The 121,896-nt window shown below is 48.0% G+C and overlaps 2 protein-coding genes and 2 long non-coding RNA genes across 5 annotated transcripts; 2 read left to right on the top strand and 2 right to left on the bottom strand.

Annotated features, from left to right (window-relative positions):
• Positions 1-726: 726 nt before the first annotated feature.
• CHAC1 (ChaC glutathione specific gamma-glutamylcyclotransferase 1) lies at positions 727-3,056 on the bottom strand. Its single transcript, XM_027459565.3, has 3 exons — positions 2,781-3,056; positions 2,650-2,685; positions 727-2,480 (listed from the first exon to the last, which is right to left on the bottom strand). Exons 1-3 carry the CDS (start codon positions 3,039-3,041, stop codon positions 2,049-2,051), a joined length of 729 nt encoding a protein of 242 aa, XP_027315366.3. The 5' UTR covers positions 3,042-3,056; the 3' UTR covers positions 727-2,048.
• A 5,318-nt stretch (positions 3,057-8,374) lies between these two features.
• On the top strand, positions 8,375-22,185 carry LOC110354369 (uncharacterized). The gene is made up of 2 exons (XR_011809671.1): positions 8,375-8,835; positions 21,426-22,185. It is a non-coding gene; the product is annotated as an uncharacterized lncRNA (long non-coding RNA).
• A 4,618-nt stretch (positions 22,186-26,803) lies between these two features.
• DLL4 (delta like canonical Notch ligand 4) lies at positions 26,804-38,788 on the bottom strand. 2 transcript variants are annotated; one of them, XM_027459564.3, is made up of 11 exons: positions 38,006-38,786; positions 37,602-37,865; positions 37,216-37,273; positions 36,210-36,479; positions 35,080-35,140; positions 34,830-34,960; positions 33,294-33,463; positions 32,039-32,258; positions 30,878-31,586; positions 30,009-30,117; positions 26,804-28,600 (listed from the first exon to the last, which is right to left on the bottom strand). In XM_027459564.3, the coding sequence occupies exons 1-11, from the start codon at positions 38,057-38,059 to the stop codon at positions 28,595-28,597; spliced, it is 2,052 nt and encodes a 683-aa protein (XP_027315365.2). In that variant the 5' UTR covers positions 38,060-38,786; the 3' UTR covers positions 26,804-28,594. The 2 variants fall into 2 exon arrangements, with proteins under 2 accessions (XP_027315365.2, XP_071894834.1); XM_072038733.1 differs by lacking the exon at positions 26,804-28,600 and having other exon boundaries at positions 28,651-30,117; positions 38,006-38,788.
• Positions 38,789-47,085: 8,297 nt separating this feature from the next.
• LOC106019958 (uncharacterized) lies at positions 47,086-66,981 on the top strand. Its single transcript, XR_001195223.5, has 2 exons — positions 47,086-47,269; positions 61,977-66,981. It is a non-coding gene; the product is annotated as an uncharacterized lncRNA (long non-coding RNA).
• Positions 66,982-121,896: the final 54,915 nt, after the last annotated feature.

Here is a 121,896-nt window from a genome sequence, read left to right as displayed (position 1 = left end):
CAGCTGCTCTGTTGAAGTGAGAGCCTCCGTGGAACAGGGAAAGCGTAGTTTTCTCTAGACTATTACCCCTCTGAAACATGCACCTGCCTTTAATTAGTGGTAAATTAAGTTGTTTCAGTTAGTTTTCACTCCCTCCCTCCTATCTTGAGATGGGCAGTACAGGTATATACTGTAATCTGTGTGCTGAAGCAGCTGGTCACAAGAGAAATCAGGCAAAAGGGCAGCTGCCCATTACCCCTGTATGCAGCAACTGTGCACAAAACAAGGAAAAAAATAAAAACACCTCTCCTCCACTGCAGTCAGCAGAGCCAGCTGGGGGTGGCAGATTCTTGTCATTGCACTATTACTTCTTGGAAACAGCAAGGGTAAGTTCAACTCAGGCAAAAGGCCCTTGTCCTGCCAAGGGAGCATTACATTTCTGTGCCTGCTCTGTACAGTCAGGAGGGCTGGCTTGTTTGTTGTCAGTACTAGTACTCCAGAGTCAACAAGAGCTGGAAGCTGAGAAAATGACTGAACCCACTTTTCTTAAAGGGAAAGATTCAAATGTACATCTTTTGGTAGGTCCAGCTGAGGGAAGCTGCTCAGAAATAAGACTTTAAAAAAAAAAAGGGGGGGGGCTACAGCAGTATTACCAGCAAAGTTTAAAAAACAGACAAAACAAAAAAGCCAAGCACATTAAAAATGAGGATCAATTTGAAATCACTAATTGAAAAAAAGTACAAAAAATTCATTTATTTTGTCAGTTTATTACTGGGCACAGCATCAGTTCATACATATAAGCCACAGTAATATAAACATTCCCTATTTTTATTAAAAAAAACATAGTATTTGGGAGGAGTCAAACATCCCAGAGGTCAGCTCTCAACAGCTCTCTTGCTAGTTGTAGTAGCAGCAGCAGTTTTCTTTCGAAATACGATGGATTTTAAAGCTGTTAGTATGTTTAAAGCTGAGAAGCCTGAGCTTGCAGCAGTACCTATGCTTCACGTGATAGAGCAGGCATTTCAGGAACTCCCAAACTTGCAAGTATGCTCGGTGACGGTCCTTTGCAGTCAAGTAAAAATGCACCAGACAGACTCAGCCCTAGGTGTGGAACTAGAACCCTCAAATGCTTCACCAGAAACCTGTGTTACCCTGAAGCAGAAGAGGCTTATCTAATACAGGGCTAGTTAAAGTGCTGCTGCATCCAGGCAGCTTTCCTCCAGACAGTACAGAGTTGCTACAACAGGACCATTTCTTATAAAGTTCGTAGCAGCACAAGGTCAGTGAAGCTTGGAGAACAGCTTCTGTCATTAAAGCAGGCATAGCTCCTCAGAAAACTGATCTAAAACTCAAAGGCACAATTGCAAGGTTGAATGTGGGCTACACACACAGTGGCACATAAGCAGGCAGTTCAGACATATCTCCTAAGGGGGGGATATGCAATATAAATAAACACAACACAACAGTTTAGAAAAATAAATGCATTAGTGTGATCCTTTACAACATAAGGAAGTAGGATTCACAAGAGCCTACAGAGGCCACTTAAGGCAAGGTTCACTTAATATTGCACTGGAGGTGGGGTTGGGGGGGGGGGGGGGAAGGGGGAAATTTGGCAGAACCTGCTTAAGTCACCACGACACAAACAGCTTTTTGCCTGAGGTAGAATTGCATATATACTGCTAAAACCCAGTCAAGTCCTGCTCAACTAGTCTTCAAAGTTAAAAAAAAAAAAGTGCAAAGTCAATGAGCCTCTTTCCCCTCTTAAGAAGATGAATGCTTCAGGTTTGACCCCCAAAAGCAAGTCGTACAGCAAAGTTCCAACCAAGACCCCTGCTTCCCACCTGGAAAGCCGTGATGACTGTCTTGGTGCTACAAGTAAGGAGTGTAACAGGTCCTAATCACAAGTCCTACAGCAAACACGTTTTACAGCCCCTCCACTTCCTCCCTCCCCACCCACTTGCTAGCTTTCCCTTCATTCACTCAGTCTAGTATATTTTTCAGAGTTAAGACTGTCCCTACTGTTTTTTCCTTATGTCCCTTTCACTGAAGCCCTGCAAGATGCTTTCGTTTCAGCTCTTGGTCTTCTGAGGGACACCTGAAGTTTCTTCTAGGGTGTCCTCTGTGTGGCACATGCAGGGGAGGATAGAAATGAGAGCCTCTTCGATGGAGAAGAGATGTTTATCCTCTGCTTGAGGACAGAAGTAGCGCATGAAGTCTGCCAGTCTCAGCAAGTACTCTATGTTGTGGCCAGCACAACCGCTTGAGGCCATGATTTGCGCTGCGATGTCTTCTTCAGACGCTGGGCCGAGGTAGGAGGGGTTCTGGGGGGTGGCAATGTAAACCAGAGCCTGGATGGGTTCCTCAGCATCCTTGTCCTGCGGGTGGAACTTGACCAGCTTGGTGTCGTAGCCCCCCAGGACGGCCTCTCGCATGTTCAGGTACTGCAGCGACGCAGCGATCTGCTCCCCGCACACCTCGTAGGCGACACCCCACGTGCACGCCTGCAACGAAGACAGAGCAGGGAGGTCAGTTTGGGGCGGTGATGGAAGGGGGGCACGTCCAGCAGCCCCCAGCCCGCCTCACCCGGGGATCCCCACGAACCGAGGGCACCAAGGGGAGTGATGCGGTGGCCGAGCCCACCCCGCAGCCCCCATCCAGCACCGTACTCACCCCGCCATCCTCCATCAGCGTCACCACCCGGCCGGGCTGCGGGACAGAGCAGAGGGAGAGCCGTCAGCAGCCGAGCCCGGCAGAGCCCCCCCGCCCCACAGCCGCCCCCCCGGGGCCGCCCCCTGGCTCACCGCCTTCTCGCTGCCGCGGTGGAAGGTGTCCCCCTGCCAGAAGCGCCGGCTGTAGCCGCGGATGAAGCCCACCTTGCGCGACGTGAACTCGAAGCCCGGCCTCCACACCAGCGAGCCGTACCCGAAGATCCACAGCGGCGGCTCCGGGGGGGAGGAGGAGGATGAAGGAGGAGGAGGAGGAGGAGGAGGAGAAGAGGGGGGCTCGGGCTGCCCCTGGGGCCGGCCGGGGCACTCCTGAGGGCGCTGCGGATCCCGCTTCATGGCGGCGCCGGGCGCTGCTGAGGCGGCACACGCCGCCGCCGGGCTTTAAAGGCCGGAGCCGGGCCCGCCTCGCCCCGCCCCGCCCCGCACGGCCCCGGTTGGCGGCCGGGGCCAGCCCGGCTCGGCTCGGCTCATCTCAGCCGGGCTGCCCCGCGGGTGATGCAAGGCGGGCGGGGTGTTTCGCCGCGCATGGGGCAAAGCGGGGCGCGGGTTGCGTCAGGCGGGGCGCGGCGGCGGCCGTTAGCTGCCTGTGAGGGGGGCACGGCTCCGCCATGGGGCCGGCGTTAAACGGGGGAAGCAGCAGCGCCTGGCATCAAGGGAGCTGAGGGTCAGGTGCACGGGTGGGCATCGGCGCCATAAAATCCACGTAAATTCAAGGAGATGGTGCAGGACCCGGCAAACCGAGTGCGTTTCCCCTGGTGCTGCAGCCAGGCTGGAGCGGGGGCTTGGGGTGGGTGCTGCGCGTTGTGGGGATGGGCCCAGGGCTACCTGCCCTGTTCGGGTCCCGGACACACGGCTGCAAACCGGCCTTGGGCAGGTCCTGGTGGCTCAGGAGGTGGGCACAGATCACAGAGTTGTTCGTTTTGGGGGTGGAGGCAATATACAAGTATTTCTCGCTGCTGTGTTTGTCCTTTGTAAATAGAGCGCATGGAACGATTAGATGCGGTCTGTTCTTTAGTTTCCTGTTGGATCCCCTCCAACCATTACCCACCTTCCCATTCCTTATCACAGGGTGGAACACACGGGCTGTGGTGGGTGCTCCCTGTGCCTTGCCACGTTCGCTGTGGGTGCCATCGACTGCGTGGCTGCCACGTCTGGCCCCCCATGCCGTATGTCGCACGCCCTTCTCCCCTGCCCTGCACGATGGGCTCTCTGACTTACCTTGGATGACCCCTCACAAGGTCAATGTTAACAGAGCCTAAAGCTCCTTAATTTTCCTTTCCCACTCTCTCCATTTGTGCTTTGCTCGGTCACCTTCCCTACCTTACTCAGGCTCACAGGTATGGGGGCGACTCTGAGTCCTCCCAGCCCTCCACGCCACACACCCACGCAGTTACACGCTTGTGTTTTTTCAATCAAATTAAACCAGTTTCATCTGTGCATTCAGTCAGTCCTCTGCATCCCATTGTACCAAGTGTATATTTTTCATATTTAGTTCTGGAAAATTTTTCTTGCTAACATCAAGGCAATTTGAGCAAAACACCAAGTACATAGTTAATAAAAGTATTGAAACAGTTGGCTGTAGCTGCATTACCTCTATCAGGCAAAAGCACAAACAGCGACAGACAAATCAGAGCCTAAAAGATAAGGTGAAGAAGCTCTTGCTAGGTTCTGTTCTTAGTGATACCAGTAAAAAAAAAAAATCTTGCCTCTTCAACTTTCCCAAGGATTTGAATTTTATCCATCTGAAAAATGAGCCAGAGTATACATCAGTCTTGCAAGTGAAGCAACAAATATCTGATCTGTTAGCACAGCTAAGGAAAATTGCATAAAGAAATAAAAAATACACTACTGGGAAGTGACTGCATGCTCGTTGACTAAGGGAGAAAAATAGCTCCTTTCCATTGCAGTGCATTCTTAATGGTATTTCTGAAAGACTCTGCTGCGTAGCCAGCCCAGATCTGCAGTCAAGAGCCAATGCCTAAAGCTAAAACCCTTAGGGACCTGATTCAGAACCCACGCCAGTTGAACGCTGCAGGTTTCTGCTCCCTTCAGTGCTGCTACACCCAGATCAATTAGGTGAGGTCAGAAACACCTTTTGAAGTCAAGTCCCTGATTTTCTTGTGTAAAGACTTTGGGATATTGCTCTATCATTAGGAGCACTGCCTGAGGAAAGACTATTTTTGAAATTGTGGCATATGCAGCAAGACTTTAAGAATTTTATTGGTTTCAAGCTTTCATCTTTGCTGGGGCTGAGAAGAAGAGGTATCTTGCAGATGGTGGAGATGTGGCTATGTGAGTAAAGCACATACATGTAGGAGCTAAGGAGAGCAGGTGGATGCTAAGGAGAAGATTTAGTTTCTGTTAGTGTTGGAGCTTGCATTTGTAAGGCACGGAGAACAGCCTGCCAAACTAAACCACAGGAATGCTCAAATAGGTATGAGGGAGGACGTGGCGCAGCAATGGAGTTAACTGTTAAGGAAGAAGATGTAGGTTCAGGAGAGAAACAAAAGGAGATGGGAAAAAAAGGAACAGACTTCAGTTTAAAAGTGACAAAGGGAAAAATGAATGGAAGATAATGGTTGTAGTCTGTTAATTATAAAAAAAAATATGTAAAATTCTCCCTGCCGTTAAGCAATTGTTATTATTTTGGCTTGGTAACCTTTAGGAAGGAGGAAAAGCCAGCCGTAGCTTTACTTGTTGTATCCTGAAACTGTTTTTCCTAGGTTGCAGGAAAAGGAAGGCCTAGTTTCTCTTCAGCAGTGTGTGCCGTGCTTCCCCAGAGCAATTCTCCATGTTAGTGCCAGGTGACTAACAGAGTGCCAGAGCTGCCTGTTTTTCAGGATAACAATGAATCACCACAGAGCCGGAGTAACCAACAACAGGGCTGGCATGACACATAGCAGTGGATTGAAACCATCATTAGCTTCATCTTGCATTTCGGGCTGTTATTTGATTCAATATGCTGAGAACATGCACTGGGTTTTCCCAAAAGTTGTTCTATTCAGAAAGTACTGACCGGGGACAGGAGGACTGCTGCTTTGTTTTCAAATACCACATCTTCCTCCATCAGCCTGGCACCGCTTTTCTCTCTCTCCAATGAGCAGACGAGATTCTAAAAAACAAGTATGTCTCTTTTCCCTGAGGCTTCAGTAAATATTACAGCTATTGCGGTTGGAGGTGAAGTTCAAACAATGCCACAAACATTTTCAAGTGATGTAAATCAATACCATTCCTCTGATACGCACATTGCCATATTGATGTGCATCACCATTATTTCTTTGTTGAATCCAATTCTTACAGCATTTACAGGCCTTCAGATATGAACATATCACATATCAATACCCAGATGTCCTTAGTTCAAACACATGCAAATACAGAAGTGGCATTGTCAGAGCTTCCAGACAGGAGCTTGGGGATCAGGAACGATGCATGGCAGAGTAGGCAGTGGTGTGTTTGGATGTTTGCTGCATCTGAAGGGAATGCACTTTCATTGCTAACCGCTTTTACTCTTGGGGGTAAATGCAGTCCTGAGCAAAAAGAACAAATGGCAAAGGATTTACCAGTACTTTAAAGAGAACAACCCTTAACTCTGAGAGATACAGTACTAAAGGGACACCAGGCTAAAAAATAGAAGTCTCTGTATACAGGACAATGAAGAATTTGTATACAAAGGACCTGTACAGGTGATAAACAAGGCAGTGAAGCAAATCTCCATGTTTAGATGGTTTGCATATCAACAGTAAGAAAAGTTTAGCAGTCTCGAGGATTCTTCTGATTGACAGAACTTCAGCTGCTGCTGCTGGTCCACTTCACCACTGCGGCTGATTCAGTTCTGACCATTATCAGTTGTAATGGTTGTTTTTGCAGTGTGCCCGATTCATATCCTAAAGATTACTGGTAGGAATGGGTTTTAAGTCATGACAGACTTGATTAGTATTTGAACTAGTTACATGTGGGGAAAAAAGAAAAAAGTAATCCATTGATCCAAAGAGCATTTTCATGTGCTATCAGTTCCCAGTGGCCTGGTGGTTTACTGAGAAGTCCTCTGAAGAAAACCCTGTATCGTCATTTTGGCTTTTTAGTCTTATAGACAGAAGTGATCTTCTGCAGTATGGTTTTTGCCAACTTGCCCTTTCATTCTCACTTTGAGTTTGTGCAAATGGGAATGGGACTGTTTTACATCATGGGGTTTATCCTGGTGACTGAGGGAGGAAGAGAAAGAAGGGAGCTGTTGTTCAAATTGAATCGGCACAGAAGTACGTGAGCATTAGATGGACATGAGTAGCATAGTCTGGATGTTGACAAGAACATCCTAACTTTTGGAGCAGCAAATTTTTTATATTGCACCCTTACTTCCACGTTTGAACCAGCAACAGCAAAGGAACCACTTTATCTGGGTTTAACTGCAACAGAGCTCATGCGATGTCTGTCAATTGTACCTATTACCTACTGTACCTTTCCATCCAATGCATTTGAAGAACATAAAGTTTCCATTTCAGGAGCATCGCATTAAATAGCCTGAGTATAGCTTCAGTCGGTTAGAACCCAGCTCTACTTTGAGCTTGTGGGTGGTTTTGACCCTGCTGGCAGGGGCTGGCCTCGGTGGCTCTGGTCATCCTGCCTCTGTCACATTCCTTATTGCTGACTGATTGCTGAGGTTCCCCAGTACTGGTCCATAAAGAATTTCTCCATAAGGAATCAGAACTTCAGTTTCAGACTGGATTTTATCTTGGTTAAAGGCAGACATAGTACACAGAGACTGAGGAGACAGTGTGGAGGATTGTTGCAGGAGCTTAGAGAATTTTTTAGATTAAAAACTCAGTAAGAAGCCTTCTAGTCAAATAAAAAAAATGGATCAAGAAAGAAGTGAGACTCCAAGCAGTGATATAAGCATCAAGATGGCTTAGATGCAAACCATTAACAAACAGGATGGTGATTGTTATGACTGTTAAAAAAATAAAAATCCATATCTGAAACAAAAGCACAGATTTAAGAGTTCCTGTGCTCGTGTCAAGAGAGGTGAAAGAACAGACGCAGCAAGAGTTCATAAGTAAGGAATGTAAATATATCAAAATGGGGCAGGCACCACATGACTGGAAAACAGAAAGTAGTGCCCATATTTGAGACATGAAAAATGAAATGCAACATAGAAAATGAAAGACAATGCATTTGAAGAACAGAAAGTTTCCGTCATCACAGGAAATAGCCCGAGTACAGCTTTGGTCAGTTGGAACCAAGTTCCAGAATTTCTGGAGATTTGTGGTGTCAGAAAAGCTTCATCAGTTTACAGTGATGAAGTTTTGACCTGACTTGCTTGCAGCTGTTCTTGCCCACGTCATCACAGGGTGTCCATAACAAACACTGTTTGCATTGTTTATTTGACGCCTAGATGTTATAGATTCCTTTCTGCTAAAGCCTAGACACTGCTAGCAAGAGGATAACCACGAATCCTCCAGCAGGCCCAAACTTAGCGTCAGGAAGTACTAACAGCAAAGCAAGAGCTGCAGAACATATGCAGACACTGAAGCACCATCTCACCTGCTTGAGAAACCCCAAACCAGATGGTGTTAGAGTATTGTCTGGAGTTTAGAAGGGAGGGGTGGGGAGCAGGCTGAAATTCATGTCCTACTTGTCAGCAAAGTGAGCTACAACAAGGTCTGCAACCAAACTTTAAGAAAGAACCAGAACCAGCTGGATTGCTTTCTGAAGATGGGGAGCAGCAGGTTCCCAAATGTAATAACAGCACAAGAAGCTTCATAGTGGCGAAGTTTGGAATAGGACCACGCAGCACAAACAGGAACCACGTCCTCCCTCTGCCAGCCAGCTGGGAGAGCCCAGTGTGCACTACTGCAGGGCGAGCAGCCAGCTCCCCAGCAGCACTGCTGCTCCTTGCTGTGGCCAAGGGCAGGGCTTTGCACCTGCAGCTGTTACTAATAGTCTTCATCTGAGAGAGAAAGGGGCCCCAGCTACTGCTCAACTCATCCAAATCCTTAACAAGGCAAAAAGGAGGCTAGTGGTGGTTATGTTTAGGTTCTTGGTTGCTCTAGGGCAGGAAGATATGTGTGTTGCCCTTCCACTCAAAGCAATTAATCAGCCACTCATCACGTGAGATCTGTGTGGAGAAAGAGAGGTAAGTAGCTATGTTGATAGGATGCTCCTCCTTCATTGGGTTCTTTCTCTATTACAGTTTTTGTTATGTGTAGGAATGTCTCACATTGCATTTCACTGTTTTGAACGTTTAAGTGTTGCTGTGAGCGAAGGAGCTACCAAATGTGATGCCTAATGCAGAGGAAAACAAAATGTTTCATGCTGTTATATAAGAAAATGTGATTTATATTTTCCTGAAATTGCTAAAAAGTCTGGTTGTTGTCATCTAAGGAATCACCCTGAGAGGTAGATCATATCAAGCAGATCCTTTTGCTAGTGACAAATATTGGCAGACTTTGCTTTAAACTTGGCTATGCTGGGAAAGGAAAAAAAAAAAAAAAAGTGTTTGTCAAGACTGTGTCTCTGCCTGAGGAGAACTTTGATTCCTGGAGAGAGTTCCTCTAGCAAGCAGCTGAAAATCTTTGTATTTATATTGTAGTACCTCTGGTACTAAGACTGTACCAGACTGTAGTATTGGTACTGAGGTACTGTAGTATCTCTGGTATTGAGAACTGCTTTGATACTTAAAAATAGCTGTAGATGTGGGCCAATGTGTTTGGTTTTCTTGTACTAATATGAGAGATTCTGGCTTAAGAGTAACTCTACTCCTTTTGTGATTTTTGAAATCATGTCCACTTAGGCTGGTTAGTTAGTTCTCGGCTGTCTCAAAATAAAAGCCTGCTTTCTTCTCCCTGTAGTTTGATAACCTAGGTATGCCATTTCCCTTGCTAAGCCTTGCCATGATTAGCTCAGCAGACCTGAAGATCTGTCCTTTACTAATTGCTCAAGATGAGGAACAGAACACACTAATGATCACCACCTTATAGCACGATGATATTTATTTAGAACAAAATGTTATGGAAAAAAACACTTAATAAGCCAAGAAATGACTTGCACACCTGCTAAGCGATGCCTGTCTGCCTTGTGGTGCCCTGGCAAATATGATAAGTAAGTTCTGCCAGCTCTTTAATTCAGAGAGAGCATCTGTGTGTCAGATCAGGCTGTCTCTGTGTGAGGCCCCAGAAGACAAAGCCGAGTGCCAGGACAGCAGGCAGGGAGGACTTGCATGTGCACAGGTTCTGCGGAAACACTCATTCAGCCGGGAACACAAAGGCATGAGTAACGTGTTGCCCAGCAGCCTGTCAGCACGCCCTTTCCATGCTATGGGCCAGAGGTCCCCTCTTGAGCATCTCTCCACAGTCACATATGCTCCTGCCTGGGTGCCGGTCAAGCTGCTCTGTGGAGCCTTATGCCTGCCACCTTCTTGTGTGTGGGGACAGCAAGAACTTGCAGGGCTGGGCAGCTGAGAGTACTCAACAGGACTCAGTGGCTGTTGGACTTTGTGTCTTGCTGGTAATGGGCACTGTGCTCCTATGCTTGACCATGTGCAAGATCAGAAGAGAAAAGCACCTGCCTGGCCAGAGCTGCTGTGTGTGGTGGCTGTGACCCCTCCACGGGTGGTCCTGGTGCCTTCCACACTTTGCAGCCTTTGAGTTTTTGTAGCAGCCTTTGAAAGCTTGGTGTTATCACTTCCATCATGGGGAACTGAATTTTTCTAGTGAAATGGAACAGCCTCTTTTTAAGAGAAGTAATGATTTTGGTGGTCTGTCACCAGACTGGCAGTGACTCTGGTTGTTTGGCTTGTAAAACAAAAACAGACGTACCTGTGTTTTACTGCTTTTTATTTATTTATTTATTTTCAAGTTTCCTTTCTATCCCATATGCAAAATCTGAGCCATGTGGCAGAACAGTTGTGCTGTCCTGCATGATGATGGAGACAAGGCTGGGTGGGGTGTGTTGTGTCAAGTCTCAGGCTGTGCTGGTAACAGGAGGCAGATAGGAAGGAAGAACCTCAGCGCCCAGGCTTTAGGCACCAGCTGCCTGGTCCAGGCTGCTGCTGTACTGGCCCTGAAGATCCCCGGGGTGAGTCAGAGCAGTAGCGTAAAGTGGGGTGAATTCCTTGTGGCTGCACTGTGCGAGGGGGTGTGATTTGGGGAACATGACTCCAGGCACGTACAAAGACCGGGAGCCGCTGGGCTGCTGCACCTTGCTGCCCGTGACTCATGCTGCTGTCTGTGGGAAGGGCAGCCTCCGACTGCGTGGATGCAGCAGCTGGGCTTACCGTGCTCATCAGCATTTCTGCCCTAGCTTTGTGTCATCAAGACCGCACCTGGAGGCACCAGGCAGAGGCAAGAAGTCACTGCCTAGAGGCTGCATCCTTTGCTTCTCTTCCCTGGGTGTGATGAGGCACAGGTGCATTTTGCACGAAATTCTGGCTGTGTTGCTGTGCTGTGGTTGAGTGCCTGAACAAGCTGGGCTCTTGGGGCACTGTGCAGCCAGTCCATGAATCACCTGCAGCTTCCCTGCTTCCAGTGCAAACATGAGGTGAAAAGGCTGCTGCCAGCCTTTAGATCAAATGCACAGTAAGAGGAGATTTTGCAAGATGCAGAGATGTTCCAGGTGTGCTTCCTCACCGCGTGTGGGCAGTGGTAACAGCACAGTGCTGTGGTCCTTGGTCTTAACTGAGAGGCAACAGGAAAGTGACTCACGTGGCATTGCATCCACTTCTGTGCAGGGGACACGGTGACTCGAGGGACGGGTGCAGGGCCACACAGTAGCTGTCAGATGGACTGCAAAACGATGCAGGCTGGCAGCGCCTGAGCTCTTGGCTGGTTAAGATCACTTGGGAAGGCATTTGAGCTACGCTTTAGAGTTCCTCAGCTGTCCATGACCTGTTGGCACCAGCAGAGAAAGCCCTGCTCCATCAAGAGCTGTCATCGAGAGCCTGTGTTATAATTTGCATGTCCTAAACTAGCACCCAGTGTTGGCAGAACAAGATGATTCCTGTTGCCCTGTTCTTGTGTCTGCTTGGGTAACTCCTCTGTGTGTGTAGCTGCAGCGGCACCTGAACTTGTTCCTGCACTCGCTGACCATGTCCTGATGTTTCTCTCTTGGCTGACTCTGACCTATCTGTATGCCCTATGAGATTGTTTTTCCCCTGTCTGCTCTGGTTCTGCTATTGATCCTGACCTGGCACCAACCTTCCCCAGCTCTGCTGTGACATCATTCCACTGTGGATTTTAACTCTTCTCCTGTTTCTAGCTTTGTTACATCTCAGCCCCTGCTACATGCTGAGGTTTTAGGAACTGACCTAAGAGCACAAGCTAAATAAGAACTGACCTAAGAGCAGAAGCTAAACTTAGCCATGCTGAATCCAATAACTCCATGTATCTATACCCAGGCCAAAGTTTTCCTTGTGACTCCAGCTCCCCCCGCCTCCCCCAGTATCACCTCTCAGCAGCTCTTTGATAGCTTGAGGTGCTGTGAAAACTTTCCAATGCCAAATATCCTGTCTAGTTGTTTATATTTGTGCATGGTGGCAGTGAAAAAGCCACCAGCTCAGAATGGAAGCGCAGTTGCTTTGGCTGGAGTAAAGGATAGTGTAAAGCTATAGTTATCTGGGACCGTTGTGGCCCTGAAAAATTATGAGACTTCTTGGGGAGAGGTGGAGAAGAGGGAGAAGTGAGGCTGATGTGGTTTACTTACTTTTTCACAAATAATCAACTTAAATTAATCCAACCTGCACTCCACCTGCATCCTTGTACCTCACCCATAGCACTCATCTGCCAGGGACACCCAGCTGGCTGTGACAGTGCAAAATAAAGTGTGGCATAGTTTGGGGGCAATCTGTATCGAGGTTTTACCAGGGCACCCTCCCTGCTACTGGCCAGCGTGAGCTCTGGCAGTGAGCTGTACAGTACGGGCTGTGGGGAGTCTTCCCCTAGAGCTGTGTATGCCCTGGTCGCACGAATGCTAGAGGCTGGTGACTGGTGTGTCAGTGGAATATCAAAGTCATAACCCAAGTGATTGGTACATGATGTAATGATTAAACTGGAATGCTGCACTCACGCAGAGGCCTCGTCACCAGCTGTTTACTAATGCTGGTGCTACACATAGCCCGAGGTTACATCAGGCTAGGGAGAGCACAGCCAGATTTTTGTGAGGTGGGAATAACTAGACTGGTGCCAGGACAACAGCTGACAGTCAGCTTTTTTTGATAGGTATTTTCTTCCTCTTATTTCATGGAAAAGCCCTGAAACGTTCCCACGATGGTGGCATCGGTATAAGATTTCACAACTCACTGCTAACATGTGTACTTTAGGCCTTCGAAGATGTGTGAAATCCACCCTGGTACAGGCTGCAGTATCGAGGAAAGACTCTCTGTCCTCTTGTGTGTGTGTATCGGGTAGAAACCAATCCTTTGACTCCACCTCACCTGTAAGAAAATAAATAAGCTCTAACCCCACAGTCCCCAGCCCATTATAACAAAATTGCTGTACAACCGTGCGCGTTCCAGCTTCTGATGAACGTGCACCTGCTCTCTGCAGGGCTGGGAGGTGCAGAGCCCCTTCTTTTGTGGGATACACACATATCATGCTGCACTATACTGGGAGCTTTCCCGTATATTTTAGTCTTGTCTCCAGTAGAACTCCCACTTCAGAAGATCTGTGCCAGCTAAAACAAGAGGGCTGTTGCCTTATCACCCTTTAAGAGGCTAATAACTCTTCAGGATAATATTTTTGTTTTTTTCCTTTTAACTCACCCTCTAATCTCACGGGATCCACTTCTATAGTGCTTGGCTGCAACCTGCTAAGTCCCCAGCAAGCTTGCAATGTGAGCTGGAGCCCATGGGCACTGTCTGGGGGAGAGGGGCTTAAAGCAGAAGTGGATGCGGGGGGAGAAGCCAGTTGTATCCTGCTCTCTGTGATGTTGGTTGGTCGAAGCTTATTCCTAAAGTCTGGTACTGGAGGCTAATGCCAACATCTGTAGCTTTATTCTAAATTCCACTGCTTCAAACAGCAAAGTACAGTCAGTCACAGTGCTGCCCAGTTGTCAGCTGACATCTCGGTGTGTAATGTTATGATCAGACCACGTTCTGTTTGCACAAGAAATAAGGATCTTTGCAAAGCAGGACTGGATCAAAATTAGCAGAGGATCCTGTGTGAAGACTGTTGAGTTAAAAATGTGTTTAAATACCTTGATGCTGGATTTAATCATGTGCTTAAGATTAAGCAGTTAGTAATTCCTTTAATTTGAGTGTGAGTTTGTGCATAACAGATGCCTTCAGAGTCAGAGGTATGAAGGATCCCTAGAAATCTGCCCGTGTCTTTTCTCTTCAATCCTGGAGAAGGCTGAGGGAATCAGGCTGTTGTCCAGGAACTGTTTAATAACTCATCTCTAGTTGAATTATTGGCCACCTGTTCCTCGCCTGTCCCCCACTTCATTACCTCCTGTGCTGAAATCGGAGCCTATGCTATGAGATCTCCTCGTACTGATGCTGTGGGATTCTCTGCTAGATCCAGCTGGTGGGGAAGCTTCCCACACATGGTCTGCTTCTTTCACTGCCCCTCCAGACCTGCTGGCAGAACTGTGTAGTACACATTTTAGCTTAAATGAGCAGGGCACACAAACTGCTATGCAACAGGTTAAGCTAACATCTGCTGGCACAGCAGCTTGAGTGCATATCCACTTCCCAGTATTCTTCTTTCCCTTTAGCTCTCATTAAACGGGCTTTCCAAGTTTGCATTGCCATATTATGCAAAGCAGCACAGCAGAGCCCTTGGATTTCTTAGCTGCTGGATTTCCATGGGTGAGCAGACAGCTTTTGCTTGTGAATGAGTAAATTGTGGATGGATAACTGCATAGGCAAGTTAAGTGCAAGGATTGAGATTTCACTGTGATGTGATGGATTGGCCTGCAATGGGGATGGATGTAGCTGAGGAGGGCTCTTTTCACCTAATGCAAAGCCTAATGGCTGCATTTCTTGCAGTTAAGCAAGTATATAAGTATAAATAAGAGAAAATCTAAGCCAAGAACTGTTTCTCTTCCTCCCTTCAAGTCAGGGTGACTTGCTGTATGCTGAATTTACATTTAATTCTGCCATGCATCTTCTTTCAAACATCAGCAGGTGTGAGCTCTTCTAATTCTTGCATGATGATGAATTCTGCACCAAAGGAGAGTCAAAAACAGGCTCTATAGCAACCTCCGTGAAACCTCCAGCCTGAGAAATAATCCCCATCAAGCTTCAGCCACTTTCCTGTATCAGAATTTGCCTGTTTTCTTTGAGCTATTTTTGGCAGTTCTTTAGAATGCGTGTGGCAGAGGGTGATTATGAGAACAATTAAAATGAGTTAAAAGGTGCTGTGCTGGCGATTATGGAAGAAAGGTGTCACGGTGTGGGTGTGTAATAGCTAGCATGCTTTGCATATTGCTCATGCTGGAATGCATGGTGAGGTGAGAGAACCCAGTCCCTGAGTAGAGAGGTCACTGTGGCATGTCATGGTATTGGTGAGATAAGTAGCAAAGGTTGCATCAGGTTGCTGAGCACTAGCAGTAAAGAACATGTAAAGAGCCCTAAAGCGGGAGAAATCCATGGGGGAAGGCCAGCTGGGGGCTACACGTGCCTTTTCCCAGAAGAAATTGGATGAAAATGGTTACAAGCTGAATCCTCCAGCTTTTCCGTGATGTCTGCTGGACACGTGGTGCGCTGGACTTAAAACCAAATCACTTCATACTGTGTGACCAGGTTAGTCAAGAAACAGCCGTAAATGGGGAAACCGAGAAACAATGGAAAGACAGAAAACAGCATTCAGCTCTCAGTATGACCCTTTAAATTAAAAAATAATAAAAAAAAAAAGTCTGGCATAGATTTCTTAAGTGAGGGAACTGGGGAACAACACCATTTGAGAGCATTATTAGTTGTTTGTGAATTTTTATGGATAAATCTCTCTCCTGGTATGTTACCTCTGTATGAGAGAAACGCTTAGATGCTGTTAATTGTCAAATGTTGTATCTATGGATTCTCTAACAGCTCTGGGCAGGCAGATTGTTCCTCCTCCCAAGCAGTTTATTTATTAGCAGTTCTTTTCCACTCTGCTCATTCTCATTCACTTCTGAGGGCCTTAAGCAGAACTATTGCCCTCTCAGCAAGCTCTAATCTGTGTGTGGAGAGATGATGTGAAAGAGGTATGCTGATAACCAGGACACTTGAAATGATCTTGAGATGATTTTATGCCTTCAACAGACCACAAATACCATGGAACCATAGCCTTGACCTTGCTGTATCCACTGCCTCTAACCTGTGCACGCTTCCTGCCTGAGCAGGCTCGGGCATTGCATCAGTATCCTCTGGTAATGTGCAGAGGATACTCTTTTTATACTGGCTAATTGAGCCTAACTCATTGAGGCAGATGAGTAAGGACTAACTATCCCTCTCAGAGGTGGGTGAGTAAGTATTAGCCCACTTTACACCTGGGAAGAGCAGCGGAGGGAAAGTGGCTTGCCCAAGGCTAAGTGGGAGCTGGTGTGAGCGATATCAGAGCACCCTGCTTGTCTGCACCCAGGCCATGTGCACGAGGGGCTGGAGCCTCCTGCAGTACCTGCCTTCCCCTGCCATGGTAGAAGGGACTGGGAGGCCACCAGCTGCTCAGGTGCATTCATGCTGCTGCTTGGACCTCTCCTTATAATGGTGCTGTTGGGAGAAGGAAGAAACATGAGAGTTACGTGTCAGGTCCCACTAAATCACCCTTTTCTCATGCTCTATGCGCTAAAGTAAAGGTTCAAATGAACCTTTCAAGAGATACCACTCTTCCTATTTTCAAGATGACAGTGTATTTTGTCTAGATCTGGCCCAGTAGACATACCACAGGTGTCTAATCATGGGGAGACTGAAGAAATTGTAAAGTTCTTTATGGAACAAGGGAGATAAATTAAGTATTGAGATATCCATCCTGGATTAGATTTCATATTGCTCGCTGGGTGTGAGGTACCATGGTGGGTGATGTATCGAGAGAGGCATGGGGGCGCAGGCTCAGACACCAGCCGTGCTGCCAAGCAGAGTAGCAGCACTAGTGACACGGTGGCAACAGGCACATGTTGGCCTGCTGAGCGCTGGCAGGAGGACAGCCCGGGTAGTCCGATGGCAAGAGGGATGCTGGCCTCGTTTCAATAGCTCGGTCTGGCTGCATCAGTGCCCTGGTTGGTATTTCCTTCCTTCTTCTCTAGAGAAAAGACAAGATAATTTGAAGCTCAAAGCCAAGACTTTGCCCTCTGGAGGGGTTCCAGGGCTGCAGATGGACTGGGCTCTTTGCAGTGCTGCTGGAAAGCAATTGCATTTGTAGTTCAGGGGAATGGGAAAGGAGGAGGGAGAGTCACTGATCTGACAGCAGGGATAAGAAGGTAGCTCATTAGCACATCATCCTTTCTGCACCCTTCTGTGTGGGAGCAGATCTCCATATGATGACATTCAGAGTCTGGCAGGAATATCATCCTGAGCTAGCAGGAATTTCTCCACAAGAAAGTGCGAGGGGGTAAGTCTGAAGAGATGGAAAGTGAGCTCCTCAGTGGTCCGAAGAGCAGGTTCATCCCTCATAGTTCTTCTCAGACTTCACCATCAGCTGCTGGCCTGGAATGTGGAGAGGAAGCATGGAGCTAATGAGGTATTTGTTGATAAAAAGTGAAATAAAATGCCCACAGGATGTATAGCACTGTGGTGAGGCTCCTTAAGGAAAAGGGATCAGCTCTGGCAGCCTGTTTTTAGAACAGCCAAAAGGAGGCTTTTCAGCGTTGCCTTCAGCTTGTGTCAGTTACAGAAACATGGGTGCATCCTGCAATGTGACAGTGACAGAAAGGTGGAGGGCAGAGCAGGGAGAAGTGTTTGTCTTCAATGGTAAGGTAGCCCCCACTGAGAGAGGGTCTCAAAGCACTGTAGAAGCACCTGCTGTAATCTGTAGTGGCAACAAAACCTAATGGAGGAGAGAGAAGGTAAATTCTGCACAGAGGGCAGCTGTAGAGCCTGAACAGAAGGAGCAGGGAGAAGAGAGGGAATAGACACTTCACCCGAGTTCCTGTGATCCTGATTCACACCCATGTAACTCTGCTGGAGTCAGTGCAAGTACACTAGTATGAAGCTGGCTTTGTATCTTGGTTAGCAAAATATAAAGGACGACATCCCCCATTCTTCTGGGAAATGGCTGACCTCTGCAGATCTGGGGTGGGGAGTACCTTATCCTGTGGTGTCCTGTGTGGTTGCACAGTGGTGCCTTGAATGCCTTTGCCTTTCTGGAGAATGACCTGGCACCTGTCCTTGCAGGCAGCACTCTGTAACGCCTCAGTGCATTCCCCATTGCGGTACAGACTTATTATTTACTGAGTCACTTGTGACCTTGCTGTTGTAGTTCCACAGCTAAGCAAAGCTCTTTTTTTTTTTTTTTTTTTAAGGCACTTTGGGCAGCTATCTTCAATCCATGACCTTGCAATGATGCACCTATATACTCAAACTATTAGTAAGCTATCCTTGTGGCCACAAAACTTGCTCACACTAACAGCGCGTGCCTGTGGCCATGCAGCACAGGGCATTTGACTTTGTTAGCCCCTTTGCTCCATTCCCCATTAGTCGGATTGCACCATGGCAGAGGACTACATTTTCAGTTCCAAGAGACCCCACAGCTCTGCTCAGTTAAGGTGCCTCTCATGAGAGGCAATCATCTCTGCCACCTACCCTAAGCCTTCACAGCCTCAGTGCTATAGCCACAGGCTGTGACCGCTCTGTAGGCTTCTACCAGCTCTACAGGGTAGGTCAGAGATGCTGTTTTTCTGGTGCTTGAGGGGCTGCATGACTCTGTGTGCATGTGTGAGGCTTATGGATCTGCTGCAAATACTTTCTGTTCTTTCCCACTGCTCTCCTTGCCCTCCAGCACAGATGAAGCTACTTGGCTATCCAGAGATAAAATCTGCATGTGGTAACTGGTGCATGATGAAGAGCTCCTTCAGCACTGGAGCTCTCACCCACTCCCACATGCTGCCAGTTTGGATTTGCATGGTATGATCTGTTCCTTTCCAGCCTGTTCTCAGCAACATGCCCCACAGTAGCATGCGGTGGGACAGTCCACAATAACGTTAATAATCAGAACATACCCTGCTACCATTGCCCGCTCAGATTTCCAACAACAATGCATAAATGGGGTAGCCATAAAGCTTTATATTGCTCTGGGATCACTGATAGCAACACAGACTTATTTCCAGATGTTTTAGTAAGAAAACAGCTAATTAAAAGCATGCATGTACCACGTTAATTTAGTGTCAGCTTGGGAAATCAGCTTTTTTTTTTTTTTTTTTTTTTTTTTTTTTCCATTATTGTTACTATTGTGGTAGAACAGTTACAGCCACTCTGTCTTCATTCTGGAGTTCAGGATGTCCAGGGTCTTTCCTGTGTGGTGTGTTGTGGCTCAGAAGCACCTGAGGATTGTGAAAGCCACAGCAAAGGACAGTTCCTTCCTCAAATATTTTACAGTCTATTTAGACAAGACAGGCAAAAGGTGAAGGCACAGAGTAGGTTGTTGTTGTTGTTGTGTTTTTTTTCTTTTTGCCTACTGTAGGTGAGATGTGAGGAAATAAAGTGCCAGCCAGATGCAGTGCACTGGCACTCTGCTAAGCTTCATCTCCTCAAGCTTGCAGCAGCACCTTGACCACTGAGCTGTTCTGAGCAATCCCATGTGCAGGCCGAGCTTTGGCAGCGACAGGCTCACTGGCTTTCTGTGGATGGATAACCAAGCAGCAGTCAGATACTTTTGTACCATGCAGAAGTGAAGTCGCAGGAGCAGAAGCAATATCCCTTGGTCTCCCACTTGCTTTGCCATCCTATAGCATTTCTTCCCCAACAGCATCTCTCTAATTTTCCCAGGCTAAATCCTCTACTGACACATCCCCTGTTCAGTAGGTAGCTCACCCTTCACCTTGGCCTTTCAAACCACCACCTTGGCTTAGCAGTATGTAGCCTGCCTTCTTTAATGCATTTTTTGTAAACAGCGCCTTAAAGCTAACAATTATTGGCAGCAAACACCACATGATCATATACTTATTAGGCACTTAGGTGAAAGGCCCTTATAAAGAAATCATTGCAAACCACAAGAACTGAAAATGCAGCGACACTGGTGGAACGTCCAGCTGGCCTGTGAAGTGAGTCATGGGGCTGGACACAAAACCTGTCCTACTCAGGGACCTTCAGATAGCACTTTCCTGCCAGGTGCTTCGGAGCCCTCTGCAAACACAGGATTCAGACTTTCTCATGCTCTTCTGCGGCATGTTGCTTGCTATGGAGCCACCTGAATAGGTCTCTTCATCCTTTCCCTACATTAGGGTTGTCTGACCTAAGGAAGGTGGCAAGATCTGCCCCACATGTAGTGGGGCTGGCTCCTGACCTACCTGGCTGGTCATTTCATAGTGGCGGATGAAATTGCATTTGTACTGGCTGGCCTGGGCATGTGCCTCTGGCGTATATATCTGCAATAGCTATTCAGTGTTCGTATTTTACAGGTGGTGAGACGGCACTGTAAGCTGGTAATGTGCACGGGCTGGTGCAGGCACTGTGCTGCATAAATGATTGTCTGATCGAGCCGCGGTGGGTTGCTGCTGCTGCTGCAGCGAGCTGTGGCTGCAGGAGAGCCCTCGGGGCCTCCCTCCCTCTCCGTCCCCGCTCCCTCCGTCCCCGGTCCCGTCCCGCCGCGCTGCCGGGGCGCCCCCTGCCGCCCCCTGCCCTGCCCGGCACCGCGGCCCAGCCACCGGCACCGGGGGCTCAGGGCTGCAAACGGGGGTCCCGGAGGGTGGTGGCCGCCATGCAGCCGCCCCCCAACCCCATCGCCCTCGAGCACAGGCTCCAGAGGGGCGAGCGTGTGAGCGCTGTGGTGGCTGCACGCGGGGCAGCCTCAATGGAGGCGTTGTGGCCACTGCCAGCCATGTCGTGGCCACTGCCAGCCATGTCGTGGCTATCACCAGCCATGTCGTGGCTGTCCCCATCACAGCCTGGCTTCCCCGGCCATGCTGCTATGAGTGGGAATTGTGCCTGCGGCAGTGGGGAGGTTAACGGGGATGGCGGGGCTCTGCCAAGGCCGGTGTTTATTGTGGTGTTTCTGCTTGGGAAGAAACCGGAGGGGCTCGGGGGGGGTGGGAAGCTGGTTGGGGCTTGGGAAAAACAGTTGGCACGGTTGTAATCGGTCAGGAAGCAGGACATGATGTCATGAGGTAACAAACAGGAAGCGATGATGGAAGCACAATGCGGGTGCTTTGGGCCCAAACTCAAGGAAAGCGCTCCTCCGCCGCGGGTGCCGGAGGAGGGAGCGATTCTGCCCCCGCGCACTCGAGCGCGGCTGTTTTGCTTTCCCAGATACTGTTTACACTGAGCTGCTATTTAAACAATAAGATGGGAACGGTAAATGATAATTTGCACTTCCGCAGCTGCTTTTCCCAAGGAATCTGAAAGATATGAATGAATCCTCACAACATCCTCCCGAGGCGCGTTGGCATTATTAACTCCATCTTGTATGTCAGGAGAGGGGGGCTGACTGGGGTTGAAAGGGAGATTTCTGAAGGACATGTCGGGGATGAGTGTGGATGAAAATTCAGGCGCAAGGACGCATCCCACACAACCCAGTCCATCGCAGTGTCAGTTAATGGTACCGGCCCTTCCAAGAGTCGCCCTCCAGAAAGCAATTTGTTCTCCCTTATTTTATCCTCTAGAGAGGAACGCTTGAAGCATCTGCCTTTCTGCATGAACCCTAGAGAAACCCTGAACTTAAACTAGAAGCTTCACGTTTGGGTGGCTGCCATGAGGTGAAGCAAATCCTGCTCCAAATGAATCCGCATCAGCTGAAGATGCCAGGCTGTGGAACAATTGCATATGAAAAGATGTATATCTGATGTAAGGACTCCTTACCCATGTTAACTGTCTCAGTGTAAAAGAAGCTTATTGTAATTAAAAGTACAAGGGAATTTCTACCTCTTTCTGGTATGTAAGTGAACTCCATCTCCAGAAACTGTGTCCTGCAGTGTAATTGCATATAACGTTTCGGAGAGTTTTAAAACCTCCTCTAAAGCAACTTGTGCCAAAAATTAAATACCGTTACATTACATACAGTGAAAATCACTGAGGGATTTTATCACTAGGGAGCAGGTCTGGAGGAAGAAAAGAGCTGCTGTGATATGAGGAGATGTGGGATTAGGAGAAGCTATTGATGGAGAGCTAGCACCAGGACCTGGCATCTGAATTGAAGGAGGTGTTTTAGAGCAGACCTATTTCTTTTGTAGTTATCAGGCTTTTATTCCTTTTTATTTTTTTTCCGCTCCAAATACATTTTGTTCAGATTCTCTTGTGTTTCTTCACTGACAGTTTTCCAGAGAACAAATGAGCACAAACAAAAATGCTTTGGCAATGCTTTGGTGTTTTTTTGCCAAGCTGAAAATGTAAGGCAAATATTAAACGGTGTCAATAGAAGATTAATTTCAAAAGCATGATGATTCATTTTCTGTACCAATAGTTTTGACCTTAGCAACCCTATTCACAAACCATTCTGGGAGCCACGTGTGCAGGTACAGGGATCGTCAGAGCTCCTGCATGACGCCAGGAATGGTCAGGTCCTGTTCTGGCTGGTGTGGGCCTCTCCAGCTATAAACCTAACTCTCAACAGATCTGTTTGGATGTTAAATACGAGTTGGTTTAATTTAATTTATGAAAACAAGAATGGTGCCTCTGTGACCTAGACAGTTAGTTAAAAATGTAATCAACAAAACCGTTGTAAAGCCAGCAATAGCTCAACAAATAAGTCATAAAACACAGTTAAAAGATGCCATCACCAACAGCCTCTCCTCAAACTGCGTATTTTCCTCATTTATCTGTGTATTTGCAAAACATGGCTGTGAACAAGGTGCTGTTTTGCAACTTGGGACTGTCCTGGGAATGATGCGGGCCTCGTGCAGAGCAGCCTGCAGAGTAGGCTGGCTGCAGGGATAGAGACAGTCTGAGCACTGTCCCCATTTCAGTCAGCAGGAGGAAAGACACGATGCTCATTGAGGAAATTTAGAAGAATTTTGCCCTTCTGTGGTGGTTCTGCACTACCCGGCTACATGTGTGAGAGGCAAGTCCATCACTAAATTTGTATTCTATAGCATATGGAAGAGAGAAAGTCAGCGTGGGATCACCTGTGCTACGCAGGTCACATAGCATTTAGGGGTATGTTATCTCCAGATGTGGACCACTCTACCTGCCTCAGCTCTCAGGTCTCCCCTCTTGTACGTATGTGTTAAGTCACAAGCCCTGAGTCACCCAGGTGGAGAGGAGGACGATGGTCTGGGAGCAGAACTCATTTTCCAGCCAACTCCCTGCCCTGCACTTTTAAACTTTACCGTGACTTCTTCCTGCCCAGGGGTGCACTCCAGCGGCTTGGAGAGCTGCACAAAGGGTGTCACGACACAGTCCCCTGGAGACCAGCATGGTAGAAAGCACAGAAGACCTAGAGGTGTCTCCCAAGAGCTGAACAGCAAATCAGAGGAGAAGGATGAGCTATCCATGGAGAAGCAAGTGCCTCCAGGTGCTGGTTATGCTTTGCCATCAGGATTTTAAAGGGAAGGAGAAAAAGTACATGCTGGTCCCTGGAACCAGATGTTGTGCATGGAACAATTGATCTAACACCTGAAATTATTGCTCTATGCACAGCCATTTGCATGTGAATCAGAAGGAGTTTTGTCCCAATCCTGCAGCATGATAGACCACAGTGCTACAGAAATACGCCACAACGCTGCACAAGACCAAGAGTACACCACCAGCAGAGGGAGGAGACAGAGGGAGGGTAGTTCCACGGAGCTGAGTCACAGTGTTGCCCAGACAAGGTCTGGGAGCAGAGTAGGCAGGATTATAGGAGGCAAGAGAGTGCGTGGGGACAAATCTCACTGCTGCGGGTGTCACTGGCTAGCAGAGTATCAGGTCACTGACTACAAGCTCTGGGAGCTGAGCTGGCAAAATTTAAAGCAGAGATGGTGTGGGGGTTGGAGAGAAGAAGGGGAATCTTGGTGTTGACTCTCCAGTGAGGCCATAAAATGCAAGTTATGAAAACAGTGAAGCGTGGCAGAGGGCCACTGGGTTATGTCAATTCTCCACAACTGGAATTTGGATTGTGAGCAAAATGTGCTGGGCGTGTCTTATCAATTGCATAAAATCAGTATGTATTCATGGATCAGGCATGTGAGATAAGGCAGACACATAACTTTCACTTCAGCTGCTACAGTACAAGCTTGTTGGTGGCTTGCTATGCCTCCCTCATTTTGCTGTGAGTGAATGAAAAATGCCAGAGGAGCAATGCAAGTATTTGAAATGTGTTTTTACAGATGTGGTTCCATCTGTTGGATTGAATGTTTGTAGTTGCACTGTAGCTAATGCGGGCTCTCTCAGCAGCTCTCCCAAGGCTGAGAGCTGTTGCTGGACAAGCACTGTGCATGATGAAATGCGTTTTGTATTTTATCCTATTTTAGCCAGGTCCCGTAGCAAGCACCGTTTCTACAAACATCCCTTTTCTATGCTCGCTAACTAAACTCCGTGCCCTGTGCTGCATTTGAATCAGCGTGGTGCGGTGCTGCTGCGTGTTGTCTCAGCACCAGTGGGTGCTATAGTTACGGGTATATCCCGGTGTCTGTTTCCCCTAATAAGTGAACTGTTTAAAGAGGTAAAGGATGAAGGGCTGGAGCTGAACAACTCAAGCAGAGTGCTGCATGGAGCAGCACCCCATCACTCAGTCCAGTGAGTAGCTGTGGAACAGTTTGTATTGAGTACTAACGTGAGCAAACACCAATTTCTTGTAGTCAGGAGTCCATTCTTGTAATTGGCGCTTTTTCACATTTTTTTTTTAACAAATTTGTGTGGTCTTTATAACTGAAAGCCAGGTTTTGGTGCAGCTTGCCATAGCTGGGACAAATGATGCTAAGAGAAGTGAGTCCACAGCTGGGTCTGAGAACTCCGGTAAGCTTGTTCAGTGGCATTATTTGTCAGTACATTTACAGTCCCGGCATCGTCAGTGGTCCTCGAGGGAAATTTCTGAAATTCAGGTGAGCCTGTGCAGCCTAGAAGGATCCCAGAGCTCCTCCTAGTGAGTTTATGCACTGTGAGATGCACTCAGTTCGGGGCAGGCTGGTGAGCAGGCAGCACACGGCAGTCCCAGGCAAGGAAACTTCTGGCTCAAGGTGTGGGTTAAACCCAGGTCATAATATGTATTCAGCTAATTTGCTTGTAATTTCTTTGGCAAGGACTTGGGGATGTGCACACGTGCGTAGATACACATATGCTTTCCATCTCCTCCTGTGTGGAAGCAGGCACAGCTCCTGTTTTTCCTGTGTAGGATCTGTGATCTATTCTGGTAGCTGCATAGTGCAGTGCTGCCTCCAGTAAATATTCACAGATTTCCTTGTAAGCTGATGCATTATTTTTTTTCCTCTCTCCTGTGTGGATACACAAAGGCATGTGTTGTACCTGCTTTACCCTGTGGGATATACATAATCAGGTCCACGGTTTTTAATGGATTTCAACTCCCTTCAGTCTATAGATGCGGTTTCCTGTCTTGTTTTGAGCAGGAAGAGCTGAGTCTTTTTTGGTCTTAGCATTCCTGCTTGCCTGGGCTTTGGGAAGAGTTCTCTGGCTATTTTCCTGTTTGATTTTTGTGTGTGTTTTGTTTTAAGCAGGACAGAGTGCATGTGTGTATGTAATCCATGTGCTCAATTAAGAGAGGCATCTGTTGGGTTTATTTCACATTGCCGAGGAAGGACTGCAAGCAGGGAGCATCTGCTCGGCTTTTTGTCAATGGCTTGTTTTTCATAATTTGCTCTACAGGGTGAATGTTTGGGGAGGGGGAGGTGGTGCTTTATTTCTGAGTTTCATCTGAAGTTTATTTTTATGGTAGCCAAGGAAATTGATTGGCATTTGAAAGTTAATTTCGCTAAGAAAAGAACTGAAGAGGGAGAAACAAAACCATCCAAAGTAAATAGCATTTATGTAACCTTAGCAATACACTCAGAAGGACTCTTATGAACCATTATTTGTTGTATTTTAATGAAAAAAATTAATTTATTATGGTTCTTCTGTTTGTGTTTTTGTTTCATTTTTATTTATTTATATATATATTTAAACTAGCAAGTTTTGGTTATATTTTGTTTTGGGAAAGATATGAAAGGCATCCAACACTAAGATGCTTTTTTGGCATTTTGTCAACACCAGAAAGAAAAAAAAAAAAGTGCCTGGTTTTAAAATAGAGCAGCAGTGGTTTCCTGTTCTTATAGTTCTTGCTTTTGTGCATTCAGATGTTGGCTGTATTGCACCTAGCTGATCTAGTGGGAGATCTAATTGTCTGTAAATGTGTGCATTTCAAAGGCTACTAAACCTGCAGGGAGTGTTTTATACAAGCATGTTTATTACACTTTTTCCGTGGAAACATCCTCCTAAAGGGCTGGGGAGGATAATGACTCTGGGATGCCCTGGGAGGACACTGCTCTTGGTGTAGCTTGGGGAAGGGAGAAGGCCTGAAACTCCTTCTAGTCCTCTGAGCAGAAGACAAATCCCACCCATCCCACTCAAACAGAGATACAGCTTTGCAAGTGTAGAAGTAGGGCTAGATTTGTGTCTTGCTGAAACACTTAAAGACATGGGATTAAAACCAACTAGAAATCGTATCTTGTTCTGTAAGTGAACCCCAGGTCTGTACAGCCACCTCAAAATGGTGTGAAATCTGAATCTTCCATGCCACAAGTTGCCACAGAAGAGAAAGAGGGAAGCATTCATAAAAATACATTTCTTGATGGTTCAATCCCATTCCATAGCAAGAGAATATATATATAATCTAAATATTATGTGTCACAACATAAATAAAATTTCTGTCAGATGAATGCTCTTCAGTTGAACAACTTTGTTGACATCAGGTAATAGTTATAGAAGCAGCCTACAGCAGTTAGTGTGCAAAATGAAATGTGGGGCTGACTGCAGGGAACAGGCAGACAAGCTTACTTCTGGGGCTTCAAGTAACCTTGGCTGACATGAAATCATGGAACCTGAAGTGTAAAAGGACAAACCACAATAAACTTCATAGTAGCAGGAAAGTATTTTCATTGCTTGAAAAAAAAAATAAAATTCAAACTTTGTCATCACATTAAAAACATTACATGAGAAGTAATAAACATATTTACACTTCTGTTTTGATTATAAATATACATTATATACAAAATAATGTTATAAAACGTAGAAAGTTCAGTGCTTCTGATTTTTTTAAATTACTGAAATACTAGTCTTCAAAATAAACTACAAACAGACAAACTAAAACCCATATTATTGATTTCTGAAGGTCATCTTCAAAATGGTCCTACACAGTCAGAGCAGAAGGTCAGTAGTGGACATTATGAAGAGTCTTGTCTGCACAGGTCAAGGCATTAGATGGGCTAGTCCAACAACAGGCTTTACAAGGGCAGGAACATTGCTGTCCGAGAGATAGCACAGTCCAGGTTTCTTTGAAGAGATTTTGTTTCCTCCCTCCTCATTCCGCCCCACTTCTTCAGGCCTCTGTTTTCCAGGGGCTGGCTTCCTCTTTTCCCTGTAGAAGTGGGGGGTAAGAAAGGAACAGGACTAGCCTAGGACCTTCTAACTCTAATCTCCACCCGTCTTGGCAGAGGGCCTCTCAGTGGGTGCTTTGCTATTGGGCATTTGGAACCAGGGTGAGGGACAGAAGCAGAGATCTGCAACCAGACAGAGAAATACAGGGATGACACTGCTGCTTCTCCTTCAGAAAGTAACAGCTGCAACTTTGAGACTATTTGCAGTAGGTGGCAGCTAATTCAGAAACACGCTATAAACCCCCAAATTTGTGTCAGAATAAGGGGGTGGGGGAGAGAATGAGGAAGGAGAAGAAAAAAAATAATGTCTATTCACAATCACTGGTAGTGCAAAGGGCATGAAAACAGCTGAGACAGCTCAGCATGTTTAGGTTCTAGGAGCTGATTGATTTAAAACGCATTTGTAAGGCTTTAAATAGAACTGGGATCATGTCTCTCCTCATTATCAATAGGGAACAGGCAGTAGACATTCCTTATCGCAACTTTCCCTTCTTGGATGCTTAAATCCATGAAAATCCCGTCCCATATTGTGGCTTGGGTCAATCAGTTCTCCAAAGCATCACCAAATGAGATGACGTAAATTCAGTATCCCTCTTTCCTTCCTCCTCTTGCCCCTTAAACTGTCTCCAGTACATGCAGCAGGAGAGAGGAGACGCAAACTGATGTGTAGCAAGAAGTGTCAATCACCCCTGCCCAATACTGTTCAGGTAACTGCAGAAGGAGCAGTCAAGTCTCTGTTTGGGCTTGTTAGATTCTCTTGACACATTTTAGGCACTTTTAAACCCGGAAAAAAAATGGAGACCTCATTTATACTGTATCCATTATCTGCATAGCAATGTGTCTTTCTTCACACCTTCCGTGGCAACGTCTGTGATAGTTAAGTGCCTCCTCCTCTACCAGCACCTCCCATAACCAGAGTTCTGGAAAGCCACAGGTCTGTCCGTGAGGAACTGGCCTCAATATCTTTTAAAAGCAAGTCAAAACATAAGCATTTTAACCCCTCTCTCTTCCCTCTGCCTCCCTTCTTCTATAGCCAGTGAGATTTCTGGTATCAAACTTCAAACAAGGGCAGTAAGAACAAAAAGGTGTATTGCATCTTTCAGTAAATTCACAGTCTGTCCAGTTCACCCAGTTCCATCCTCCGCCTGAGAGCAGCAAGTTGCATGTAATTAAAAACAGTCCAATCCAGTTCTGAATTGTAAACAATGCAGCAGGAACGTCCATCTACTGGCATTACCAAATCTGAGGTGCAAATGGGCTGATCTTCAGTCTTATACCTGTCAGGGCATAAACGTAACACAACAAATGAGAAGGAAGCACAGAGTACAGCAGAACTAACAAATTGTAATTCAAGCCAAAGTAATTTAAGCAAGATATTACTACAGCTTAACTACCAGCATTCAATGTTTTTGGCTGGATCCAGAGAGAGAATATTCAGCAAACAACTCATCTATATGAGGAGTAGCCTCCCTACCTGGAGTGAGGGAGAAAATGCCTAGGATAAACCTTACAAATCTGGGTGCTTAACATTAAGTCTCTGTGAAAGGCATCTGGTATAATGCAATAGCTTGTGTGCCAGGGAGAGAAGTTTTGGGGGCCTGTCGTTCTGAACATACAAGTACTTTGGGGCTTGCCTTATGCAAATCCAGCTTTGGTCAGCAAGATCTTCCAAGGAAGATATGATACTTAGGTCTGTTAGTGGCAATGAAGTGTCTAATTGACATTTGTATCTTTGAAAATCCTTTCAGCTGAACTTTTAATATTACTGGTTGACTTGTATTCAGGCTTGCCTTTGAGCCGAAATCTGATATCCACCCTGGCAAGGGAGACAGAAAACTGCAGGTCTGACTTCACAGATCGCTGCTGTATGGCGCAGCAAGCTCTCTTTCTTGGAGTCTGGAACTACCTGAAACTAGTCCTAAAAGTGACTGACTTCACTGAGAAAGACAGGTATTGATTGTTGATAATTCTTTGGGAACTGTTTGGATCTTCGGTAGATGCTTTTTTGGAGTCTTTAGATTATTCAGTGCTAGGCACCTCTTTTTTGTGTACTGTTCTCGAGCTTTTCAAAATAATGTCAAAATTTAGATATGTTTATCAGTAACTTAAGAAACATCATTAAATTGCTGCAGCCATGAACACATAATACAGCTTAAATGCCAAGAAGTTGAAATTTCCATCCATGTCTTACTACAGACTTTTTAAATGTCTTTTATGCCTATCCACTTAGCACATTCAGTTGCCTCCCATCTTCTGTTGGAAATCTATAGCTTTGCCTGTTTCCACAGAACATGGATTACCCATAGTAGTGATGGGAAGAAAAACATGGTTTTACATCAGTGGATTTATGAACTATTATTATTACTTTTTTTTTGCTGACTACTTATTTAAGAGGAAATAATCCTATGATGTACTGAATTTTGATGGGTTGATGTTTGGTGCTTTCATCTCCTTATCTAAACCCAGAATCTCTGGTTTTAGAGCTGCTAATTTCTGTGTTATATATAATTTTTTTTTTCCCCGTTGTATGTTCAGTTTGCTTGGGCACTCCTGTCAGCCACAGAACAGAAGGGGTGTATGCGGGGATCCCTGGAAATTGAGTAACCTTCTCAGATCCAATTCTAAAGGATAATTTGCCTGTTTTACTTTGTGAATTTATGCTTGTTCACCCGTGTACTTACTTACCTCTGTGGCTATGATGCACTCATTCCTTTCTTCTGTTATCACAAAGACGGACTGGTACATTGAATCCCTTGGAGAGCATATCGCTGATATTCTACATTCCGGCTTTTCACTAAGGCAGGGCAGAGAGAAAAGGGCGTTAGTTGACTACTAACACTCCTATCTCTAAAAATTCAATGAATATGGAGGGTTGGAATGAGATAGCCAAGGAGGTGTGGGAGGGAAGGGCAGAGGATGAAGTTTCATGTGTTCTATATGATGGCAGGACAGTAAGCGAGGGAGGTGGAAGTCAGGAATAGCTACTGTCTTGCTAGATTTCTGCCATGTCCAATTTAGCTACGTACTCCTCAGATCCTTCAGTGCACCTGTCACAAGCAGGACCCAGGCAAGGCTTTCAGTATGTGTACAAGAATACTGATGATCTAGTGAATAATTGCTATTTTCTTTTTTTTGAAAAGAGTAATTATTACTACTCCAACTTTCTTTTCAGTAAGCAGATCATTTTACCTTCTTAATAACCAATATCCTTATTTTAATCATTATATGCTGTACTGTTCTTTCTCCGAGATCTATTGAGGAAGAACAGATACTTCTTACTTTCATCAGTAGACTAGTCACTCCCATTCCCCTTCACAGCACCCATACTACCAGCACCCTGCACAAGCTCTCAATTTAATTCATTTAGCTATGGATACCACTTGGCCACTACACACATACATTACTTCAAGATTCATGGCTTTGCCATGAATCATTTTGTATGCTATCTCCCCAAGTTATTATTATTTTTTTTTCATGTTTTCTCATCTGCTTCTACATGGGTATGAAGGTGAGGGGGGACTGAAGAAACACTATAAGGAAGACTGCATTCTCACCTATGTAGTCGAAGTGGAGACTTGTCTCCTAAACACTTTTCACTTTTGTAATATTTATCTTCCTGTGTCCCTCTACTTGTTAGGTCTTTTACCAGATTGTAGTCCAATTTATGATTCTTGGGTTTGTAGTTTGACTTCTCCAGCCCACAGTCCACTTCGAGGTCTTTATTTTTGTTGGTGTTTTTGAGCTGGGAAGCTGGAATGAGATTGTCCTTCTGGAAGTCAGACAGGTTGTTCATCGTCTCCAAGTCCTGCTCTGGGTGCATCCTCATCTGCCTGATGACCATTGCTATCATGCAGAACAGTATGAGCAAAGCCACCAGCCCCACTCCCATGGATATGGCAATCCAGGGGACTGGTTTAGGAGGAAGTGTAATGGGCACTGAATAAACTGGTAATTCACAGCGGCTGCCCATGAAGCCAGAAGGACAGTAGCAGACAAAGTTGGCACTATAAAGTCCACTGTAGCAAGTGCCTCCATTCTCACATGGCCCAGAAGCACATTCATCTCTGGTTTTGATGTCACAGTTCCTGCCACTATAGCCTGGCAAACATGTGCAGGTGTAATCGTTGATCAGGTCGTGACAAGTTCCCCCATTGGAACATGGGTTCCTGGCACAGTCATTGATGTTTATCTCACATTTCTTACCAGAGAAACCAGGCCGACAACGACACACGTGAATCTGACCAAGGTAAAAGCAATTACCATCTGAGGAAAAAAAGTAAAATAAAAGAAAAAAAAAATCAGTCTCCAATGTACTTCACTTGGAAATACAAAGCTCTGTCCGTAAGCATTTTATACTACCTCAAGAAGATGGAGGTTATTTTATAAAACAACCACACATGAAAAGTTCCTTCTAGCTTACCCATCTCCCTTTAAAAATATGCCCCTTCTAAATAGGTAATAAAGTTAATTTAATGTGTATAGTTCTGCCATCTATCTCATCCCATGGTAAAACTTGTGCATTTTTTTCCTGCATAGAAAATGCCAGTGAAAGTCCTCCCCCCAAGAGGCCAAAATTAGGGTAGATGTGGAATACAGTGAGGGAGAGACTAATATATTAGGGGAAGAGTAGAGGTCAGATTGGATTTCTATCACTTCTGCACTGAAAAGCACAAACAAATCAAGGGGACGTGAGAGTTTTTGATAAAAAGACTCACCATTTGCACATGGGTTGCTTGTGCACCTGTCTACTTTTTTTTCGCAGTTCGACCCCGTGAAGCCGAAAGGGCAAATGCAAGTGTAGCTGGCCCCTTGTTCTTTTTCCAAGCATGTGCCACCATTAAAGCATGGAGAATCGATACACGTCAAAGCGCTGTGCTCACAGTGAGTTCCGTAGTAGCCAGGGGGGCAGAGGCAGTGATAACCATTCTCCAGATCCTGCAAAACACAACATTGGCCATTGTAATTTGATGCCACCAAAGGATAGCTGCTTGTGCATTTCTTTTTGGTCAGCGTGTGCTGTTCTGTCCCAAAAGACAGAACTGAACTTTTGACTGTGGCAAAAGTGACATTTGCAGAGTAAATAACTGCAGGCTGGTCTGATAGAGCTGAGAACTGGCTGTATTCGTCGTGCAGGAGTAATCGTGCAACTACACAAGCTGAGCAGACGCAATTGTAGGGAGCCTAAAGGCAATGAGGCAAAAACATGACTAACACCACTACACAGCTGTGATAAGGACATTTATCCTCTGCATGAGAGCCTTTTTTTTTTTTTTAAATAAAAAAGGGGGTTATTTTGCTTTGCTATTGAGAAGTCCCACCACTTAGATAACAAAAAAACTCATCTCTTTTTTGAAAGTAATGTATGTCCAAGGTCTTGGAAGAAGGGAGTCGGGTCTTGCAGCATTAGCTTTAATCAAAACATGCATTGGATTACATCTGATATTTGTAAGCCATCAGTCGTTATCAACAGGTAGGATCAATCATTGACTGGCTCTGAAAATACATTGAAACACGAGACTGCAGAAAACTAAAAGTGAAGAACTCTGTTTTGCAGAAAGTGTTTCATCTGTTTTTCCTTGTACCAACTGGCACTACACTCCGTAACAGAAAGCAGACATTTTATTAATTATTAAAATACAGACTTGGCACATTTTTGTATGAACCTTCATTTGGGAGCTTATTTTTTTAAAGATCTGCTCCCTCACAAACCTTGAATCTTGCCAAGATCTCGTAATGGCTGCCACAGAAACCTAAGGATCAGTTGACTAGTTCTAATCTAGATGATACATCTCCTCCTGTAACAGACTTCCTCCCCTGACACGTCCAGGGAAGGGTTCAGTACGATAGTTGTGAGCGTCAGTAATGAACCTGTGTACTATCGAATTCCCATTATGTTGTTACAAAACCATTTCTGAAAAAGTATACTGGGGCTTGCTTCACACAAAGACTTTACATTTAAAATGCCCTTACCGTGCAACTACCGCCGTTCCTACAGGGATTGCTGTCACACTCGCTGATCTCATGTTCGCAGTCAACGCCGGTAAAGCCAGGTTTGCACGAACACGTATAGCTGCCCTGGCCGGTGTTCATGCAAGTTGCTCCATTTTTGCACGGTTTGTGGTGAGTACAGTAGTTCAGATCTGCAAAGATACCAGGTGTTAGAGAAAAGAGTCTCTGACTGCTGGAAAAAGACATTCATACAAAAACACCGTAGTCAACAGTAAAGAATTTTCAATTTTAAAAAGTCTTCCATTTTGCTATTAATAGGAATATTGGAGGTTATTATTCAGATTATTATCAGTAATAGATGTTTCAGATTGTTACGAATTTTACATATTGCTCTCTGTCTATCACCTGAGCTCTGAATTTTGGGAATCTTGTCTTTCTTAATGCTTTGGTATACTCTCCCTTTTTTTTGTGTGTAAACCTGTTAGCTGTAATGGGATGTGAATGCCAAAATGTACTTTGTGTGTATTCTCAGAAAGACGCTTCAAGGCATAATGGACAGATAGTCTGTGCACAACATGTCACATACTAAAAGAATTAGCCCCATCTTTAAAAGGTGTGCTCCAAGGCACGTTCTGGGAAGGCAGGAAGGAAATAAAAATATTTAGGCTTGGAGATTTAAACAAACATTAGAAATCTTTTATTGTTTATTTACCGTGCTCTCTTGTTATGAATGTTAGTAGTTTAAACTGTCTAAATGCTCTGCCAGCCTTGATGGCCCTTTTTATTTTCACTTAGATCTGAGACAGAGGTTAAGCACACAAGTTCATAGGACGCAAGTAGAAAATCTTTATAAGCACTATAAATACCATAGGCTAATTGGAATACAACTGGTTAATAGGTAACTACAAACAGAAAAGAAAAAAAAATCTGCAACTTTACTTTTCCTGCTTAATTCAGACTTCCCCATCTTAATCCTATAAATGTCTTGAAAACACTTAACTTGCTGTGAGTACTTAATGATCTCAGTGCCAGCAGTGCATATATGGCCTTGAGGACATGACTGCTCAGCTGGCTACAGTTCAGTGATTCAATGGGTTGAATAGGTGGAAGTGGTCTGGTGTACCTTAAAATGGAACCTGTACTTTTCATTCTTGCTTACATGATTTTTCTCTCATGCTCCAGACTTATCACATGAGTTAACTTCCTTGTATGCAAAATAAGGAAGGCCCAAATTATGGTGTTTACTGCTGCTGGAAACTGTTTAGTAAATTGTTGTACAGGGAATACATTAAACTTAGCTTGAGAAGACAGAAAACTTGCCTGGTCAAAACTCATCCAGGTGGTGTTGTTTTTCAACACCTACCAAGAAGGCTTGCTTGTTTTCAGCCCAGACTACTACAAGTTAAGTATTAGTGTCTGAGACAGCCTTGGTACAAATCGATGCCTCTCAACGTGTACCTTACTGAAGTTTAATTCTAGATCTGATGGGTCAGATTCCCTAGTCCCGTACTGAGGAATACCCAATCTAGACCCAGAAGCACAACATTCGGAACTAACCTTGATCACAGAAGAGGCCACCCCATCCTTCGTCACAAATGCACTGCCACTGTGTTTTACAGGTCCCGTGGCGGCAGCCTATGTGGGGAATGCATTCATCGCAGTAGCGGCCTTGCCAGCCAGGACGACAGCTAAAAGAAAAGTCAAATTAAAACATTAATGACATGGAAAAGAGTTTAAGTTTCTGTTACAAGTTTCTATTACTATTCTGTTTTAACTGAAGTTCGGATTGCAATTGCCATCTACTCACATGCACTCTCCTGGCTTGTTGCAATATCCATTCTGTTCAGTACATCCAGACAGACAGATGGCTGTAAAGAGAACATAAAAAAAGCAGAAATGTTTAGGTAAATACATATGCCACTACAGAATACACTTTTAAAAGGGGGAAATGTCTGCTTTTAAAAATATGCTTCGAAAACTGGTTTTGCACTTTCAAAGCTTTGTTTTAAAAATTCTTAGTACGAGGAGTTCTGGAGCAGGAGGAAGTGAACAAGGAGAGCCGACATCTGACAAGTTGTCCTTTATTTTTTCTGCTTACACAACAAACATGAACTCTTGCAGCTCTCATAGGAAAGGAGCAAGTGGTGACTCTGCCTGTGCTAACAGGAGACTGCAAAAATCCAGCGGGACCCTGAGCCCACAGTAAAGATTCCTGCTACGACAGCACAACACCTGCCCCATCTCCTCTGGCAGCAGAAATGGTGTAAGCCTCTGTGGGCAAGCTGTGAGCCTGTTAACTCAGAATAGGTACGACTGACTCAATGATAACAGCCAAGATCCCTTCTCTGCTTTCTTCACTGCTCGCAGAGGTGCAGCGCAGCATTAGCAGCTGCAGCAGCGGGGGGAGCAAAGTCCTCAGCGTGCCGCTCTCCACAGAGGGGAAAGGTCAGCAGGAAAACACAGCCCCGAGCTCTGCCAGGTGCACGATGTTTTGCAGCAGCGCCGTTGCAGCCACAAGCAAACACCACTGCCGCATTTCAAGTTTTGGGATTGGGGTGCCTTCACCGAACAGTTCCCTGGTGCTTTAGGGGGTTGCCTTTCCTTCAAGGCCTCTTCAACTACATTCCTGTCCCAGTGTAACTCTTGGTTTAGCACAGAGCCTAAGAAAGCTGGCACAGGTGATATGTTTTAATACTCCAAGCCACCTGCTAGCTTTAGAGGCCTTCCCAGTGCACAGGCTGGGAGGTGCCACGGCCTTTCACTGGGAGTCCCTCACCCCAACCTAGGCGAGGAGGCTGCAGCTGGCTGCCAGCACCCTGTGGAGAGGGGCGATGCCACACGGCCGGCTGTGAGGCCTGGGCAGCTCACGGGGCTCGCGCAGCAGCCCTTGTGCCCGGCCCCTCACACACCCGATGTCTGTCACAGCCTGGCACTTACGCTCGGTGCAGTACTCTCCGGTCCAGCCGGGCAGGCAGGCCAGGCTGCCATCAGCCTCGCAGACGTAGTGGCCGAAGCGGTCATCACGGCGCTTGCAGAGGCGCGAGCAGCTGTCCCCGTAGTAGTTCTCGCTGCAGACCACCCGGTAGGAGTAGCGCAGCTGGGTCAGCGGGCCCTTCTGCACGTCCTGCGACCAGTCCTCGCCCACCGCCAGCGACCGCTGGATCGCCATCTGGCTGATGAGCCAGTCCTCGGATGGCAGCTGGGAGCCTGGGGGACAAGGGACGGTGTCAGCAGCCTGCTACCACCACCACCATCAAAACCATCACCACCACCACCATCAAAGCCATCACCACCATCATCACTACCTCCATCACCACCACCACCGCTGTCTGCCCCAGGAACCCCTGTCCCAAATATGTGTGTGCAGTGGCCCCACTGAGGAGGGTTGGAGCGTTAATTTGGTGCCCCCGGTTTCGGTGAGCGTTAACCCAGGCTGCAGAGGCTCTGCGGAGAGAGGCCTTTCAAAGCGAGGGCTGCTGTGCTGCTGGAATATCCTTTTTCCTCTCTTGTCAGAAAAACATCCCAAAGCCATTATTCCTTTCCAAAGGGCGGAATTCGAGAAAGGTGTAAAATACAGGAAAAGGCGGCCGGGGCTCTTTGGCAGCCTCGCAGCTTTCTCACCGCAGAGCTCCTTTCTTTCCCACGCCAAAAATAAACCGGAGGAAACGCAATTGTGTTGGAGATTGGGTCGGGACAGAATCAAAGCGGCCCCTGATGGATATCGTTGGGGGACCGGGCTGCTGATGGTCGGATAAAGCCGGCCGTGAAATTATCGGATAAACAGCTGAGCCGGGGGGGTCGGGGGAGCGGGGGGGGGGGGGCTGGGACCGGGACCGGGGCTGGGACCGCGACCGGGGTTGGAGGTGGGGTGTGGGGGGGGGGGGTGTCGGGAGCGCGCAGCGGGTGCGGCGCGCCCCCTGCCGGCGGCGCGCGGCGCGCTCACCTTGCGGCAGGTAGTTGGCGGGAGCGTGCCAGGCCTGGATGATGAGCGAGAAGGTTCCCTGCGGGCGGAGAGAGCAGCGTCAGCACGGCCCCGCGCCCCGTGCGGGTCGTGTTATCCCTCACCCCCCACCCCTCTTTTTTTTTTTTTCTTTTTTTCTCTTTTTTTTTTCTTTTTTTTTTTCTTTTTTTTTTTTTTCTTTTTTTTTTTTCCTCTCCTTTTTTTTTTCTTTTTTTTTTTTTTTTCTCTCTCTTTTTTTTTTTTTTCCCTTAAAGGAAGCTCTGGCAAGAAGTCTACCGGCGAGAGCGGTTCGCTCCGCGCCAGCTCAGCCTTTCCCTGCCGCCCTCCTTGCCCCGCGGCCGCGCTCGGCGCTCCGAGCGGAGTCTCACCGGCCACGTGAAGTTAAAGGGCAGCTTGATGGGGCTGTCAAATTTCTCCGTGTCCTTGACGCTGAAGGAGTTCGTCCCCAGAACCGGGGTGATGATGCTGCCGAAAGTGCAGGGCCCCGGGGAGACCACCGCCTGGAAGTGCTTGAGGCACACGCGAAAGAAGGTCCTGCAGTGCGGGGCGCAGGGCTTGCCGCTGGCCAGCGACCCGTGGCTGTTGACGAACTCGTGCAGCTCCAGCTGGAAGACGCCGGAGCCGGCCACCCCCTGCACAAAGGGGAGACACACACAAAAAACCCAAATCACACCTTACCCGGGCTCCGCCACGCGAGCTGGCGTCCGGCACCCGCTCTGCGCTCCGCGAACCCCTTCCACGTATTCGCTTAGTTAGCTCGCTGCGTGATTACCTGCTGCAAAACCATTAACAGAAACGTCAAGCCAAAGCTGCGCAAGGCTGTCATCCTCGTGGAAGCGGCGCTTCCAGCTCTCCCAGGGTTTAGCTTTCCTCCTGTATTCCTCAAAGGGTCCGGGTGGGCGCCCCTCGCAGCGCGACCCGCCCTCGCCAGTATTCCCCGAGCAGCGGCAGAAAGCGGGAGGTAAAAATCCAGGTGTGGGGTGAGACCGTCCCCTGCTGGGAATGAAATCCTGCAGCCAACCCCCGAGCTCCGACCGCTCCTGGCGCCTTTGTAAACTCCAAAGCCGGGTGGGTTTGGGGAGAGACGCGAAGGGGAGTGCTTAGTGTTGGACCGCTCCTCCTTGGACTGGTGCGAACAGCGCTCGGTAAATGGAAAACTCGCTTCCCTCCGAGCTGTTTATATAGTTGCCTCGCATCCTCGCAAGCTCATTATGTAAACCGTCAGTCAGCCTCACGGGCGATCCCTCCCCTTTTCCATCTTTCCTTTCTGGAAAAAGGAGCCAAATGTTGCGGGGAGCCCGCAGAACCGGCGCTAATTCCCTGCTGCCGCTCCGCTGCCGCTGCCGCCGCGCTGGCCGCCGAGGAGCCGAGCTGATTAGGAGCGAGCCGAGCATCTGTTGAGATATTTACAGCGCGGGGAGGGAGAGCTCCCTGCAAAAGCGGACGCCTCTCCGAGGAGCAGCCTCCCGGGGCGGCCGAACAATAGGGGCCGAAGCGTTGCAAAGCACCCGTCCTGCCCGCCTCGCCGCCCCGCTCGGCCCCCGACGGCCGCCGCTCCCGTCCCGTCCCGGCCCGTCCCGTCCCGTCCCCGCCGCTCCCCGCTCTCGCCCCGCTGGACCCAGAAAGCAAAAGCAAAAGGGGCGCTCGCACGGCACCGACCGGCTCGGCACGGCACGGCACGGCACGGGACGGCCCCGCCACCGCCTCCGGGACGCGCCGGGGCACCGCAGCCCGGCCGGGGCGGGGGGCGAGGAGCGGTGGGGACCCCCCCGGGGAGCCGGGCTTGGGGCTGGGGGGGGCGATGGGGGCTGCGGGGCGGCGTGTGCCAGCCGAGCGTCGGCCTGATTGCAGCGGGCGCTTATTGTCGGGTCGCGTGTCCCTCATTAAAGCCAAGCACAGAGAAGGCCTTTCATGTGGCTGTTTAGTTCAGCTTGTTAAATGGATGGGAGGCCGGAGGGAGGCGGGGGGGGGGAGGGGGGGGTTGGGGAGGGAGAGATAAACCTTCAGCTGTATGGTAATGAGGTCTTGCCACCTTTATGCCAGCGCCGCGCTCGCAAGGCTGCGAACCTTGGCGGCGTGGGGCACCTGGGAAGCCGCCCTGGGGCCTCGGGGCTGCCGCTGCCGTTCCCCAGCCCGGGCTCTTTTGGGACCGGGGGGGAGAAAAAGGGGGGGAGAAGCCGGGTCCCGGCCGCGGCAGCACGAAGCGGCGCCCCCCGGCCGCGCCTCCCCGCGGAGCCGGTCCCGGGGTGGGGAAGGGGATGGGGAAGGGGATGGGGATGGGGATGGGGATGGGGATGGGGATGGGGATGGGGATGGGGGGGCACCGCGGGCACGGTGCGGGGGCTGCGGGGGAGCCGAGGCGCGGGCAGAGGCACCCGAGGGGAGCTCTTTTGTCTCGGCCTCGTAAACAAGGCGGGAGGAGGAATGTGTCGCCGCTGATGGACTCGGAATTTTGCGGCGATCCGCCCGGCCAGATCCCGGCTTTACCAGCAGCAGCGTCAACTGTCAAAATCAAATCTGATGCTAATAGCTTCGGTACTAAATAAAATGAGAGGCCAGATAACATCAGTGCTTGATAAATGGTAATGAGTGTCTAACCTAGGGGAACAGAAGGGCTGTGGGGCTCTTTAATTCAGTATTGAAAGGCTAGCTGGGTACTGCAGGCTCTAGCAGATGTTAGTATGTGTGTGTTTTGATTTTTGACTTGTATTGGACGTTTATTAGGCTAACCAGAGCCACCCCACGCATGGCCACTTGGTCCAGGCACCATCTGGCACAAGCAGGGCGGCGTGCAAGAATAGGCCCCGCTTTGGTGCTGGAGATCCACAGGCAGCATCTACCATATGGACCCGGAGCTAATGTAGGTTAAAGCAAGACAAGCTGATCTCTGCTTTTCACAGCTCCGCCAAACCTCGCTGCGATCCCCTGGCCGCGCACCTAGGCGGGTGCCACCACCACCTTCCCAAGGCCCGGTGGCTGCCGCCCTGAGCTTTGCACCCAGTTTGCATGCTCTGCCCGGGCTCCACAAGTCGCTGCAACTCCCCACGTGTCCCCACAAAACAAATATTTCCAGAAGCCGGAGCGAGTGGTGCGAAAGAGATGTAAAATCCTCCTCGAAACTCCAGGGCATTATTGTGATTGCGGCTATAAAGAGAGCCCTAATAAAATAATAACCGGGGAATATAATAAACCACCTGCTGCATGTTGACACACGCACACAGGCTTCAGATGGAAAAAAAAAAGTTGCGTTAACAGCATCGGACAGCTGAGTCTGAAAGTGCAGCCGTTACTTAGGGGATCCACCGGAGTGTGGCGTGTAGGGCCAGCACCTCGCGTGGGGTGCCAGGCCGGGGGGACACCCCAGAGCCGGAGCTCCGGCCACAAAGTGCAGGCACACGGGTTTTTTTGGAAGGGGACACGCGTGAGCCTTTCCCTGCGTTTATTTTGGGAGCAGCACGCCCGCAGCTCGGTGCCCTGCAGGCGTCTCGGGGGATACCCGCCCCACCTGCGGCCGTGGGGCCGCGGCTCCTATAGGGACAGGAGCAAAAGGCTCGGCTGCAGCCCCCACGCGATTTCGGGGACACTCGGGGGGGTTCCTCATCTGCCCACTGCCGTGCTCGGCAGGGGTCCCGGTCTGCCCCAGCGCCTGCCCGAGAGATGCTCTACCGGGCACCCGAGGGATGCTTTGCCAAGACCTGAGGGGTGCTTTACTGGGATCTAAGGGGTGCTTTACCAGGAACCGAGGGGTGCTTTATCGGGACCTGAGGGGTGCTTTACCGGGCACCCGAGCCCGGAGCTTGCCCGTCTGTTCCCCGCCCGCCGCCCCTGCCCCACTCCGTGAGCCGGATTCCCCGATGGCTTTTAAACCCCTTAGCTAGAAAGTTGCGCATCGATTCAGCGCTGACACACACCCAGAGAGCCTAAGAAAGGGAGAAAAGAAAAGAAAAATCCCCCTTGCTTGTTTTGTTTCTGCCTAAATGTCCATAGCGCGGAGCATCTCTCCAGGGAGAGCCGCTCCGAGGGGTGTTAATGTGGTCGATTTGGGGTACAAATGTTTGGAAATGTTTCCCGATTCGCACAGAAGGAGGGGGGATTTGCAAACTGTTGCTGCCACATGGCTCCTCCAGCCTGCCCATTCTCATTGTAATGAGGCCGGCGCGTGCCTCATCTGCCGCGGGGCGCTGCCACGGGCCGGCCGGGCACGCCGTGTGCCAACTGGGACAGCGCGGCTCGGCTCGGCTCGGCTCGGCTCGGCAAGGCACAGCTCGGCAAGGCACGGCTCGGCACAGCATCCCCCCTCCGCCCCGCACCGCCCGGCCCCGCACCGCCCGGTCCGGCTCGGCTCGGAGCGGCCCCCCCGGCCCTGGCCGGGCGCCGGGGCAGCGCGGCGTTGTGTGTGTGCCCATTGTTGCTCGGAGCCGAGCCCATAAAAATAAGAACATTTCTATTAAAGGGTATAACGATCACTATTGAGCCTCTCAGCTCCAAATCGATGGCTTCTTTTCCATACAAATGCCTGCTTATGCCTTTATGTTCTCCATCTGTTTGTAGCTAACACCTGCCATTCAATAAATCGATTTGGCCATTTAATGTAACAGCTTCCCGGGACATTTTTTCATGCCAGATGCCACAGCAGCTCCCAAGCCCTACCCCAGCCCAGCGCCCCACCGGCACAGCCGCCCAGCCCCGGGCTTCGCCTCGGCTGAAACTCTCTGCCAGGGCACGGACTGGAGCTGGGAAGGACACAAAACATTAAAAAGTGCCTTTTGTTTATTCTTTCCTATTTGTGCCGAGCACTAAAGTCACCGATCCCACCTTCCTTAACCCTGTGTTATCTTCATGCTGGGGTGAGGCTGGCTTGGGACCCCTGCACGGGGACCTTGTGGGACAGGGGACCCCATCCTTGTGTGGGTGTCGGGGCTGAGGTGTGCTGTGCCGAGCTGAGCTGGGGGAGCAGGGTGGAACCTCTCCAGGTGTCTCCCTGCAGGTCTCAGGGGAGAGAAAACAGCGTCACTGGGGAGATGAGAAAGTGGAGTGAGTAATGTGGCGTGGGGAGGTTTCACTGGGCAGTTTCCTCATAGAGGGAGGGAGCAGCGCCAGGCTGACCAATTTCCTCCTCCAGAGGCGATTTTAGTATTCCTGGGATCTTGTGTGACCACGCTTATTGCTTAATTTATTGTGCTATTGTGCCTTTCAAAGGCAGCTGAATCTGAATAAGTAAAAAATTATAGATATGTATGTATTTCAGTTATGTGGGTCTGTTTCTTTCTTAATTAATTCAGTGCAGGCTGTGGGTGCCACTTTCAATGCACCTGGCTGTGGGAGCCCAATTGCCTTTGGAAGCCAGCAAGAAGTCCACGCAGTCATTTGGCACTTTTATCTGAGATGGTTGGACAGAATTGGGATTTCTCATAAAAAGCACCCCTGGAAACTATGACTAGACCTGAGAGGAGGTACCTGGGAGAGGAAGTACTTGGGAGATGCCCAAATCTGGGTCATTTTTTGAACCTTAGAGCCGTGGGTGGGATTGGCAGGGTCGAGCCGAGAGGCTGGATGTGCCTCACTGGGACCAGAGGTTCCCAAGTCTTTGTTCATACAAAAGGCACTGTATGGGTCAACAGTCATGGATGGGACACTGCCTGAAGCAACTTAACAAAGTAAGTGCAGGCTGGCTCTGGTTAAAGGGGCAAATTTCCTCTGCCTGCTCCTTAGTAAATGTCCCATGGGCCAGGCTTTGGGAACTCCTGCATCAGAAGGTCTGTGTCTTCCAACAGATGGTTGGGCTGCCCTTGGCTGCTTAGAATATGTTTGGGGCTACATTATATAGCGCCGAGTGAAGGGATCTGTCACAGAAAGCGGGTAAGAGGCAGTTTTAACCCTTTCCCCATGCAGGCTGTTCCACTGGGGTAGGAGCAAGAACAAGGCATCGGGGCATGGGGGAGCCCTTCTGGGGCAGACAGGGCTCGTGGCCTCTAGTCCTGCACCCAGCAGAGGTCCGTAACACACCGTCACCCTGGTGGCATCCACCTCCTGTGGGCTGGTCCCCTGCAGGGGTTCGTGGTGGCCACACCAGGTTCCTGCTGAGCTCTCCTGCTTTCCTCGCTGCCCTCAGAGCCCAGCATTAGGCAGGGGCTGCTGGATGCCCAGGACTGAATTTTGGGTCAGATTTGGAGGCCAGTGTTCTAATAGCAGGAGGAGGGGTCTACTTGGCACTCAGTGGAGCTGCACCTGTTTGAGCACCAGGATTAGTTGATTCAAGGCAGTTGTATTTTCTCAAAGCTGCAGACTGGTAAAAGCCAAGGGTGTTTGAAACACAGCTGGATACCTAGGTGAGAAAATACCTTTTAAAATCCCTGTGCTAGAGGTAAAACCTGCTAATGACCGAAGAAAGAGAAAGACCATCCTGACATTTTATTCATAGCATTTTTATTTATTTCTAGTAAAAAAGATTTTAACCAGGAGCAGCTGCTCCCACAGCCCATCAAAAGCAATCCTAGATTGTCCAGATGGAGTCACTCAAGACAGAGACATGAACAAGGGCTGCCACCGGCTCCAGGATTTCTGGGTTTGTCCTATTTTAAGAAGATCTCACATCCTGTGAACACTGCTTATGGGAAATGATTGGATGCAGAAATCCTAGTGGGGGCCCATGAGGCAGCCTCATGTGGAGCTGTGGCGATGTGGCATGCTGACATTTTGACATAACGTGGTGATGATTTTATGCTAGCATCAGCCCTCCAAGAGGAAAGTAAATATGTGACATATTGTTCAGGGAAACAAAACAAACCAAACAATGAGGTCCTGTGCCCAGTGACTGATGTAGCCTCTGCAGGCCCATGCAAAACCTCTTTTTCTTTGTGATCTGGGGATGCTGGGAAAATGAGTGCATCGGGGTATCCAACACCCATCCCTGGCCCATCCAGCCCTCCTCGCTTTTTGTCTTTGTGTGCGGCCATGCAGGGAGCAAACACAGAGCACCCGCTGCGTTTCTATTGTTTCTCCTGTCTAATGGCCCTACTTAGCCATGGAGGAGTGGGATGGATTTGCGCCTTGCGCACATTGTTCTTGGGGTTCAAAAGAATACTTAAACTAGAGCAGTAGTTAGTATGACAATGGAATAGAAATGAACATTCACTCCAGTGGCTGCGGATGGCACGGGGGCTTAGATAATGGGACAAGGGAGAAGAAAATTAATGAATCTGTCTGTCTGTCTGTTGACCCATCAGCATAAATATCTTGTCAGTCATATGTGACAGCAGATCTATTTGGATGGCAAAAGCTGTGCTTGCCCAGGCTCCCGGCTGTATTCTCTAAATCAGAAGTTTCATCAGGTAATTTAGCAAACCAGGGAAAGTTGGTGCTTGACCACGTAGCATGACCCGAATGGGTGTGCAATACATGCTTCATCTCCAGTGCTAAATGATGCACAACAATGGGATACTGAGGGCATGGGGCACCCAACTCCTTCCTCCTGCTCTGGTCCCATGGTGGCAGTGTCTCCTGCAGCCCTGGGATGGCATGGAGATGTTCCTCCCTCCACTGGGCCTGTCTTCCCACCTGTGGAAGGGCAGAGAGCAGAGATCCGCCCCACCCTGGAGGGGATGTAGCTGTTGTGATGAAACAGAAGGGTGAGGCTGAGGCACTATCTTGTTTAAAAGTTTAGGGTGAAACATGGGACCTCTGTGTATGGTTCTGTGTACACACACACACAAACCTAGAGTAGGAGACCCAGCTTAGGGTGGGAGTTGTCCCACCTTACTTTAGCTGTGTAACAGATATATGGGCCATGTTAAGCAGCCACATTTCCTCTGGAGACAGCACTGTGAGGTGGGACCATATCACCCACCCTGAGAGGGCAATCTGCATTAGACCAGGTGAACCATCTACAGAAACCCTTCTCTCTCCATTAACTCTAGAAGATCCTGAATGTCTAGATCAGGCCCCTCATTTTAAGGAAGCTAAAGCAAGGTGAGATTAATTCCTTCCTTGGTGTTTGAATGGACAAGTCAGTCAGAAGACAGGAGAGGGGAAAAAGAGCAGGGATGATGTGGTTTTCCAAGATGTGCAGAAGCCTGTGGCAGAGCTGGGAGCAAAGGGTGACCTCTGAGCATCCACTGCTTGGGATATCGAGCTTAGGATGGGGGTGTCCCAATCCTGGTGAGAGCACAATCCTTGTGACAGAATTTGCAGAACTAGCTACTAGATATAAAGAAATACAGCCTCATAGATGGCTTGCAATTTGATGCTCTTTTCATAGAAACCTTCCCCATGTCACAGCAAGACAAAGGAGCAAATGGCATCGATCCAACCCAGACAGGGTGCAAGCTGAGGTACCTGGATGAAGCTGGGGATTTGCACCACAGTTGTGATGCTGAATGGAATAACTTGTACAATCAGGTTTCACACAGAGAGCTGGATTTTGGGCATCCTCTTAACCTCAGAGAAGGAGAGTCTAAGGCAAGATTCTGTTTTCGGTTCGCTCTTAATAAAATCAGAGGTGTTGTAGCGAGTGTAGATGAAGGGAGATTTCAAATGACAGATACCACCACTAAGGAACTCTTTGTAGGCTACAAAGCATTTTCATCTTATCTCTTATACATTCACAATGCTCCAAAATAGATATTGTGATGAATTAATAGCTTTTAAAATATATCTATATTTTATTAATTCATTAGAGGATCTCATATTTAACCCTTGAATAATCAGCTTAAAAGCAGAAGGCAGATTTACTGGCATACGGTTTTCCACATGCATTTTGCTGGTCAAATGCCAAGACATATGACAATTTAGATACCCAGTGTGTTTATTACCTAGGATCTAGCACAGGCGTTAGCTTTCAGTCTTGAAATTTACAGTGGCAGCTGAAGCCTTTGAAGAATATCACCAAGCCGAGATGCTTTATCTTATGTACTGGGAAACATTTTATTCTGTTAATGATGAATTGCCCAGCGAAGGCACTTTACACAACATATTGTACAACTGCTTATTTTGGTGTCTGCTTGTTTTCTCATTTAAAAGTTTTGGCCACATTTTCATGTTCTGTTTCATTTCATGCCTGCTGCAGTCCCCTGTGGATGAGTGCTGCTTCTTGTCTCATTTTAGAAACAATTCACAACTGATTAATTCTTACTAACTCTTCAAACTGATGAAAACAGCGAACAATCATTTGCAAAGACCACTTCCAGCTTTAAAGTATTCCTAGATGGAGCTTTTATATTTAAGAGTTTTGGCAAGGCCTCTGTAAGCCTTGTTCTCCGTCAGACTTGGTAGCAGGAGCTGGAACTGGAGGGCAGTCTACATCCCATTGCCTTGATTTCTACCCACCAGATATCTGCTTTGTATCAGATCAAGTGCAGATGACAGGGCAGAAAAGTCACCAGGGATGGTTTCCCCTGCGTTAGCTCTCCAGCAGTGACTGCCACAGGCAGGGCTGCAGCAGGGAACAATGGCAGAAGATGTAGGGGGATAGGAGACGGGTAGGGATACGACTGCTCGTGCAAGTCCTGCTGGCTCCCTCTGCCTGCTCTTCTGGCCAGATCGCTTGGGGCTGGTGGCACAGCAGCTGTGTAATCCCACAGAATGTCCTCTGTGACAGACCTGTTTTGAACCATCTCTTCACACTACAAACAGTGGGCAAGTGGTTAAAGATAAAATATGTATCCACCTGGAAATGTGTTTTTGTGGTCCCCATGGTGCTCTCAATGAGGGTGGCATCGTTATGCTCACCTGAGGCAAAGCAGCCTTGCTGGGAAGCCCTGGGCAAACCCAGATGCAGGTGTTCCTCGTGATGTGCTCCTCCTGATAGCACTGTGCTGACCTGAGTTCTGTCATCAGTCAGCACTGTGGCAGGATAAAAGTGGTGGGTTGGGAAGAAAGGAGGTTTCTTTGCCAGTTGTACAGCTCTGCTTGGAGCTCCCAGCTGAGGTCAGTGAGATGTGCTGGGTGTTTAAGATCTCAGCATAAAGAGTGAAGGAAAGGTGAAAAATGGTATCTGAATAGAAGAAAAGGAGAAGACACAGAGAAGGTGATGCAGAAGGTAGGAGGCTGGCTCTTGGGACCCTGTTTTAGCATGCAGGTGTGTGATATCCCAAATGCAGGTACATCTGCTCTTCTGAAGGCAATGGTTTGAAGTGGTGGGGTGGGGGAGAAGAAGCTGCATGCAGATGTCTTTGTGCTTTGGTTGGCACTGGTTTTTAGAACAGGTCTTAGTGCTGGCTCTTGTTTCTTTTCTTATTTACCTCGTATACAAGTTGGGGAAATCAAGCTCAGTCTTAAAATTGCTACCCACACTACTTTCATTCACGTTTCTTCTAACTGAGCAGTCATTCAGAGGCAGCCAGCAAGGGTGATTAGAAGAATGATTCATACAAATACTCATACTCTGAGTGACTGCAGCCTGAATGAGGAAATACCAACAAAAGCTCCTGTACAAACAAAATACTTAGAGAACAGGGCCTGGCTTAGCAAAATATAGTAATGAACACAGTATAGTTGAGGCTTCTGGTGTAGAAACACCAAAGCGACTCCAGTTTGCTCCTAAAATAACAGGAATTGATGAGTTTTTGTCATTTAGAGATCTATTGTAGGGTCCAAGTCTCATACTGCTGCAGACTCCAAAGCACCTCCAACTACACATTCTGTAGACATGTGGTGCTTTATGGTGGTGCTTTTTTCAGTGGTGCTTTATGTAGAGTTTAGCTAGGCTGGAAATGTGCTGCCTATAACTTTATCAGATGCTGTTAAACCCATAGAAGGGACCACTGAATTCTCCATCAGTGGGTGACTATTCAGACCAGGTTCCTGTGGCCTCAAGCTTATTCTCCTTGAATTTGGTGCTGCTTGGAGGTGTTTTGGATGCGTAGCTTTAAAGATTGGTATCTCCTATTGCTAAAGGACCCACTACAGCCCAAGCGGCAGCAGTATTATATGCTGCTCTTCTAATGTTCCTTCATGTGGAGGAGTAGTTAGCAGTGTGTTTCTACTAAGCCCATCAAAAAAGATGCAGGCAGTCCTTGTGTATGGATCAATAGTCATTGGCAGCAAGGCAGAAACCAACAGAGCTGTCATAATCACGACAGGTGATATCATAGATGGCAGTGACTTTTGGTCAGCACATGTTGGGTGATGACCTGGAAAGATGCCACAAGTCATATCCAATTCTCTGAGCCAGCGTATGTGATAGCGTTCAGGTGAGGCTTCTTGATTAAACATGCTTCTGAAAGTTGCTTTAATGAGTTGTGAGTGGGGGGGGATAACACCTAATGCTCAGTACCTCTTGCTCTGAGTGCATACAGAGACCCTTGCCATGCTGATGCCAGATGCATTTTCACATGGAAAACTCACTATTTTTTTTTTTTTTCTGGGAGATAGAGGCCTCCAAAGAAGTTGCAGCTGCTTACCAAAGTAGTTTAACAGGGACAAACAGTGGGGCTTGGTGTCACAAGCCTGCTCTGAATAACAGTTGATATTTGATGTCCCTTCTATGCAGGAGGTGGTAGTTTCTGCCCACTGAGTCTGTCTACAGACCAAGCTCTCTTGTGTTTGCTATCACGTTCATGCCTCCCTTTGCAAATAAGCAGGTAAAATGTCATCAGCCTTCTAGGACAGGGACTAGGGATGAAACTGAACTGCCTGCAATCTGGTTCTGTAATATTGCTGTGTCTGAAACCCTGCTCCATCTGTAGGAAAGGGACAGGAAAGGGCCACAAAAGAGCTGGGGATGTGGGACAGTGGCTGTGTGAGGAGGCACTAAGCAGAGGAGGGAAGCAGCTGTCAGAGGGGCATGTGAGGGGTCCCCTGCCCTGCTTTCTTCATTTTAGGAATGACTTCTTAATATTTCTTGTAGTTTGCGAATGTGGAAGAACAAAATGAGATTACCAGCCGTTGATTCTAAAACAAGTAGTTTTTTTGTCTGTTTAAATAATAAGTGTGATTACAATTTGGAATCTACTGCAATATGCTGTTACAGGTGCCACACTCTTAAATGGATTAAAACAAACAAAAAACCAAACAGCTCCTCTTAGGTTCGTCCTATTTCCTACTTCACCTTCTCATGCCTGTTCTCTCCTTGCTGATCTTGCAGCCAGCTTTCCAGCTGATGCAGTGTGTGAGATCTCCCCAGGGGCTTGTCCTCACCTCAGCAGGGCAAGTGTGTCTCTGGGGATGGAGAGGTCTCTTTGGAGCATGAGCCAGTGCTCTCTGGAGGCTTTGAGTTGAGCCCTTGGGATCATCATGGCTGTGTCCTCTGGCATGTGGCAGCAGAGGAAGGAATGAGAGACGCCTCTGGAGAACAGAGCTGTGCCCAGAAGGGTTGCCATCCTGCCCTGTTGGGTTTTGGTAGTTGCTCAATCTGAATCTGTGGCTACTTTCTCTTTCCAGGCTGAGCAAGCGAAAAGGTCAAAGGCCAAATCAGGTTATTATATAAGCCGTAAAATTAAAGAAACATACTGAGGGGGTTTGTACTCTGAAGGCTTTAGTATTCTTGTGCAGCACTTTGCCCTTGGCTCCCCAGTCTTGCTTTTGGAGAGCTCAGCTACTGGGAACCTCAGACCTTGGCCTGATATTAATCTCCACATCAAAAACAGAAACAGCTCTGTGTAGCTGGATTGGTCTTCATGATGCAGAGATTTTGAAGTGCTGGGGTTTTTGGCCCCATGCTAGCTTCTGCTTCTCCCCATCCACAAGTAGTGCATTAGGCTGTTGCATTTTACTGAGCAGAGCTTGTCCCAGGAAGGGGGATGAATCTATAAAAGCAATAGCACCCCAGTGCAGTTGCTGCATTTAGGTTGCTGGTGTTCTTTTCAATTCACTTTTTGTTCTAGTCTAGTGAGTGCATGTACTTGACTAGCTCTTTCAGTTGCTTTTACACTGCCCTATCTTCTTTCCTCATGCCTTTTCCAGACTTTTCCTTCCTGCTGTGTTGCTGTTATTCACTTTTTCTTCCTCCTCCATGCCATCTACTGCAGTGACTGGGTGAGGCACTTGTGAGAACAGGCTCTTCCAAAGATGAGACTTGGGAAATTGCAGTTACTGGTAATGTATGACCTTGGACTGCTGCGATGAGAAGAGACTATTCGGTTAGCTCAGTGACATTTTCTAAGTAGGCAGTAAATAAATATTTAACCTGAATTACACCTTTATTGCTTCTCTCTGTCCAGACATATATGATAATGCAGGAAACCACTGGAATAAACAAGCGCCGCCCATTTCTTTGGTGCATCACCACCCACATTTCTCTAACCACATGCAGCCGTAGGCTGCTCATCTTCACAAGTTCTCCTCCCCTCACCACCTACAAAGCTTCTCAGTCCGCTAACATGACCACTGCATTGTGCCCATGGCATTACAGTAGCTGTGGGCAGCGGTATTACCTTGAGGTCACAGTCAAGCTCTTGGCATCTGATAATGCAGGGCTAGGCTGGAGCGTGACTTAGAGGAATTGAAAGTGTGCTGCAGACGTTCATTTATGGTAAGTGAGAAGCTTGCTGAAAAAGGTGGATGGTCTGTGAGTCAGCCCTTTTACCTGCTGCCCTGGTTCCTTGAGGGTGATGTGTCACAGGCTGGTGGCTGCCTGGCTGTGCGGGAAGGGCTGCAACCTTCTTCCCTGTAGGGGTAAGAGCAGGTGACTCCACACACGGACACCTGTGGGTCTTCTCCCACTGCTTTCCCTTCTACCCGGGGGCCCCAGGGAGCTGCCAGCAGGCAGGGCAGCACCCAAACACATCTGCTCCTCAGCTGGCTGTGGTGCTCACCTCCAGGACTGCACACAGCAGCATTGCAGGGCATGGTGCGTTCTGCTGACATTGCCTTCTGGTGCCCAGGAGCCCAGAAACAATGATGTATGTACAGAGGAGCAGCTGATGTACGGTCACCTATTCTGCTGTACCACCTTAGCTCTACCTGCAAGGAGGACACTCAAGCTTTTCCTTTTTTTTTTCTTGCAGACCTGCAGAAACACAGCTGGCTCAGCTGGGGCCCATCAGAGTGCACTTTTGTTGACTCGAGATTATTCTTTTAGCAGATTTCCGTTGGAGCTGCTCACAAAAGTGGGAATTGCTGGGTTAATCTTCATAAAAGATAGAAAAGTTGGCAGCAGAAGGAATTTTTGAAAAAGCAAATTAAAGGGGAGGAAAGAAGCGGGTGTGAAGTAAATTATTTGCACTGGAGTGTTTTCCTTTCTGACCAGCAGAGAATGTAGGGGTATTTCCTGGGGAGAAGAATGTCACATTTAGAGGTGTCCTTCCTTTGCTAAGAGAGGTGAAAATCCCTAGCAGTTAAACATTTCCAGCTCAGACATGCCCATTACTGGCAGAAGAGACCTGGTGATTAGCATTCACTAGCCCTTTGGGCTTCGGTTTTAGTTCCCACATACATTTAACTTGCCATGAAGAACGAAGTTGCACTACAAACGATGAAAGAAGCTTTTTCCAGATTGTGTTATTGTTTCACGTGTGCCTGAGTAATTCCTGTGAAGAAGGAAACATGAACTAATATAACATATTTATCACACAGCTCACAGAACGTTGTGGCCATTGCCAGAGGAGGTTTCTCCTCATAAGGCTGCCTACTGGATTTTCGCATGAGAAAAGGTTTTCTAGGTTGTGGCTTGGTTTACCACCTTCTTGCCCACTCCTGGGAGCAGCTGAGCTGCAGCGAGCCCTTGGGGAGAAGAGAGCACCACACTGCTCTTGAGACAGCCTGAGTGTCTTCATGCTCCTGCAGGAGCCTTGGTCCAAGGGGGTGAAGCTGATGCAACACTTCTGCAGAGAAAGGGTCAGAAACATCTGAAATGAAAGCAAAACACTGGGTCTCTGTGGTAATCTCCTGAGTCTGAGCAGCTACGTCAGGGCATGGCGCTTCTGGTAGGCTCTTCAAATCTCGTAGACCCCTAGCTATTTGCTGTCTCTCCATCCCTTATGGTGCAAGGAAAAGTTTGTTTTTTTTTTTTTTTTTTTGACCCTTCCCCTGTCATTATAACAACATTCAACTCAGGACTGCCTTAAGGACCTGGAGGAAGTGAAATAAGGAGGTTTTTGGTAGTCTCCCAGATGTGGCTGATATGCTTATTAGAAGAGGGCAGATGTGTATCTGAAGAAGGCTTTCAGGTCTTTTGGCCAGTTGCTCTTTCTGGTGGCTTTGGATAAACCTACACCCAGCTTAGTTTCAAGCCAAATTTGGAAAAAAAAAAAAAAGGTGCAAAATACTGTTTTTCTAGCAAGAAGGTTCCTTATGTTTCTAGATAACTCATGTCTGGCAGTGAGGCAATGGGTTTGTGAATATCAGGAGTCTTGAGGCTCCTGGTACAGGTGGCCCTGTGCAATCTGGAACAACAGTAAGGGAAGTCTCTTACAGGAGATCTCCAGTACTTCTGACTCTTCTTTGAGGGAAGAGTGTTGTGAGAGTAGCTTTTCCTCTCAGATCTAGAAAACATAGCCTCTGGCATGAGCACCTCTGCTGTGAGTGTGACTGTGTTTCTGTTGAGTGTATTGAGGTCTCTTATTTGAAAACTACCCTTGCAATGGGATGCGTTCAGCAGAGTGCTGCACAACCTGCAAAGCTTCTGTCCATGTCCGAGTGTCCCTCAGACCAAGGTGCTCTGAGAGCTGAGCTTCTGACTGTGCCCATTTTAATCAGCCTTTGCTCCATTACGTTTCTCTCATTAACGCTTTGGTGCAACTAACCTCTGCCATAGGCGAACTTTTTCCTTTTCCCCTTGTCGCACAGCTGGGTTCCACTTTGCACCCACTGTAATTATTGGTGAAATACAGCATCTTTATGATGCCCCGGTAGTCCAGAGACTCCAGCCTGGGGCAGGAAATTCCCATCATTAAGGGTTTGTGGAGCTCTCTCTCTCCAGAAAATGACATTTACTAATTACATCATTTTGATGTATATGATACCCAAACCAAACATGTTATAAATTAGCAAAAGCTCATTTGTTTCATGAAAAGTATTGTTCTTCTTTTATTCAATGACCTTTTTGTTCCTCTACATCCTGGACCAATCAAGTGCCGGTGCAGGAGCTGACTTCTGAGCACAGACAATAGCTTATTCCGTCTATTCTGTTCAGACGACTGTAGGAATAGGCAGTCACTTTGTCATGTGGAGACTGGAGGTTGTATAAAACCCTTTTTCCCACCATTTAGAGAGAGTCTGAATCCTGAGAGGAAAACCCTGTCATAATAATAATAATAATCCAGAAGCTAGAGCCCATTGAAGTTTTCTCAGCTTTCTGATTTGGGTGGGGTTGGAATGCAGCCCTCCCCGGCTGAGTACAGTTTAATTTTTAGAGCTGTAGCATACGTTGGTTTTTCTCTGTTTCTAGCAGCAGGTTGTTTTTTTTTTTCTCTCCTAATGAACTTTATATGCAGTTTCTAAGGCGAAACTCCAGCGCTTGCTGGTATAACAACTCCAGGGGTTGCTTGGCATGACCACACTGATTTAGCTTCCAAAGCTGCTGCCTCTCCTGTGCTCTCGTTGGGCAGCCCAGCGGGACAGTCCTGGACTGGACTGGCTGCCCTGGAAGGATGGAGGAAGCAGGGTGACAGGGGAACCATCGCTGTGGTGAGGTCCTAAGGTGTCCTCTGTGAGTGGCCTCAGCCAGCACACCACCAGGAGACTGGGGCAGGGGAGCAGGGCTGGCGGCTTGGGAGCAGGGACTGAGGGAGGAGGCAGCAGAGGAAGGAGGAGGATGACTAAGACCCTCCCTAAATCCCAGGAACCGCTGCAGCTTTCCAATGCCACCGGTATCCACATAGGAAGCCCTGAGAGGTGACCTGAGAGGCATTACATGTGTGCAGTGGGCTGAAAGCCCTCCCTAGCATCATTCATGTATTTCTGAGTGGTCATGCAATACCATTCTTCCTACCAGCCCTTTTGGAAGCCAGTGTGTACCATTCACAACAAGTGTTTATCTTCTAGCTTTAAAGACAGACGTCAGAATATTTCCCTCCTTATTCATGCTCCATCTTTTCTCACAGCCCAATTATTCATGACATCATCACCTTTTCCTCCTCAGCCCCAGACACAGTGTTTCTGTGGCTACAATTTCCTGGACAAGAATTTCCAGTTCACATTGTTGGGGGGGGAAACACATACACACACACATGAAAAAAAGGTTGTTTCGTGTGGAAACATTAAATGAGAAACACAGCCATGGAAAAGTCAGATGCGCGCACACACGCAGAGCAACAACAACAACAACCACCAAGGTTATTATAATTAATTTAAAATCTGTTTAGAAAAGGGTTCCTTTTATGTTGGACTGGCTCTTTAAGTGGCTCAAGAAGTATGAAAAACAGGAAATCAAACTGCCTCATTAGGAATTGACTCTGCTCAGTAATTAGAGGCTAGAAAACAAAACAAGGAAAAGCAGGTGGCGAGTGAGCCCCAAGCAGGCAGCTATTGTACCGCGGCAATGTTCTGCAGGCTAACAGCGTTATTTTCTCAGAAAAGTGTTACTTCCATGGAGAAATGATGATGAGAATCATCCAAAGTTAAATGGGAAAGCACTGCTTTCTCAAACTCGATGCCGCAGCAACTAGCTTGCCTCGGTCTGGAGCTTAATTTGTAATTAGGCAGGATTTTGCTGTGCTTAAAAAGACAACTCTGTTCTCCAGCATCGGCTGCTCGGCCACGAAAATCACGTTAAAAGTAATTAGCGAGTGATAGCATATTTTGCTGATACAATCAGATGTGATAGCCCCAGACATCAATATCAATTATATTTTCTAACAATAACCTTTGCTGAGCAAATGTTGCCAGCGATTTCCAGCAAATAGCTGTTTATGCTTTAGTCATGCTAGTGCTGCTGTGAGGGTTTGCTTTCTTTCCAGGTTTATACCTCCGGTTTTACAGGAATGTGCTTTTTGCAGAAAGTTTGCACGTGAAGGCCGTGCGTGATCACTTGCCAAAACCAAATGTGCGTGATCCATCCTTGTGCCCATGGTGGGTGCCTGCTCTGCCCGGTGGTGGTGGTGGGACTTTCTGACTCATCCCGCTGTGCCCTGGTAAGGCACACAGTATGAAAGGCAAATGCTTGCAGGCAGCGGAGACAGATTTTTATGGATCTGTAAAATAAACTTGTAAACAAATCTTTTCCCAAGAGTTAAGCAAATAGATGAAAAAAAAAAAAAAAAAGGGGGGGGGGGGGGCAAAAAAAGACATCATCAAACCATTTTTGTGTGCAGAATAATAATGAAGGAAATGGCTTTCTTCGCACAGCTCTGCTGTGGGCAGAAAATAGAAGCTACTTTTGTAGTATGCATTTTTTCAGTGGGAATTTTAGTGCAGGTCTCTAAAAACAACAAATACCAGCCGATGATAAAGCGTGAGTATTTGCCTACTGTTTACTGCTGATATCCTGTCAGGATATGGTGCGGCTTGGTGAGTGTGTGTTGACTCAGGATGGGCCTGGTGACTTTGTGCGAAGTCCTCATGGAATCATTTCGGCTGGAAAAGACCCTTAGGATCACCAAGTCCAACAATTAACCAGACACCACCAAATCCACCACTGAACCACATCCCTAAGCTCCATGTCTACACGTCTCTTTGATAACTCTGGGGATGGTGGGTATTTAAGAAGGACCCGCCTCAGTGTATGCCCAGGCTCCACGCTTAAGTTACCATTAAAGGCTTTCTTTCTCCTGCCCAGCAGCCTGGTGATGAGTCAGTCAGCTGGTGAAACATGGACAAGTGCTGCTTCTGGTGCAAGAGGAGAGGTGGGACAGCATCACCTTGCCAAAGGGGCACCTCATTTGGGCTGGTGGCTGCCTAGGAGCCTGCCCTCTGGGCTGCTGGGAGCCACCCTGCTGAACGCAGGGACCTTGGGCTGGCTGGGGGGATCAGATGTGCTGGGAGTGCTGCAGGCTGACGGCTTCTGTTGGTGGAGTGTCCCCAGAAAGCATGGATATGGATTTGAGTGGATTTCCTCTCCTGGCACCCTCTTCGGGGGGATTTCCTTTGGCTGGTAGATTTGTGTTGCTTTCCCATTGCAATATGTGCATGTTGCAAGGCTGGAGGTTTCCCTACTGGTACCTGAACTCTATTCTTAGATCTGTTGACATTTACTATAAGTGCTTGAGCTTGGCAAATAATCTATGAATATATGTTGACATTTCTAAATCAATTTGCTTTGGCTGGTACTACACCTGTCTAGGGATTACTCTTCACAAACATGCAATGGCCTGACTTCTGCAGCCATAAATATTCACAGAATGTGTGTTTCAGCATCCTGGAGGCCACTTTTGAAACTGGCTTGTAAGGGTGTTAGGGCTGGGCCTGCCCCTGTGTGTATTTATTAGGGAGCAGATATAATTTCATGACTTAACTGCCTGACTGCAACCAACGGGGTTACTGAAGGCTGGAGTAACTGTAACAGGAGGTCTTCGAACCCTACGTTGCAATGATTAATCTACAGGACCAAACACGAGAAAATGTATAAATCAAGATAACGAATGAACCTGTGGAAACCACAAATAGCCTTAAAAACCACCACCACCACCAAAAAAAAAAAACACAACACAACCTCTGAATACATCAAATGTGAATAATTATTTAGGATCCCGGAGCTTCTAGCAGGCACAGCTAATGATTTCCTGAGGCCTCTATGGTGCAGGGGCTGAGAGGCAGACGTGGGGGAGAAGGCCAGGCTTCATCCAGTATTGTTTTCGTCGGGCGCTCCTAGGTGGGATCTGTGAACTCCTGAGAATGAAAGCCTCGTGGGCCTGGCGGAGATCCAGGCGGCGTTGGGGCAGACATTGTGCAAACTTCCCCCCGCATCTCCAGGGGCTTATTTACTGCAGGATGAATGGGTTCCCGGGCCTCCCCATCAGCATCACCCACTGGAGCTGCCCATGATGCTCCTTCCATCCCCTCCTCGTACGACGGGAGGCGTCGTTCCCTCTTGTGAACCGGCGCGATGCTGATTTGCATTGGGCTTGCTATTTCAGTCCCAGGAGCCCCAAAGTTGCCAGATTAAGTTCTTTCGTTGTTTTTACACACGTCCCTTCGGGGCTGGGCTGAGCTGTTAAAAATAAGGCACTAGAAAGACAAATGGTTTCCGGGGGGTGTGGGGGGGAGAGGAGGGAGAAGGGAAGAGGAATAGGACAGCTGTAAAAGGCTGCAAGGTTAAATAAAACATTCGCCTACTTGTGTAGTTTTAACTTGTGTTCCTGAAACTAAGAACGACCTGAAGAAACTGGAGGAATCATTCTGCTTGCTGTGTATGTTGTGTGTGTGTGTTTTGTTTTTTTTTTTTTTTTAACTTGTTATACAAAACATTGTTTTTTCAATTTCAGGAAGTCTCTTGATGCCCTTTAGTTGATTTTGTTTTGCTTGTTATCTGGACAACTAATATTTTTTCCTGTTACGGAGAAAAAAAGATTTTCCCAAGCAGATTAAAGATGTTTTTTAAGTGTATGAATGGTGACATGGTTCACTTTCATTGCTTTGTTTATTTTTAATAATGAAAAACACCTTAATTTATCGTAGCAAGACGTCCATCCTGGAGTAAACCTTGAATCAAGTTTTCGCTTGTTATTTCTGATTTGTTTGGGGCTTATCTAAGAGCAGGCTGCAAGCCTGTTTTCATGCTTTTGTGAGGCTGTGGCACATGACGGAGTTTTCTTTGCAGCACATCAATGCTGCTGGACAAGGAGCGCAGCTTATGAGAGGGGTCTGCTTTGTCTGGTGGCTTTGAAGAAATCCAATTATTCCTCCGGTGGCATATTTTATGCCTGTATGGATGCAAGCAGGACAATGGGAGATCAGGTTTCTGGGCTTTAATCTTCCCACTAGCTAAAAAGGATGAGCAGCCTCTGTGCAAGGCTTTAGTGTGAAGTCTACAGGTGAAAGCTCCAGTTGCTGGGCAGGTGAGAAGGAGCTGCTGGGTCCTTTTTCTTAGCAGCTACGGCGCAGTAGGATGAAGGAGCTGGAACCATGCAATGGCTGGCTGGTCCCTGCTGATGCCAGGGGGCTGGTGGGTGAGGATGCCCCTCCAGTAAGCAATAACAGGTAGTGGTGGGTGTAGAGGAACCTGCTGGTCCCTGAGGGGTGGGGGGGGCTTGGTGTCTCCTCGTCACTGCTGCTGCTCAGCCCACTGCTGTAGATGTTGTGCTCTGATAGATGGATGAGTGTCTGGATCCAAGCACAACAAACATCCCCACTCGTCCCTTTACCCACCCGCCTGGAGGAAACACCCGGGGCTGTCCTGCCCGCTGACGGCACGCAGGAAGCGCAGCGCTGGTGTTTTTCTTGGCACCAGGACCAGCGATGCTAGAGGCTAGCACGTGCCACCTGACCCCAGTGAACTGCCTCCACCAGCGGCCGCGGGTCGTTTCCTCGCCCTTTGGAGGAAAGGCCAGGCTGCTCTGGTCTCTGGGATGGCTCTGGGTTAGCATCAAGCTTATGTTAGGATCTTGCAAAAAGGAGGCTTTCAAAATGAGGGAGCACCTTGCTCCCTGAAATACCTGAAGGCAGAACTCAGCTTCACCCTTCCTGGCTATCTAACAACAGAAGTGGCAGTGCAGAGAGCAGGTGCTTTCAAAGAAGGAAAACAAAATCTGTGAGCAGGAATATAGCACCATTACAGCTGTAACTAGAAGGATCTGGAGCTGGTGGTGAGAACAGCTGCACCCAGGGACCTCTTGGACAAACAGCTGGATCAGGCCCAATGCAGGGATGTTGTTGCCTCATTATGTTCGCCACTGAAACATGTGAGTTGCTGCATATGATCACTTTTCCAAATTATGGTGGTATGGCTACTACGACTTTTACATGCTCTTATTGCAGCAGTGATGGAGAAGTCCTGGTCAAGACCAGCAGCCTAGGGTATTAATTTCTGCTGAAAGGTGCAGGAAAATATTAGCAGAAAGGAATTATAGAGGGGAAAATGCCAAAATGGCATCATGTATATGTGTGCACACAGATCCATGCTGCCCTCACACATGGAGGACTGACTGAAGGAGACGTCCTGGGAGGAGAGGCTCTTAACCCTCCCCTCTTAATCTACATGTCAAAATCATTCGGAAACTCATTTCTGTTTTCTATGGCTGACTCATACAGCCTTTGGTTTATTTGGCCCTGTGGCAAGTGTGGGAAAAAGCTGAGAAGGGAGTGATGGAGCCTGGGTGGATAGGGGGAGAGGATGTGAAGAACACGTCTCAGGCAGCAAACCCTTCACTTGGCTCTCACCGCTAATGCAGGCAGCTAACTAATGGGTTTGCACGACAGTACTGCTCATCCTCAGAAAAATGGACCACTCATTTAATAACAGGAGAACAAAGGTTGGGGGAGGCATAGCCAGCACTCCAGGCACATAAAAATCAGAAAGGAAACCAAAAAGTTTTTGATGAGGTTTAAATGTGGGCCTTGTAACAGTGCTGGGAAATGATGAAACATCCTAGGCATCCATCATTACCCTGATTTCAAGACAATGGGTCTGAGGGCCAGCTTGGTGCAGGGTTAGGTCAGCCTTTCCTGCCAACCTTGCAGCCACGGTGAGCTGTGATCCTGAGGAGCCCCTCATCAGGGGCACGGGAGGAAGCCCTGGGGCCATGTCATGCAGATGATAGCTGAGATGGTAACAGGTAGCCAAGGGCTTTGAAGACCTGGTGCTCAAAACCAGGAAGCCAGACACCTCTTGGTCTAGCCTGCTGGACCGTGGAGTCAATCTCTTGTCCTCCATATACCTCCCTCTGGTTGTATGCCCTGTGTACAGTGCTGGGTGTGCTCCGGATAGACACCTGCATGAGGAGGTGAGCAGCTCAGGGAGCACAAGGGACACATCTGAGTCCAGTGGTGCATTTGTTCTGCATGAGGCAGGCAGAGCAAGAGAAGCATCAGCCAAAATTTTCTCTTCCATGAAAACCACCCACCGGCTTTCAGAGTGCTGTGTGCACAAGCATGTGTGTCTAGAGACGCGGGACGCGTGTTCCCACTTTAGCTATTCAAGAGCAGCAGTGTAAATGGGCTCCCCAGGGAGTCCTTGCTGCCTCTCTGCTGGAGGAGACACAGCTGTAAAGCATCATTCAGGAGGAGAAAGCATGGGAGAAATGGAGGTTGTCTCTGATGCCTTTAAAAATCTGGTATTATTGAACACAGAGCTACTGTTCCCAGGCTGCAGAGTCCTCTCTGATTTTGTGGCAAAATCAGGTGGCTGAGGTCACTGATCACAGCTGTACAGCAATGAATCTTTCAAGGATGCAGGATTATGACTTGTGGTCCTGTGAGATCAAGCAGAAAGAAAATCTTGACCTTGAAAAGGGAAAAAGCCTCTGAACTCTGAGACCAGCTAACTGCAAAAATAGCCACGAGAGCTAGGAAAAAAACCACCATCCTAATATATTCCAGTATGTATAAATAGGCTTTCTTTTCCCCAAATATTCTTCACTACAAAAGGAAATGTCATGTTGAGTCAACTTGTGACCCAGATGAAATGACATGTATTTGTTTATTTTACTTATGCTCCTGTTTACAATAAGTTGCACTTGGTGGACATACTTTTGTGCGTGCTGTCGCATTCCAGTATCAAAATACATTTTTGCTTTTGCTGCCCAAACTCTGGCTGGGGAACTGTGTTTCTGTATATCAGTCACATAAATGAAGAAGCTGTGTGTGTGTGTACGCACTTACTAAGGACTCATTGCTCCGTAAATTAAACCTAATTATGCATACAGAATAGTGATGAAAGCCTCTCTGTTTTTTATCAGCTATATGATTTTAAGAAGGAGGAGGAGATGCGTTTGCTACCCGGGCCAGTTCCAGGAAAGTGTCTTGATGGGCCCTGGACAGGCTTTTTAACCCTTTGCTTTAAGGTCTCTTATATAGAAGGAAAGTAAGATATCAGCCCAAGGAATATTTGGGATGTTCCTTTCCACCCTCTGAGTGTGCAGTGGTTGCTCTGGACATGTTTTGCAATCAGTGAATTGAATGTTCTGGCCAGTGGTGGATTTTGTGGTTCACGGAGAGTGCTTGTTGCATTGTGGCTGGCTGTTCCTGCAGGATGCTCGCTATGCGGCATTGTTTCGGGCTCCCGTTCGGGTGGCGTGCGCCTCACAGATGGGGATGCCTTCTAAATGTTTGTGAATCATCTGTGGCTGTTCGTAATGCATAACTGTATTTGATAAGAAGCTATTTTCTTACTAGCCACCTGGGTGCTTCCCATACAGACTGCACATGCAAGGGTCTATTCATGTTGGCCTATACAATGGATTTCCTTTCCAGGAGCATTCTTGGAAATAAAGCTTTGCTCCCCAAATGTCTGTGAACAACAAGGTTTATGGATTCCACCTAAACAAAGCAATGTTTTTAGTAGCGAGAACATTAATCAATATTGTTGTGCTGCATTTTCCTGGCTCTGGGTTATGCCAGCAGCCCACTGGAGGCTGCAGCTTTTGTTTAAGTGTCAGCACATAAGTACAGAAGGGTTGGCTCAGGAGAATGTTGCAGGACGGAGACCAGAGCTCTGGATTGTTTTATTGCAGGAATCGGATTAACACATATGAGCTCATTCTCAGCTCTTCATTGCATTGTGTTTGGCAGTTCCTGCAGCATGATTGCATCTAGGTTAAGTGGCATTGTTCTGGAGTCCGGCAGGGAACAATCCAGTATTGACTAAAAGAGGGGGAAGGACGAGATGATCTCATAAGTTTTCACCATTTTTTTTGGTACCTGTGTTTCATTCGTATGTTCATTCTTTTAACTTTCTTCTCTGCCTCATGACAATTATTCTCCATAAACAACAGGTGGGAAAGCTCCATGTGATGGTGCAGTTTGGAGTCTGTGTGCTCAACCAAGCTGGGAAGGAACAGTCATCCATTATGGGCCTGCTTTAAACATGTGAAGGACAGGACATCTCCCGTCACCAATGCCTCTACTTGCCCACATTAGCTCTTTTGCTTCCCACTACCTCTGTTGAGTGCTGTTCTCCCAAGGGGAGGTTATGGGAAAAGCCTCTGACCATCCCAAGCATCACGCAGAATGTGGAGGACTACGTTGTTCAGACTCAGCGAGGTCTGTATGAGCATCTGCTGAGCAGAACTTATGCTGTGCAAACTGCTCTAGGAGTGCACGTGGAGCACTATCAATATGGACTTGGACTTTCCTGGAGAAAACAGGACTGCTCCCAACCAGCAAGGGTGTTTGGGCAGCTAATATCAAAGGAAATCAATTTCTGACATTTTGAAAATCTGGATCTTGCTCTCTATGGACACCCGTGTCTTGTTTCTGTTGACACCCAAGCACTCGCTGGTTAACAGCAAAACGCAGATTTCACTGAACATGTTGACCATGCGTCATAGATCTGAGCACAGATCAGCCGAAAAGACTTGGTTAAAGGCCAGGAAAAATCTGCCTCGAACAGGAAAAGTAGGGAAGCTTATTTTTGCAATCGAGGTGAAAGGAATTGAAAGATCTCATTTTCTTCTCTCCTCCCTGGAAACGCTTCCTAATCCTAACAGTGAGACTCTTGTGGGAGCAAGGATGTGAGGATGGAAGAGAGACCTTTGTGTATTACTCTTCCAAAAGCAGTGTTGGGTTTCCTCCAGCAATCTGGAGGAGCTTCGCCACATCACTTGTAGCTGGTGCTGTCATTTCAGTTGCCCTTTTTGCATTGAGTGGGAGAATCTGTGGGTCTCATGGAGGAGCTGGCAGGCAACAGTCCTGGGACAAATGGAGTATGTGTGGGTCTGGCAGAGGGTGTGGAGTCACTGTGCGAGTGCCTGGCCTGTTTACATGTACCCAAAGAGCGTTCAAGTTGTGACTTGAACAGGGGATTGCTAATGCCAGGTTTGTCGGTGGTGGGAGAGACTCTGATCATCCACCTGGTGGGGTGTTTTGGGAGGCTGGTCTGCACCCACCACCTGCAGAACTTGGGCCTCTGCAGCTTTGAAGCATGTAAACTTAGCTCTGAGTCCTTTGGTCACAAAAGGTATGAAATACACAGGTGTGCTTCTGACTCAGTTGGAGGCAGCTGTTGAAGGTGGATAGGCTCCTCCAGTCCTTCTGAAGTTGTTTTACAGGAAGAACTTTGTCTGCCGCCAGGACCTCCTTCCTTCATCTCAATTTCGGTGTGTCACCATCTATTTCTGTGCAGATCGCAGTTCAGAACCAACCAGATTGGCTTCAGCCTCATCACACAGATTTTACTTAATGATAATTCTTTGTGCAGTAGTTCCTACACACTTGTGTTAAATTGGACACGGGGTGTGCCAGGCACAAGTATGCTGGGGGAGGTCCCCATCCTGCCAGCTGACAGACAGGAGTTTGCAGAGGTGTCCCTGCAGCTCTATTTAGTGAGTTGGCACTTCTCCGGACTGCTGGTTGACAAAACTCTGTCCCAGGACAATTTTAGAAAGTTTTCTTACTTTCTACTGTGGCAGTAGTAAGCTCCAGGTGTGCATCATCTTGCCTGTCATAGAAAACTGCAGGTGCCATTCCTCACTCGTTCACAAAGGCTTATCTAGCCTGGTTTTAGCCAAAGCCAGCAAAATACTCCTGAAAGGAGTCCAGTGTCATCTTCATCTCCTAGCAAGGGAAATTGAGGCACCAAGTGCTGGATTCAAGGCAGCCTGCAGGCTGGTTGTGAGTGGTGTTTTAGGTGCATGCACTCTTCCCAACGTGGGCCCCCTAGCCTGGCACAGCCAACCCTGGCAGGGAGCCGACCTCGCTGGAGGCATTCCTGCAGAAAGGGAGAGGCAGGTTTCCTCGGGGCTGAGTACAAATACACCCTGGCAATGAGCAGTAGGTGGTGTTGCACCGACATGTCAGAGAAAAGCCTGTTTGTGCCAAACGTATCGGAGAAACTGTTTTGGAATGGTTCATTGGTGTGAAGACAGGGCCCCAAAATAGTGTCGGGAGAAGAGGAACTGTAGCAACATGCTGGGGACGTGCCAGCTGTCTGCATTAGACAGAAGGGTGGTAGATTAGGAAGGAACATGGGTGCATTTATTCCTCCACATTTTTCCCCACATCTCTTTAAAAAATCCTGCAGGAGAGGACACTGCTTCCCAGCCATGGGTGCTGTCATGACCGCACCAAGACAAGGTGAGGTGGTGCTGCCACTGGGGGAGCATGACAGAAATGCTGTTCTCCACAGGGCTCCCTTGTCTCTGGTGGGTGTTGTAGGGTGGGTGAAAGATGCTGGGTGGGAGATGGGGCCTTTGGACTATAGGAAATCAGTGAACCCTGGGGATCTGGGGTATTTCTGACCACCTTCCTGATCACTCAGGAGGGATCAAGGCATGCTGTGGATGTTGGTGGGAGGAGGGTACGTACAGTTAGCCATCAGCCCTGCTTCGGGTACCAAGTGTGGAAGGAGCAGGGTGTAGGGGTTGCAGCCCCCCTAGCCTCCTTCCTCCAAACTTCCCCCAAACGCTCCCCCCTCTCCCAAGCACACAGTCCTTGTTGGCAGTGCGGCACTGCAGCTGCCACCAGACCCAAGCAAATCTGATAATGCAGGGTGAGGAGTGGGGGGTAAAATCAACCAAGGAGCAAAAGAGCCCTTTGTCACATGTGCGTTATTCTCCGGGGGTGGCATTGCTGTTTCCCAGGCAGCAGCAGGTTGCGAGGAGAGCTGGTAGGCAGGTGACCGGGGCGAAGCAGAGAGCCACCCGCTGCGGTGAGAAGGGGATGCTGTTGGCAATAAACAGCAAGCTACAAAAGGAGGCAGGGACTGCAGAGAGGGAGCTGAGGAGGTCTCCATAGAGACACTTCACCTGCTGCCATGGGTGCCTTTGGGGATTGGCACCGTCTGGGTCCTTAGGAAGAAAGGCGCCTGGCACGGGTACGGCAGGATGCTCGCTGTCGGTGCTGCCTGCAGCGAGGTGGAGCCTTCCAGGCCCACTATTCAGAGGAGGAAAAAATGGCATTGAAATGATGTTAAGGTTGGGGCCCAAGACATTCAAAGAGTGCATGCCAGCTGCTTGCTCTCAGAAAGGGGCCCAAAGCCCCAGAAGGAGGGGAGCGGGCAGAGGAAGGGCAGAGATGCTGCATTTCCCTGGGCTGACAGTGTGGTGGCTTTCCTTGCCTCAGGTGCAAGCTGACCATGGCAGAAATTATCCTTTTGCTTGATCCATACTGTTGTTATTTTGAGGCAATGCTCGCTGAGGGACGGGGAGATGGGAAAAGCTTCATGCCGACAGCGACCAGCCATGCTCCAATGCTGCAGACAGCATGGAGGTAACCTAACTGCTGTCCCCTGGCTTAGGTATCACTTCCAGCTGGGAGGTGGTGACAGGCTGTATGGGTGCTTCCAGCCTCCAGACTGGAGCTGTGGATGTTCCTCAATTCCCCAAAGTCAAGAGTGTGCATGCCCATCCATGGGACGTGTCAGGCTATGGCTGTGCTGCGCGTGGAGGAGAGGTGCATAGGCTATTACAGAGCAAGCACACAGAGACCTTCCTGACCTCCTTGTGGTCACATCTGGCAGAGGACAGAGGGCCGGCTACTCCTCCCTTCCAGGCTGCACTGTGCTTCTAGATGAGGTGAAGATTCATGGCTTGAGGAGGAGATGAGACATGGAGCAGCTGTGCTCAATAAGCCCTGGTGCTTGTTTGGCGGGGATGTATCTGAGCTGTGCTGCACTAGCGTTTTGGACTGTTCCACTTGAAGTGGGACTGTGGGACTCAAAGCTGGAGTTTCCAGAGATCCCTTTGAACTGGTTCAGGAGGGTGAAGGGAAATGACAGTATAGAGCCAGACCTTTTATCTCCTTGTGCTAGAGCTGGGGTGTCAGTGATGGATACGATGAATTGACGGTATGGGTTGTGCTCATGTGCCAAGTGCTGCGTCACACGGACATGGAAATCACCGAATCCACCTAGCGTAAACAAAGGAAATGGGGAAGTGATTTACAGTAAAATTAATAAAAATGTGGTCCATCTCAAAAGGGAAATGCACAGACCACTCTTTGGGCTTTGAGGAGGGTCAACAAGACCGAGTGGAGAATGGGCCAGAGAAAAAGGTTTTCTCTGCAGCCTTGGGAGTAAGCGATGGACTCACCCAGCGCCATCCTGCCCTGGGATCCCCCTTCCCAGGCAGTGGCCCAACAAGCCCAGGAGGACAGCCCAGAGGAAAGCTGGCTTTGCTTCATGCCTCTGTGCGCACAGCCATGGGGAACTGCTGGTTTGGGAGCACGCTCTCATCACTCAGGGACACATGAGACCCAGGAGCAGCTGGCTCTCTCGCGAAACTGTCTGACCAGAACAGGAGTCATTTCCCTTTTCCCCTATTCCCTGCAGAAAGTGCCGGGTTGTCAGCAGGTTGCGTGAGGTTAAACAGTCACATCTGAAGTGCTTCTCCGCCGTGACGTGTCTGAACCTCTGCAGCTCTGTGTCTGGCCCTGCTCCTTGTTGTTGCCTACAGGAATGCATGGAGAAAAAAAAAGAGGTAAAAATTATAAGGGAAGCGGTAGGGACAGACACCACCTGGCTCTCCTCTTTCATCCACCAACTTATTTCTCCTGAGTGAAGCAAAATTTCTCCATGTGTGTTCCAGCAGAAAACAAAAGGGGGACTAAGCTGTGAGAGACAATAACAACAGTTAATTACAATTATTATTGTTTTCTGTTAGCTTGGCTAAATGGTGTGTAAGTACAGACTGGGTTGTTTGCAAGATTGTAAAGAGGATGTGTTGAGATGGGTGATGGAGGTTAACAGTTCCCCCTAACATCTGACATGCAACTTTTCAGGAGAAAGATGCTGATGTCATTTGAAACTGCTCTGGTTGATATTAAAGTTTACTGTCCAAAGAAGTATTACAGTGTTGAGGCTAGGCTTGTTTGCCTCGAGATATTTTCTGTCTCTAATTTATCAGATTCTTGGTAGCAGGAGGTAAATGAGAGAGTGGGCATTTGTTTAAAGGCAGATAAGGCAGATAAGGATCCAGGAGGAATCACTGGTGGCACTTGGATCATGGGATTACTTAGCTTGGAAAAGACCCCCAAGATCAGCTCCAACTGTTAACCTAACACTGCCAAGTCTACCACTAAACCACGACCCTATGTCCCTAAGCACCACATCAGGTCTTTTGAATACCTCCAGGGGTGGTGACTCAGCTGCTTCCCTGGGCATCCTGTTCTAGTGCCTCCCAACCTTTTCAGTAAAGAATTTTTTCCTCATATCCAACTTAAACCTCCCCTGGTGCAACTTGAGGCCATTTCCCCTTGTTGCTTGGGAGAAAAGACTGATCCCCATGTCACTACAGCCTCCTTTGGGGCAGTTGTAGAGGGCATGAAGGTCTCCCCTGAGCCTCCTTTTCTAGGCTCCTAGGGTAAATAATCCCAGTTCCCTCAACTGCTCCCTGTAAGACTTGTTCTCTAGACCCTTTGCGAGCTTTGCTGCCCTTCTTTGGTCATGTTCCAGTACCTCAATGTCCTTCTTGTACTGAGGGGCCCAAAACTCAGTCATTTACATCTCTTTTGTGTTTTTAAGAGGAAACTGACCCTTCATCTGTCCCTTTGCTTTTCTTCCATTCCCACCATCTAAATTCTACCCCCTACAACAGCCTTCAGCAGCCCTCCTGCTACACAGAAACTTGCAGGTCAAAATAAAATGCAAACACATGTAAACACCAAAAGAAAATGCCAAAACCCAGATTCTTTTATTGCACTGGTAATGCCTGAGGCTAGAGGACAATAAGAGTTTATCCTTCAAGCCACTCTCTGGTCAGAAGAAAATTACTCCCCCAAACCACCCATTGCACAGCATCAGAGCCCATGAAGTACTTCATAAGGGAATTTTCTTCTGAGTCCCAGGTGTGTCAGCTGTGGGACACCAGCACTAGCAGAGAGATGGTCTGAGAAGTAGCAGTGGGAGCTGCCCTCAGGAGTAGAATGGCTTTTGGAGGGCATTAGACTTGACAGTCACATTATATAGCCCAGATGTCCCCTGATTTTCAAATGTTATCTTTGAAATCTCCAATGCATCTTCATTCTTACCACCATGACTGTCCTCTAGCATCTTCCCTTTCGGCTATGGTAAATAAAAGCTCCATAGGGGGGACAGAGAAGGAAAGAATGGCCAGATTTGAATGACCAGGCTAATTCACGAGCATAGCCAAAGTATGAGCAGTAGGCCATGCTGCTTCACTAGAAAGGCATGACACAGGAGATGTAATCAGCAGTAACCTGAACTACTGATTTGCATTTCCCCTGAAGAGTCACTTTTCTGAGCTCTGGGATTGCATAAAGCCTTCAAAAGTGAAAAACTTATGTAAACTAGATGATTAATAGACCAAAGAATTTTAAAATTATTTTCAACATGATGTTTCTTTTATGAAGCAATGCCAGCTACTAACACAGGCACAACTTCTTCTGAAAATGCTGGATGAATGCCTGCTCTTACTGGTTTTCCACACAGCTGGAAAGAATTCCTTGAGTGGAAAAGTCCCTGGGCAGGCAGCTTGTATCTAGAAAGATCCTCTCTGGACACCCTATGAATATGCACATTGTCGGAGTGTTTTCCAGAACCAAGATGGACTTGGGGAAGATGCATCTGTGGGGGACCTGTCTCTGCAGTTCTTGCCCAGAGGTCTCTAACAAAGGCTGGGGTAGAACTGGGTTGGCCTTTGCTGAAAACAAGGGCTGCCCACAAGTGGCTTTGCATGGTGTTGGCAGTGGATCCTCCACAGAGTACATTCCTTCTCTTGAAGGTCATCCCTTTCAGTGCTTTGGAGGCGACGTGCCCCCTATCCAAAAGGTCTCTTTGCAGCTCTGTGAGGTTATGCTGAGGTCCCCTGGGATCACTCACACCAGGACTTTGGTCTTCAGAAGTCTTGGCCCCATGCACCGTCCCCTAGCCATGTAGGGAAGGTGGCATCACAGATGTGAGGTTGCTGCCTGCATCACACAGAGGTGAGCAGGTCTTGGGGTTGCTTTTCCTCATCCAAGCTATGGGGCAGCTGGGCCTGTGGGACAGATGTGTGCCATGGGAATGATAGACAGCAGGATCTGCTGTGACTGCCTTGGGGAATGAGGGAGATCCAGTCGTAAACTGGGATCCAATGCATGTCCTGCTGGATGTGAGCTGCTCATGCTCAGACTGCAGGGAACTGCTCCTGAAACATAGGGTGAATCATGTGAGTTTTTTTATTTTATTATTATTTTTTTTATTCAGAGTCCCCACAGTACCAGAAATAGTTTTGTTGAAGCATTTTGGTAGCTCCCTGACCCAGAGAGCCTTGAAGCAAAATCTGCTTTGTTAGTTCAAAATAAAACCGTTGATTCTGAGGCGCAGGGGAATGCATAGGAGAGGCTATCTTTAGTAGTCCTAATGTATTGTAGTCTTGTAGTGGTTTTGTTCGTTTAAATGTAATTTGGCATTAAATATCATTTCTGCACATAGTGTGGAAAAATGGACACTCAAATTCTTTTTCAGTACAGAGAACCTTAGATTAATTGACCAAAAATTGCTGCTTGCACATAATCTTTTATTTCCAGACCATCATATTTTCTAAAAATATACACAGGGCCCTGTGACAAATTGTAATGGCTCCAGACTAGCTCTTGTAATGAAGCTGAGGCGGTCTGTTGAACAAATCAACTATTTCACCAGCCTGTATTTATATTATAAGAAACTACACTGCAGTATGATAAATTCGCCATCTGGTCACTTACCGCTCTACACATCTGTATTATATTATCAGTTTAGACCGTAATGGTAGGATTCATCCCTTCTTTATTTAGCAGATAGGTGTTTAGTCTAAGTCATGCTTCCTGGTAGTCCATGGAGGCATCTTCAAAGAGCAGTTTAACCTCTCCTCCTCCTGCTAACACCATTTATCTTGGGATGGAATGAATTATCCTTTGGAAATACCTCTCTTTCTCTCTCCATTGACTTTGGAGAGTGCAAGGATGACTGGCCTAGACCAGACAGCATGCGGGTAAATGGGCTTGGGCTGCATCAACATCTTCTCTGGTTCTGTGTGCAGTGAATGTGAATACCTCTGTTAATATCTGCTGAGAAAGATGCTTTTAAGTGCACCCAGCTAGGCTCACACTGTCAAAACTGAAAGCCTAGAGCTTGCAACCTAAAGTCTTTATTTAGACAATAAAATATGAGCTTGTCTCTCAAACTTGGTGGAAAGAGCCTCACTGATTTCTGGCCAGGGTTGTCCCAGTTTCCAGGGGTGCTGGGCACTTCCACTGCAGCTGCTGGAGGAGGGGGTTGCCTCAATGAGTATTAGGGACCAAAGAGTCTGAATTTGGCCCCATTGTAGAGTCATTTCCTGGTGGTTTTCCTTTCGTTGTGTCTCTCAATGAAGAATACCTCCTTAATTTTCTATATTTACTTTCCTTCCCTCCTTTTGTGGAGTGTATTGTACAAGGCCCTGGCTATGACAATGTCCTTTTGTGTCAGGAAATGCTCTGAGCATCACACCAAAGCAGTTGCTGTTCAGTGAGATGAGGTCATTTCAAGAGAAAGGTTTGGCAACATGTGCAGGGCTGTCCTTGCTTGGAGACAGAGAACCTGACTTGGGAACTGCAGCCAGGCAAGGCACATGAGGAAATGCCTGTACAACCGGTGCACCACTGAGGTGTCCTCAGCAGGAGGAGTGAGCAGAGTCCCTCAAAAAGCAGCTGAGGTCAATGCCTACCCCAGGAGCCACTTGGCTGCTGGATCCAGCAGTGGCAGGTAGCTTTCAGGGCAGCTCAAACCAGCCATTAGATTACACAGGTCATTGAAAATACAGAATTTGCTGTGGTGGTGGCTCTCACGCAGCCCATGGTTTCCATTAAAGGAAACTTCTGGTTTCATCAAATTGATGCTTGTCCTGCAAAGCACCATGAGAGAGCAAACATCCCTACAGAGTGAATGGAAATCCTGACAGAAAATAGATGGTTTTCCTAACAGTGGAAGACAGATACATAGGTAGAACAAACTGGAGTTACGTGAGTTATCTTGAGTCTTAATTTAGATTGAGTGGTCCATTTAATGAGACTCACTGCAGACTAGCACAATACCTTCTGCCACAAAGATAGGCAGTAGTCACTCTTCCTTGTTTAATCAGTCTAAAAAATTACACTAGTTGTGCACACTTTTCTAAATCTGGCCTGTCATTCTTTGTCTGAGCCCATCTGCCCAAATGTGCAGACCTGGATTCTCATCAGGGACATGCATCCCACCAGTGTGGTGGGATAGAGAACCTGTCATTTCTAAGCCATAGCAGAAATCAATCTGTCCTGATGAAGCTAAACAACAGCAAAGCCAGTATCTGATGCAACTGAAAACAGAAACAAGCCAACTCATTTTGTAAAAACACAGAGGCTGAGGTACAGCATTATTTGTCTTTGTGTTTTCCATCTAGATCAGAGAACTGACCTGAAATTTAGCTTCTCGATGAGAAACTGTGCCTTCCTCTGCACCCCCAACAACAGCAAAGTGAACAATGCTTTGCATTTGCTGCCAAATCCCATTGTAGCACAGTTTATTCTTGTCTCTGTGAATGCACTGGCCTTCTCTGTACTTCCGCAGAGCAAGTTCCCTCTGCTAACAATGGCATCAGCGCTGTCGCAGGCTGCCCACCGCTTCAGCAGAAATATTATCTCATTTCTTGCGAGCAAGGCTCAGTGTGATGATGCAATAGAAATACAGATGTCAGAGGGGAGCCTGGACTCCCTCCTGTGCAGCTTTCCCTGCACTCGTGCCCAGTGCTCCAGGAAAGCGGAGCGCTGGCACTCCATGGAGCATGTGTGGGTGGCTGGTTGATACTGCAAGCTGGAAAAATACCAGCTCATTTCTCCCCAATAGACTTCTTAGCAAACCCAGTTGAAACACAAAGTGTTCCCCTCAAGAACTATCTCAAAAAGTTTGTTGCTCTCCAGATAGGCCAAGAAAGTTTAGAGTTTGCTCTGATAGAAGAGTTGACGTGCACAGACAAATGTTCTGCATTTGTTGCAGATGGTTTACAAGCAACAAAATTGATTTTTAGGCATTTGTGGGGTGAAGTGAGATTCCCGCACAGCCTGATTGGTACCTTGGCCAAGCCCTGGAGTGTTCCTTTAAACAACCCTCTGAAATTCCCATAGCCACTGCCTGAAACCAGCACTTCAGCGTGTGACCTTTGTGAATTACAGTAGTATTAGGCACTGGGCCACTCTGATGCAAGCTCTGCAAAACCTCAGACCATTTCTAAACTTCCATATTGATATATTTCCTGGTTCCAGTGGTGCATAAAAGAAACAAAACCCAAAAAGCCCCGCTCTGGATTTTCCCTTGCTCTTTGGTGAGACTTAAATCCATCATGTTATTTGTTCGCATAGTGCCTGTGCTGCTGCACAGGTTCTTCTGGGCATCCAGAAGAGCTGGCTGAAGCACTCAAAGCCTAGGAGGAAGTAGCCAAAGACAAATTTCACCACAATAAATTTGCAGGGGTTCCACTGCAAGGACATATTTCCCATTTTTCTCATTGTCTGCACGTGGCAGCAGTTGACCCCATCACAGTCTGGTCCAGTTCAGTGTCACAGAAATGTCTTTTCATCAGTTTTATATTGAAGTAGACCAGCTCTCATCATCCTTGCCCTGTGTCCTCAAGGGTATTTTTCACCTTTATGCCTGCACAGAACAACTCTGATGCTGACAAGTTCACTTGAAGGAAGGCTCATCCTTGAGAGGGACCACCTGGGGATGTAGTCGCTATGCAGAACTTCCTCTTCTTCTCTGCTATGTAGACAACAGCCACATCTTTGTGTCCTGATGACTCTGAGTATCCACAATAACCTGTGAGGACATAGCACAAATAGTGACCAGTCTGGTACCTAAATTGGCCAGAATTTGAAAGAGCACAAATCCTGCAGTTCTGCTGTGTGCCTGTTCCTACATGGGCTCATCTAAGTCAGCCACTAATATCTTCTGGGCATCAGTGCCATGTCTTCATCTATATCTCCTCCTTCCTTCACACCGCTGGGCCCTTCTTCACACTTTCAGGTCTCAGCATTCCTGTGGCACTTCTTCTGTGGTGTCCCTAGCAGAAGGGGTCAGTGTAAGGCTCTCCATGGCAGGTGTGAAATTTTGGTGAATGGGTATCTCGCTCCTACGTCCTCAACCACTTGGCACTAATGACTTCTTAGGCTAAGTCAGTGGATGAAGAAGGTAGATCAGCCCAGCCTGAAGCTCAGGAAGGATCAGTACAGGTGCCACAGCCAGCATGTGCTGCTGTCCCCTTCTTCTGGGCACTGGCTCATCACAGCTTAGGTCAGGTGGGAGCAGATATCACAGGGAAGCCACACGGGGTGGACCCCGGGTTGGCAGAAGGAAGTGCTCGAGTAGCGCAAAAGACAGATGTTGTTTGCACGCGGTGGGGCCTCTGGAGGCCAAGCGTTCTGTGAGCACTGAGGACGTCGTGTCCTCTGCTGTCTGCCAAGCTCCCCATGGGACATTGGGACATAATGCCTCCCCCTTACCTCAGGGACTCACTTAGTCCTTCCTCATGTCACATCAGGCCAGCATCTCTTTTCTTCCCCTCATCCCTTCCCTCATTTCCCATTCTTGAAGAGTTTTTCATTTTGGCTATTTTTGGTGTAAATAGCAAAGGATTAAAGGTGTACAGAAGTTTCTACACTTTTTAACTCCTCTCCCTTCCCCCCATCCCCCCCCCCAAAAAAAATAATCTATGAAAAACCTCTCAGTGGATATATTTTGGTTAAAAAAATGCCTTTCACCAATGTCCAGAACAGCAGCCCCCAGTGAGAATAGCTCAGTGTTAGCAGCACGCAATACTGAGGGTTAGAATTAGTGCTGAGTGCATGATTTGGGATTATTACTCAAGCATTCTTACATCATCTCACAGTTCACCAGGCAAACCCAGATGTTTTTACACCTTAACTTTTCATAGATAAAAACAGAGAAAAAGATTAGAGGTATTGGATCCCACTTCTCAGCTGTGGAAAGCTTCCTACTCCAACTTGTGTGCCACTAAATGTGAGTGTTTAAATCCATCCCCATGCAGGGAAGCAGCAAAATGACAGTTCACTAAAGGCCAGGAAACATGAGCCGTGCTCTGGATGAGTCTTGCTGTGTCTCAGCAATACACTGGAGCAGGCCTATCCTGAGCATGGGTATTGTAACAGGATGGTTTTTCTCTCTAAGAACAGTGGGAAACAAACTGGAATTTCTCCTGGAGTTTTACCAGTCTGCTGCTGAGTCCTAATTGCTCCCAAAAGACATTGGTGCCTCAGAGATAGAGCCATGGGCGACTGCTTGGACATTTCTCTGTAAATATTTTCTCCCTGACTGTCTGATATTTGCTGCTGAGGTCGTCTGTCTGTGGCACTTGATTGCTTTCATCACGTGGTATTGTTTCTGTTCCCCAAGCAGAGGACTAAGCAAGCTTTTTCAGCAGGAATTCCCAAGTTTTCAAACCTAGAAATTGGTTTCCACGAAGGCTTACAACCCGCAGTGTCAGTGCCGGGAAAACTGTCCCTAGCAACTCCATCACAGGACTCTTTCCAAACTCTGCAAAGGCTCCGTGCCAGCTAAAGCTAGCCAAAATCAAATCCAAACCCTATTTTTCTGTGTGCGACTCCTTCCAGTTAGAAAAGGTGAGGTTTGCGACGGCTCAAAAGTGCTGGTGATCGAGGCTCTTTCTTTTCCTCTGGCCCCACCACCCGCGCCGAAAGGTCAGGCCCGCTGAGCGCAGGTGTCTGCTGCGCTGGGACAGCGCGCGGCCTTGCCGGCCTGTGACAGACAGGAAGCCTTTTACTCTAATTAGTCGGTACAGAAGCTTGGCACTTCTCCTCGGAGCGGTTTCCCCACTGATCAGCAGCACGTATCCCGCTCTTCCTTCTCACCTCGCACGTCCCCGCCGCCGCTGCCTCCCGCTGGGCTGCAGAGGCTGGGCTGCGCCGCACGTTGCTGTGAGGAAGCGGCGGGCGGGGGGGACACGCAGAGGGACAAACACGGGTTCCTGACACACACAGGGGTTTCTTTCCACTTGGCCACATTCGCCACCCGAACGTGGGTTGTTTCTCTCAGCAGCTCCCCCTCGCCTCCACCTGCCCAGCCAGGCTCGCCATGCTTTTGTCCAGTTAATCGCTCCGGCCCCTTCCAGGGCTTCCTGGGGGCTCTTTGGCTGCCGGGTTATGAAGACCCATGAGTTCATTGTTTAAATTAAGTTCTTCTATATGGAAACACCACTGGTTTCCCATATGGTCTTGGCAAAGCCACCATCCGCTCCCCACCTAAATTAAATTTCACTAATTGAATTAGTTACCATTTTATCAGCTGCCGCTTTGCAGTAGTTTGTGAACCCCCAGGGGCCTGGGCCACGCGCAGTCAAGAGCTTCCCCACCTCACTCTCTCATTTATCATCGTGACAACGCGCAGCGCTGGGAGAAGCGGGGGGGTGGAGGACGCCCTGCCCTCCCCAAGCATCCCAGCCATCTCCGAGCATCCTAATGATTGACCTCTGTTAGCGAAGCAGCCCTGTGCTGACCCCGGGCTGCTGAAAGGAAGCATTCTCCCCTTTGTACAAATCCCCCTGCGACCCCAGCCCTGAATGCAGGACTGTCAGAAGGGAAGCCCCGCACGCGGCCAGTGGCGCCCGGGGACCTCGCAGCTTCCATATGCCAGGGGACTAATAGCGACGGAGCCAGGCTTGGGGGATCGTGCCGCCCTGGCGAGAGAGGGAGAGGGGGCTACATGGAAAGGGACAGCCTGAAATCAGCCTGCCAGCGTCTGGCAGTGGAGCGTGAAGCGTGTCACCTGCTCCAGCCTCTCCGCAGGCGCCGGGAGCTTCGCTATTGTTGTATCCCGGTCCCCCCAGCCCGGCAGGATGCTGTGGCCCTGCGGCACTGCAGCGGGTGGAGGGTGCCCAGCACTGCCACCGGTGCTTCTGGTGGGATGCAGCTGGAAAAGAGCCTCTGTCTCTGATGGCTGATGGCCAAACCCTGCTGCTTCCAGGATAACCTGTCAAACAGTGACCTGATTTTCCCCCCGTGGGTCTGTGATGCAGGTGTGAGATGCCCAGGAAGGGAGGGAAGCCAAACCTGAAGAGGAAGCTGCTGCACCAGCCTTCAGCAGGGCCAGCACCTTTCTGCCCACAGCCACCCACCCGTTTCCCTTGCCAGAGCACATACTTGAAAATGAAACCAAAAAATCTGTTAAAAAGTGATCAACGCTGAATGTGTATTTCACTGAAGCCTGGATAACACCCAACATATCCTATGTCCTTGATGAAACACCATCTCCTTTCAAAAACTCCTCAAGGGTGTTGGAATATTTTGGGGGTGGAGGGGGGGTGGGTGGAAACAGTTCCAGGAGTACTCCAGAGCCTTCAGTGCACAGTAGCTGGTGTTTCACTTTTATTACTAGTCATCAATTTATGCCCCATGACCAATTTTAACATTTCTTCATAAATCAGTCAAAAAATGCGTACAGAAGTCATAGTAATAAATGAATCAGAAAGTGTTCAGAATGGATTTCTTGGATAGGAAATGGGGTTTCTCTGAACAGATTACTGATTTCACCCTTGTGAGTAGTTAGGTAGGTTTTCACTTGGCTTTCTGCTAAGACATGTTCCTATCTTTTCTCTTTAACAGAGATCAGGCATTGATTTTCAAAGCAGCCCATGATTGCATTAGTGATATTAATGAGATGATGAACAAGAGCTGTGGCAACATGTGAAAGTCCAGTTCCCATCAAAGCAGAAGGGCTGAAACCTCAGCACGGCCTAGAGATACGGACCTCCACAGTGGGGGCGGCAATGTGGAAAAGTCCCAGCTACTGAGGGTTTTGGAGCAGCAGCTGCCCCACCAGCACGGACTGTTGGAGGCTGTTGGGCCAGGGGTGGAAGAACAGGGCATGTGGGGAGGGACCTGTGGCTGTGGGGTGCTGAGCAGGGGTGGCTGGGACCTGTGGCACTTAGAGGAGACAGAGTGGGATGTGTACTCTGCGTGCTGCTGGGTTGCTTAACCAGGCTGCCTCGCAAAGACACCGTTGTGAGCCACAGAGGGAGATGGTCTGCAGGTCCCTCACCTCCTCCACCTTCAAGCACACAGTGTGCAACAGGCTGAAGCAATGCTGGAGTTACACACTCTCTCTGGACACCTCAGATGCATTTTGCAGGGTCTTTGCTGCACTTCTGCTCTGTCCCTATCCATACAGCACTGGTGTTGAGCAATCCTCCAATGTTTACTTTGTGTTTCAAAGACAATGGAAATTTACTCCAGAGCTTTACCTCATTGCTGCTGGGATGCTTGTGGGCAGCAGCGTTTCCAGCACTGTTCTGCTTCTTCCTCTGTCTGGCTCCTCCTGTACTAGAGGCAGCTGGCTTTGCAACAGTGTTATTTTTTTCCCCTATTTTGTTTGAACCCATTCCCTCCAGAACTTGCGTGAAAATTTCATTCACTTCTCCTGAATTTGCGTGAGCCAGAAGATTAGTCATCAAAACTTCTGTGCCTCCACACTTAACAAAACTCTCCTTTTCCATGGAGGAGCCCTGAGGAGCCAGGGGCTCTGCAGAGAGAGGGGGATCACATCCCCTCTCCATATGGTGCTGGCTATGGGGTACCTCCAGGAGCCAGCATCCATCCACTAGCTCCATCTAGTGAGGAGACTACCACGGCATCCACCAGCGTGGGGACTTGGGGCCTTCCCCAGGACCCTGGCAGGATCACCCTGGCCTCCCCAGGTGGGTCGCACTTGAGGATGCAGGGCTGGCTGAGTGAATCTGGTCTTTATGCTGGGCTTGGACTTTCCTTAAGCTAGCAGTGTCCTATGTCTTCCTGCTTCTTGGCCATCAATATCCACCACAGCCTGTCAGACATAGGTGCTGGCACCAGGAAGTTCATTCTTCCCCTGAAATGGCTGTTGAAGACAAAGAAAAATCCACATCACCTGCAAGAGAAAGATCATGCTTTAGTGTGTGTCTCTTTAGGTCTGCACAGGCTTACGGTATCCAGGTCCTCTTTGGTGTAGTTACAACAGGTCACCACTGTACAGAGTTGCATGGTTTCCTGTGGGGAGAAAAAAATAAAAAGATGCTTTTGTGTTGTCTAGAGAAGGCACTGCCTATCCCTTTCCACTGCTATCACTCATGGCTCACCTTTTGGCAAATGTTGTCCCACCTCCCCATCTTTCTTTAAGCCTATCAGGAGGAAAGCTCTGAAACTAATTTGTCTTTTCCCTTGACTGCTGAACCCTTTGGTTCAACCATACAATTTTTCCAATCTATAGCTGAAGAGCAAGAGTTTTAAGGTCATTTAATAGATTATAATAATTCTACATTTTGCAAAAACAATGATGAATCTGAGGCTAAGACTTGAGAATGGGAATCCTAACTTATTCCTGACCTGCTGTTGGATAAGACTGGTGGAAGCAGGGAAATCTGTGATTTCCTTTGTTCATTCTAACACTTCACTTTACCCAGTGGATGCCTTTTGTGACTTTGTCAAAACTTATCACATCACCGTCTATTGTACTCATGGAAATGACATCTAGAAAGATGGGATCTGGGAATTATAGGTTAACTCCTGGTTATGATCACTTAATACAAAAATTTTGGAAAAAAAAAAAAAGGCTAGTACTGTCCTTGTCATGTGCAAAAGGGGAGATCAGGGTGCATCAGGATGGCAAAGAGAATATGCACTATTCTGACCTACAGTGGTGGCAACCACAGTGACACATTAGGTCCAGCTCTGCTAGCAGTGCTTGGAGAGGTTGAAGGAGTTGAAAAATTACAGATGGGCCAGACATGAGCTAGAAGAATAAAATTGAAAAATGTGCTTTTGAGTTCAGCAAATGTTAAACTCCTTGAAGAAGGTTAATAAGTGATTTTTATCTTTGCTTGTAAAAATCTAGATCAAAAGGAAGTAGCACAAGGGATCCTTTTATTGTTTTCTTTTCTTTTCTTTTTTTTTTTTTTTTTTTCATTTAGTTAAGAAGACCTATATACTCAGCTGGCTGGAGGTTTAAGAATTGACAGCTGGAACAAAGGTTAAAATTTTAAGAATAAGCACAAGAATCCACTTCATTTGAGCAATCTGGGGAACTGCAGTGTTTTTCAGAGATTACATTTCTCTCTGCAACAGAAAAAAATCATCTATCTTATTTTATTTATTTATTTATTTTAAAGAGCAGCATCATAGTAATTCTTATCTCCGTTCCAAGCAAAAGCAATGATTTATGGATGTTTTGAAAATGGTTCTGTGCTTGGTGACTGCAACAACAGAGAATGAGACTATGTGACCTAAAAGGTCCCTTGTGCTGCTCTCTGTTTTGTTTCACTCCCTCTTGAGCAAAGGTATTAGGTTGAACCCTTCAGCATTTTGCAAGTTAGACTTCCCAGCAGCTTGGAACATAGTGAAGGGTTTTTTCCCTTGGGCCCTTTAATGGTTTAATGAAGAGGAAGTCTTGTGCAAAGCTGACTTGTGGCAGCTCCTCTCTCCTGTTCCCTCTGCTTGGAGCACATGCTAGGCGCCATATCATGAGGCAACAGAAAAGAATGGCCAAAAATCACTTTTTTCTAACAAAATAAAGTCTTCAACCAGGAGAAAAAATGTTGTGTTCTGTTTCTGTGTTGCTCTGGTACCTCAACCTTGACATTTTATTTTTGCCTATCACCCACTAGCTTTCACCCCACATTGTCTCTCGTTCCTGGCTGGTTGATACATATTTGAGGAAACACGGCGCATACCCTCACACTAAGACAAGTATTACAAGAATGGGAAGATTCCAGGAATAGGAAATCTGGTATTACTCAATAAACTTTAAATAACAAACACCCCCTCAAGCCTTAGAAGAAAAAAAGCATTCATTGACCTTTTTGGTACATAATAATTAAGTAAAGAGCGGATGATTTGAAGATGTTTGATGTCTCCCTCCAGTTTGAATACTGGATTTATTTACTGGAATGTCCAAGGCTCAAGCTGGAATGAGGGAAAGAAAGAGAGGGGCTTTCCTCCATGCATGCTATAAAAGAGAGGAGTCAAGTGTCTTTGCATTGTGCAACACATGATTTCTGTAACTTTAATTGAAATGTGTGCGGAGAGTGGAGGGGCTGCTAAATTGTGTTGATACAATATTGCTTAGCAAAATTCCAATTCCTGAAGCTCTTAACAAAAGCATTCACTATCAGGAGGGGGAAGGGTTGGCAAGAACTGCCTTTTCTCAAGAAGTTCCATTTGGAACACATTACTGTCTTGCAACATGCAACGGATAAACTTTATATAAATGATTAGATAGAGTGCAAAAGCTGAGCTTGTTTGCGTTTGATAAGGCAGTTGTTCTATTGACTGTGTGTCTTTATTCTTGGGAAGCAATAGGTTTTAAGAGCAAACCCACCTCTTTTTGTGGAAATGAACTGGACCGCATGTGGAGCAGAGGAACAACCATTTGACCTGTGAATAAAACATCTGACGTTTTGCCTCTCTGCCAGCTCCACTTTCAGAAACAACTTGTCAAGTCGTCAGGCTGAGAGATGATCATTTCAATTTGCTAGATTTCTGGAGGTGCTTGTGTCAAACATTATAAGGCATGAACTAGGATCCAACGCATCAGAAGAAAAAGGGAAAAAAAAAAGACATAATGCACATAAATAGGTAAATACGGAAGTGAAGTATTGTACCTGGGCTGATGCAAAGTGCAAAAAAGCAGCCAGATTGGTCCTGTCTAGGTATTCCAGTATGATCTTCTCTGCCTTTCTCCTAAACTTATGTTTTAATTTTAAGCCACAATCCTCTAGTTTTCAGGTGTTCTTTCCAAGCGCAAAACGCTGCTTGGAGGGACTACATCAAAATCCCATCTTCCAGCCAGCTGCCCAGCCAGGTGGCCCCACTCATCCTGACCAGCCGGGATGGGGAAGGGCCCCTCCCAGAGAAACGGCTTCCCGCATAACCCAGCTGGGCTCTGGAGAGGGCATGAACAAATGTATTTCTCAGGATTTTGCGGCTGGGGCTCTCCCGAAGAAATTTTTAGGAATTTTTCCTCCTCAAGTAAAAAGTATGATTCACCTTTTAAATAGGAAATAATTCGTTGGCAGTTTTTGAGCTGAAATTTCTCTCAGATAATCCACTATTGGGATAAAGCCCAGCACTAGGATGATAGCATTGGCAATATTTTAAATTCAACCCTCTTAACCTTGTAATTTATCGTCATTTCCAAAATGAACCATATACTCTTTGCTGGTTTTCCCATTATATTGAAGATGTGTGGCTTCTATGAAAAATTTCCTTTTTGCCTAGGTGCTGAAGTTTACCCCAGGTATCATAAGTAGTCACAAACACAGCTGTGAGCCCAGAAGAGGATCTAGAGCTCTCAATGATGAAAAATGCCGCTTTTTGATAAAATCAAATACTTTAGAAATAGCGGTCACTTTTCTAGGTGGTGCCTTTACAGTATGGAGAAAGGTTTCACCTGCTGGCACTCGGAGGGATTTCCTCCCTCCCCAAATCAAAGAGGCATTTTGAGCAGCCAGGAGGGATGGATATTATTACGTGGAGGTTTGTAAACAGTAGCTAGTTAGCTGTTTACCTAATACTGTGCTGCTAAATTAAGCTTGGAAGAACAGCTGGGGCACTTTAAGCAACCCAGAGACAGGCATGGAAATATAGCAGCCCTTTGTTTCCCTTCTCTGGACATTTGTGTTTAGCTCTTCTGGTGTATTATATGGTCTCGGCATTTTATGTCAACAGGTCATCTCATTGTAGAAGTATCTCAGAAATCCTCACTGTCAGCCACTGGCTGAAGATCACATGGATATGAGAGATGGAGGGGAAGTGGAGTATGGAAGAAGAAAGATGTAATCAACCCATTATGTGAAGGTTTCTGTGGCTAAAGTGGGGACAACCTCTTCCAGTGTGTGTCTGAGATACAATGAATGATGCAGTCTTAGGAGATTCCATCTAAAAGATGCCCGCAGTTTCTTCTGCACCCCAAGCAGCTCCCTGTTGATACATTTGGGTGTTTGCCTCAAATATAATATTGAGGTTTGAGGCCAGCATGGCCCTCCTCCTCAGTCATGGGTGTGCTGTACCTGCTGGGTGGCAAGGACACAGGGGGAAGAACATAGGGTCATTTTCAAGACCCTTCAGGTAAAAGGTTATTTAGGATTGTCTCAAGGTAAAGCTTGTCTGCCCTTCCAGCAACTGGCACCTCTGAATAGTATTTCAAGCTTTCCAGGAGATGGGAAGACTGTGCAGCTGCTGTGTGAGCAATGCAAGGGAACTTCCCTGGGGCTACCCATGGAGTCTTACAAAAGTTCATTGATCCCCCTCTGTGGTGCGTTCATTGAAGTTCCTTAAGATCCTGCTTAGATTTGAGTTGGAGAAGTAGGGAAGGATTTGGAGAATGTGAGGCTCTGAAGCTCCATCACCCTTTTGAACTTGAATTACAACATTTTAGTTTAGTTTGTTTGTTTGTTTGTTTTGTTTTGGTGTTTTTGTTTTGTTTATCTATTTTTTTGGCCAAGAAGCAGGAGAAGAAAACAGAGAAGTCTTTGCATCCCTTTAGTTCTGCTTAAGCTCACATAGCAGCCAACCCTCCACACTGTTTGCAGGAAACATTTTCAATTAGGTGATGGGGCAAAAGAGAGAACTTTCTCTGACCTGGAATCCAGCTTTTGCTGCTCATTTTAATATTGGATTTCCATGCAGTTAACTGGCTCCACATCTTCTGTGCTCTTGCTTGTTATTTGGGCCATAAATGGGTAGGACAGACAGGCAAAGTCAGGATATTCAGGGATAAAGCAAGTTTGTCTGCTGAGGTCTATTTCTGTGCTGGCATAGGGCAACAATTTTTTTTATCCCCTATTCTGGACCTTGTGTTGCAGAGGGGACTGCTGGGTTTTGGTGTCCTTCTTCACACAGCAAGCAGATTTACACATAGGGCTGCCATTATTTGAGGTTAAATATTTTAAGCCTGGTCTTCAGTGATTCTGACACTGAAAGGAAGGTTTCCACTTGTCAGCAGGTAGCAATGCAGTTGAATAGATAGATGCAAGCATTTACTTGAGAGATGAGGGAGCATAATTTCCAATTAGCATCCCTGGATATAGCATATAGATGGCTGACCATATAATAGGAGTGCAAACATTTGCCAAACCTGCTTCCCATCCTTGCCTGGATTACATCCGTCCTGTCTCTAGCAGATAAGACAACATTGACTAAAACAGCTCTGTCACCTTGCTACAAATATGGTTACTATGAGGCACATTGTCAGGACTGCATTTCTCACCTGCTCTGAGAGGAAGCACATGAAGTTTAGTAAGGAGGAATGGAGCCCTGTATAGAGAGGCATTTGGGGGAGGCACATCCCAGAGCTTTCCTGGTACTCTTCTCTCTTTTTGCCTTCAGAGCTCTCGTGGTGGAGGACAGAGAAAGGGCACATTTTTCTAGAGATACTGGTGATGACTGCAAGGAAAGAAATTAGGCACCTGGTGAGAAAACAACAGCTCAGCCCTCAAAAGGGTGCACCCCCCTGCAGCCAACAGACCCTCAGGTTGTTTTCCACATGTAATTTGCTTTGAGAGGCATGTAAAGACTAACAGACACAAGCCGACTGCTGCCGAGCATGCTGCTTGTTGGCAGCCTGGGAAAACAACCTCCTAATTGTCCCCGGAGGGAGACTTCCCAGCAGGGCACGGCCGCCCTGCGCCCGCCTGAGGAGCCTCTTGGCAGGGCACGGGGCCGGCGAGTGGCACCCCACAGGCTGGGCTGTGCGGCGGGCGCCTGGCACAGCACACCACGCTTTGGAGGCAGGCGGTGGATAAAGGCTGTCCCTGGGAAGGCTGGTGTATATCAGAGCAGCCTGTGAAATGCTTTTGCCCACTGTTTCTTTTGCATCTGCATGTGGAGCCTGGCAGCCTCGTAGTCCGGGAGGCAGTGAAGCATGGCAACAATTCCTAGGCTGTAGGCTTTCAAATTTTTTGGACAGCAGTACATAATCCATCTACCCTTTGCATTTTCCTTGAGAGCCTCAGAGATTCTAATGCAGTTGTTTGATGTTAATGGTGCTGCTGCTTCCAGGCTGGAGTAAAACTTTCAGCTGGCCTGATGTTGAAGGTTAAGGAGACTCATGGACCTGGAAGTTTTCTTTAGATTTCCTTATGCAAAAAGACATCCTCACCCCCAAAACACATTGCTGTCATTAAATACAGTACAGAAACACTGGGCACACACACCAAAATTGTACTGGCAGGATGCAGAGACCCTTTTTGCATGGATGCAGTCAGCCAGCTGTCCCATGCAGCTTCCCCGCAGAGCCACCTGTACTGGGGAAGTTGCTCCACCTCTGTGCTTTCAGCCTCCTCCGGACAAATCTTAAGGCTGATGGATGTTTACAGTGGGCAGCACATGTGCTCTGCATTCAGTCTATGCTGGTCTAACAAGATCAGTAAAATAGATCACATTTAAACTCATGAAGACACGGTCACAACATGGTAAGACGAAGCACCATGCAAAAACACTGCTAAAACATCCTCTCTTTCTGCATGTAGAAGGATTGCTTTGGATGTAAGATAAGAGCTACCATGCCATAACCTCAACCGTGCTTGCTTCTGGATGAAAAAGGTATTCCTTTACTCACATCAATGAAGCACACCCATGAACACCACAGTTATGGCAACTTGTGTAACTGCAGTCATGACCACAGATCAAGGTCCAGCAAAGGAGTGGTTAAAAGCTATGCTCTGCTGGCTTCCAGGGCTAGCCCTTTAGAGGATATTTTGCAAGAGTGCCATTAGTAAGAATTTCGTTATTACTGTGGTCCTTATCTAATAGGGCAGATCTGACAGCCTGGGAGCTCGTGGTTGTCCTCAGCACAGACAGATGAGCAGCAGATTGCCAGGGTGGCACTGACCCTACGTTTTCATCAGGGATCAAGGCAAGTGAATCACTGACAGCCCTGGCCTCAGTCCTAACCTCTGTTGGAAACCTCAGAAATCACCGAAATGTGGGACTTTACATGGGGCGAATGCTCCTGATGACTATTTTCCCCAGGGAAAATTGCAGCAAAGTGTGATATATCTGCATCCATGAAAGGCTGGGTGAGAGCGCTTATCTCTGAAGCGGCACCTAGCAATTCTGCCCAGACAGATGTATTGCTGTCATTTCTTGCTGCTAATACCAGTGTCCCAGCCATGGGAACGCTGCTTTGTGGTGCCACTATCTTTGAGTCCCTGAAATCATTTGTGTGAACGGGCTGCTGCAGAAACCTTTTGTCACCCTGGCCAATCGCTAACAACAGGAACGTGCACACAAACACCGTTCCTGTAAATCAGCCTCTAATTAGCTTAGTGGAAGGAGTTTGGGGAGATGTAGCCTAGAAACAGGATTTCATAGGATGACATCTGTGGCTTCATGACCACCTCCAGCTCTGCAAGCGATGTGCTGAGCCCATTGGGAAGACATATCCAGAGCATGGTGCTACATTCATCGTCCATGGCGCTTGTGGAGAAGAATGGGTGTTCCTGTAGCTAAAAGTCCAGCGGCAGCTGTAACAACCAGGTTGACATTCATGCAGCCATGGCTCTCTGTGGCACCATGGAGTTCAGGTTCAGAAAGATGTGTCTTACTGCAGGGGGTGCTACCAGCAGCCCACGAAGCCATGGCTGCATCCAAATACAACTTGCTTTTCCTTGCCCTAACACAAAGACACAAAAGGGAGTTTTCCCTTCCAGAGTTATCTCCCAGGTGCTATATTTTCTTTTCAGAGGATCTTAGCAGAAGCAGAGAACAACTTTCAGTATGTGTCAGCATGAACTAGAACGCTTTGCAGCTTGACCTGATTCCAGCAGAGTAAACACAGATGCCTAGGATATGAATTTAAAAAATGTATTTCTACACACATAAATAATCTCCTACTCGTGGTAATAAAACAGCACAGCTGTATCTCTTCTGGATCTGAAGGAGTCAGCCTCTCGTGAGCAAATTATTACTATAAGTGGCTGACTCTCTGCTCTTTTGCTTTCCTGAAAGATGTTTTTTTGGACTAGGGAAGATCAGCACAGTCATCACTTCTTGGGCTTGGGGGCTGCAGCATGCTGCCGTCTATGGCGAAGGGCAAAGCAGGGACCCGGTGTGTGCTCACCCTTCCTCAGGTGTACTGTAGGGCTGGGCAAGGCTTCCAGCAGGGCCCTGCATCACTGCCCTGAGGAGCCTCTGCTGTGGAGGAGAAGGGGAAGGAGCTTGGCAGCCAGCAGGGATTCAGTGCCAGCCCCCTCAGCTCAGCTAGAGTGCTGCTTCGCTTGCCTCTTATCTTTATGTTAATCTCATTTTATTATTTTTATGGTTAGGAAAAGGAAAATAAAACCTCGGAGTTACAGAACACCCTGAACACAATATCCAAGTGAAGACACCCTTTTGTGGCTGACGTAAATGCAGCTTCTGGTGTTAGTTATATCCAGGCTCTGATCTTCCTCCATGTCAGCTCCTCACGCTATCTGCAATAAGTACACATCTTGGTTTGCACTAATGCAAAGACGAGATACGGTCCGATGATCTCGGCAGCCCATTTACAGGAAAATTTTGGCCTGATTCCCATTTCAATTTTATTTATTTGTTTATGTTCCAAAGACTCTTGACCGTGGTGGAATTGCACAAAGTTCATGTTCATCTGCACAGAGAGGATGAGTTCCACGTGCCAAAGCATAACGCACCAAGAGGTGCCTGTGCTTTAGCATGACAGGGAAATTCCCCCCGGCTTCCTTCACTAGCAAAAGGGAGCCTCACAGAGTCACACAACTGTGGGGATGCTTGTGAGCAAAGAATTCACTAGGGAAGAGACAATGCAGGAGATTTAGGAGGATTTTCTGATACTTGCTCTTTCTAAAAGGCTTCGGTTTCCTGTACCTCGCTGCAAAAGTCGCTGCTCGCAGCACACACGTGGAGATTGTACACAGGAATTCTTGGTCCGTGTGTGGATGAGATGCCTGACACAACAGCAGTGGCTCTCTACTCATTTGGATTTGGCTGCCTAGCTTTAGGTGACAAGATTTTGGTAACAGTGCCTAGCAGTGCTTTGCCCTGGGTAATGACATATTTGCAGAAAAAAGGAGTTGTGCTCCCATCACGTACACTTTCATACAGAAACAAGAGGAAAAATACCATCTGAAGAACTGTAGCAATCTTCCTAAGCTAGGATATTCCTTTCTATAGCCAAAATTAGTTGATACTGATTTTTGAACTACAGGAGCTGCCATTTCCTGTACTCCCCACCTGCCTAGCTCCCTCCCACATTGCCAGCAATCTCTCTTCACCTCTGTGCCGGCAATTTTCAGAGACCTATCTCAGAAATGAATGTTTTCATTTTAGTTCAGCCAGAAACCTTTCATTTTGTTTTGGCCAGAAATAACACTTTTGAGAGCGTGGGGGTTGGTGTGTGCACTTGGCAGGAGGGAAGCTCCTTTCCTTCCTTCCCTTTTCCCCCTTTCTTCCTTGAGATGAATTTTTTTTTAGCCTCTTTTAAAAACTGTTTTTTTGTTTACTGGCAGCCTTAGCTCACATCCCTTCTTCTTTCATTTGCAACTCAGCTTTCTGCTTAATGTCTCTGGGATTTCCTAAAATATCTGGGCAGAATCTCTGAGGAACACAGGAAGGGGAGATTTGGTCCTCTTAATACACCATAAACAAAATGCAGCAAAAAATTTTTACCACCATGAGTGAGCAGCAGCAGCTACTCCAAAATGAGACCAGTGGCGAGATGGTTTTGCTTAGTGATCAGATGATTTTTGCTCTGCTGGGCCAGATAGATGATTTTCTGACCTGGGTTCCTCCAGCAGCTGCTCAGCGTGGCTGCATGGTGGGCATTTACCCAGACCCCAGCTGGGAATGTGGCAGTGGTGGTGGCAGCAGCAGGCAGAAACCCAAATGGGCTCAGCCCGTCAGAGCCTCTCACCAGCACTTTTCTCTGCATAAAAACCAGAAAGGGGGAAAAAAGGGGGATTTCCTACTGGTGAGCTGTATCTCAGCCCGGCTGTTGTTGGTAGTGGGTCTGACAGTGTTAAACGGGAGATTGTGTGCTTGAAGCCTGCGGGTTTGTTTTAGTTTGGCTCATTAATCTAAGTGAAGCGTTGCTGGCTTCAGACGCCGCGAGGATTAAGTGGGGCAGCAAAACAAACGGAAGCCTGAATATCTGCCCAGGTTATCGGCACCTCCCTTCCACCAGCAAGCACCCTGGGACTGCTTGTTGAGAGGGGACCCTAAACTCTCCCCTGTTTTCTGACTGTTTTAGCACTGAAATTCCTCCTCAGGCTTTTAGTGGTGGGAATATTGATCAGACTGACATGAAATACACAGAAATGAAAATAATTCATTACCTGCACTGTCAGCTAGGATTGAGGACAGAGAGAGTGGTTTTTCAATTTATTCTGATGGCTCACTTTTTGCATTTTTGAGAGCATATTGTAAACTAACATGAAGTGTAAGATCTGCAGACAAAGTGCGTGTGCTGTAAGTGGCTGAAGGATGTTCATTATTATGTTATCCCTGGAGCTCTTCTTTCCTTCCCAATGGTCACAAGCTTTCCTTCTTTCAGACTTACCCTTTTACTTACCGGGATGTGATTTTTAGATGGTTTGCTTCTTCTGGCTGGTCATTTTGCCTCTGTTCATGGCCAGTCCTCTGTACAACTCAGCTAAAGCTCAGACCCGGGAAGCAGAGTGTGCTTTTAAATCAGTGAACCTCTGCTTCTCTCTGAGACCTGTGGAGATGTAACAGAGACAACTGTGTTAGCACCAGTAGGGTTACACCCATGCAAAATAGATATGAACAATGTGGGCTCCAGCTGTGCAATGACCAGCAGGAATATCTGCTGACCCTCAGGGTGCAGTTTCCCATTTGGGCTTAATCTGATCTGACCGTGGGCTGCTGGTGAAAGGGGTGGCCCTGCTCTTCCTGCTTGCTCCTTGCCACACGTTCCTGGCACCTCCCTTGCACTGGAAGTAGCAAACCTGGAGGCTGAGAAAGATCCAACAGAAGATTTTTTTTGGTATATTACTTTTCAGCCAGATCAACAAGCCAATCTGAATCACCTGGCCACAGCAACACCCCTAAGCACAATGCAGGAGATCACCTGTGCCTAGACGGGGTTAAACACAACCAAAAAATGGATCATCTGTGTTTGATACCCATTATTTAGGCTGCAGACATTGGGGAGCTACTCCTCTCTCCAAGACAGGGGTTTGCCTGAAGACATCAGTGTAACAACACAAAACAAGGGCTGCAGAGTAGCAGGATCTGAGAAAGGGCTGAGCCCTGGGTCTCAGTCCACACCCTCACCACTCCTGCATTTTCCCACACACCTTTCTCCACCTGTAATTCTACCCTGGGCATAACACCAGCCAGGCAACATTCTTGAAGGACTTTGGGATACTTCCACAAGCTCCAACTGTGTTTCTGCTCCAACTGTGGCGAAACAAGAAAGAGAGGCGATAACTTTTGACCCTGGCATGGAGTTGTCTATGGGGATGGCAGCAGTCCTTATGTTCCCTGGGCTGGTGTCCCCTTTTGATCATTGCTCTTGCACAGCAGCCCGCCAACATCATCCATCCCTGCAGATGGCTGCCACCCTGCTCCTGTTGCAGTGTCGAGGGCCAACAGCAGTGAGAAACTCACCACAGGCACACGGGGCTCGATGGAAGGTAGACCCAGATGTAACAGCTGCTGGATGCTTTTCTCTGCCTGTGTTACACCCTCAGTCGTCCATTTCCATTTGGAAGATCCAGACTCATGTGCTCTGTCTCTGAAACAGTTTTCTTCCCAGGTTAATTCTCCTGGCTCCCAGGAGAGCGGGATGTGACCCCTCCTGACATTTGTTTAGTGAGTTATGCTCATCTTCCGGAGAACACAAACAAGCTGCTGGACTTCCTCTCTGCAGCTTTAGTCCTGGTCCAGCCCTTTGCAGCACTTACTCTGGCCTTACGCTGACACGACTGAAATCAGCATCATGCTGCTTGATCTATGCTTGCAAAAGTGCTGCTGTGATTTAGAGCTCTTGCTCTGTTTTCAAGAGGGACTCGAGCAAAACCATAGTAAAATAAATCTGAGTGTGTAATCCCCATTGATTTCACTCAAAATGAAACATCTGACTATCTTTGAGGATCTGGTCTTTAGCGTTTGGGAAAGTCACTTGGATTTTGGTCATTAGATAGTGATGTCATTTCCAAAAATAGGCTTTATCCTACAAAGGTGCCCAGGCACTGCAAACATTTTCCCTCCTGTCCCACCCTACCCAGCCGGCAGGAATTTGAGGACTATGATGAGAAAAATAGAAATCATTTCCATATCAGAACAGCCAGACCTGAATGTAATTACTGACAAAGCCCTAATCTTAGCTTCCCAATGATGTTTGGAAACCAAAACGAAGCATCCTCCTTGTTCATGGGAACAGAAATTGTGTTCACATAACAAAGATATTAGGTAAGAGGAAGTATATTGAGGAACTCAGGAAGTGAAAAGTCTTTCATTGCTATATTCTTGCAAGAGCTAGTACAAAGAAACATGATTAGTCGGTTCTTCAGCAGCTTCCTATTTCCATCACCAAACCGCTTTAATCTCCAAGATACTGAACGCTGCGTTTGTGCTGAGGTTAATCTGGAAGGACTCATTGCATCCCGCTGAGTTGCTGTGCACAGGTGAAGTTTGGAAGATCTGATGAAGATTAGATTTCAGTGATATCTTCTACCCCCACACTCTCCTAGCTTTTCATTTACCTTCAGCCATGGCACATCTTGGTGGAACTTTTATTCCTCACATTCCCTCACCTGAGGACCCAGGCTGCACATGCACCCAACTTCAGGAGCTTCACATGGGTGTTGGGAAGGGGAAATTGCTGGGGGTAGGTGGCTGAACTGAAATGTTTTTGAAGGGAAACCTTCTTTTTAGCTTTTTTCTCTGTATTTTGCAAAACATATGCACATTTCAATGAACATACAAACCCAAAAGGCCAGGCCAGGTCCTGGGCAGAGATGTACCAGCTCCATGCCAGGCTACCTGCCTCCCCAGCGCTGCCTGGCCCTGGGGACCCAGCCTGGCACTGGCAGCACCTTTTCTGCAACCCCACCTCCTTCCCAGGGAATGGCATGGGCAAAACGGGAGCCCTGCCTCCCAGACATGGTCAGACCGGTTCCCAAAGTGAGGTGTTTTATCATCCTTATCTTCACGTGCCTTGCTGCTGCACAAATATTACCTCTTTCTCACCATATTTTTGGTGGCCCCATTCCTGGTGCCAGCTGAAATCAGGAAGTACAGCGGCAGGTGGAAACATATAAAGCCTGTCACCATTTAGGTGTAAGCCTGCAAATGGCATAGGTGTCAAAGCTGGTTTATTTTACAGCCTCCTGGTGTTGGCAGCGTTGCTCTTGCTATTCCCAGAGCTGTGCACCTTCCCTCTGACCTCACCGGCGATGCTCGGCTGCTTACAAGGAAGTAAACAAAGGGGACTCATGGGGACTTGGGTTCCATAGAAACAGCAGGGAAAATGGCCATGCGTGCCAAGTGGAAAAGGACTAAATCAGTGGGGAAGGAAATTTTATTGTCACAAGTTCAAAGGGGGTGTTACAAACAAGAGAGTGGGAAGAAAAAAAAAAAAAAGAAAAACTTCAGAAAGCAGTCCCTGAAGTCAGATCGCAAAATACTACTAATGAAGCCTTGCCTTAGAGCAGTTGTCAAATACGATGTGGTATTTACATCAACAGTGACTCAGGCAGCATTTACTACTTCCCCTTTCAAGGCAGCACGGCTCTGCCTGCCCTCAGAGGACTGCAGCTCCTAACCCTGCCCATGGACCCGGCGCTGGGCAGGAGGGAAAACAATGCAGCGGGTGGTGGGACAGGACAGCACGGAGCCTCGCCAGTCATGGGTCTGCATCCAACAGGGCTAGGTGCAAGGGAAACGAGCAAGAAGTGTTATATTGGTGGCAGGGAGAAAAAGACCCATGGTGTTTCTGCTCTGGAGGGTCCAAGGGGGGCCTCATGCCCCCAGGAGGATTTCTTTCATGAAGGAGGGTGAAAGAGCAAGTATAGACATTGAAGTGCACGTAGGGCAGTGAAGTGCCCTTTTTTTGGAATACATGAATGCAGGAACCCTCAGTTCATCACATCAGCATTCCCCTGGTGGCAATGCTTTCATACATCTGCTGTACACTTTGTGAAGGCAAACTGAGACAACAAGATGGGTCATGAACTACCACAAAGTCTCCTATATAGCATCACTTCCTCCAAGGAGCCTGAAGCTCTTCAACCCCACAAAGCGGTGACAGTTTTTTCAAGGGAGCAGCAAGAAAATAAGACACAAGGTCCCTGCCTCTCTTGTTGCCATGTAGCTGCTGGGGCTCATCCGAGCTCAGCTAGAATAGGCTTTTTAAGCAGCAATTAATTTTGATAAGGTTGCCAGACTATGTTGCTCCTGCTTGCATCACACCGGAAGGCTACAGAATCTGAAGAAGCCTCCGTCTAGTCTCTGAAATAAAACCTACAGCAGCACACTTTTGAGTTGACTTAAACAATGCATTATCCAGGCTCACTGCTAGCTTCAGCATGTCTGAGCCACTGCAGCAGGCTCCATCTCGTAGGGTGAAACTCTGCTGAAAGCAAGGAATCAATATTCCCATGAAGCTGTATGATGGTCCCACAGCCTGCTGGAGATGTGCTCCTGTCTCTGTATGTGCAAGAGCATGGGGACACTCAGAGAGGGCACAGCAGTAACTTCAGCAGCAGATCTCAAAAGGAGATCACACAGCCCACAGACCCTTGATATGGGGCTATATGCATGGAAAGTGGGAGGATATTTTCCAAATCCTTATTCATGCCAAATTCACTCTTCTTTCACCCTTGGTGTGGAGTGTGTGACTGAGCTTGTTATGTTTGCCTCTCTGATGGTTATTTGTTCACTCTGCTCATTGAAACTTTACGGCATCATAACACTCTCCACAAGGATACATGGAGTCAAAAGCACAGGCATGTGCTCTGCGGAGCCAGACTCATGGAAAGTTATTTTAACAAGCTCCTGCTCTCAGTTAATGTATAAGCTCCATGGGGCATGAGTCTGGCTTCCCATCAGCAGGCACTCTGGTACTTTCTCAGCAAATCATTTCATCATTTTCATCCTCATCTTCCTGCTTTGGCTGGCAAAAAATCCAAAGGTAGATAAAGTTTTAGTTACCCCTTCTCCCCACCCAAAAGGGCTGAAATCTGGTGTCTGTGGCCAGTCCTAGAGAGCAAGAACCATTTAGGTTCTACATTTAGGTCCACGCCAAGTCGTGCAGCGTCTGAGAGCTTTGTTTGCACTCATGTCTCTCAGCAATGCAAACAAAACATGAGTAAGACACAAATCACACCTGTATGAGCATCACCTGGCCAGGCTCCTCCCTAGCATTTCCAGCTTACAGGGCTTGTGGCCTGGTTCGCACTGCCCAGGGGTCTCCTCCTGCCTGCTGGAGCTTTAGCCAATTCAGCACTTGCCTGCTGGGATTTTGACCCCTCCCATCCCCCATCTGTTTGTTTGAAGAGATAACTCCTTTTATATATATACTTGCTCTTTGGATGGGGGGGAAACCTTTATTGTTGTCTCTGAGCTTCTGCAGCATAAAGTTCCAGGATTCCTCCATTCCCAGCTGCTGGATTCAGAAAGCTTTTCCTTTTCAAGCTTCCTGTTCACACAGGGTGGGGGTGGGAAGTGGGGGACGAGGGGGGAGGTTAGGCATTGAATAAAAGGAATTAACCATTTCCCTTCTCTGACCTTTGGGAATTTCCGTATGTGAAAGTGGCAGCTTGTGTGTCTAAGAATTATAAATGATGGGACCTTGCAAGTTACTGAATGGATGTGTGACCAGCGACCACAGGCAGCTCCCTGAGCAGGGCTGGGAGCAAGGAGGGCAAAGGGGAGAAATGAGAAGCAGGAAAGAGAAAAGATACCGAAAGATTGCATGTTTTATAAGAATGAAAACTGCTTATCGTGCTCCAGAGAGCTCGTGCTGTTGCAGCTTCCCTCCACCATGCCGTAGTTCATCTTCTGTTCTCAGTGCGCAGCAAAAAGGAGGCCAGGAAGTAAGTTTCCATGAGAAGCCCTCATGACTCAGATCTCCCTCCTGTAGGGTTTCATCAGTTTCCTAGGACAGGGTCACCATCCTGAAAGGAAAAGAGCTATCCTGACTGGTGTTAACGTGCATGTGTATTTAATATATGTTGCGTGTGTGTGCACAACCCTCTCTAGACACTTGAAATGGACTAGACAGTGTTTGGAAGTGGGACTTCCATTGCTGTTTCTGAGAAACCAGCCTGTGTCCTCTAAATCACCCTCTCCCCATGTCCGGGGTGCTACGCAGACTCTCAGTGCCACCCCAGCAGGCCCACAGCTGCTGGGATGCTCCCACAACACACACGAGCACACAGGCAGATGCACGCACGCACATGCAGGGCCATGGCAGGTGTGGAGCAGGAGGTGTGGAGCCCCCATCGCTCTGCCATTCGCAGGGAGCACCAATACCCCTGACACCCAGAGCAGGCTCAGCTCTTCTTTCTTTGCCAGACGGGACAGAGAGATTTCCTAAACACAGGAGAGAAAAAAAAAAAAAAAAAAAAAAAAAAAAAAAAAAAAAAGCTTGTCCTCAATGCTGGCTGTGATTTGCAAGGCGCAGAGGAAAAAATACGCTGCTCAGCAGGGCCCCTGCTGTATCCTGTATGGCATTTCTGCGCAACCAGGCAGGCCCATCTGTCTGAGCGTGTACAAATTGTGAACCAACAGGGATAACCTGGGGAGTCCCAGCCCCTGCTGCTCTGCCAGGATGGCAGAACCAGGCTGAGGGCGCTTTGTGCCCCACCATGTTGCCAGGGGATGGAGGCGGGGGAAGCGGGTGGCCTTGTGCTGTGCAGGGTACAGAAGCACCCAACCTGCATTTTGGGGCAGCCTGGAAAGGGGATGGGTCTGGGAAAGATCTCTTCTCTCTCCTATCCCTCTACTGTGGGATGACGGCTAAGGTGGAGGCTCTTTTTTTTTTTTTTTTTTTAGCTCCATGTAGCTGAGCATCCCTTGCCCATTGCTGCCCTCAGCACTTTCATCAGCCTGTAGATACGACAGGGACCAGCCGGTGCATCAAAGGCTTGTTAAGTTACTGCTGTGCTGTGAAAGAGAGGGAAAAAAATCCTGTTGACTGTGACGAATTAGGGAAGTTCAGGGGTGGCACTCACCCTTTTATTGGAGAGCTGCTTGAGTCTGTGCACTGCTAAAGGGATTAGAGCAGCGTGTGGCATGTTTCTGGATCTGACAGAAACTTGAACACGCTCTAGTAGAGCTATAAAGAGAACAGCCACGTCAATGGCGAGGGCCTGGGAGGGGGTGCCTGGTTGTGAGTGATTAGCCACACTTGGAAGGCACCAGGGGGTTGTGAACTGTACGTGCGGTTAACCGTCGAGGCACTGAATTCACCAAGCACTGCATTTGCAGCACCATGCACGGGCCTTTGGGCATGTCACGCTCCCACAGGGGCTCCCGTGGTGCTGCCTCCCAGAGGAGGAGGCTCTCTGGGGGGTTGCAGTGTCAGCCTCGTGGGGGCTCAGCCCCAACCTGCAGGAACCTTCCCCAGGGCTGGAGAGGACTTTGGGAGAACTGGATGATCTTTAAGGTCCCTTCCAGCCCCAGCTGCTCTATGATTCTGTGATCTCCAGATGGAGGCAGGACCCAGACTGACCATTCGTGTGCAAGTACATAACTGTACAGAAACGTTCAGAGGGTTCAGAAGTGTCTGCTGTTTATGTATGGAAAAAATTGAGACCAAATTTAAGTGGAACAGAACTCTGAGGCTCCAAGAAGACTGCCAGCAAAAGGTTAAAAGATGGGACATAAGGGCAATGATTTCAAATCAGACCACTTGCTGATAATTTTTCAGCAGCTGCAAGACGTAAAGACACTTCAAGAAGTCAGCAAGAAGTAAGCATGTGTCACCCCCATTCCTGCACGACAGAATCAGAGATGGCTTGGGAAGTCTAAACCTAAGTCTAAGGAGTAAAAGTAAAGCAGAGGTAACTGAAAATATGGGGGATTCCACGAGAGTAAGGAAATCCAGGAAAACAGCAGGCCCTCAGAAGAAAAAAAGGTAGAAAAATGTCTGTTTGAAGAAAAGAGAAAAAGCAATAACAGCGTGAAGAGTGACAAGAGTCCCTCACAGATACGGCCATTTCAGAATTTTAATGCTCTGCTGGATTCACATCCATGCTTGAGGTTATCTCTTGTGCATGCACCAAACTCTAGCCCATATGTTCACCTGAGAGATGTCTAGATGCAACCAAAGTGCTTGAATAGGTTAAAGCACACCCTACGCTCCTTATCCTCCAGGTGCAGAGCAGCTAGGAGCAGAGATGGACACAGCCTGGCTTGTCTTTGCTTCTGAAAACAGACCATGGCAGTGTGGAGCAGGTCAGTACAACCCAGAGCAACTGGTCTGCATGGACCTGGGATCTTAAAAAGCACCTCCCAGACAGGTGAAACACATATAGCTTTTCTAGCTAGTTTACATTGGAGACTTGAGCAATCTCACAGAATACCCAGGAACTCAAATGGTTCTGCAGAACTATACTTTCAATGAATCACCATTTCCACTAAACAAGAAATTCCTTTTCAGGATATTTCCAGGTAGTTTTAGTTCAAGCAGAAATGTTTACATATGAACAAGGAGGGACACTAGTGATAGAATAAGGTCAGAAAGATAGGTATGCAAAGCACGCACAAGAAACACTGAGCATACAAAAGTTAAAGGACAAGTATCTTGCATTGTAAATGAAGTGGGAGATGCAAGTAAAAAGTTTAACATGCTGGTTGAAGGACTAATTAAAAGCCTGTGATGGCAGATTCACCAGTAAGCCTGTTGTACCTCTCAGTACAGTTGCAGAAAAGCTCACGGACCCTGGGAGAACACTGCTGTAGTCAGCATTACAGAGAAAGGTAAGCCAAATTCAGCACGCATCCAGCTGCTTTGGGAGTTTTGCAGAGTGTGCTTCTTGTGGGTGGTGAAGGAGTGATTGGGGCAAAGTTAAAGGAAAAACAGGCTGAATTTTGACCTGGAAGATCACTTGTTGACCACATTTTTAAAACATTCATCAAAAAGAGCACAGGATGAAGGAAATCACTCATTGTTATTGCTCTTAAGAAATCATTTGTTAGCCTTCCTCACAAATTTGGAAAGTTAGGTAACCAGCATCATCTGAGACACTGGTTAGCTAACAGAAGATGGAAAAAGGCCAGCAGAAGGAATCCCTACCCTAGTCTGTGCTAGAAAAGGAAATGCAATGGCCTGGGGCTTGACAGTACAGAGCACTGGTGAAGATCAACCAGGGCAGATGCCTGGGCCTGATTTGGACATTAGGCAAACTTCAAAGGTACAAGGTCTTCAGTGCATGGTTTTGACAATGTGTCCATAAGATATTTGAAAGGCTATGAACTACTCTCCGGAGTTACATAAATGAAATAGTCCACAGAGGGTTTGTCCTACAGCTCCAGAGAATTCTGCGTTTCACGTTCAACTGGTATGAAATGGTATGGCCAGTACATAACTCTTCTTTGCCTTCATGCCCAGTTCTCCTTTTGTTCAACCATTTGTTATTCATGCCACTCAGGTGAGCTCAGGGTAACTGATTTACACTAGCACTCAGTAAGAAAATAACTGGGTGCTAAGATCATGGCTTTCATTGAGCAAGATCTTCAGGTGAGTTCCCACTGCCCATGGTGGTGGGAGCTTTGGCTGCTTGAACTTCCCCACTGCCTTCTTTCAGGACTTCCCCCAGCAATGTCCCTTCAGCCAAGCAAAGTGACCTTCCCCTCAGTCCTGCTGCATCCGGGCCAGCGCAGAGCCCGGTGGCGTCAGCTTCCTTGCAGCAGTGTCGTGTCAGCTATGCTGGGCCCCAGCTGGATCAGCTAAACCAAATTTAGGCTCAGTTCCCATCCCTGGCTTGAAACCACGCATCAGGGTGCTTGTACTGTCTGCCCAAGGCCAACTGTGGAGGGGCGAAGCATGCCTTCTGCCCTGCCATGGGCTGTGCTCATCTCCTGCATCTGAAACTTAGTCAGAGGTGCCTGTGGCTATTCAAGAGGGTAAGCCAAAATGAAACCTCCTCCTGACGTTCTGCATGTGGTCTGTCTGACAGTGCTGTGCTGAGCATACAAGATGCAAGGAATAGGACAGGAAGAGGTTAGAGATGAAAAACTCACTGGCCTGCAATAAGCCAAGAGGCTCAGATTTAGCAGGCAGCAAATGTTTCCCAAGTACACATCATATACTAAGCCGTGTGATGTCTCATTGCTCAGTGTTTGCAGCTGCTGACACAGCATGGATTAGCAAAACAGCCATTAAGGATGGGATGGGTCAGCGAACTGTGTGCATTTTCCACATGACAGTGGGGATACTACAAGCGGGAGCTAAGTCTAACCAGTTAGATGTACACTCCATGAGTAGCTTGTGATCCTTGCCCTGCAAGCCAGGCTGAGTATGAAGCTTTCAGCTAGGAACTTGCTCTTAATTCCTCTGCCACAGGGATTTTCTTCCTCAAGCTGCCATGAAGGCATCTAGTCCAGTAGCAGTCAGTTCAGGAACAGCAGTGTCTCTGCCAGCAAGTCCTGTATGATTTAGGCAGGACTTAAAGTTCACCTCCCTGGAGACATTCAGAAGGGAAAACAACCGTAGCGATACCTCCAGTGGTGGAAAGGAGGGCGAGCGGAAGACCTGGGAGGTGCAGCAGGAGTTTAGCCCAGCCCACGCCACTCTGTGCACAGCACACAGATGGGACCGTGGTCTGTTTGTCTGTGCACGGTAGCACTGTTCAGCATAAACATGCAATTAGGCTGAGCTTGGAAGACTTCACAACCTTCTTTGTAACAACATGATAGAAAATAGGGCCTTGGCTTGTTGCCCTGAGTGTGTTGTTGAAGTAGGCTGGGTGAGGATCTGGGCTGTCCCAGCTGCGAGATGGCAAATGGACATCCTGAATTTGGGAAGAAGTGCAATCCCCATGTCATGGGTGGGGACATGAGGCAGAGCAAGGTCAAACAATTGTGCAGGAGCTGAAGTCCCAAAGTTTGGTGCTGCAAAAGCTTAAAAATGAGCACACCACGGGCTAGAGCTGTCTGGGTAGGTCCCAGGATGTATCTTCCCTTCCAGAAAAGCAACCTCATACACTCAGGTACTGCATTACTTGTGAAATAAAGACAGGGATATTAGTGAGGTAGTATTCATTCATGTAGACCTGTGTGTCCTCATGCTCCCTTTCACCACCTGCATTAAAAGACAACCTGTTTCACAGGGAACTGGTAGCAGCAAAACCACATCCACTTCCCCACTGCAGATGGAGAAGGGGCATTTCAGTTTATAGCTGGTGAGAAACTTTCTACTTATAATCATGTAAACAGACGAAAGCACAGGGCATCCAACTGTATGAATGCAGTACAACCTGGGAACGAGTGTAACGGCAACAACAACAAAAAAACCCTGATCTGATAAAGCTCAAAATCCTGTCCCATGGGCTGAGTTAGTATTTACCCTGCAGCGATTTCTTTTAGCTAGAAAGCTCTAAGTTATGATTTGTATTCATTAGATTCACTGAACATGATGATAATTGCCTCTCTTAACACTCATGCACAGACAAGACTGCGGTGTTAAGATTTCATCTGAGGAGACTTCACAGTCTCAGGTTTCAGTGTTGATGTAGTGATCTTGTCGCTGAGACCTGCAGATCCCCAGCCTGCCCTTTACCTGAGGGAGCATTCAGGGAGCTGGGCTGATCGAGGCGCATCCAATCCCATGTTCTTGGTGGCAAATGAGAGAAGGCTGCTGGTCACTTGTTTAATAGGAGAATCAGCTGAGTTCACAGAGCTCCTTCCCTCCTTCTCCCCTCCTCCTTGGGAATGTCCATGAGTGACTGGCTCACATTTGCCACACTATTTTCAAGCAGGGCCTGTGAGCTCTGCAGTTCCTCCCCGGCAGGAAGCCAGAGCAACACTGTGCTCACCCTGCCAGGCCTTCAGGACAGAGTGCAGGAAGGTGGTTTTGGAGAAAGCAGCCATACTCCTTCACCCAGCACAGTCTCATTTTTTTTCCCCCACCTTCACCCCACCTGGAGGATTTGAGAAGTCTCGAGAAGAAGAGACGTGCATACAATTTGCCTCCTCACATTTACCTTGGGGAATCTTTCCAGACATTGTCCCCAACAGCATCTCATTTCTGAGACATTAAAAAGCCACTCTATTCAAATGCAAATCAAGTCCTTCCTGACAATAACTGTTGAGTAATTTTGACGTCAATACAAGCACTCTAGCCGGACGTTCCAAGAATAGACCTGGTGTTTGGGAACGGAGCAGAAAGGAAGCGACCACAGATAATACACAGGAGCAACTCTTTAAAGGAGAGACTGTGAGGGGAAGATAGCACAGCCAGGGGTATCAGGTACCAAAGCGCTGGAGATTTAGAGCAAGGAACAGGCAGCAAATGCCAGGCCCAAGAGGGCTGAGGTGCAGACTCTCCTCAGACCCAGGGTGAGGAAGCTGGGGCGTTACATCAGAGTAAACCTTGTGCTCCTGTGCTGGTAACTCTGAGGACAGCAGCAATAGGATGAGACAAAGGTATCTGTGTGAGGAAGACTCCCAAGGCACATAAAGCAACCCAAGACTTGACAAAGAGCAAAGTAGACAGTGTAGCACCAGAGATGACTCTACAACCTAACAGGCATTGTCTTCCCCTCAGTCTTGGGTAAGTCCATTTGCCCAGAGCCAACCCCAAGGTCCTTCCCTTAGATTGCATTTTGACCAAATTTCATACATTTGGAGTTTGCTTAGATGGCTCTGACCTGTGCTACATTATACATTATAAGGTGTCTTCTGCACACTGAGTGCTGTCACACTCCTAAGCTGGTGGCAGAGAGTACACTAAGCTTCCATGCATTCAGAGGGAAAGGCTTTCAACCAGAACTTGATACCAAAAAGTACATTCAGATGCAGAACTAGCTATGCCACCCTAAGGACGAGATGCGCACAGTGTATATTACTGATGGGTTGATAAAGCAAACTGCTGTCCCCCAGGGCTCTCCAAGGCAAATAGCACATTCTCAAGATGAAGAAGACCCCTTAGGAAACATGATCCAGCAGAGATGCCATTGATGTGCCTGCGTGATCAGAGGAATACATGCAGGGCTTCCCAAGTGACGTGGCATTTGAGCACTAGTTGGAATACAATGGCCTTTCTGCCTGTTTTGGAAATTTCTGACATTCTAAGCACAATCATATTTATAATGGTTACATCTGGCCTTTCTGATCTGCCTACTCATAAGCCATCGGAGACCCCTCAGGTATAAATCTCCTTTCAGTTCTACCCTGCTCCGCTACTTTGGATTCATCTCCTGTTAATTAGTCACCCAGGGCTCTCAGAGAACTTTGGAGCATTAACCCATTCACCTCTGAAATACTTTCTTCTCACATTCACAATGAGTTTCATATTTATCTGCCAGAGACCAAGGTGATTAGTGAAGCCTGCAACTACCAAGGTACCATAGGTACCATTTATCCAAATTCACAAGGCAAATCAATGACAGAGATGGGGAATCAACATGGTGTTCAAACCTTGAGTTCTCCTGTAGCCATTGGTAAGCATTCCTTGTGAAAATGCTTTCTCACCTTTTCATATAAATCCAACCATAATCTCAACAGACAAGAGCCCACCTTGAACCCTGAACAGGACCAGATTTACATCCTGCGAGGCCCTCCTGCTCATTTCTAGGAGACCACAAGTCTTATTGCTAGAAAGCAGTGTGGTAAAATGCTAACTTGTTAAACAAAAGGCTGTCATCAGCCACTTTATGCCCAGTTAAGAACTGCAACTCATGTCATTTCAAGTAGCTGCTGCCTGCTGTTCTTTGTGGCCTGCTTCTCTTCAGTGTCTTTGAGGACAACATCACATACCTATGTCCTGGGCAAGTTGTGCTGTGTATGCTCCCAAATAGGTTCCTTTCTCCAATACATTTTCTATCAGCTGTAGATGGCCCCAGCTTCCCGCCTGAACTTTGGTGTTCATGTCTTGGCTGCGCACAAGGAAGGGGAAGACACCCTCTGGGTTTCCTATTTAAGCCCTCCTTTCATCTTCTGGCAGGTCTGGAAACATGTCAGTGCATTTGAAGAGATAGGGAGAGCCATGTTCTCCAGTAAATGTGGCTTGCCAGGAGGGAAAAAAGAGAGACGGCGGTAAGCAAAGAGCAGAATTGCTGAAGAACAGCCGACAGATGGATCCTAAAAGAAGTGCTGACCTCATCCCTCCTCATTAATATGATATATACTCCTATATACACATGGATCCTAGAAGAAGTGCTGACCTCATCCCTCTCCATTAATATGATCTATTGCTGTATACAGAGGAGGCTACTGTCAGGAAACTGTGCACCATGTAACCCTGTTTTGGAGCCTCTTGCTGGCTGTGGAGGTCCTGCTTTGGGCAGGGGGAGCCATGGGCTGCCCCAGGTGGAGAGCCTGGCTTTGGGTACCTTTGCAGCCATACCACACAGCTGGGTCTCTCTTGGGCACCTCCTGGCATGGTCCTTTCTTGCATTAGGGTCTGGGCTTCAGCAGCGTAAAGATGAGGGAAATCAGCTCCTGAAGGCCTTGTTTGGTTTTATCTGGACCCTGAAGGGACAAAAACAAACCCTGGGGTCTCCCAGCCCAGCTCAGCATCTTACAAAGCTCACTTCAATCTTAGGGTGGCTAGTGTCCCCGGCCAACCATCTTTGCTCCCCATCAGAGCAGTCCTCCATTATCCATTCAGCACAATCCCTTTAATCATTTGTGGGTGCTCAGATCAAAGCAAGTGCTCGCAGCCAGCACCCGGGAGGAGCCCTGAGACCAGTGCTAGCCGTGGGGCTGAGGAGAGGCGTTGCTCCTCCTGGATTCACCAGGTGGACACAGGACGTGGAGAGCCCCGACCCGGGACACCAGGACACCAGGCGGCCGCCTCAGGGAGCTGTCGGCCACAGGCTGCCTCGCGGGCGGCGGGGCTGGGGCTGGGCAAGCGCGCAGTGCAGGAAGCACCTGCTCCCGAAGTGACGACTCTCTTATCTGACCCCGGTCACATCAGGTGGCTTCCTTGTTTGCCTTGGCTGCCTGCCCCTGCGGCCCCCTCCAGCCGTGCTGGCGAGCTCCTCCGCTCCTTTTTCCGAGCGTGTTCATTGATCTGAAGAGAAAACTGCCCGGAGACTTTCCCAGCACAGAGCCCCAGCCTCCGCTTCCCCACACCTCGGCCACACACCTACACCACCCTCATGGGCCCCCATGCCCCTCTGGAGGAGCTGGTACCGAGGGTCTGATGGGCACATGGCCTTCCCTGGGCTGAAAGTTGTGAGGTGGGGCCATGGCTGCCCCGAGCCTGGGCTTTAAAGAAAAACAAATCAACACTCGCGGTTCCTCTTCCTTCCCCCCGGCCTCCCTCCCGCGGTCAGGATGATTTATTGAGCAACGGCTGGGCCCGGCTGCGGGGAGGCTGTGCCAGGGGCCTCCCCCAGGCAGCACCCGGGCAGAGCCCACCCGGCCGCCCCGAGGTGTCTCTGGGCCATCCTGGGAGCCAGGAGCCTTCAGGAGCAATTCCCCGCATCTTCTTCCAGCTCTGCCTCAGGGGCAGATCAGGAGCTGGCGACGACGGGCTCCTGCTCCCGTGCTGATCTGCATTTCAGCCACAGATGTTGGCCCGGTGCCAAGCTGATGCTGTTTCAGTTTGACAATCGCCTCTTAAACAATCTTCAAAACAAATTTAACCAGCGGGTTAGATACTGGCGCATTGAAATGTAACGCTACTGCCATATAAAGATAACAACAGGCACAGAGCGCACACATTTTAAAACTGTATCCTGGTCAACAATCCCTTGTAAGTCTTAGATGCATGATAGAAATCATTTGGCTTTGGATTTTACGAGACATGAGACATGTTCCTTGCAACATATTTTCCTTTTCCTTTGTTTTTTCTGCCTAATCCTTAGTCTTAAGACTCTTTTGATAAGGAGAACTCATTCTCCAGGGGCAAAATTTGCAATGAAAAAACCCACAGAAGAAACTTTTCATACTTAACATACTATGCAAAGAGGAACAATAAGATAATAATGGGGCTGAATATTCATTATGCTAATCAAATGTTAATAAACTATGGGATAGCACGCAGCTTAGTTGGCTCCTATCTCCCTCTCTTCCTTTCTTGCCTACTTGTATCTCTATTCCTTTTTCTTTTTTCTTCTTCTTCTCTTTACTGCTGTATGAGGCCATCTTGATGGAGACGACAAACTCTCAGATTGAAAGTGTTATTTATTTAAAATAATCCTGCAAATAGTAAACACTGTCAAGGGGATGCACAACATCTGTGTAGCTCAGGCAGTTGCTGAATATTTCTACTTTGACCTCAGGGAAGCCTCAGGTCCAGAAATTGACGATAGCCAATAACCACAGACACCCCAAATAGATGAGTGTAGCTGTCATTTTCAAAACACGAATATTCAAAAATGAAGACTACCTCAGATATCCGTCTATCTGTCACCTTAAAAACGAATAGTTATATCTGGTCACCTGACATCCTTATAGTTATATGGACAGTGTTTTTGCTTCACTGCATTAATTACATAGGGAAACAAAACAAACAAACAAACAAAACCCTACAGGGTAACATGCTCATGAGCAGGAAGAGCAAAGGCTTCAGTATAATATCTGTAACCAGAGATGCACCAACACCTTGTGTCTCTGGTTTCAGATAATCGCCCGGTGTCAAATCCTTTGTACCAGGGGTGTGCTGCAGAGAAAGGGAAAAAGAGACTAAAACAGGGTGTGATGCTGAAACACGACCCAGCAGGTGACCCTCTCCCTCTCTCTGCAGCAAAACCCTGCCTTAGCTTTACCACCACGCCTGTGACTGCAACAAGCTCCCTCAGTGCCTCTTGGGAGAGCAGCCGGGCAAGCTGTCAGCTGAGTGGCATCACCGTGAACCAGGTGTGTTGTGTCTAGGGACATTTGGGACATCTCCTTCATCAGGGTGCTGTGTCCCTGCTCCCTGGGCTGGGGGATATTTATGTCCAGGCTGAGGCGGCATCAACCTCGTTCTCTTTGGGCAAAGGAGAAGAGACCTCTCAAGGGCCAGCACAGACATACACAAGCACTTTGGAGATGCTTGTATATGTCTGCAGCTCCTCAAGCCCCCAGCTCTAACATCTCAAGGTCTGCCACCAGCATGGTCACAGGAGGCTTGGTCCTCTTCTGCCGGCTGTGCTTTGGGTGGCCGGTGATGGGGTCAGAGCTGCCCTGACCTGAACTTTCACAGCATGGCATGTTGTGGGAGTCACTCAGCAACTGCCCTGCAGGAGATGAATATTAACCTTGCTAAGTACAGCTGGAAGGGCTCAAGGTCACTGTTCAAGGCAGGCCAGAGCGAAGGCCATGTTAGGAAGAGTGTTAGCAGGCCTGCTGATGCCTTCTGCTGGCCCAGAGAAGAGGGCATGCAGTCCCACAGCTAAGTCTGGCTGGCTATTTGTATGACTGCTGGTGCCAAGGGGCCATGTCCAATTCTTGCTTCTGTCCTAACAAACCAGAAGAGGCAGCAGGTGTGAAAGCTGTCTGCAAAACCAACCCTGAGGGTGTACCTGAAGGATGCCACCCCAACTGGTTTGATCTGCAGCTGCATTCAAAGAAGCTGTGCTCCCTCTGAGCCCCAAAACATGAGCACTCCTCTCTGGGGAGAGGTAGAAACCAGACTCCACAGGTGTGCTGCTTCTGCATCGTGTTTTCTTCTGTGCCATCATGCATGTGACTGCTCCTCAGTTCAGCTCCTGAAAAAAGGAAGCAGAGCACAGATGCCCAGACACATCACAACACCACTCCAGGCTGCTGCAAAGACCTGCTGGCAGTGCTGCTTGTGTTGTGACTTCCAGGGCAGTGGGAAGGGGCTTTTACCAGGTCAGCTGAAAATAGCAAATTTTTGCTTTCTCCATCCTGTATTTTTGCCCTCTGCTGTGAATCTAGAAACTCTCCTGGGAAAGTTCTGGATGTAAGGCCTAAACCTGGTCAAACAAATCCCAAATGAGTGTTTCCCAATGCTCTCAGCCTAGGATGCATACCTAAGTTGATCCTTCTGATTCTACTTTAATTTGTACCTCAACTAACTTTCTTAGCTATGTTTGTTTTCTTGCCCATTCCATAAAATCCAGTTCCCTGCTCATTTTGCCTCCCATTCGCCTGTCTCTGACAGGCTCCAGCGCTCCCTGGTTGAGCAGCTGGCTGCTCTGTGGTGCAACTGTTTATCCAAGTTGCTTGCCTAACTAAAGCAGTTATCTGGATACCAGGGTATGAAGGAGGGTGCTGGTGTGAAGCTGCAGAGGTTTTCTTTCTTTGGCCAGGCATCTGTGTTTGTGTTGGCAGAATTGGGGCGCTGGTGACACTGGGAGCAGAGTTCAGGACATCATCAGAAACTGAATTTCTGCATTCACTTGTGTTGAAATAACAAAGGCAATTCCTTCTCAGCATGCCACACTCCACCCACTCAGCTGTACTTGCTCTGGCTGCGGGGCCCTGCTTTCTCCAGCCTGTCCCTGGAGTTGCATTTTTCGCTGTCTGCCTGCTGACTACAAGGAATACGGGGTAGCAAGGGGCTTTGCAGAGCGAAACACTGCGCCGCCAATGCAGACTGCTTACTGCCAGACCTTGCTGTTGGCAAATAAACATGAAGGTCAGTTTGGATGCCCTCCTGCCAGAGAAAGACTGCATTTTAGGGGGTGGCTGTCTATGACTCCAAATGAAGGGCTGTGGTGTGGGACAGGGTGGGATCCTCCTTCCCCATGGCCTTCCTGCTGTCAGGAAAAGGGAGCAGGAGGTGACAGGTTTCTTTGCTCATTGAGGCTGGAGACAGCTGTGTTCCTCAGCCCTTTGCAGGATACAGGAGCAGAGGAGAAGCCCGGCACGATGCTCTTACGGCAACCACTCAGATGCTCCCCCAGGGAATATCTCCACAGCAGGAGGAAGGGGATGCAGCCGTGGCAGTTCCCTGCCCAGAAAATGTCACTTCCCTGGGGACACAGACAGCTGCATGCAGGCTGGGTCCACCTTGCCCATTGCAGAGGAGTGAGAAAAGCAGGCTCAGAAGGGAGGAAGCAGGAATCCACACGCACTGATTGAGTCACGGCGCATTGCTCTTACAGGAGGGCTCTGGGTCCTGAGCAAATTTCATCCCCATACGAAAGCTGAAAGCAAGCACAGACACTTCAGAGAAGGTAGCTCGTGGGGTTAGCTCACCAAGCAACTTCTGCTCAGTACCGCCCTCCACACAACGTACCTGGCACAACGTGACTTGGAAAACTCGGTACCTGAGCCCTGGAGGTGCCGAGCGTGCTGCGACAGAGTGAAGAAAAGAGAGGCAAGTTCCCTGGCCAGCACACAGGGTGTCGGGTTCCCTCGCTAGGCTCTGCTCCTCGTTCTCCATTTCTCATCCTGTCAGTCTGCCTCAGCAGCTTGTTTGCTTTGCCCCTCACCAGAATGTGCTGCTGCATGATTAGGCAGAGAAAGCAAAACGGGCAACACCACAACTGCTGGATCTGGGGAAAGAGAGGACAGGGAAATGCTTTCAGTTTTGACTTTAAACCACAGAATGCACACTGGATCCTTCCTGACAAAAGTGACAAGAAACAGAGCCATAGATCTTCACTGCATTCAGCAAGAGATAATGAAGACACTCCTCGACACTTGCGTGTCTCTCCAGTGTTTGCAAGTAGCTGGTGAGCATCGAGGGCAGGCAGTGGGTCAGGATGAGAGATGTGCTGCTGCCTTCCACTCAGCTGAGCAGAAGAGGACTACAGCTATCCTGCCCAGATCTCCTGGCCCAAGAGGTGCCTGCTCAGAAAGTAGCCTCGTGCTGTGGTCTTTGAAAGAAGAAGGAGCCGTGCCACCAGATGATTGATCCAGGATCCAGTGACAGCCACTGTTCTGCCTGTTGAGACCCTGACACCCTTTCTATTCTTCCCTCACTCAGGAGAGCCACAAGTTGTTTGAAGGCAGGTGGACCATGTCATGCCTGAGTAGGCATGGAGCAAACCCTACCTCCACAGGGCAGCTGACTTACATACCAAGGGGGGGTGCATTGGTAAGTGGGGGTGTTGTGTCTCTCGACGAGGCTTTGCATCTGAACATCCCAGAGATGCAGTCCTGTCTACCATGCAGTCAAGGCTTATGTGAGGCACCAAGTCATTTTCTCACTGGGGGCTTTAAGATGAGCTCAGGTATGCTCGGAGCCTATGAAATGAATGCTCTCAGGGTCTTTCTTTCAAGAGAGGACCAATGCTTTACTGGCAGGAAAAAGGCCTGCTTCTGGACAACACGTCCTTGACTGTCTCAGAGTTGGTAGTGCTGCTCAGTAGGAAATGCGCTTTTGGATCCACTTGCTCTATAAACAGAAACGAGGAAGGAAGAAAGGAAGGAAGGAAAGAAGAGAGGAACAAAGTGGCTGTGTCATTAAAAAAGCTATCCTGTATAGTTTGTATTTATTTTCCAAATCAGGGTGAGAGCTGTCCTGCAGACATGGGGCTTCTGTATGGCAGAGCCCCACCAGTTTCAGTGCAGACAAGTCAGGTTCCCCATGGCTATTCCCAGCCAATATTCAGAGGTTCTCCATACCTGCTCATAGCTCACATCTGCAGTCCTCAGCAGCAGCAGGGGGTGGCTTCTTGGCCCCACAGCTAACAGAAGGGCCATGGCAAGGTTGCACACTCCAGGGACACAGAAGGCACTTACTGTGCATCTGTTTGGTCAGCGAGGAGGAAAGGGAACCTGCCCCAGCCTCAGAGATGCTCTGAAACTTCCCAGCAATAGGAGGGGCTGTCCTGGCACAGGAGGAGGCAGAGGGATCACGGTTTTGTCAGACCTCAGGAGTGCAAAATGGAGTGGTTCCTTGTGCCCCCTATTCCCCTCTGGCACCAGTGCAGCAATCAGGTGTAGCCTAACCACACGTAGCCCAGTCCCATGGAGAAACGTTTCCCATTGTCCCACTATTTTTTTTTCCACCACTGTAAATTTTATTACCTCAAAGGTATGGAATTAGGAAATGAAAGATGTGGAAAAATTCCTCGGACCAAAGCACTCATTTCCATCATTTCCACCTTGCCCTGGATTTCCTTCTCAGTTAGCTCCAGCAGTGTCCTTGGTTCAAGCCTTGGAGTCATTAAAGACCTTTTGAAGCTCTAGTGCTCCACACTAGTTCTCATTGCTCAGCAGAATGATGCATCAGGAATAACAAAGTCCACTTTGATCAACTACTTCCATCCTTTACAGCTGCTTCAGCGGGGGTGATTAATCCCAGCTCTTCCTCCGCTAATAATAAGCGTGCAGAACCAGCTACATCCTTTGTTGTTATTATTTTCCCTTTTCATGTCTCTTTTTGGGGAGAGCTGTGGAAGACACGCAGTGATCTTGGCCCAGCTTCTGGTGGAGGGGTGGCCATGGCACAGGAACCGCTCTCCAGGGTGGGGATGGTGGCAGAGAACATGGGTCCCCCGTGGGCTGGGCTGGACTGAACTCTCCCCCAGTCGAGGCCGTGGGTTTCCTGAGCACTGAGCTCCCAGTGCACCTGCTCTGGAAAGCCTCGCAGCACTGCTCGTGCCTGTGGTCCTACCTACGTGCAGGAGATGAGCGTTTCCTCCTGGCAGGGAGCCTCTCGGAGATATAGGGCAGCTCAAAAGGAAGCACTAGTCACCGGGACTTTGCTGGGAATTAGGCCATTTTTGAATAAAGCCCACAGTCCCCTGGGCTGCTAATCTGGCACTTTGCTCCTCCATGGGCTTCTCCTCACAAATGAAAAGTGTCCCAGGCCTTCAGTTTCTGTTTTCAGCTGACACTGATCTGGAATTGCTCTTGATTTGCACTTATCTAGTTGCGAGAAAGAGGAAGCCGACAAATGCCAGCTAGGGAAGGGGAGGTTGAATAGTAAGTGACCACCAACTCTTACAGATAAGGTTTTAGCTACAGTTCACAAATTTTTGAAGTCTGTGGAGTTAAAAGCCTTGTACATGGGAAATACCCTTGCAGACAAGCATTTCACAGTAGAAGCAGTGCTGTAAAGGGCTTGACCTGGTGATGGCTGACACAGACTGTGGTATGCATTATACATGCTGCAGATGAGGAGAAGACATCTTACCTTTAAATGTAACCTGCCTGTTTACTGGAAGCTGGTCCCTGAGGCGTCTCCTGCGCTTATGTTCTTCCAGCCATCTCTTCCTACTGGTGCAATACTGGGAGATTAAGCTCCATGCACATTGCCCCAGCATTGTGAGGGAGGGAGAGAGCACAACAAGTAAAAGGGAAAGTAAAAGAGCAGGGAGATTCACTGGTGTTTCTGGTTTCTGCACCAGACAAGGGGATGGGGTTCACTGAACACTGGTGTGACACGAGAGCTGCAAATCCCAGCTGCAGTCATCCCAGAGTACATTCATGTGCTTTTGTAAATCTTTGATGGGGATAAGTGTGTAAATAAGTGAATGTCATTTCAGTGAGGGATCTTTCACTTTGTTTTGTAAGGTATGTTGGTGCTTTTCAAAATGCACAGGTCTCAAGGTCTCAGACTCCTCTGCAGGTCTGCTGGCAGGAGCAAGCTGAAGTCCTTGAACTTCTGGCAAGTGTAAACCAGCACAGCTCCATGGACATTGCTGATTGTAAGATGGCTGAGAACATGGCCTAAGCATGTGTGGGATTTCATCTACAGTATGGCTTGGAAGTGAGCTGGCAAACCAGAGAGATGTTAGTCAGGAGGCAGCGGACATGCTTTGCTTTTGAATGCCATCAGATCCCTAGAAAATGGCTTTGAATTCTGAGAAATCCGGAGAAATATGTAAGAGCTGTGTAGTTCTTCCTGTCAAACTCATCTAGTCTTAAAATGCTCTAGAAACATACAGAGAAAGAGAAACTGGCCTGACAAAACAGGATGAAACTTGCAACCGCTTCAGATCTGCCCAGGCATCCCTGTGAGGCTGGTGGCCCAGAGGTCACTCGTGTCGTGTGGGGCTGGCAGTGCCTGGGCAGGGCTGGTGAGGGACAGGGCACCAGCAGCCCTAAGAGGCCATCACCACATGGTTTCAAGCTGTTCCACGCTCCAGTCACTCCTGGATTTCACTTGTCTTTCTTCACCAGGGAGGCAGGTTCCAGCAGAGAAATGGCCAACCTTTCTCGAGAATTTCCATTTAGCAAAAATATTTACAGTGCACTTCTGACATCACCAGGCAGTACAGCGGTGCATGTATGGATCCTGCGTGCATGCAGGGACGTGTACCCACAAACACCATGTTACAGTCCTAAGCATTCCTACATAATTAGGTTTGTTAAGAAGTTGTCCCTGGAGTGGACAGTTCACCCTTTTTTGCCTGCCCCGTGTGATGGACACTTGTCTCCCCACGCTTCCTACCACATACCTCATCTCCTGCCATATTGTGTCCCTGACCCTGCTCTTACGGGATCTTAGGGCTTTGCCATGTGCATGCAGAGCACAACAGGGCCACCACAAGAGCCAGTGCTTTGCACAGGAGCAAGTGCTGCTGCTCAGCAGTAAGGGCTGCTGGAGGAGTGCTCACCCCAAGGTTAACAGAGGAGACCACATGCATGGGCACAACATGCTGCAGCCAACCTCTGAAACTGGGATCCATCCGTGCACAGCTGGCTGATGCAACGTGCAACTCAATCAGGGGCTGAGTTACCTCTGGTCTCCATTGCATTGTGCTTTCAGAAAGTCCATATTCCAAGAAAAAAAAACATAGGTTTAGCCACAGACCATCAGGTGAATAAAACAGAAGTTTTCAAGGGGCAGGAGAGGTGGAGACAGCATCGTGGCCAGGGATGGACACACTCATGCATCGGTTGTGGCCTCTTCTGGCCTCAGTCCTGCAAACCCCTGCAGATGTGTAGCACCACTCACAGGGATGGTCTCATGGAAGTCTGTGGATTGTTTTGTTGTTGCTACTATTATTGCCATTTCTTTTAAGAGTGTAGGGTCCTTTTTATTTTTGTTACCGAATGCAGCTCAAGTCAATCCATTGAACTCGGTGGAACAACTCCCCCTCAGAAATGAGGACTGAGAATAGAAACAGGCCGCTGTGTGTTTTTCTGTCATGTGCTAACTCGCTCTGCCATCCTGTGAATGAGCTTCTTGTTTTCTTCTCCTTGATCAGACAGTTCCACCTAAACCAGGACTTGATGCAGAAGTAAATCTGGTAGGAGAATACACTTCCTGTTTATAAAAATACCCTTCCTGTGTGGAAGAGCCCTCTTCCTGCACACTCGTCTGCGTGCAGCATCCCGGACCTGTTTCTATGCAGACACAGGCAGAGTGGCTGGGGGTAGGGGGGGGGGTACAGTAATTATGGATATTTCGTTGGACTGGAGAGACAAATAAATTAATGTAGCTGTTCTGCCGCCTCTGGAAATCATGCTCTTTGCACCCCAAACATCCCCAAACTGCGACCAAGATATCACCCTTTTGAAATGAAGGGCTTTATCTCTTTGGCTTACAGCTAAACCTATCTGTGGATTTCCGCAACTGGTGTCTCATTGCCACGGACTTATTTAGCTAACTTATAGACAGTGCATCCGGCTCTCATGATTTAATTGTGTCTCATGGTTCACACGTTCACAGCAGCTGAGGATCTGAGCTGCGTACATGAAATGGTAAAGTTATAAAAAACACATACATATCCCAAAAGGTGGCGAGCTGGATGGTTCTATTAATTCCCCTCAACATGGGTTTTCCTGCTCCTACTTCTGAAAGGACCTAGCCAAGATCTTTGTCAGCACTAGATGGGTTGGTCCACTCTCCCCTCAGGCACCCTCTCCTCTCACGGCCGTGGGTAGCTTAGTGGTGAGCAGAGCAGGTCCCCCTTCTGCCAAGACTCCCTACAGCATCCCCAGATCCTGTGAGACTCCAGGGATAATCAGATGGTTTTTTTTTGTTTTTTTTTTTTTTTCTTGATAAATGATCTATGAAAACCCCAGCCAACATCCCATCTTCACCCCATAGTTTCATTCATTCTTTTACCCTTCTAAGAGTTCCTCTTCTTTGCCCCTTTCCAAGACTTTTGATGGCAAAACCACCACACCCATGCAGCTTGGTGACTGCAAGAGCTTCTCTTGGTCTCGTGCCCTGTTTTGCTTTCCCCCTTGGATGGTCATGCTTCCTGCAGCTCCATATTGGAAGTCAACATTTGCTGTCACCTCCTAGCCAACATGTTCTGCCTCCTCCTCCCGTGTCTGATTATCACTCAGATCGTGCTGCTCTTGATGCTCACAGCACGTTTTCACATTATGTATTCCATGCTTCCCCTGATGCTTTCTTCTGTGGCCATCCCCATCACAGTCCTGGCCAGGTGCAAGGTTATTGCCACTTACTATACAGTGTCCTTCCACAGAAGGACATGTTCATGGAGAAGGAGGCTCCTTAAATCTGTCTCCTTTGCCAGTCTTTGCTAAGTAAGCTCAAAGGCCAGTTTTATAGGCTACCCCAGAAAATCCCCTACACAATTCCCTAGAATTCATATTTCCTGAAAAGCCTCCCATAGCATCTGATTAAAACTTGTCGTGAGGGCTGCTGGGGACATGGGGAGCTGGGAAGGCTCACTGGAAAGCATGGCCAGACCCTGGCTGATGTGCTTTCTTCTGGGAACTCTGCTCCCTCCCCTTTCAGGCACTGACACCTCTGTCCCTCAGTTTGCACACCATGAGGTCACCCTCCCAGCCTGCGTGACGACATGACAATTAGCCTGTTATCTCCCTTCTGATCACAACAATGTACATTTCTGCAATTTCTTCTTGTCACATGGGGAGCCACTGTCCTCACTGCCCCAACATTTATCACTTTTATGGCCGTGCAGTGTTGGGAAGAGATCGGCCAGGTAGAAGGCAGGGTGCTGGGTTGAGGAAAGTCCACCTAGCAAGTGCAAAGCTCGCTCTTTGGTTTGTGTCACCTCCCATGCTCTATGGCCATTAAGGGCACTCTCACGCTCTCCACACAGCTCCTGGGGGGGTGAAACCACCTGGTGACAACCTTCTGCTTCGTGGCAGGGGTGGCAGCGGGTGCTGCTGGGGTGGCACCTGCCTGGTGGTGCAGGTGTGCAGCACATCCCCTGCCCACGCTGCCCCAACGCAGCCCCACCGCTGCGGCCGGGACCCCCGCTGCTTTTCCGTCCCGCTTGCCCAGATTTCCTTCATGGGGAAAACAGGATACGAGCAGGGGGGGCGGGGAGCAGAGTGTGCCTCCGGCTCATCCTGACACGGAGGGGACAAACACAAACATGCCTGTCCGCACGGGCGGTGGGAAGCACCCTTGGGTACACACACGCTCTTCTGCTCAGCCTGGGGAGAAGCACGGGAGATCATCAATGCAGCACCTCTGCTATGGCTTGAACAGTGTGAGCATCCCCTTTCCTTGTCTCTTCCTACTCCCTGTTTTGAATAATTGGCTCCCCTATTTGAGTGGTTGGCATTTTGAAGGGCACCAGCCATAGGCTTGCCAAGCACCTCGGTGGTGCATCATTACGGTGCTCAGCTCCAGAGCTGGGGTCCAGATGGAGTCAGACGTGTTCCCACATCTAAAGAGACCGAGCAAGTTGGCTCGAGGGAGGCAGGGACCAGCCAGTTCTCATATTAGGTGAGATCTGTCGAGTTCATGCCATGCCTGAGTCTGTTGATGAAGCCCAGGGGAAAAAAAGAGCCCAAGCTTCATGTGGTTGAGTGTGCAAAGATCAGAGGAGCAGGAGAGCAGTTTGTGTTTTTTTTTGCTATTACAGGCAGCAGGTCTGGCTCTGAATGCGTGTGGGGATCAGATCAGGCAAGGCCTATTTACACAAAGCACTTTTCTGAGGATGACTGCACTTTAACACCATTACTGTAAAAAAGGAAGGAAAAAAAAAACAGCCTGAACATTTGAAGGAAAAGCACTTGCTTCCTGTAAGGAGGCTCAGGCAGCAAAGGCTGCACCTCTGCTGTCCGTGTGTCCCTGAGGTACTTTAGCCTCAGGTACGGCTGCTGGTGGGAAAAGGCCAGACCCGTGCCACCCTCCGAAAGGCAGCACAGGCGTTTGCTGGTGACCGCCGGGCTGGTGACCTTTGTGCTCATGTAATGAAAGCAGCTGATGTCACACTCAGGTTCCTATCAAGCTCTCCCGTTCGCTGTGCTGTGCGTTTGTGAACTTTGTTTCTGTTTGCAGCACCTGAACCCCGACGCTCCTGGCCAGGCTCCCGCTCAGCCCGTACCGGCGGCATGCCAAGCTGTGACTTGGCAAGGGAGAGACACTGAGCCTGCTTGCTGTTTGCTCAAAGTGCCCAGTGGAAGTTCTCCAAACCACACTGGCTTGGAAGTAAGCTGGAAATATCACAATTTTTTTTTTTTTTTTTTGCAAGACTCCTGATACTTCCTGTTCCAGGTCAGGCTGGAAGTGTTAAAGCAGCTCACCTTGGGATAACTCTGCTCCCGTGCCTTCGGCTCGAGGAGGCAGCAGGACACTGAGTGATGTGGGTAAGCTGAAGCAAGCTAAGAGATAACAAACCAAAGACGTGCTTGGTTTAGTTGCAGAAAGCAAGGTTTAGGCATGAAAACACACCCAATACCAGAGCTTTTGTTTTTACAGCCTAGACCTAAAGCTCTGTTTTGCCTGCAATGCAAAGCGGCCACAAAAGCAGTGCCAATGTTTTGCATCTGCTTGTCCTCACCTGAGTCATGCAAAGCAGTCGGGGCTTGAAAGTGAGCCTGTCCTGGCCGCTCCTTATGGCCGATGCTTGCTGCACATAGCCTGCAGGCTGGGGAGGGCTGGAGGCCAGCCCAACCCGCCTCAACCGAGGTGGCCCATTTGCCATCGGAGCCCCTGCCTTCCTCCTCCAAGAGTGGTGAAGCCTGTGGAGATCCTGTCAGCAACTCTGTATCAGCCAGTTTTGGACTCTCTGGGCTGTGGCAGGATGGTGTTTTGGGGATGTATCTTGCAAGGACAGCCATTCAGGGCACCTGGGTGCAGGGCTGCAGGTGACGATCTTCTCTCTGTGGACAAGTCACTCACTCCCACTGTTTCTTAGTTGCCCTGCTGACAAAGACGACAATTTGTCATTTGCAACCCTTCACCCCCTGTCCCCAGCCAGGAGACCTTCCCCGAGGGGATCGCAGAAGGAAAATGTAGTTTACAGTGGAGGGGCTGTACCAACACCATAGCTCAGTGGAGTTACTGCAAGGCTGGGTGGGAGAAGAAACAGGTTGGGGAGGAAGAATATCCCCAAGGTCTGGAAAATGCTCCTCATACCTTTGGTGTCTCTGCTCCATGAGACAGTGGTGGAGAAGGAAGTATTGCCTCTCTTCCTTTGCTCTTTGGAAACACAGAGCAGGGACAAGCGCAGAGTCCCATCTCTGGTTGGTGTAGGGGCTGGACATGGCTCTCAGCAGTCCTGAGGCCTGGTCTCTGTCACCCCAAGAAGATTTCAGCAAAACAGGCCACCAAGAGGTGTTTTCAGCTCATGATCTAAGGTGTATCCTTTATTCTCCCTGTCGTAATAGGGCAGAATTCAAGGAGAACTTCTCTCCTCAATCCGTCTTACCTTCTGTTTGTAACTGTGGGGCAGCCGGTGAGTCCCTCTGCACTCGCAGAGACTGAAAGACTGACCGTGTTGGGGGACCACAGCAGGGGGAAAAGACAAGAAATCTACTTTGAAATAGCCTTTGTAAAGCTCACCTCTAATTGATGCTTGGGGCTTCACACTGCTGGAGCACAACACTTCCAGAAGGACAACCCAAAATCTGTCCTTTGTTATTTCTAGGAAAATTCTGGGAGAAGCTGAGAAAAAGGGGCTTTTTTCCTTGGATTGCCTCAAGAAGCACCAGCGGATATCTGACAACATGGGGATAGGAAATGTTGCAGCGTAGGCAGCCAGCTTCTCCTGCTGCTGCCATGAAATGAAACATAAACACATTGATCCTATAAGAAAAGAGTTGATCCTTGCTTGTGGTATGCTAGTTATGAGCAATTCGGATAGATACTGCACAGAGATTGGGTCATAGCTGACAAAACATGCCGGGAGGCATCTCCCTCCTTTTTAGATGCAGAGGATTACATCTGAGTTCCTGGCCGTGTTGCCACACTGAGACCATCCCCCAGCTGATTTTGGGAAGTGGGACCATATGAAAAACCATGGTCAGAAACATCTGGGAAGCAAGCTGGCCTGTCCAAAGTTTACATTGTCAGCCCAATCCAGATAAAATGAGAGCTGCCTCAAGTTGTTAACCCCAGGGGCACTTGGAATCAGAGATCTGTGTCAGATCCAAATAAAATAAAGAACCATCCCAAAATGTAGCCTAAAATGCAAATTAAACCAGAATAGGAACCATTTGTTTAAAAGAGTAATCATATAAACAAAGGGTGAAAAAAAAAAAAAAAAGAAAAAAGAAAAAAAGAAAAAGAAGAAAAAAAGAAGAAAAAAAAAAGACAGAAAGGGCATGTATTTGCTTTTAAGCAAATAAGAGGTTCCCCACCGTTTTCTGCCCCTGAAGGATGGAGATGGTGTTTATTCTCCACACAGTGAGGCAGACAGGTCTCTGTGCTAGTAAGTCTCATAAATGCCACCCTTGGCTCTGCTGTCACATCTCTTCCTGCTGCATCTCCAACAATGCCTTTTCCAGGAGGCTGAGTGAGCAAGAAAGAAGTCCTAAAGTTTGAACTGTGGTTCAGGGCTCAGCGTGGGGAATGAGATAGCAGCCAGAGAAGATTTACACAACTGAAATCCTCCGCAAGACCGGTGTCAGCAAACATACACCAGGCTGCTTTGGGTTGCGTGATGCTGCCTGCAGGTAAGGCTGTAGCAAGTCAAGCTGTGATGGCAGTGGCTCCGCGTGGGCTCGTCACACCAGCATGGGTATCCAGAGCAAGCAAGCTGCAACAGCATGGAGCTTGGTGTGGGCTGAAAAAGCCAGCTGGAAAAGCCCGTGGGAGCTAAGCCCACGCTGAGCTCCACATTGCTCCAGCTCATCTGCTGCTTTTGGCCACACCAGCCCACCACTGCCTCAGGCAGGTCTGCATCGCAGGGCTGGCACTGCTGCAGCTGCTCCACGGTGCTGGGCTTGCCACAGGGCACTGGGGTTTTCACCCCCCGGGCTTCCCTCTCCCAGCTCCTCATTGCCCCCCCCACCGACCTAGCCAGAGTTATCCAGGAGGATGGGTCATCTGAGGACACATTATGAAGTGTCAGACTGCTCTGAGACAGCGGTTTGCACATGTGAAAACCCAGGACTCGTTCTCTGTTGCTAACTCCACCCATATGAAAGTTATTGGTGCCATTCCTGGCTGATCTCAGGATAAGTAAAAGCAGACTTGAGCCCTTAACTTCTACACGCTACAGAGAAATTCTGTTTTCCCTCATGGAAGGGATGTTGGAATTAATTGTTATACTTGCATAATGTGATGCTGAAGTGCACTTTTCCACTGCGAAATTTCTAGAGGAAAAAAGTGTAATTACACAATATTAAGTACAAACTTAAAAAAAAAGAAAAAAAAAAATGTATGGTAGGAGAGAACTGCAGAAAATAGCCGCACAACACATTAGAAACCCAAGAATTTCGAAGGCAAAAAAATATGAAAGTACTCCAAATGTATTACGATCACGATGCACCTTTAGGACATATATACACCCTAGTGATGCCCTGAGGCAATACCTGAACAGGGGACAATAAGAAATAAGTGAACGCAAAATAACTTACTCTAGGACTTTTCCTGAAAACTTGGCTTCGGATCAGTACGAATGGCAAAGACTCTGATACCATTATTCTAACAGCTATTCCCCAAGCCCAAGGTGGGCAGTGTGATGTCGAGACGTGACCCGAGGCCCTGCGGTTAGCCCGGCTTGCGTTTACGCAACCTTACGCATCCGCGCATCACAAGGACCTGTCCGCCTTGGCTCTGCACTTGGGACACATCCTGCACATTGCTTTCCCAGCTGGGCCCAGCCCATCCCGGCCGGTGACTCAATGGTGAGAGGGGTGGAAGTGTCGCAGAGCCCCGTTGTCCTGACTCATCGGCTATTATTGTCGCGCAGGTGGACAATGCGGCGAGGGGAATTTCTCCAGCGCTGCCAGAAAAAGCAGCACCGCCACCTCCACATTGCTGCTGTAAAAATAAAAATAAAGATTTCTCTGTGGGGGTCGCGACTTCAGGCTGGTCCCTGGAAGCCTGTGGGCTCCTGACAGAAGCGGGACTAGCATCTCTCTGTGTAAAGAAAGCTCAGGGACCACCTGCTGGCACTGAGCCTTGCCAAGAGTTACTTTTAGGGCTTCTGCCTGGGTTCTGTTTCGCTTGCCTTAAGCCAACACCCACAACATGTGCACCTCTGGATGCTGTGTAGGATATTTGTGCTGTCCGCAGAGCAGATCCAGGGTATCAGGTTATATATGGCTTTTGCCAAGTCGCCTTTGCCAAACTGAAAATTTCCTGGTTTATCAGCTTTGATCTCTTTGGCAGAGGCTGTGGAGTGAAACATTTCAGCTATTAAGATTTTGCAAGAAAGCACTGGCTGCACTGGCTTCTGATCACATCCCATACGTTTTCATTTTGGGTTACCGGTCTGCACTGCGTCCCCCACAAAGAGCAGAGTCAGGAGGGCCAGGAGGACTGCTTGTAGGAAGGCAACGGTTTAGGATCATTTCCCCCACAGCTGCCAGGGACTTCCAGCCAAACCCATCCACCTCCAGTGCCCTCATCCTCCTGCGGGCACCGAGGGGAAGCATCACTTGGCTGCCAACTCCACGGCGGTGCAAAAACCAAAGTAGGGAAGTGGAGAGGAGCAGAGCCCTGCCCTGGGCCTGGAGGCTGCGTGCCCATTTCTGGCCCCTCTTCCTCGGCAGGCAGCCAGGTTCCTGGACCGGGTACATCCCGGGGGGTGCCAGGGAATCCCATGCTCCGCTTCCTAGGGAGAGCTGGAAATTTGGGACGGCTGCGGCTCCTCGCAGGCTCCCACCATTTCCTGAGGAAGCGCTCGGTCATGCTCGGCCCAGGAGAGCTGCTGCCTCCCCTACAAACCTTAACGCCTTTGGGATGGGGCCGGCGGCCCTCGAAGCGCCCGGGGGCTGCGCTGCACCTGAGCGCGGCCCGGCCCCGACCCTCGGCACCCACCTAGCGGCCGGCTGGAAGCGGGCGAGACGCAGGCTTCCCTTTCTCTGATGCTTTTTTTTTTTTTTTTTTTTTTTTTTTCCGTTTTGTTCCGTTTTGTTCCGTGCTTGCAAGCATCAGGACATCGTCACCCCTGAAGGGTCTCCTGCTTTGTGCACGGCGTCACCACAAAGGAAAGAATCAGGAAGCATCTTCCAGATTGAAACTGTATGAGAAAGGCATCCAATTTAATACATATACATACATACATATATATATTTGTGGTGGTGGTGTTTTCTTTTAGTTTGTTACCTCGAACAGATTCGGGAATTTTCAGTCAGAGATCGGGTGCTTTTTGACAACCCCGGTGAAATTCCTGCCCCTACTGAAAACACTTCAGAAATCTCCGGTGTTTTTCCCAGGTGGAGGTGGGTTTGGGGCCAGACAAAGCCAGTCCAGAACTGTCTGTAGGTGGCCGAGGCACCACGAAGCAGAGGAAAGTGCATGCCAGTTACTGCTCCGTGCCAGTAACCCCACAGAGGAGCATTAGCTGAGGCACAGCCCTGTGGCTTGGTGTGGCTGTCACCAGGCTCAAGCAGCCTTAAATCCATCACAGCTCCTGCTGCACTCCCAGTGTCCACACTAACACTGATTTACCATCTCTTGACTGTCATTAGTATTTCTTTTTTCAGCAAACTTTTAACTAATCTTTCTAAGTGATCAGCCTGGAACCCCCCTAATTTGAAGGAGAAAGTAAATTTGTGCAGCTGGGGTGGAAGCGTACTTGTCTGGAACTGGGATTGGTGTCAGCATTTACATTGCATTCTGTTTGGATCAGAGACCAGCTCTGTGTCTGATCAGAATTTCTGACCTGCTAGGGATCTCAGGTTCAAAATGCCCTGTGCACAGGCAATGCAACCATGACTCATGAACCGATGTGCTGGAAGCACATTGAGAGTTGCTGCTGACCTGACCCTTGCTTGCAATTCATGAAGCAGCTGCAGCAGGACGGGCTTATTATTGACTTTCAAATCAAATCAAATTCTCCTGTATGAAGAGGCGCCCTCAGCTCTATATAACTGTGAGTGAGAGGAACTTTCTAGGTCAATGTTTATTGCAATGGTGGCAAGAAACCAAAAGAGGACTCCATAAGAAGGCAGAAGACCCCAGGACAGTGCCTCTCTCAAATCTCTTGGATTTGAGAACCCCACCTCAAATGGGAAGAGCGGGGGCTTTGGAGACTGGAGAGTTTCCTTTTGCCATACCCTATACAACCTTATACAACTTTATTAAGTTTGTGACCTTATACAACTTTATTAAGTGTCCTTCCCATTTCCTTCTCTAAAGCAGGGAGAGCATCACCATAGTTTTCAAGACTCCAGTGCACCTGTGGTAGGTTCAGCTTGCATTGTGCTGTAGGATTCAGCAGAAATTTGTCCTTGCATGGGTTAGAAGAGTGCAAATCAGCTGCTTCCCTGGGCATGCAGCGTGGCAGTGATGAGGTATGGGCAGCGCCTCATGGACCCCTCTGAGAACCTGCCCTACACAAACTGGCACCTAGAAATGGTCTGCAGCTTGTTCTTCCTCCTCATTCACATGTCCCCCCATGGTCTCTG

Source organism: Anas platyrhynchos, chromosome 5 (assembly GCF_047663525.1).
Source record: "Anas platyrhynchos isolate ZD024472 breed Pekin duck chromosome 5, IASCAAS_PekinDuck_T2T, whole genome shotgun sequence".
NCBI lineage: Eukaryota > Metazoa > Chordata > Aves > Anseriformes > Anatidae > Anas > Anas platyrhynchos.
This window is presented reverse-complemented; position numbering and strand designations above follow the sequence as displayed.

Excerpts from the sequence above, each read along its gene's own strand:
- DLL4 (XM_072038733.1), bottom strand. The coding sequence starts at position 38,059 with ATGACAGCCTTGCGCAGCTTTGGCTTGACGTTTCTGTTAATGGTTTTG. Across the intron at positions 36,480-37,215 it reads CGCCAACTACCTGCCGCAAG|GCTCCCAGCTGCCATCCGAG; the intron begins GTGAGCGCGCCG and ends CTTGTCCCCCAG. Across the intron at positions 35,141-36,209 it reads CGGAGAGTACTGCACCGAGC|CCATCTGTCTGTCTGGATGT; the intron begins GTAAGTGCCAGG and ends TTCTCTTTACAG.
- CHAC1 (XM_027459565.3), bottom strand. The coding sequence starts at position 3,041 with ATGAAGCGGGATCCGCAGCGCCCTCAGGAGTGCCCCGGCCGGCCCCAG. Across the intron at positions 2,686-2,780 it reads ACCGCGGCAGCGAGAAGGCG|CCCGGCCGGGTGGTGACGCT; the intron begins GTGAGCCAGGGG and ends TCTGTCCCGCAG. Across the intron at positions 2,481-2,649 it reads CGCTGATGGAGGATGGCGGG|GCGTGCACGTGGGGTGTCGC; the intron begins GTGAGTACGGTG and ends TCTTCGTTGCAG.